This window comes from Bufo gargarizans, chromosome 4 (assembly GCF_014858855.1).
Source record: "Bufo gargarizans isolate SCDJY-AF-19 chromosome 4, ASM1485885v1, whole genome shotgun sequence".
Taxonomy (NCBI): domain Eukaryota; kingdom Metazoa; phylum Chordata; class Amphibia; order Anura; family Bufonidae; genus Bufo; species Bufo gargarizans.
In genome coordinates, this window is record NC_058083.1 from 158297300 (window position 1) to 158441478 (window position 144179).

The 144179-nt window shown below is 44.8% G+C and overlaps 2 protein-coding genes and 1 non-coding gene across 3 annotated transcripts; all 3 read right to left on the reverse strand.

Moving 5' to 3' along the window:
- Window positions 1–8000: 8000 nt before the first annotated feature.
- KPNA4 (karyopherin subunit alpha 4) lies at window positions 8001–47278 on the reverse strand. Its single transcript, XM_044288823.1, has 17 exons — window positions 46932–47278; window positions 30425–30469; window positions 29555–29644; window positions 29062–29091; window positions 28673–28725; window positions 27627–27722; window positions 27463–27548; window positions 26264–26350; window positions 25941–26110; window positions 25464–25508; window positions 25216–25347; window positions 21936–22064; window positions 20204–20308; window positions 20048–20119; window positions 18959–19121; window positions 18182–18276; window positions 8001–9878 (listed from the first exon to the last, which is right to left on the reverse strand). Exons 1-17 carry the CDS (start codon window positions 46998–47000, stop codon window positions 9780–9782), a joined length of 1566 nt encoding a protein of 521 aa, XP_044144758.1. The 5' UTR covers window positions 47001–47278; the 3' UTR covers window positions 8001–9779.
- LOC122937058 lies at window positions 25597–25885 on the reverse strand. The gene has a single exon (XR_006389480.1).
- Window positions 47279–61080: 13802 nt separating the features above from the next.
- Window positions 61081–61677, reverse strand: ARL14 (ADP ribosylation factor like GTPase 14). The gene has a single exon (XM_044292266.1). It carries the CDS (start codon window positions 61675–61677, stop codon window positions 61081–61083), a length of 597 nt encoding a protein of 198 aa, XP_044148201.1.
- Between the last annotated feature and the right edge of the window lie 82502 nt (window positions 61678–144179).

Here is a 144179-nt window from a genome sequence, read left to right on the forward strand (position 1 = left end):
TGACAAAATATGGCTCAATTTCAAACGGATCCGTCCCCTATTGACTTTCAATGTAAAGTCTGGACGGATCCGTCTGACTAACTTTCACAACTTTCACTAACTTTGCAGACGGATCCCATTGTCTGCATTATAGGATCGGATCCGTCTGTGCAGACACCAGACGGATCCGCCTCGAACACAAGTGTGAAAGTAGCTATAGTTGCACACACCAAAACCCACAGGGTTATTTCACAAAAGGGTGAAGTGACCAATATAGGACAACAGCCGATTTGAAAAAAAAAATTCTCCAATTACACTTACTTTCCTATTCAGTTATGTTGTCCTAGATTGTTCCCTTCTCCAAACTCTTCACCCTTTTGTGAATAAGCCTGTGAGTGTCTGTTCATTGGTCTTCTTTAGTGACATGTTTAACATATGGGGGTTATTTACACAGCCCTGGCGTTTGATGAAACTGCTTTAAACGATAAAGAAAAGTTTGAGTGCGTTTCTCTCTCTCTCAGGTCTGAAGCAATACCGTGGACGAAAGGAAAACTCTAGAAATTTGTCTTTTAAGTATTAGGTTAGTACAATAAAAAGGTATCCTTGCATACCACAATACTCTCGTATTTTGTAATCTTATTTATTTATTTTTCAGTAGCATGATTAAGTGGTGAAAATTAGTGCCCCCCCCCCCCCCCCGACACATTTTTGACTGTTGTATGTTATGTGCCCCCCCCATATATATTGTTTCTAGAGTCACCACTGCAGCTATAATCTCAAACCATGAAAAGTCTCTCCTGCAGTAAACTAGACTCCACTTTGTTAAAAGGACAATACCATCCAGTATATTTACCACATTAACAGCCTGTATGTGCATGTTCTATGTACATTTTTATTTATAAAAGATGGGTAAATGCTGTCAGATAATTTTTGATGTCACTTCATGTATTCTACTCCCTGCCCTGGGTCTTAAAGGGTTATACCCATCTCAGACATTGATGGCATATATCACTAGGATATGCAATCAATGAATGTCACAAAGGTGTTCACCACTGGGACCCGCTCTTATGTCCAGAACAAGGCCCCAAAAGCAAAAGAACACACTGCACATGCAGGACATGTCCTCCATTCACTGCTATAGGAGTCGGAGCGGGTCTATGGTGGGACTTGCACCTATCCGACATCGATAGCACATCCTAGAAATAAGTCATCAATGTGAGATTGGAATACCCCTTTAACATTCTCTTCAGTGACCAGAGAGGAAAGAGGGATTAGTGACTTAATTTGAACATTACACTGATAAATGCAATGCTCTTCTGTGGGTATATTTATTAAAGGGAACCCTGTCGCCTAGAAAACACATTAAACCGCCAGCAGTACCTTATTGCAGCCTGTAGTACGATTATAATAGAGATAAGAGAGTTTCATATTTTGAAATTCATTCACAATCGTTTACTGGTATAAGCTGAACTGTATTACGGATTCTGTTACCACGGAACGATAATGCAATTCTATGACGGGATGCCTCTAAAGGTATTCTGTTATGCATTCCGTCAGAGAATTGCATTATGGTCCATGGTAACAGAATCCATAACAATTTACCTTTTAGCAGTAAACTCATTTTATAACCTGAAATTCGCTCATCTCTAATTATAAAGGTCTGTCTTTTCTGTACAATGCACCAAAAGTCCAAAAAGCGACTTATTCAACTGGCCGCGCTATGTAAAAACGATAGTCTTGAAGTCAAGCGCGCCCCACCCCTTTCTCTCCCCTTAGCATTTGATTGATAGAATGTCCAATTCCTTCACCGCCGGGCGCTTTAGACTCATGTGCGCGTGTCTGAACATTGAGCCTCTGAAAACTCACAGCAGAGTTGAACAGTTCACAGGCACCGGCATTGCAGGGACACAGCGCACGCCCAAGACTACGTTTGAGCATCCAGTAGTGAAGGAATTGGAAAGCCTAACAAACATTAAAGAGGAGCATTCACCGATCCTGACATTGTGAACTAAGTATACAGACATGGAGAGCAGCGCCCGGGGATCTCACTGCACTTACTATTATCCCTGGGCACCGCTCCGTTCTCCCGCTATGCCCTGCGGTATCTCCGGTCACTAAGTTATAGTAGGCGGAGATTTCAGTCACAAAGTTATGGTAGGCGGAGTCTGCCCTTGTTCTGCTGTAGCGCTGGCCAATCGCAGCACAGAGCTCACAGCCTGGGAGGTTATTTTCTCCCAGGCTGTGAGCTCTGCAATGCGATTGGCCAGCGCTACAGCAGAACAAGGGCAGACTCCGCCTACCATAACTTTGCAACCGGAGATACCGGAGGGCATAGCAGGAGAACGGCGTGGCGCCCAGGGATAATAGTAAGTGCAGTGAGATCCCCGGGCACCGCTCTACATGTCTGTATACTTCGTTCACAATGTCATAAATCGGTGAAAGGGCCTCTAAGAGGCAGTAAAGGGGGCGGGCACGATTGACTTCAGGAGTATCACTTACATGACACGGCCAATTGAATAAGTCTTTTCAGGCTTTTGGTGCATTGTACCAAAAATACAGTTTTATAATCCTACTACAGACTGCTGACAGTTTGATGTGTTTTCTAGGAGAGTTAAAAAACAAAACAAAAACCACTACCTTTCTGACAGAGTTGTCTCTTTAACACCAAGAAGAGGAAGTTGTGGTTTTCAATGAGAGAATATCCTCACCTTGGTTCACTTACAGTCCATTGCATCAGAACATCGAGTGTTCTTTTATTTGCCCCACCTACCTTAACATTTAATGGACCACTGACATATTTACATATTCACAAAGTTATGGACGATACCTTAACTAGATGTATGGAACAAACTTCAGACGTGCATCTAAACTTCGCATAAAGTGTTTGTGGACTAGAAGCTACAACTGCTCCATGAACAGGAGCGATCACCCCATCACAAGTGTTCCCTCAGTTGTCTTAAAGAAGTTTTCCAGTAACTTATTTTTATCTATGTCCACAGCCTGCTTCCTGAATGAGAAAATTCACACTTACAGTACCTGCTCCCTACTGCATCCACACAGCAAGTTACTATGAATTTTCTATTTCAGGAGCAGCAAGTCAATTTCAGTTACCATTCTGCTGCATATTAAAACAGATTTACTAGAAGCTGCTGTGTCCCTTGGATGCACCATGCATAGCCATGTCTGTATCTTCATGGGGCATATGTCTCATTTGGAAAAGATGAACCTCTTTTTAGCCATTCCAATCAGGTGAAATACCTAACCAAATATTTGTCAATTTACCTACATTAAAGAAGTTATATCGCAAAACAAAACTATCACTATACGACTGCAACCCAACAGCTAGCGTGAAGACCATCACCATGTGTTAAGGTTTGGTCACAATTTGTGGCAGTGCAGGAAGTGTGACCCAAGCTGGACTGTAACGCCTTTGCAAGCTAGATATGCACACATCAGTCAAAAGTCAGTCATTTACAAGCAACCATTTCTATAACAGCAATGGAGAGAACATTAACACTTCTACAAATAAGGCTACTTTCACATTTGCGTTTTTTTGCGGACCCGTCATGGATTTTATTTATTTTATGCACTTCTGTAGCGCTACTATATTCCGCAGCGCTTTACAGACATTAGCTTCCAACTGTCCCCAATGGGGCTCACAATCTAAGCAAAAACACTTCCGTTACAATAATACAACCACATGCATCCATCGTGAACGGATCCGGTTGCATTATGACATATAGCCATGACGGATCCCTCATGAACACCACTGAAAGTCAATGGTGGACGGATCAGTTTTCTATTGCGTTATTCTGTCCGTGATGGGAGTGCAACCAAACGGAATGGAATGCACTCAGTTTTGTCCACCTGGACAATGAATAGGGACAAAACTGAAGTGTTTTCTTCTGCTATTGAGATCCTGTGATGAATCTCAATAGCGGAATTGAAAACGCTAAATGTGAAAAGTAGCCTAACCAGGATTTCAAAGAAAGCAACCGGTTGGACAGAGCCAGCTATAATTACAAGTAGCTGCTCGCCCCCGAGTGAAAAATTGCATTTATGCAAGATTTTGTAATTTCCCCATATAGGAGAGTAACTGGAGGGAACACAAACAACCTATGGTCTTGAAGGTAAGAACAGTGGCACCATTATGTTTTACAGACTATGAGTAAACCCTACTGGAAATCAATGCGATTGTAAGGACTAGTCTGTAAATGCATATGGTGTAGCAGTAGCCACCAGTCTTTTATCCTGGTGTGTAAGGTCATGTCTAGAACTATTCATTAGAGCCTGCAAAATAAAGCCGGGCAGAATTGATATACACATCAACTTGCAGAATCAGCTATGGGCCTAGTTAATAGGGTGACAAATTCATGTTCTTTACTGGTACGTGCACAAAACAATCTTCTTTCAGTGTCCATTCTGTTTTTTTTGCGGACTACATGCAGAACCATTAATTTCAATGGTTCAGCAAAAAATGAAAGCATTAAACATGTCCTATTATTGTCCACCTTATGCGCAAGGATAGTACTGTTCTATTAGGGGCCAGCTGTTCCGTAAAATACAGAATGCACAGACATCCGTATTTTTTTGCAGATCACAAAATACATATGGCCGTGTGCATGAGCCCTAATACTGAGAGATTGTCCAAGCCTCTAATATTGATGATCTTCAGGACATGCACACACAGCACCATCCATTGCATAACGTCTGTGCTTAGTATATGGGACTGAGCTGCACCTAGAGAACATGAACGATAAATATGTCACTGGAACAGGCCACAGACCCATCAAACAGCTGATTGACAGGGGTCCCACGAGGTTGGACCCCCAATCAGATACTGATGATCTATCGTGAGGATGTCAGTTTTAAATACTCAGACAACCTTTTTAATGAAGTTATTCTGTTTAAAGGGGATGTAGCACCTATAAAATTTCTGCCAGTTAAAAATAGATAGTGGCACATATCCTTTTTCATTCTATTTTCTGTGCATGATTATGGAAGCTGCCATCTTTCCAGAGCTGCTGTTTTCAGCCTTTAGAGATATGCTTTACAGGAGCTGCATGGGCCATACACAAAAGACTGGCTTCCATGAGGGAGATTTCTAGACATCTGAAGCGCAGAAGTCATTGTACAAGGGAAGAATAGATAAGCTTTGACAAACATCTATGTCATCCATATATAGGTGATCGGCCTCTTTGTAATAATCCTGCCTTTGATGACATGAATGCTGAAAACTGATGATCTCAGACTAGAAGTACCACCCACGCATGTGCAGTTTACAAAATTATGCCCAGCTGACTGCAGGAGCCCGAGACAGGTTTGTGCAGTCACAAGCGGTGCACCCTGCAGGCACGATCCCAAGGAATGGTAAATGTAAATCCTAGTCAGGAGGGGACGGGTAAGGGGCAGGCATTGCTCGACTTGAAGCAAGGAGGCTGCTGCCCCCTTGACTTCAAGCTCACTGCAAACAGAGCGCTCAGGGAGACTAAAAAAGCGTTTTTCACGAGTATGGATTGACGAATTTATGGCTCACACTTGACCTGCTATACGGTAATGCTGGCAGTTTTATATCACTTTTGGAGGTGACAGGTTTCCTTCGTGGCCAGTGTTAAAACTGCAGGATGTAGGGTAAAATTTTATATGTATAGTAAGATACAAAATGTTTTTTTTTTATTCAACACTTGATTTTAACAATAGGCTGTTTTCTGATGACACTCCCTTTAAAGCATTACCCTCATCGTAACATTTACAGCATAGTAATAAACATGCGTCGCTCTTTTCAGAACACCCATAGAAGTCAATGGAGTGAGTTGTGCATGCATAGCTAAATCTCCATTTATAGCATCCCACTTGAAATAGGCCCCAGAGGTATACTATGGATATGTCAAATGTTGATGGGGATAATCCTGTATTATTTAGACTATGGTCCAGATGTATCATTAGCTCAAGTCATAATAATGGAGTGAAAAAGTCGCAAATTTTTGTGCAATCACTAAAACTACGCAAAAATTAGCGACTTATTGGCTCTGCGCTATGCTCGCCAGTTTCCTGAAAGTGGGCGTGTTTTATTATGTAAATGAATCTAGAAAAAAGTGTGCAATTTCACTCCAGTGAGGACCACGTTTATGCGACTTTAATAGAACATGCACGTCTTTATTAAAAAGTCACGCGACTTTTGTAAAACCGCTTACTGAAGGATAAACGGCTACCGTCAAACCACATTTATCACAGTAATAAAAGGACTTAATAAATCTGACAGCCAAAAGTGACTTTGGACATATGTAGAAGTGGCGTAAGATGCAAGCCTCATGCATACGGCCGTTTTGGCGGCTCGGATGCGGACCAATCCACTTCAATGAGGCCGCAAAAGATGCAGACAGCACTCCGTGTGCTGTCTGCAACAGTCGCTCCATTCCGTGGCCCCACTAGGGAGAAAAAACATAACATGTGCTATTCTTTCCCGCGCTTTGCAAACAAGTATATATATATTATATATTAAAGGCTGTCCGTGCCGTTTCGCAAATTGCAGAACGCACAGACGCCATCCGTGTTTTGCGGATCCTTAATTTGCAGACCGCAAAACACCACGGTCGTGTGCATGAGGCCCAAGTGTAATGATAAATCTAGCCACAAGTGCTCCTTTGGGGACCATTTTTTTATGCTTGCATTTTACTCATTTGGGTCTAAAATCATTTTCAATTGGTCTTTATTAAAAATATTGACCTGTTCTGTGCCAAAGGTTAACAGTTTTTCTAGTTGTGTGCATCCTACTATCACTTTATCACTATTATCAGTAAGATAAGGATTGAGCTTTAATGTGTTTATAGTGTCAGAAGATAAGAAAGTTTTGATCCTGCCCGTAGAGCATCTCCGCTGTGTACAAAAAAAAAATATTTTTTTTTAAAGCCCAAATGAAAAAGTACAATGCACCATTAAAACAAAAATTGCCTCTAAAAAGGTGTACATAGCCTTTAAATGACCCAAAAGCACCAACTTCAGATAAAGATCAGACAATAACTATGGGTGCACATTGACTATATACTTTGGAATCCATGTGCATAAACTAAATGGGCAAATCACTTGCCTGTCAACCTCCCCCCTTCCCCAAAAAAATAGTCCCATTAAACATGAAGGCATATTTACTATTGAATATGTGCCAGTTTTGGGAGCATTTTGCACTGAACAGTATGCATGCTTTGCATCACATTTACCAACTTTAATAAGCTGTTGGTGCATTTTCGGAGCAAACTACAACAACTTATAAGCGGCATTAATTTAGGCCGGGTTCACTTCACTGTTTAGCTTTCCAATCTGACAGAAGTGATGCAAACTAACCATATTTGATACTCAAAATAACTGATCCGTTTTTTCCCCTGCTCTTCTGACATCAGAAGAACAGAAAGCTAAATGGTGATGTGAACCTGGTCTTAGACTAGGCCGTTGTGGCGAACAAACAGTCTAGCGTAAATCTGGCGCAGCATTTAAGATACTCCAAATTTATAAAAGGTCCTTTCGCCAGAGTAGTAAATTTGTCTTAAGATTGTGATTAGTGTTCTTAGACAGTGTAAAGTGCACCACTATTTGTAAATCTGGCCCATGCAGACATGTTATAGAGCAGGAGGAGCTGATGAGAGCATTGATATAGTGGTCGGAAAAGATTCATTTAAGTCTTTGCCACAGCCTCCTTGCAGCTTACCAAGCACACTGGATAGCAGCTATGCTAGATACTGCAGCTCAGAAGGCAGCCCCCCACCGATCAGATACTGATGACCCATCCTGAGGGTAGGCCATCAGTATCACAACAGACAATCCCCTTTAATGAGCAGATATTCCTTGCGCTGTACAATGAGTCCATAAAATCTAAATGTTGAAGGTAAAGTTTTTGTGCATGAGAAGTTACTACACAATATCTAGTACCCATTTTTATTTTGCAGGCCCTTAGACACAACCATCATGAAGTAGGTTCTAAAATTTATCTTCTGCAGAAAAAAATAAAAAGACAAAAAAGCAATCAGAAATTGTGTCTTCAGGATTATTCTTTATTTCCCACGACAGTCTAGCTTGTCTTCTACATGAATATGTTTACAAGCTAGCTAGATTCTGTTTCTAGATTTAAACTGTAACCATGTCTCAGATGATAAGGAATGCTGCAAAAATACTCTAATCCAACAAAGTAAGATTCACAAAATAATCTGTATCCACTCTACAGTGTTTTACCAGTTATCTTTAACACAAAGGTAGATATTGATGCTAATGGTGGCTATAGTTCTAGGTTGTTCATGCAACACTTGTGCTCAGAGGGAAGGCACAGCATTTCCTACAATGAGCCACCTTATTAAGAGTTCTGGTATTTCTAGAAATCCCTGTTGCTTTTAATTTAGTGTGCATTACCTCAGAACGAGGCAGTCTTCCAATTAAAAGTCACTTGCATCTCCTCAATGCAAGTTTTAAAAAATACAAAGTTATCTCCCTAAAGTGGCTCAAAATAGATTGTTCATGGCTGCCTACATCTATAGATAAAAGACTAAAACAACGTAAGGGCTTAGGCAGGTGAAAGGTGTTGAAACCATGAATCAGTTTGTACATCTAAATCACACCTCCTAATAATCTGAACGTAGCAGTACAAATGCACCAAATATCGTTTTAGAAGTGTCCATATCATTTTCATAGAAAACAAATGTTTGAGAACTAATAGGATTGAACACAGCACAGTGTCTACCACAACTGAAACATCAGTACAGGACTCTAAATGTATCTAAGGAAAAAAAGAAAACTATGCTGCTCGTTGCCACATGCAAATATACTCATGAAAATGAAAGGATTGCGTGAAACCATCTTTTTTTCTGTATGGCATCTCATGAACTGGGGAGAAACAGAAAATAAGGGGAAACGTCTACTTCTCATGCGTATCTTTGTATACAAAATCAGCTTTGATGATATGGAACAGTTTGCATAACATCGTACATTTATCTGGTGCAGGTGCACAGGGTTGCCTTCTTCAATTTCCTTATTTTCTAAGCAACTTAAAATATACAAGCCATACAAGTTAAACTAAAATAAAAAAATAAAATAAAAAAAAGTAAAAAGAAAAAAGAAAAAAAAAGCACACAGGCTGCAGAGTAAACCAAAATCTGCTGCTATAGCGGTCTTTGTTTTGATGTCCAGTGTAAGGTAACACTTATGAACTTATTGTTTTCTAGGTTTAGGATCAACCCTCTGAAGGCGATTCAAGCTTGCATGCGTCCACATACAGCACCACACCCATACTCTCGTACACACGCCACTCCTGGACTGGGAGTCTGCTTCATGAGTGAATTGCCTCACATTTGCAAAAATGAGCCTAGCTCCACGACACAGTGTCCGGGACATTCATTCATTGCTGTCCATTCATACGGAGCTTCTTAGCAAGGCCCGGGCTCATTCTCCTTGGACTTGTGTGGGCATCCTACCCATAGGTTTTTCTTTAATGCTTACAAGGCTTGATGATGACAGTACTGCATTTTCCTCATTTGCTCTGTTAGATCAATGATCCCTCTCAGGCACTGAAGATCTTTGACCTGTAGCCCTTTTCCTCTGCACAACCTATATAAGCATTCGGTGTGAAGTTTTCATTATATTTGCCACTCATTCTCACTCGCACCCACTCGCCATCTTGACATCATTTGGTCTTTACGGTCATCCAAATGAAGTCCTCACATTTCTGTCTCCGATTAATGCAGCAGCAGATCCCATGAGCCAAGCTTGATGGATCAAACCAGTTTCAGTGCTGCACTGTACCTAACTTCCAACCATTCTTCCTAAAACTGGAACCCTTCTGCTGGTACATTGGCAGCCGAATTGAAATTGAATGTTCCACCTTGTATTGTCTCAGGAACAAGGCTAGAATCTTCATCAATCTAAGGAGGGGGAAACAAAAGGCATGATTATATAGTGTGAACAGGCACGATTCATTTTCTAGTATTTGTAATAACTTCCAAGAAAGTAGATGCAGTTAAAGGGCAACTTTTGTATACATTTTCATTAACCTGTCCCTAATGCCCTAACACTTTATGTAATATAGTTTTAATGTTTTTGTATTTTTACTACACTTTTCCCTACCTAAAGCACAAGTTTCGCTGTGCACTTAAAATCTACTTAGATACTTAGAATCTACTTCTCTGTACACCGTTGACTTCTCGGCTGTGTACGAAGCACGGGCTGTACACATTTTATTGATGGGACCGCAGAGCACTGAGTACAGGCAGGAGCAGCAATATGCAACCATGTGCTATGCCAGGATTAGCCGAGAGGGCTCCAGACTGTGCCTGCTTGGCTAAGCGCTGACAAGCAGGACTCTTAGCTTAGTGAAGCGGGCACAGACCGTAGCCTGCTCCACTCAGCTAATCCTGGCATAGCACAGGGTTACAGGATCTGTCTTGCTTCGCATCCCAGGACGGAAAGCAAACTGCAGCATGCTGCGGTTTGCTCTCTCATATGAGAACAGAATGCATTTTGGAGCATTCCATTCAGTTACGTTTGTTCTCTCCATTGACAATGGGGACAAAGCTTAAGTGTTTTTTTCTGGTATTGAGACCCTATTAATGCTAGTCTGAAAGTAGCCTAACCGGGGAGGGGGGGCCCTAGTGCCGATTAAAATAATTTCTACAAGTGTCACACAGTGCCAATGCTTAAATTACAAAAACTGCAAATCAGGCAGAGCAGACAAGAACCTAGATGACAAGTTTTGCCCTATATGCAGCACGGGACCCATGTTTGCATTTCCAACACAGACTACATTGTTTGTGGCAACCCTTTTATCCATTGTTTGCCTTTAGTCGATGAACTTACCTCCGGAGTCAGATACAGGCATGTTAATTCCTGTTAAATTCAATGTGTGCACGTGAGCCATTTAGTAGGGAAATTCTATTGTAAGCTTTACTGGGGTGTGATGGCAACAGAAAGCACCTATATGATGCCTCACAGACCAACTAAAAGGTCAGTTAGCTTGAGTGATTACAGACAATCGTTCAAATTTGAGAAGTTACCATAGAATGGAATTGCATTAACCCCTTAGCGCAGAACGCCGTACATGTACGGCGGGGGATGCATTGCCAGAATGCATTCCGCCTTACATGTACGGCAGGATGATCGGGCGGGCACCGGAGCGCACCCGATCACTGCAGGGGTCCGGCAGTCCCTGGTAGCCGGGCCCCTGCTGTATCCGCCGGCATCGCTGTTTACAGCGATGCCGGCGGATTAACCCTTTCTATGCCGCGGACCGCGACATAGAAGTTGTTTGCGGCAGGTGAGTGATCGCATCGAGTCCCCGAGCTGCTGTGGCGGGGACCCGATGCGTGACAAGGCAGCCCGATGCCGTGCAGAGGCTGCCCAATGCCCTGCACGGCATCGGGAACTGCCTTCTACGGGAGCCGAGGAGATCCAGCCTCAGGCTGGGTCTCCTAGGCAACCAGTTAGTGTATGACTCAGTGTCATACACTAACAGGCAATGCATTACAATACAGATGTATTGTAATGCATTGCAGAGGGGATCAGAGTGGGATAGAAATAAAGTTTTAAAAAAAAAGTTAAAAAAAAAAAAGTGTTTGGAATAAAAAAATAAAGTTTCAAGTAAAAAAAAAAGCCCCATTCCCCTGATTTTCTAATAAAAAATTGAAAAGAAAAGAAAAAACACACATATTAGGTATCGCTGCGTCCGTAACGAACGGCTCTATAAATATATTACATGATCCACCCCATCCGATAGGCACCATAAAAAATAAAAACTGTATAAAAAAGCCATTTTTGTCAACTTACATCACTAAAAGTGCAACACCAAGCGATCAAAACGCCGTATGCCCCCCAAAATAGTACCAATCTAACCGTCACCTCATCCCACAAAAAATGAGCCCCTACATAGTACAATCGCCCAAAAACTGAAAAAACTATGGCTCTCAGACTATGAAGACACTAAAACATTATTATTTTTCAAAAATGAAATCATTGTGTAAAACTTAAATAAAAAAAATATTTATATTGGGTATTGACGCGTCCGTATTAACCTTCTCTATAAAAATATCACATGACCTAATCCCTCAGGTGAATACCGTAAAAATAAAAAATAAAAAACGGTGTAAAAAAAGCCATTTTTTGTCATCTTACATCACAAAAAGTGTAGTAGCAAGCGATCAAAAAGTCATACGCACCCCAAAATAGTGCCAATCAAACCGCCATCTCATCCCGCAAAAATCATACCCTACCCAAGATAATCGCCCAAAAACTGAAAAAACTATGGCTCTCAGACTATGGAGACACTAAAACATGATTTTTTTGTTTCAAAAATGAAATCATTGTGTAAAACTGACAAATAAAAAAAAGGTATATATATTAGGTATCACTGCGTCCGTAATAACCTGCTCTATAACAATATCACATGATCTAACCCTTCAGGTGAATACCGTAAAAAATAAAAACTGTAAAAAAAGCCATTTTTTGTCACCTTAGATCACAAAAAGTGTAATAGCAAGCGATCAAAAAGTCATATGCACCCCAAAATAGTGCCAATCAAACCGTAATCTTATCCCGCAAAAAATGAGACCCTACCTAAGATAATCGCCCAAAAACTGAAAAAACAATGGCTCTCAGTCTATGGAGACACTAAAACATGATTTTTTTTGTTTCAAAAATGAAATCATTGTGTAAAACTGACAAATAAAAAAAAAGTATATATATTAGGTATCACTGCGTCCGTAATAACCTGCTCTATAAAAATATCACATGATCTAACCCCTCAGGTGAATACCGTAAAAAAAAATTGTCACCTTAGATCACAAAAAGTGTAATAGCAAGCGATCAAAAAGTCATACACACCCCAAAATAGTGCCAATAAAACAGTCATCTCATCCCGAAAAAAATGAGCCCCTACACAAGACAGTCGCCCAAAAAATAAATAAAACTATGGCTTTCAGAATGTGGAGACACTAAAGAATCATTTTTTTTTTCAAATGCTTTGTTATGTAAAACTGAAACAAACAACCAAAAAAAGTCATATTTGGTATTGTCGCGTCCGTGACAACCTGCTCTATAAAAGTACCACATGATCTAACCTGTCAGATGAATGTTGTAAATAACAAAAAATAAAAATGGTGCCAACACAGCAACTTTTTGTTACTTTGCCTCACAAAAAGTGTAATATAGAGCAACCAAAAATCATATGTACCCTAAAATAGTACCAACAAAACTGCCACCCTATCCCGTAGTTTCTAAAATGGGGTCACTTTTTTGGAGTTTCTACTCTAGGGGTGCATCAGGGGGGCTTCAAATGGGACATAGTGTAAATAAACCAGTCCAGCAAAATCTGCCTTCTAAAAGCCACACGCCGCACCTTTCCCTCTACGCCCTACTGTGCCCGTACAGTAGTTTACGGCCACATATGGGGCGTTTCTGCAAACGACAGAATCTGGGCAATAAATATAGACTTTTGTTTGGCTGTTAACCCTTGCTTTGTTACTGGAAAAAATGGAGTAAATAAAAATTTGGCAAAAAATTTAAATTCTCGAATTTCATCTCCATTTGCCAATAACTCTTGTGGAACACCTAAAGGGTTAACAAAGTTTGTAAAACCAGTTTTGAATGCCTTGAGGGGTGTAGTTTCTTAGATGGGGTCACTTTTATGGAGTTTCTACTCTAGGGGTGCATCAGGGGGGCTTCAAATGGGACATGGTGTAAATAAATTAGTCCAGCAAAATCTGCTTTCCAAAAACCACACGGCACACCTTTCCTTCTACGCCCTACCGTGTGTCCGTACAGTAGTTTACGGCCACATGTGGGGTGTTTCTGCAAACTACAGAATCAGGGCAACCCATATTGAGTTTTGTTTGGCTGTTAACCCTTACTTTATTGCTGTAAAAAATGGGTTAAAATTGAAAATTTTCCAAAAAATAGAAATTTCTAAATTGTTTCTCCATCTGCCATTAACTCTTGTGGAACACCTACAGGGTTAACAAAGTTTGTAAACCCAGTTTTGAATACCTTGAGGGGTGTACTTTCTTAGATGGAGTCACTTTTTTGCAATTTCTATTCTAGGGGTACAAGGGGGGGCTTGAAATGGAACATGGTATAAACAAAACCAGTCCTGCAAAATCTGCCTTGCAAAACCCATATGGTGTTCCCCTCCTTCTATGTCCTCCCGTTCGGCCAAACAGTAGTTTACGACCACATATGGGGTATTTCTGCAAACTACAGAAGCAGGGCAACCCATTTTGAGTTTTGTTTGGCAGTTAACCCTCGTTTTTTTCCAGGAAAAAATTGATTATATTGGAAAATTTTCCCAAAAATCTAAATTCTTAAAATGTATGTCTTTTTGCCATGAAGTCTTGTGGAAGACCTAAAGGGTTAAAAAAGTTTGTAAAAACAGTTTTGAATACCTTGAGGGGTGTAGTTTCTAGAATGGGGTCATTTTTGGGAGGTTTCTATTATCTAAGCCTCACAAAGTGACTTCAAACCTGAACTGGTCCATAAAAAGTGGGATTTTGAAGATTTCTGAAAAATCTCAAAATTTGTTTCTAAACTTCTAACCCTTGTAACATCCCCAAAAAATAAAATATTCCCAAAATGCTATAAACATGAAGTAGACATATGGGGAATGTAAAGTCATCACAATTTTTGGGGGTATTACTATGTATTACAGAAGTAGAGAAACTGAAACTTTGATATTTGCTAATTTTTCCAAATTTTTGGTAAATTAGGTATTTTATTATGCAAAAAAATTAATTTTTTTTACTTTATTTTACCAGTGTCATGAAGTACAATATGTGCCGAAAAAACAATCTCAGAATGGCCTGTATAAGTAAAAGCGTTTTAAAGTTATCAGCACTTAAAGTGACACTGGTCAGATTTGCAAAAAATGGCCTGGTCCTTAAGGTGAAAATGAGCCTGGTCCTTAAAGGGATTCTGTCACCTGCCCTCAGCCAAAAAACGATTTTAAAGCAGCCATGCAGCACAGCTTACCTGGATTAGGCTGTGCTCTTTTATCTTGAAATCCGTCCAGCAGTTACTTCAAAAAACGACTTTGATCAATAAGGAAATGCGTCCTGAAGGTGCCCAGAGGGGCGTTTTTTTCTTCTTAGTGAGCCCAGTACCGCCCCTATTTCAGTGCCCAGCCAGCCTTCCTTGTACTTCCTAACCGCCGCCCCCAGCCTGCCACAGCCTCCCCTCCTTATCCTCCCCCTCCCTCACGCCGAACGAAGTCTCGCACAGGCGCAGTACCCACTGAGGGCTGCGCCTGTGCGATCATCAGGAGACTGAGGGCGGCAGCTTCATCTTCGTCACTGGGCATGCTCCGAGCCCAGTGACGTCCGATGTTAGCTCTTTCCCTCAGTCAGCCTGGTAGGAAGCGCAGAGGATTGCCGATCGCTTTCTCCAGTCTGCCTGCCACAGTGAAGACGGCCAGCGATTTCTTTCCCCACCCTCCCTTCAGGAAAGAAATAAGTATTTGTTGGGGCGAATTAGGTCTTATTATATTAAGTAAAGGCAGGCAGACTGGAGAAAGCGCAGGGTGCATCAGCCGATCGGCAATCCTCTGCGCTTCCTACCAGGCTGACTGAGGGAAAGAGCTAACATCGGACGTCACTGGGCTCGGCGCATGCCCAGTGACGAAGATGAAGCTGCCGCCCTCAGTCTCCTGATGATCGCACAGGCGCAGCCCTCAGTGGGTACTGCGCCTGTGCGAGACTTCGTTCGGCGTGAGGGAGGGGGAGGAGAGGCAGGAGAGGCTGTGGCAGGCTGGGGGCGGCGGTTAGGAAGTACAAGGAAGGCGGGCTGGGCACTGAAATAGGGGCGGTACTGGGCTCTCTAAGAAGAAAAAAACGCCCCTCTGGGCACCTTCAGGACGCATTTCCTTATTGATCAAAGTCGTTTTTTGAAGTAACTGCTGGACGGATTTCAAGATAAAAGAGCACAGCCTAATCCAGGTAAGCTGTGCTGCATGGCTGCTTTAAATCGTTTTTTGGCTGAGGGCAGGTGACAGAATCCCTTTAAGGGGTTAAGCAATCGATCCATGGAAAACTAAAATGTATTTATTGCTGGCGTTTTCGGGAAAGTCTGCCAGACTGAAAGTCTTAGTTTCCACCACATCCCCTTGTCTAAGCAGAAACTTGACAATCACCACTGTAAATGCCTTAAGGGTGAACATGCAATGATTGCAATAACGAGCATACAGCAAAAATTCTAAGGCTTCTTGGAAAGGTCTAAAACAGAATTGGTTTAGAGGATCAGGGTAATTGGGGGGGAGCACTTGTACGAATGCCCATTTCAGATTACTACTCCATGTAAGGCTACTTTCACACTGCCGTTTTGGTTTCAGTTTCTGAGATCCATTTCAGGGCTCTCACAAGCGGTCCAAAACTGATCAGTTTTGCGCCAAATGCATTATGAATGGAAAAGTATCCGCTCAGAATGCCTCAATTTGCCTCCGTTCTGTCTCCATTCTGCTTTGGAGGCAGACACCAAAACATTGCAGCATTTTGGTGTCCATCTGACGAAAACCAAGCCAAACGGATCTATCCTGGCACACAATGTAAGTCAATGACGGACGGATCCGTTTTCTATGACACAATAGAAAACGGATCCGTCCTCCATTGACTTTCAATGGTGTTAAAGACGGATCTGTCTTAGCTATGTTAAAGATAATACAAACTAATCCGTTCTGATCGGATGCAGACGGTTGTATTATCTGAACGGATCCGCACAAAATGAGTGTGAAAGTTGCCTAAAAAAGGTGCTGCAGATACCCAGCAGATTGTTCACCGGGGAGCACTTCGGTCAATTGCTCTGCATAAACAGGGATGTGCTTCCATCAAATAATTAAACTCTGCTACTATGACCATTCATCCCTACAAACAGTTGTCCTCAGCGGAGATGACTGCTTCATGTAAATGCAGCTATCACCTCCGCCCAATGATCAGGTAAGGGTACTTTCACACTTGCGGCAGAGAGATACGGCAAGCAGTTCCGTCGCCGGAACTGCTTGCCGGATCAGGCAAAACGTATGCAAACTGATGGCATTAACAAGACTGATCAGAATCCTGATCAGTCGAAAAAATGCTGGATCAGCCTTTCCAAAACGGATCCGGCATTTGTTCTTTTCACCTTTTTTTCAGTCTGCACATGCGCAGACCGGAAGGATGGATCTAGCATTCCGGTATTCTGAATGCCGGATCCGGCACTAATACATTCTACGGTTTTATCTTTTGCCTGATCCGTCAAAACGACTGAACTGAAGACACCCTGATGCAAACTGAACAGATTACTCTCCGTTCAGAATGCATGGGGATATGCCTGATCAGTTATTTTTCGTCACAGGGGCTCTATACCGGAACTCTATGCCGGAAAAGAAAACTGCAAGTGTGAAAGTACCCTAATTATAGGGAAAATTGAAATGGGCCTTTAGGCTGGGAAGTAACATGCATGCAGTTTTATCCTGTTTTTCAGGCCAAAGCCAGAAGGAAAGGCGGAATGTAAAAGGACCCTTATTCCTCCTGCTGAGGCCATTTCTGGCATCAAACTGAAGGGCATATTTCCAGCCTTACACGCCTAAGGCTTCAGTACCAATTATTTTTCTTATAGACACTGAATATTGGGGTGTAAGATCCCCTAGGGGCAGTGATTAAAGAGTAACTAAACGTTTCTACAGCCTTCCTTTAAAGTGTTCTAAATAGCCTAAAAACATTTAGCAATATACTTTATAAAATTAGAAATACAGCGGCCCCCTGTGAAATCATGTCAACCCTGTACTAGAATAATTTTAAGACAATAGCACCCAGGACTTTGGGTGCCTATTTGAGCACGAAAACTGCATTTTTGATTAATAAAAAGTATGATAAAAAATAATTTTGGGTAATTTAGAACATTTTAAAGGAAGGTTGTAGAAAAGTTCAGTCACAACAGCTGTAATGATTTTTTACTTATTAATGTGCAGTTTTAAATACTGCCATTTCCATCTTCCAGTGAAAGCAGTACAGAAATATGGTAAAAACCAAGACTCCTCTGCTCTATGCTGTACAAAACTGCTACTGGAATCTCATCGGTCAGAACAAGACTTTGATAACAGAATATTTGGAGTTCTTGAAACTTGTCTACCCTGACAGATCACATCACACAATACATACACAGTATGGGAGTGAGTGCCAGTTCAATCACCAGGCAAGGCCCTATGGCCACTTACATCGTCTGATGAGAAAAACTGGTCGATTATTTCAAACGCCAGTTTGTAGATATCTTCATTCTCATGACTCTGCAGCTGTTCGATTTTTTCCAGGCCTGTAAAAATGGACGCACCAGGTTATTGTAAATGCACTATACACTTTGTGCTGCAGTAGTAACTATTAGCAAAGTTATAAGCACCAACAATACAGAGCAATGGATGCCTGCAACATACAGTTTATTTTGTTGGAGTCTGTCCAATCAGTCCTGGCACTGCCAGTCCGTAGGAGCAAACTATTGCCAAGAATAATGTTAACATCCAGTTCTCAAAAGATACCTACATTTCCAGGAGGAATAACAGGGGGAAGAAAAAAAGCAAAAAAAAAAAAGCTACAGAACTGTTATAGCATGGGGAGGGGAATAAAAGAATGTAAGCAGAGGTTCCAGTTCTTTAAAGAGGACCTGTCATCTCTCCAGACATGTCTGTTTTCGGTCCTCTTTAAATCTGTAGAAACCATAAACATGCTTCAACGCGACGCTATACTATCAGTTCCCAAAAACCAGCCACATTCTGAGCATTTAACCCACCACACTACCACAGTCAGCATTACTTGCACAAGAGCAGTGGCCTCTTCACTGCAGTAACCAACACATCTACATCCACACACGTGTAACCATGTCAAGTACTACAGCCCAGTTCATGCAACTATAGCCTGAGCTTCCTTCTGAAAGTGTGGAATCGGGACCTAATGGACACCTATAGCTTGTCTACAGTTAGAGTAAGCAGAGAAGTACTTACCTCCACATTCTTCAATAAGATTGGCTATAGTTTCAGCCTCGTCATCTGCCATTTTTAATATGTTGCTCAATCCATCCAACACTACTTGTATGACTTGGGCATCTTTCACAGTCAACAGGCTGCAGAATGGTGGAATCACATTTTGTTGGATGAGATATGCAACCTAGAAAAAGGCCATTAATTTTGATTACCAAAAAGTCAGGAAGACCTGGATTACATCGAAAAAGCAAGACTAAGTTTTAAAAGCTAACAAGGCAGATTCATTAAAAAAAAAAAAAAAAAAAAAAAAAAAAAAAAAAATCTATATATCTCCATCTCATTTTATTTACATAAAACACACACTTTAGCTGTACATTTTTGCGAGGTAGAGATAGAGATATCCATCTCACAAAATCATTTAGACATTAACAGTTATTTCCTAGGTAGCAAAAATGTACAGCTAAAGTGTGTTTTATGTAAATAAAATGTAATACTTCTCTAAAAAGTTCTGCGACTTCTCCCAACTGAGGGGTAAATGGCAGTCTACAGAATCCTCAGAGACATGCAACAGCACAGATCAGAAAGTTTGCTTAAAAGGGAACCTGTACAAGGACCAAGACATTTCCTTGTTCCTGCTGGGACTGGAAGCAGCCAGAAACTGCAGCGAGGCCAGACAACCCCCTTTAATGCTGATCTCAGTTAGCCAAAAGCATGGGGAGAAGAATGCGTATGTACTAGGTAAGGTTTCTGAGATTTACTATTATACATTACATCAAGTCACCTATAAGAGCAAATGCACACGTTCAGGATTTATGTGCAGAGAATCCGCACTGAAATCTGCAGATGTTTGCAGGAAATCTGAACAGAATCGCATCAACTGGTGTGGATTTTCCACTCCCGATTGAAGTGAATGGCGAAAATCTGGTTTGGAAAAAATAAGTGGACATGCGGATTATAAAATCCACACTGCAGGTCAAAATCTGCATTGTGTACATAAGAATTTCAAATTCTCAGAATTCAATGTGAATGACCTACAGCGTGGATTTTTTGTGTGGAAAAACTGCACGTGTGCATTTAGCCCAAAAAGTCTTATCACACCACAGTACTCACTTGGTCTTTTCTTCCACTAATTGTTAAATTGCTAATAGCCCATGCCGCTTCCTTCTGGGTCCCAAAATCGCCCTATTTGGAAAGAAACAGACTCCATTAAAGGATTATACACAAGCAATGAGATGCCTGCTGCTCTAACTCTGCTCACGGCTTTACCTTATCCAGCAGGTGTATGATCATTGGTACAAGGTTGGCATCAATAACAGCTTGCACTTGTTGCTGGTTGCCTGCTGTGATGTTCGACAAAAACCATACAGCCTCCTGAAAGAATCAAAACCGGTTTAAATGAATAAAAGTGTTGCACAAATCAATTTAAAGGATTAAAATGCACAACCAGCTGAAACTATCAATGATATGGGAAAAAGCCTTCACACTGTTCAAGATGTTAAAGATCTCCCTTCTGTACATGTACAGGGGCACCTGTCAGCTCTCCAGACATGTCTGATTTCATAAATACATGGGAACCTGTGAGGCAACCACCATAAATTGTATTGAAAAGAGGTCTTCAAGAGGGTAGTCTACTCAGACAACTGCCAGTACGCATAACATACAGAGGAACTGATAATCTGGCACATGAAATCAATTCTGGATAATAGGGTGGTCTTCTTGGTGGTCTTTAGGATGGGTTTCACTGTAACTATTCCTCATCATGACCCAATTCTGGAATAGGTTTTCTAATAACTGTTCCTCTGACAGTATCAGACTGTAGGGACTAGGGCTGAAACAATTACTCGATTAAATAGAGTAACTTAAACAAAAAAAAAAAAATATAATAATCCATAATACACATTTTTTGCCCGATGGCTCCTGGAGCGGTGGTAGTGGTTTTTAATTAGTTTTTTTCTTATTAGGATACTTTCACACTTGCAGCGGAGAAATCCGGCTGCCAATTTGTCTCCGGAACTTCCTGCTGGATCCGTCAAAACGTGTGCCAACTGATGGCATTTTAAGACAGATCAGGATCCAGAAAAACAGATCCGGCATTTATTTTCGTCACATGCGCAGACCGGAAGGACTGATCAGGCGCCAAAACATTCCAATGTAAAAAATAAATAAAATGCCAGATCCGGCATGCGTTCCTTTTTTGGGGCCAGAGATCAAACTGTAGCATGCTGAGGTATTATCTCCTTCCTGATCAGTCAAAAAAATAAATAAAAAAATTACTAAACTGAAGACATCCTGAACAGGTAGGTTTCTCTCCATTCAGAATGCATGGGGATAAAACTGATCAGTTCTTTTCCAGTAGAGCCCCCCGGACAAAACTATGGTGGAAGAGAAAAACGCTAGTGTGAAAGTACCCTTTAGAGTATCCTAATCAATTAATTATCGGCTTAAAATTGGTAGAATACTTGATTACAAAAATAGATAGCTGCAGCCCTAGTAGGGACGCATGCCTTTAACAAGAAGACTGGTAACAAACACGCAGAAGGAATAAGAGCAGTGCAGAGCCCAGAATGGTGACTTGAACATGTCAGGAGCAGTTATCCTATTACTACAACTTATCCCCTATCCTGTGTGCCCCATCTGAATGGAGCAGCAGACACTCATAGGTGTCCTCCACTCCATTTGCCTGAACGGGACAGCTGCAGATAGTGAACACTTCTACTCCAAATGAATAGGATTACAAATTTAAAAAAAAAAAAAAAACTGCATAAACAACCCCACTTTAAATAAAATCCTGAAGCAATTTTTAGGATACGGCCACATGTTCAGGTTTCCTGATGCAATTTTGGAAGCCAAAATCAAGAGTGTGGATCATAAAAGATAAAGTATTAAGAACTGATACAGGGTCATCCTCTGACATATTCAGACTGCTGCAGGCGATCTTCGGAGAGAGTACGCGGCACAGTCAGTAGCAGTCCGTGTCCAGTAAGCAGTAATTACATACCTTGTTAATCTTCTCTTTGACATGAGTAAGCAATGCTGGAAAGTGTGAAAGTGCATCACAGTTCAGGACAACCTGTGTCTGCTCATCTGTTCCAGTGACTATATTTCCCACAGCTCTCAAAGCAGCAGTCTAAGAGGGGAAAGACATACAAGTCCACATAATGAGGCCATCAGTCCAGAGTCATTTTAATGTAAAAGCTATACATATACACTACTGAAAAATATTTCTGACAAGCAAGTAGCACGAGAGGAGCGGCAAGCACAGAATGAAGGAAAAGGTTTTTTTAGGCAGTTTAAATTGCTTGAAAACAATACAAATGGCCACAGAATAAGGCCTCATGCACACGACTGTTTTGGTCCGCATCCGAGCCGCAGTTTGAGGTTCAGATGCGGACCCATTCACTTCAATGGGGCCGCAAAAGTGCAGACAGCAGTCCGTGTGCTGTCCGCATCCGTTGCTCCATTCCGTGGTACCACTGTACAGCATGGGGACAAGCAATGGCATACCATGTTGCTGAGGATATCAATGCATGTAATAGCAACGGTCTAAGAAAGCGAGCAGGCGATTGCCAGTAGGGAACGCTTCCCTTCCGACAACAGTCTGCATGATCAGAGTGTCTAATACAGCCTTAATTGAGAGCAAAGTACTGCTCTTAGTGTGTAAAGCAGGCTACGCAGTAACTAAGGAGTCACATGCTTCTCGCATTTAATTTTAGTTTTCTATTAATAGGTTAAAGGAACCCGTCAACGCTGTGCTCTGTCAGAGCTGCAGGCAGCGTGTTCTAGAGCAGGAGGAGCTGAGCAGATTGATGTATAGTTATATGGGAAAAGATTTCAAACTCATTCTGAGCGCTAAATTCAAGGAGGCGGTCCTATCAGTGATTGACAGCCATGCCTCATGGCTTCAAAGCCCAGAATGAGCAGGAATATAAATGTATAAAATTACATGTTATACTGAATCTTTTCCAAAAAAACTATATATGAATATGCTCAGCTTCTCCTGCTATAACATGCTGCCTACAGATTAGTTAGCATTTTTATAGTGACATGTTACCTTTAAATGCAGTTTTTATCCCCTTTTAAGCATAACTTCCATGAAATTTTACATCACCGAGTAGCCCTAACTTTACATGCTGCAACTTAAAGGGTGGATTCACACGTTTGTTTATGACAGGCAAATCCACATCTCTGCAGCGCAAAGTGATGCCATGTGTGAATCCACTCTAAAGGCCACATTCCAGTTTCATTTTCAGCCTTGATTTTAAAAAAGGTATATGCTGGGAAAAGCTCCCAATACAATAAACTGAGGCTATGGCAGATGTCTTTACAGTGGCATCTGTCAGAGGCTAAGATGGCATCCATGTAACAGAGGTCATGAGCTTTTCACGATTTATCCGTTAAAAGGATAAATTACAAAACTTTTTTTTAGGAGGCAACTTATTCAACAGTTATCCATGAACTATAATCACATCATTTTACTGTATAATGAAAAAGCTATTGGAAAAGGTTATGATGTGTATTACACAGATATCTGATAGAGGTCATACAGTGGCATCTGTCACACATAGGCTACCATGTTGAAAAGCTTTTTAATTTTTCTTTTTTACTCTGCAGGATGAAAATGTAGACTACTACTACTACATTATCCTCCATCCTCTCGCTATTTTATACCAGTTAGGCCGAATGCACATGGCCGTTCAAGGCCGTGAGTGGTCCGTGGAACCACGGGCTGGATTCCTGCTGAGCAGCAGTGCACGGCGTCATTGGTTGCTATGATGCCGTGCGCTTCCTGCTGCCGCCACAATACAGTAATACACTGGTATGAGCTATACCAGTGTATTACTGTACTGTGGCGGCAGCAGGGAGCGCACGGCGTCATAGCAACTAATGACACCGTGCGCTCCTGCTCTCAGCAGGAATCCAGCCCGTGGTTCCACGGACCGCTCACGGCCTTAGTCTGATACCAAAATTATACTCTTTGGGCCTCCATCCAGCTAATGGACCCCCTATAGGGCACACCTAACACTTAGGGCTCATGCACATTGTTTCACTTCAATGGGGCTGCAAAAGATGCAGACAACACTGTGTGCTGTCCGCATCTGTTGCTCTGTTCTGTGGGGACGCAAAAAAATTGCAATCCGTTTTGCAGACAAAAATAAGAATTTCTATTATGGGCGGCATGTTCCATAAATTGTAGAACGCACACAGGTGGTGTCAGTTTTGCGGACAGCAAAACACTGCATGGTCGTGTGCTTGAGCCTTTAGGGCAGCGGTTCTCAACCTAGGGGTCGCGACCACTTTGGGGGGGGGGGGGTCGATCGGCCCTTTCCAGGGGGGAGGTCGCCTGAGGCTTCCTATTGTGGGTCGCCCACACAATGTCCTATCACTGCCTGTGCTTGAAGGAGCCTGACGTCTGGACGGGTAAGTCGGGCCCGCCTGTCTGCTGAGGTCAGAGTTTTTTTTGTTAATGACACCGCCGCTGAGCACCACTGCCACCAATGATTTAATTGAGCCTGGCTAATTTTATTTTAATTATTTGGCTGAGCAAGGCTTAATTTATTTGGGGGGTACCCCGAGTACCACTGATTTATTTATTTGGGGAAGACCTGAAGCCCCGCTGATTTATTTATTTGGGGGACCCTGAGCACTTCTGATTTATTGGGGGGGGGGGACTTGAAGCACCACCGATTTATTTGAGTTATTTATTTGGTTTACAAATATTTTGTATTTATGCTAAAGTTCTGTGGTTATGAATGAATACTTGCGTATTTGAATTAACATTTGGTGTATTGGTGTCTGTGCGTGTTTTTGGTGGGTCAAAAAGATATTTACATTACAATTCATAACAGTAGCAAAATTAGTTATGACGTAGCAAGGAAAAAAAATGTAATGATTGGGGGTCACCACAACATGAGGAACTGTATTAAGGGTCACGGCTTTAGAAAGGTTGAGAACCACTGCTTTAGGGCATTGTTCACATGACCAAGTGTTGCAATTTCTGCAGAAAAATTGCATTGTTACCACTTGAAATCTGCAGCAGATTGTGTTTTTGGTAGTGAAAATTACGGCCGATTTGATATTTCAACTCTGCACTAAAAAGAATGAAATCCACAATAAAAACCCTCAGCATAAATTGACATGCTGCAGATTTAAAAATGTCTATTTCCAAGAAAATAGACATCTATTTTTAAGAAAATCAGCGATGGCAAATTCACAGCACTTCTGTCACATGTGGAGATACCCAAGAATGAGTGTGTTCAATGCTTAACACCAAGACTTACCTGCACTTTTACTTCTGGGTTGCTTAAAAGAGGAACCAGGTTTGTCACAATCCCAGAGTCTATTACCATCTGAATTTGCTCATTACCAGCATCTGTTAGATAGGAGAGCGCCCACACTGTGTCCACCAAAATCTAGGGATAGAAACCAACCGTAAGAATTTTTCTACATACTATAAGAACACAATTATACAAAATAAAAAAATAAAAAAAATAAAAAAATAAAAAAATCGGACAAACCAGAAACTTACATTTACATCTGTGTGGTGAATGAGAACACAAAGTGCTGGCAGAATCTGCAAAAACAAAACACCACTATTCAAGGACATGTATAAAAATATATAAAAGCAAAAGTAGGACTCTACAAGAGTTATTCAGTGCTGGCTGGATCAGATCACAGGTCTGACTTATGCAAACCTGTCAGAGAAGGGTACGCAGGTTATTTAGGAGACCTAATGTAGGGCTCTAATCACTGGAATTGTTGCAGTAAGGCCCCTCTTCTTACAACATTCCTCAGATGCACTCCGAAATCAGCAATACTCTAATTTCAGAGGCCCCTTGTAATAACCTAAATACACACACTCACACACAGAATTAACCATTACAGAAATAATGTACATAACTCTATAAACACTCTCACCAATACCCTCAATTCTCTATTTCATCATATCCAGAACCAGCAGTCAATTATATGCCACTCTTGACTGGCCCCTAAATAAAACATTTACCTCCTGAATGGTCTCCATAGGCGGTGGAGGGTCTTTATGCCGACACAAGTTTACCATCACCCAAGTGACATTTCTCAAAAATGTAATGGGTATAGATGGGTTGATGAAAGATAGCAGAGGTTTTACCACACCAAGGCTGATGACATAATCCCTGCATTGTGGCCCATCACCTGATGAGAAATCAGAACAATTCATGTGAGGCTACATTTACATATTGCCATCAGCAAAATAAAGACCATGAGTCCTATAGGAGACAAATTCTGTACAGCAATGTCAATAGGTTGGCGAAAATCGACGCAGAATAAGCTGGCGAGAACACTTACCAATTATGTTGCCCAGTGCCCACACAGCTTGCTCACAAACATTCTGATGAGGAGAATGCAACAATCTTAAGAACAGAGGAACAGCATCTAAAAGAAAGAGCGAAGAGTTAAACTAGGAAACTCAATCACCTATAGACAGTAAATAGCTACCACGCAGCACCATTTGTTCTTGCGGGTGTTCTTTGTATCTGATGCGGATATTTACTCTAGATAAAATACACACAATACTTAGCCACTTGCGGACTACCCATAAACTTTCGGACAAGCTGCACACAACAATGCAAGGACGTTCCTTGCAGAGTTAGCAGCTACATGGCAATTGTGTCGCTGCAGGAGCGGGAGACCCACTGTCAAGGACAGATAGGCTCGCCAAAAAAGGCAAGGACTTTTACCGTCCGTCTTCTCCATCAATGTATACATAGTGCTCAATGAGCGTTAAGCATGCAGATCAGGCAGCAGCAATGTTGCTCCCTGCTCGGGTCAATGTTATCATTGGGGGCAGATATCGGCACAAAATGCTGCGTTTTAGCAGAGGCAGATCAGCTCTGTAATGAGACTGAACAGCCTTTGCTTTTAAAGACTTATCTCCTGTATTTCTTGCCCTATAAGACACCACCCCCCCCAAGAGGAGAAAATGGCAGTGTGTCTTATGGGGTGAATACTTATTAGTACTTCCTTTATGGAAGAGCTCATTCATACAGGAGAATCGGGAAGCGATTAATGCAACGCTTCTCCAACTCTGTACTCGCTGCTCCTGATTCTCATCCGCTTGCTGTGACCTCACGCTCAGCGGTGTCAGGTCCCAGAGCACAGCAGGAAGAAGAGTGCTAGATAAAAGCTAGGCGTGTCTTATGCGCAAGGGCATCTTATAGGATGAAAAAAAAAAAAAAACTAGTTATTGTTATACTTTATTCTACCGCAAAGTTATATCACTTTCGCCTACCAATACTAATGCAAAATACTGAGCTAACTTACTGCCATGTAAAGGTAGCCCAGTTCTGCACTCAATTGCAAGGCTTTCACTACATTATACTGCATACTTTGTAGACTAGATTATGTGGTTATGTGCCAGGCATGCACCCAGAACAGAAACATGGATATAAGCAAGATTCTGAAGAAGGCTTTATATGATATAGCCTGGTGGTAATACAGGCAGGTGGTTAAATAATATTAGAGTTACACCACTCTTCTATACTTACGTGATTGGACCACAGCTTGTGTTTGCTCAGATGTTCCTGAAGCAATGTTGGTGAGAGCCCACGCAGCTTCAAACTGGAGGGATGGACTAAGGAAAAATAAAATAAAATTAGTCAAGTGCAAATTATTGGCTTCATTAAAACACAAAGAACAGAAGAGCACTTACTTGTCATCTCTTTCTAGACAGTGGACCAAAATTGGCAAAATTCCCGATTTTATGAGATCATCAATTGGTGGATTACGATCGCTGGACAAAAGTTTCCTGATAACAAATGGCCAAGTTAGTAAAAAAAAAATCCAGTTCAGCCTTGGAAATTAAAGTTATGTCATCAGTAGGTTTTTTACTGTAAATACAGTTTTAAACATTTGCCCATAATAATTCCCATCCGTATCCAGGCTGCTGTGAATGGAAAGGTGGTTGCTTATGCACAGCTCTCTTCATTCACTTCCGTAGGCGTAATAATGCAGTACCCAAAAAAACAACCCAAACCAGTCAGAGCTTTTCAAGCAAATGACAGTTAAAACCACGTGATCTCACTGTCCTCTCTTCACACATCAATATCAGCATCTTACTGCCAGCAGCTTCAGCAGGAGGGTAAGATCCCATGCGTCAGATATTGTAGGATCTTGCTACTGAAGCTGCTCTGACGGTCCTCATTTGACAGTGTCAAAGCAGAGAACGTTCCCAACCAGTGGACAATGGACAGGTAGCAGCACCCAGCTGACAACAGCATACAGCAGACTAACCTGCATAGAGGGCATCAAGAATAACTGCGGGCTTAGCAGCAGAAACTGGTGAACTAGAAAGAACAAAGGTAATACACAAAAGGTCCCTTTTTTGGGTGATGACAGGTCCTCTAAAGTCTGCAGTGAGTTTTCTAAGGATATACTGGACCAGGAGAGGAAAAGAATTCCAAATATATTTGCTGCACCATTAAACAGTGTAAAGACGAATACCAATAAGTAGGGGGAAAAACCACCACCACCCACGGAAACATTACCAAAACACACTGTCCCATCAGCCATCTGTATCCCAGGGAGGCTACAAAGAGGCCCGCAGCAATAGTACAGGTACATATAGTCACATATGTAGACTGGCAGTTTTCATAAAGTAAAGGCACATGCTTGCCTCACTGCCCACCTTCAGCAATTTGGACAGTCGGGTAAAACTCTTGTAAGGGGTTGGGGACTTAATTATCATAAACATTTTACCTTGCAGCCTGAACAGCACTGAGCTGAATACCTTGATGGTCACTGGATGCATTCTGAAACAAGACAGATAAAAATTAGCACAGATTTCCTAGATGACATGTTCTCATAGTAAATTACTGTATTATCCATAACTTTATTATGAAGTATCTTATAGCTCTACTTTCTGCTGTCCCCTTATTACTCCTAGAAATGTTCAAATTGACAACTGGACGTTACCGGTTTGGGTGTGCGCCTACAGTCAGACGCTGTTTTATCAGCGCAGGAACACACCAAAAAGAACCTGTGCATGTTGCCAGCAGGGGGACATATATGCAGAAAATCTTGTTTTATGGGGAATACAAGTATTTATTTCAACCCGATGCCACTACTAATTCATCATTTCATATTACCTGCACAATTGCTTCCAAAGATGTATTTTGCTATAGGGACAAAAAAAAAAAAAAAAGTTAGATTATATGTAGGCAAAAATGCTCGCTTATAGGACAATTTTCACACTTCTAACAAATAAAACCTGCATTATTAAATGATAAAAGGAAATCTATTATAACTCTATACACATTTTCTATTAGATTTGCCACCTAGCGAAAATGCCACCCTGCTCTACATGCAATTTCACATCAAAAGCAAAGTTTTAATGCATTTTTTAATAAACATAACCCAAGCCGAGCCTGGTCGTTTCCATCAGTGAGAAATTTCTGCTCAACTGAACCTTGGTTCTGAGAATAGCTGTGGATCCGCAGTGAGGCCATTGCCTAACATACCAAAGTATCAGTGTTGGAAGCCTAATATAGACCCCAGCAGCAAAGTCAAGTGTGACTGCTGTCCCACGTGCATTGCTAACCTGCACCAAGTATTAGTACAGATCATTCCCACAGTACTCACCACTTTGAAATCCGCATCCACATCAGAGTCCTCACAAGCATCGTCGTGGGGAACATTTCTTCTTTTTAACAGATGCTCATCTCTTTTATTCTACATGAAAACAGTGAAATCCATGTTATCACCAGGAGGAGATCATGAAGACCATCAAGCAAATCATTTCTAAGTCCGTATTACATGCACCGTTCCGGGTGCATTCCGCATCACAGACGCGGACCCATTCACTTCAATGGGTCCGCAAAATCCCGATATGCGGAATGGTGCGTCCCGTACTTCTGTTCCGCAAAAAGATAGAACGTGTCCTCTTTTTGTGGAAAGTCCGGATCGGGGACCCATTAAAGTGAATGGGTCCACGATCCGCTGTGGCTGCCCCACGGTGGGTGTTTGTGCATTGCGACCCGCAAGAGGCCTAAGAATTTGCTAAACGTGTAAAGTAAAAGTCTCACAGCAGTTTAATAAATATGGCCAAGAATGATGGCAAGGTACTTCAGTCCCAAAATAGTAGCGTGAAAGTTGAAAATGATGGAGCATACAATATTTCCGACATTTAGCGGTCCTTGCCACCTCTTTGAAACTGGCAAGAAAAGGAAGTTGTGGGTGAGAGAGAAGGCTGATTTACTACAACTTACGCCAGAAACTGGGGTAAGTTGGAGCTCAAGTCTGTGGCAGCTCTTGGCTGGTGTAGACCGAGTTTACATCTCACGGCAGGGCGGAGATGTACCCAATTTATTAAGAGGCATCCGACTTACTTCCCATGCAGGGAAATCAAGACTGGCGTATGGGAACGTTTAATGTTTGGCCAGGACATTGTACAACTTCAGAACATATAACATGTTTAGCGATTACACAGATTAGTGGAAATATATGCTATACCTTTCTTAGCTCCACCACAACTTCATTCCTCTGTCTTCTCATGCTCTGAAAAAAGAAAAAAGGAAATGTTTAAAGCCAGAAGAAATGCTGCCTCTTTATATTCAATTCAAAACCTCTGAAATATACATCATTAGGACTTCTAAGGAAGCATCTGGTCCCATATAAATAAATATCTTCAGCTGCTTTTCTATGGGATCTTCCCCTCACATCCTTTAGGCTGGGGCTAAGTGGAAAACATGCAACAATCTCAATTATTCTATACTGGAAGAGGGAACCTCTTCTGTGACATACTTGGGCTTTATAGGGCAAATGGGAAAAAGGTTATTTTACAGACCCCCATTTAAAAAAAATAATACAGAAGTCTCCTTCTGTGCAGAGCGGTCTGACACGTAATGCATCAGCAGGCCAGTTTCTACAGAGGCTCTGCCCTTGTTCATACAGTGAGGGATCACCCCATGACAAACCCCAATGAGACATCTGGATCGGTAAAAGATCTGAAATTATGTGTCAGTTACTTATACGTACTTTACAACACGAGATGACGGATATAGAAGTAAAGATAAACCAGTCTGACCCGACAGGATTACCGTCACTGCTCATTTAAGCAGTGGAATACATAGCACACCCATAAAACAAACACTTGTAATCTCTGTGCCAATACAACAGTGCAGAGCAAGGTGTAAAATGAAAAAATCCTTAGGCTGCATTCATGTCAGTTCTGTCCCACGTCATGTGTACATTAGAAGTTTGCTTCTGAAAGATCTTGTACAGGGGCTGTCAATGTAGGGTACCATTGGAAAAAATATATATAAAAGTTACATGCTGCATGCACGTCCGCCCCCCTCTATTCACAGCTATGGGATTGTGTAGCCAAACCAGAGGTGAACGGAGGGTTGCCTTCCACACAGGGCTGCTCTCCCTTCACCAGGAGTTCCTGTTCTGGAGATAGGAATGGGTCCCAGAGGTGGGACCTGCACCTGACAGTGGCCTATCCTGGAGATGTCAATGTGTTGTAGTACCCCAGAGAGAGGTACTACAATAAGGCTTTGCAATATTGTTCATGTTATGTCACTTTACGTGCAATATACTTTGTACACCAGCAGATAGCGTACAGTTGGCAGTGCATGACAACAGGAATGGGACTTCATTCCTCCCCCTTGGTAGGAGTGGTCGGGTCCAAAACTTCCTGCTGAGCGAGTTAGAGTCAGTTTAGAGAGGGAGCATGCAATCCACCTCGCTCCTCCAGGCCATGTGAACCACAGAGGTGGCTCATCTAAAAGGACATCATTGCCCCAGAGAGACTACATGATCCTAGGTCGAGGAAGATTTGTAAACTACAGCATAATTGTTTCAGAGTAATCAAGCTATCAGGACTCCACTGCAAGGTGGTGGGTAACACATTAATACACCATCACAACTAGGGCTGAAACGATTATTCGAATAACTCGATTAAATCGAGTCAAAAAATTCATCGATGCAGTTTCCCTGCATCGATGAATCGTTCAGATCACGTGATCACGGAGCGGGAGTGAAATTAAGCGTCTCACTCACCGCTTCCGTGTCCTCCGGAGCCAGAGAGGCAGGACTGAGCGGCCGGCACAGCTGAGGGAGGAGGAGGAGGGAGTCTCTCCCTCCCCACTGTGCGCGGCTGCCGCTGAAGACCAAGGAGGAGGGGAGGGACTGTGGCCACTTCACCACCAATGAATGTGCCGGCCATATCCCACAGGGTCCCCCTCCTCCCCCCCATCATTGGTGGCAGTGTCAGTTCCGATCGGAGCCCCAGCAGTGTAATGCTGGGGCTCCGATCGGTTACCATGGGAGCCAGGACGCTGCTTAAGTCCTGGCTGCCATGGTATGTTAGTGAGCAGAGAGCAGCGCATTATACTCACGTGCGCTGTGGCCGCCGGTCGCTCCTTCTCATAGGTCTGTGCGGCGCATTGCTAATGCTGTAAGCATTAGCAATCCGCCGCACAGACAGAAGGAGCGACCGGCGGCCACAGCGCACGTGAGTATAATGCGCTGCTCTCTGCTCACTACTAACATACCATGGCAGCCAGGACTTAAGCAGCGTCCTGGCTCCCATGGTAACCGATCGGAGCCCCAGCATTACACTGCTGGGGCTCCGATCGGAACTGACACTGCCACCAATGATGGGGGGAGGAGGGGGACCCTGTGGCCACTGCCACCAATGATTAATCCTGGGGAGGGGGGGTTGCGTTACCAGAGGGGGCATATCAGAGGCTGGGGGGAGGCAGATCAGAGGCTGGGGGGAGGCAGATCAGAGGCTGGGGGGAGGCAGATCAGAGGCTGGGGGGAGGCAGATCAGAGGCTGGGGGGAGGCAGATCAGAGGCTGGGGGAGGCAGATCAGAGGCTGGGGGGAGGCAGATCAGAGGCTGGGGGGAGGCAGATCAGAGGCTGGGGGGAGGCAGATCAGAGGCTGGGGGGAGGCAGATGGAGAGTGGTTAATGGAGGCTGCAAGCACCACCTTGGCATGTATAAAGTTATTGGTTTAGAGAGGGGTTAATGAAGGCACCGCCAAGGTGCTTTCATTAACCTCTTCAGACCAATAACTTTATACATGCCTAATGCCAAGGTGCTTCCATTAACCCCTCCAAACCCAATGGGCATGTATAAAGTTATTGGTTTGGAGGGGTTAATGGAAGCACCTTGGCATTAGGCATGTATAAAGTTATTAACCCCTTCAAACCAATAACTTTATACATACCTAATTACGTACGTTATTTTAAGTAGCTTTTTCTTATTAGATTACTCGATGAATCGAGAAATATAATCGATAGAATACTCGATTACAAAAATATTAGTTTACTGCAGCCCTAATCACAACAGTTCAGGACAGGCATAGCTATACGCCTGCATCATATAGTGGACACCTACAGCAAAAAGGTACCAGAGTAAAGCCGTAGGAAAGTGAATCCAGAGAAAGACAGCTAGCAAATTTCTGAGGGTTGTCTTCTGCTTTTGCGCTCCAAAAATGATGTTTTGTTCTACTTCTGCCTGGTTCCTTCACATCACCATTTTTACTGCACCGAACCCTAGGCAGTGATGACCTGAGGTGGGACACCGTGACATCTCATCATGGCCACTACCCCTCCCATCCTCTGCAAAGGCTCCTCAGGTGCTCGCTGCAGAATGATTATGGCAACACCCCTTTAACATATGCAGTACTTTAAACGTCATGGGATGGACAAAGCGTAGTACGCTTCCATTCTCTTTCCCTGACATGTTAAACATGCGGTAAAAACATCATGTGAACACTTATACTGATGTGCTGGCCCCAAGTAGAAGTACCCATGCTGTTTAGGATGCCTGTACTTGTACCCGCCATGGACTATGCAGCAAAAACACCTGGTTTAGCCATTTACTGTGGTGTGGCAATGCGGTCATCAGCCCTTGTCACTTAGCAAGGTGAAGTACATTGCAACTATGGCCCAGATTTACTAATCCTGTAGCTAGCATACACTGTTTTCGGTTGTCTGGAGCTGCACCAGATTTATCACCGAGGCTCAGGCTGGATGGTACATGTAGTGCAGTGATAGAAAATTATTTATAACTCCAAGTCTCAGCAGTTGGACCCGTCAAGTAATTATCTTATAGACAGGGAATAAGTCTTTATAATAGGACAAATCCATAATAAAAAAAAAAAAAAAAAAAAGCAAAACTGGCAATTTGCTGTTAAATAGTACAGCTTTGTTTTGTTCATGCACTGCACACCCACTAAGGGCATGTCTATTCATGGAAGAAACGCTGTGGAGCTGCAGTCATCGATTGTCATGCATCAGATCTGCAGCGTGGTACAGTCCCAGCAAAGTTAAAGGGGTAGTCCCACTTCATTAAATAGTGTTACATTAAATCATTGCCCCCCACTGAACATTTCTTATTATACATGTAATAAAAAAAAACATACCATTCAGCATAAAAATGCTCATTTCACTCCCCTGTGTTTATGCTGGTATCCCCTGTATGGGCCGCGCCTGTGCACAATGTCCTACCTTCTCCCCAGCCGGCCGCTCAAGAACGCGCACGCTGGCTGAGACCACGCATGCCCAAAGGGATCACAACAGCCGTGAATTTCTCCCCTATTAGTCCCGGGTCGACTCCTTCTGGGCGCCGGAGCACACGGCGTCCTCGGTTGCTATGCCGCCGTGTGCTCCCTCCTGCCGCCGGAATACAGTGATACACTGCTATTATCTATAAGAGTGTATTACCGTTTTCCGGCAGCAGGAGGGAGCGCACGGCGTCATAGCAACCGAGGACGCCGTGCTCTCTGGTGCCCAGAAGGAGTCCAGGCGGCAATCCACAGATGCCCCCCCCCCCCCCCCCCCCCCCCCCCCCCCCCCACAAGTGCCATCCACAGATGTCTAATATTGTACACTGGGAAAGCTAAGTAATAAGTCAGTGAATATATCTATATCTAGCACAGATCATATGGCTACTAGCTAACATGCATTTGGGCTGTAGTGATTTATTGTTTTCGCTGCACAGAATGGGTTTGTAACACAGGTTTTATGTGTAAAAATTTATTATAATGCAGGACAGCCACAAGTTACTACATTAGTTCACTAGCATTGGTCAGTGGTCACCGAGTGGTTCCCCAGCAGGGGGATGGGCTTTACATACTCTGCAGGCTGCCAGACTGTTGACTCATCCACATGGAGCACTCAAGGACTGAGCTCTCAGAGTGAGTCATGAGGAGGCGTGGCCGGCCTTCACTCAACTGCCTGAGCCAAACCAGGAAGTTAGGCTACTTTCACACTTGCGTTCGGAGCGGATCCGTCTGGTGTCTGCACAGACGGATCCGCTCCTATAATGCAAATGCTTAGAACCGTTTAGAAAGGATCCGTTTGCATTACCATGCATTTTGTTCATGATAGTGCAAACGGATCCGTTTTGACTTTACATTGAAAGTCAACGGGGGACGGATCAGTTTGAAAATTGAGCCATACTGTGTCAACTTCAAACGGATCCGTCCCCATTGACTTCGGGTGTCCGCCTGCTGAGCGGAGGACGGTGCCAGACTGATGCATTCTGAGCGGATCCGTATCCACTCAGAATGCATTAGGGCTGGACGGATCCGTTCGGGGCCGCTTGTGAGAGCCGTCAAACGGAACTCACAAGCGGAGCCCCGAACGCAAGTGTGAAAGTAGCCTTAACAGGACATCTACTGCTGGTAAGATTGAAAAAGCAAGATGGGAATACCCCTTTAATGAGTTTCTAGCAATGCTCATCCACACCCTGCAGAAGAAAAAAAATACACCGCGGAAATTGACAGTGCAGATTTTAAGTTAGCAGCATTTTACTTTATGCTATGGATTCTCATTGTGGTTTGCATTCTTTATAATGCAAAGAGTAAAATCTGAACAAATTTGCATTTCTGCAAAAAAATAAATAATTTGGTGTGTTTTTTGCTTCGGATTTCCTGAAGAAAAGCTGCAGCATTCAGTCATGTGGACATACACCAAATGTACAGCCACAAGGAAAGGTTCCCGTAATTGAAAAACCCCCTTAATTTAGTATTCAGCTTCACTGGACAAGATCCATAGTCCCCAAGTACACCATGTCCTCCAGCAGAAGCCAGGCGCAGGAGGCATGAGTGCGCAGTATAAATTTAGACAGACTGAAATCTGATAACGTACGGCATGATGTTTAAAATAGACAATTGTATTAAACCAGGGATGATACCGGGAGGGAAGGCATGACACTTAAAATACAATGTGTCAGGGCTGGAAGTTATTGCGTCACAAATGGGCACCAGGACCAGTGGTGCCTAGTTTCCACTCTACTATATCATTAAGCCTATATTCACATGTAGCAGTTAGAACCACACTGGGCCTTTTCCCAGTTTGTACGGTGGTTGCTGTGTTTACAGGTTAAAACGTGTTAAGTGTTTTACCTGTTTAAAAATAAATATCTATATATATTAGGGTGGGTTCACATGTGCGTTCTGGATTCCGTTATGGCTTTCCGTTATAACGCCATCCATGAGACAGAAGGACGGATCCATTATTCTGCCTCCTAAAGGCTTCCGTTTTATGGATTCCGTTATAACTTTTTGATCACTGAAATATTTTTTTAGGGAAAAGGGAGACTAAAAATTTGTGAAATCGTGTGGTTTGTCCCCATTAGTGTTTTCCGCCACAGGAAATGAAAAAAATTATTTTTTTTAATATGTAATTTGGAAAAGGGGACATTTAAACTTTAATGTAAACATTTTAAATTTACCCCCTTAGGGGGGGGCAAGAACCTGGAATCTTGTTGCCTTGTATCATTAGAGTCCACATCAACATCTACTGTATATCTGACATGTTTTGTCATGACAGTCCTCACGGGCAATGGAGAGTCGCTTTATATTTGTAGCATAGTGGAAATTAGGCACTACTTGCCTCTATGACGTTGCAGTATTAGCTTGCCTATTACACGGGTCATTTTGTTGAGACGTTACCACAAAACACGGGAAAGCAGACAACCAGCTAATACCTTACAGTCCTGTAACAGGGAAATTTCATCCCCAGGGCTGCACCAATCAGCACCCATTCTTGCACAGGCAACGGACAGCTAAGGGTACTTTCACACTAGGGTTAAAGTTTTCCGGTATCGAGTTCTGTCACAGGAGCTAAATACTGGGAAAAAATGCTTCCATTTTATCCTAATGCATTTTGATTGGAGAGCATTCCGTTCAGTATGCATCAGGATTGTCTTCAGTTCAGCCCCTTTTACGGTATTTGCATGCAGTACTTTTAAGTTCGGCCGCCTCTCGGCATCCGCTGCCACCGAAACTCAGCCCCCATTATAGTCAATGGGGGTGGAGCAGCAGTCCAGGGGCATACGTGAATTAGCAGCAGGACGGATCCGACAGACTGTTCACCCGCCGGAGTCCCCTTCCGCTAGTGTGAAACTCTCCTTATGTTTTATATTCCCTGTGGATTACAATACAAGTTATTCTCAAAAAGGGAAGGAGTTAAATAGAAGCACATTTATTATGTGGTACCCATGCTGCTAAATTGAACGTGGCCTAAATCGGGCTCACTTCTACATGACTAGTGTGTGTTGCTAACTTTCATTGCAGATGTATGAAGGCTCAGGTGAGTCAATTGATACATGTGGCATTTATCATGTAGAGGAAGTTTATACAAGGCACTTACCAATGTATTGTGATGGTCGATATTGCCTCCTTTGCTGGATTCATTTTTCTATCATATTATACACTGCTAGTTTCCAGGGTTACAGACCACCCTGTAATCCATCAGTGGTGGCCGTGCCTGCACACTATAGGAAAAATGTGCCGGCCTCTCTGGTGGCCGAGACGTGGGAGTGCACATAGGCTGGTGCTTTTTCCTATAGTATGTAAGCAGTAGCACAACATCTGATGGATTGCAGGGTGGGAATAACTTCTGGATACGAGCAGTGTATAATTTGATGGAAAAAGGAATCCAGCAAAGGAAGCAATATGGACAATCACAATAACTTTATCTACCTGATAAATGCCATTTGCTGAAGGGACACAACCCCTTTAACTATTAGGATGCTGTACATGCTTTGTTCAGGCTTCTGGAAATAAATGTGAGCACTGCAGAATGAGAACATTTATGCAAACTGCTAACGTGCTTTGCATTTAGCCTCCCAATTTTCAAGATCCTTGTGTGTGGGTAAGGAATAGAAAGCATTATTACACCCAGCAGCTATCCTGCTGGATGTAATAGAGTAGAGGAGTTAGATCTAAAGCATATCTGCTCGTCAGTATTGAGCTTACACCTCCCGTGTACTGCCGTATAGGCCATACATGCATGTGGATTTCTCCCCTAGAAGCACCGAGACTAGGGGAGTTCATATACAGCTGGAGCCCAAAAGGCACCACAATTTTTTCTCTTTTGGAGAGAAAGAAAGCCTTGACAAGTCAGTGGTATTAAAAGCTAGAGTAGAGGCTGTAGGCTCGCTCCAGTTATGTTCAAGGGGTTGTCCCACGGTAGAATTTTATTTTTATTTTTTCCCTCAAAGCAGCAACTGGATTGGGATTAGGGCTGATAATATTCGATAACAGGATTCGTTGCTATGATAGGTCACTAATATATTGTCAAGGGGTCTCTTCACAGGCCATGTGACATCACCAAACATCAGTCACATGGCCTAGCTGATGCGCAGCCCCATTCAAGTCAACGGGGCCGAGCTGCAATACCAAGCACTGCCACTACCATGTACGGCATTGTTTTTGGCGAGTCCCCAGGAGGCCATGTGCTCACCAGAGCTCAAGTGAGTGCTGAAGCTTCCCAAAACAGCTGATCAGAGGGGTGCCAGTACTCTGACCCCCACTGATATGATACTGATGAGTCATTAATATTTCCAGAATAACCGTGTAGGTCAGAATGCTCACAATATCAGTGATAAGTCTAGGCCCAACACTTCAGTACAAACATCTAATGTGGCAGATCGTGAAGAATGTACCACAAGTATAAAGGGCTACTCTGCCACAGCTTGTGGATACCTCATCTATTTACAGTAACCAGAATCAGATGCATGATAACCCTTCATAAGAGGTCCATGCATGTTCTCATTACACCAGGCTCACACCCACTGCAGCAGCGCCAGCCAATGGTACAAAACGCGAGCTTCTAAAATAATTCTTATGGATAAAGGAAATCTAAATTGTGTGATCTTTGTTTCAGGACCATGCCACATTTAAAGGGTTTCTTACTTTTATTATATGTAAATGTGCCTCTAGGAGCAAGGGCGTTGCTCCTGCACCTAGAGGCTCCCGTCTCCCAGCTCAAGTCACGCCTTCCAAGTGCCGATTGACAGGGCCAAGCATCATTCACATCCTTCTGCCTGCCCTGTGGAAATCTTGCAGCGCTCAGTATTCTGCGCAGGCGCGGTGAGGAAGCTGGCAGCCTGCTAGCGTCCTTCCCTCACCGTGCAAGATTTCACCAGGGCAGGCCGAAGGATGTGAACGATGAGGTTCCTCAGACTGCAGCACAGCACATTTCCTGCCATGTCACATCAGTGGCTTTAGGGACGCCAACATGCACAAGCAGGGCAAATCAACAGTAAATTGGGGTTTAACCTCTTAGAGGAGGCATTATAGGGTTTGGATAATTCCTTTAACGCCTAGGCCCAATAGTCAGCGACAGTGACGAGCCTTCCTTAACATCGCGGTTGACGCTAGGAACTCGTCCCAGTCGTGGCCTGCCATTGGCTGACACCCCCCGCCCGATGTTTTGATCTGCACTATGGAGAGATGAAGCGGAGGCCATGCGGGCATCAAAAGCGCCGCGGGTGCCATGGAGTAGGGCAACCTGTGAGAGGGGCCCAGGCATTATACGGTTTTGATTTTTTTATTATTGCAGTTTGAATTTATGTCTGAAGTAAATACAGCACACAACTCAGGCGACTAAAGAGCATTTTAACCCCTTAGTGACAACTAATTTTAGCATTAACATTTCTCCACCCTGTGTTCCAAAAGTCAAAACTAAACTATTTTATTTTTAAGGGACAAACTGCAATTTTAACAATTCTGTGGGGTTTATTTTACTGTATACGTTGTGTGGTATAACTATTCTAGGGGTCATTTCCATTATGATGCAAAATTTTGATTTTTCTTTCCTCCTGCAAGCTGTGAGCTCCCCCACTGCCCCCCTTCTCCACCAGACAGCTTTAACTCTTCATATCTTGGGCTGGGTATAATTTGAGATATGGACCTGGTCTTTGTTAAAAGCTGCCAACCTATGTTTTAAAACAGCATTATTTCCATTACATTGGGAGATACAGCTTACACACAGATACCAGACTTCTAACAGCTGTATCTCCCGACGTAGAGGAGACAATGCTGCGATTCTGTTTTTGGTGAGAAGTTTCCTTAAAGTCCTTTTTTAACCCCTTAAGGACCCTGCCATTTTTCACCTTAAAGTGGCCTGGTCCTTATGTGGTGATAATGTTAAAACCCTTTTACTTATCCAAGCCATTCTGAGACACATTGTACTTCATGACAGTGGTAAATGAGTCAAAATATTTCAATTTATAAAAATAATTTACCCAAAATTTGGAAAAAATTACATTGTCTCTGCTTTTAAAACAGATAGTGATACCTCCTAAAATAGTTATTACTTTATATTTCCCATATGTCTACGTCATGTTTCGATCATTTTGTGAATGCCACTATTTTTGGGGGACGTTAGACTTAGAAGCAAATCTTAAAATTTCAGAAAATTTCCAAAACCCACTTTTTAAGGACCAGTTCAGGTCTGAAGTCACTTTGTGAGGCTTACATAATAAAATAGGGCTATTTATGGGTGGTTTCTAAAACCTACACCCCCTCATCAAGGTATTCAAAACTGGTTTTACAAACTCAACCCTTTAGGTTTTCCACAAGAATGAAAAGAAAATGGAGATGAAATTTCAGAATTTCACTTTTTGGCAGATTTTCGATTTTAATCAATTTTTCCAGTAAAAAGGCAAGGGTTTAACAGCCAAACAAAACTCAATTTATTGCCCTGATTCTGTAGATTACAGAAACACCCCATATGTGGTTGTAAACTGCTGCACGGGCACACGGCAGGGCGCAGAAGGAAAGGATTGCCATATGGTTTTTGGGGGGCAGATATCACTGGGATAATTTTAAGTTGCCTTGTCACATTTGAAGACCCCCTGATGCACCCCTAGAGTAGAACTAAAATTAAAAAAAAAAGACCCCATTTTGGAAACTACGGGATAAGGTGGCACTTTTGTTGGTACTATTTAGGGTACATGTGATTTTTGGTTGCTCTATATTACACGTTTTGGCACTGTTTATTTTGTGTTATTTACAACGTTCATCTGACAGGTTAGATCATGTGCTAATTTTATAGAGCAGGTTGTTACAGACATGACAATACCAAATATGACAACTTTTTTGGTTGTTTTACATAAAGCATTTTTGAAGAAAAAAAATTGGGCGACTTATGTAGGGGCTCATTTTTTCGGTAGGAGACAACGTTTGATTGGTACTATTTTAGGGTGCATATGACTGATCACTTGGTATTACACATTGTGATCTAAGTTGACAAAAAAAAAAAAAGGCTTTTTTGACACTATTTTATCTTTTTTACGGTGTTCACCTGAGGGGTTAAGTCATGTGGAATTTTTACAGAGCAGGTTCCTACGGACGTGGCGATAAAAAAAGTTTACATATTGGGTATTGCCACGTCCGTAGGAACCTGCTGTATAAAAATTCCACATGACCTAACCCCTCAGGTGAATACCGTCAAAAGAAATAGAATAGTACAAATCTAACAGTCATCTCACCTGATCATGCAAAAAATTATCCCCTAAGATAATAGCCCAAAAAAAAAAAAATTATGGCTCTCAGAATATGGAGAAACAAAAAAAACCTCATGTTTATTTTTTGGGCGATTATCTTAGGTAGGGGATCATTTTGATCGCTTGGTGTTGCACTTTTAGCAATGTTTTAATTTTTTGGACGTGTTCACCTGAGGGGTTAGATCAGGTGATATTTTTAGAGCCGGTCGATACAGACATGGTGATAACTAATATGTCTACTTTTTTTATATATTTTTCTTTATTTTGGGAAAAGGACGCTTTTTTTAAAACTTGAAACTTAAAAGGGGGTGTCCGTGTTCAGAGCTGAACCCGGACATATCTCCATTTTGACCCAGGCAGCCCCTCTGATTTTGGCATCAGAGCCTCTCATGCACCCCTTGGCCTGCGCTAGATTGCGCAAGGCAAGGGCTATTTTGTTTACAACACACTGCTAGGCAGAACCTTCCACCCAGCATTGTGTTTGGTGACAGCTCTGATGGGCAGGCTTTAGTGCTGCCCTAGCCCGAATCCCGCCTATCAGTGCCAGCCCCATGGAGAGCCCGGTTTGTCACAGGAACTCTTGAAAATGACGTTGCCCTGCGTGATTTAGCGCAAGGCAAAGGAGAGCATCGGAGCATGAACATCTCCGATACTCAAGTCAGGGGGGGCTATCTGGGTTAAAGTGGAGGTATGTCCGGGTTCAGCTCTGAACCCACACAACCCCTTAAAAAAAATATATATATGGTTGTTACTTTTTTACTTTATTTTTTGTCCCACTCTGGGACTTCAACTTTTGGGAGTCTGATCCCCTTTACAATGCATTACAATACAGTACTTCTGTATTGTAATGCATTGGTTGTAAGGGTATTACACTTACAGCGTCCTGCCTGTGAGATCCAGGGGGCTGGATCTCACAGAAGGCAGCCACGATGCCTAAGGCAGGCATCGGGCTGTCTTCCCCGCCATTGGGTACCCATCACAACAACGCAGGGACCCGATGGCCACCCTGGACCCAGCTGGATCCTGCACATGCCGTGGTCAGCAGTGCAACGGTTAATGCGCTGGCATATGTGTTTTCACGGATGCCTGCGCACAAAGCAGGGGTCCGGCTTCAGTGTCTGCCAGACCCCTGCCACTGATCAGGCGGGCACAGGCCCTGCAGCCGTCCGCTCACCCCGCCAAACATTTACAGCGCGGGTCCTTAAGGGGTTAAAAGCCCGAGCAGAGCTTGGGCAAAAAACTGTTAAATGGTTAAAGATATATAGGTTAAAATCCAGCGATACCCATGCCTCCAGTCTGTAGTGCTCTCTACTTCCTGTTCTGGATTGACAGGCCAGAAATGTCAGCTTAGCCATCCACTGTTAAACAACAGGATTATACACCTAATGTAGGAATACAGGAAAAAAAATAAAAAATGCCTGTGCCATGGAATCACCTGCAAGTAAAGTGAGCATGTTCATTCTGTATGAAAAAGACTGATATGAACAGTGCCAGCCCACAGGTATATCTGCCCCAAAACCAGCCTCAGTAGATAGAGAAAGCCACTGCCATAGGCTTCCGACAACTAGCCCCATACTTATCTCTACAGACAGGCACTGGTGGAGAAGTCAGGGCACCATATATACCAGATGGTTGGCAGCTGGTCCCACCAAAATTTGCTGATTCGTATCTAAGGCCGCTTTCACACTAGCATTTTTTGCAGAATCCGTCATGGATCTGCAAAAACTCTTCCTTTACAATAATACAACTGAATGCATCAGTCATGAACACCATTGAAAGTCAATGGGGGACGGATCCATTTTCAGTTGTGTCAGAGAAAACGGATCCGTCCCCAGTATTGACAGGTCAGAATGTGATCTGTTTTAGACCGCTCGTGAGAGCTCTGAACGGATCTCACAGACGGTAGGCCAAAACACCAGTGTGAAAGTAGCCTAAGCCATCAGACAACGCCAGCTGCTGCTTCTATCTGTGCTCCTACATACCAGCCACATCTACAGTAGTTGGTGCATATGCACGAAGGGTCTACAGGAAGGATGCCGAACAGTCAACCCACAAACATGAGAACTTAGTGGACATTTTATATAATAAAGTCTCCACACCTTGTGGACTGTATTGATGGACCAAATACAGATACTGCCTGCAAAAAAAGCGAATTGGGCGTAGAGGGTTGCAGTATGAGGCCTTAAAACCCTATACTGGTGCCATCTGGGCACTGGACACTACAAATCTTATTTTAAATATTGCACATGTTTACAAATGTGTCACGAGATCTCGGAGCAGAACAGCCTGAGGGCTAGTTCACACTTCAGAGCGAAGCCGGCACAGAAATATAGCAGAATGGAAAGACTCGCACCGCTTCTGGCTGACAATCACTGACCGTGGCAATAAGGCCTCAGGGCTGTACCTCGATATGTATTCAAAGGGGTTCTGGATTTTAGATAAATCATGTTAATAAAAAGTCCAGAAACTTTCTATTACACTTTGTCTAATTTTACTGTTTACAAAAGCTGTGCTTACCATCAGTGAATGGAGACACCTGCCTGCATTAAAGGCTTTTTCCCACCCCAATCTTTCATGGCAGAGACAGGAATAACCCCAGTAAACGACAACCAGGGGCAGTCACGGAAGAGGCAGAGCGCCTGGTGCTCCACCGGTTCTGTAATTCCCCTAGCAGTGAATGGGAGCTGCGCTCTATGCGGTCTCCGTGAGTACAGTAGTAGTGCGGCTCGCAGTCACTGCTATAAGAGTCAGAAGTTAGAACTAGTGGAGCCCCAGCTGCTCGGTGCCTCTGCCCCTCCGGCCACTTCCTGGGAGGCTGCACAACCCCACTGCTTCTCTCAGCTGTAAGGCTGGCTACACTTTCCTCGTATCCTCTGAGCTGACCAAGATGGCTCCAGGGTGACACAATGGCCCATGTCTACCAAGCAGTTTACAATAGTTTGGGGCATAAGCCTTGCCACACAAAGCCATAGATGTACCAAATTTAAAACTTTTCAGGTCGTCTGGGTGTGGACTGCAAAGGGATGCTAACCAAATGTATTTATGAAGAAAGTCTTAAAATGGTGAAAACATACACTCGCTCGTTGCAGGCATATGAAGACAGGTGCACAATTTCATGTATTTGGTGCAAATGATGTCAACTTTCTCCTTTAAAAAGGGTCGTCACAAAACATTCTACATTTTTTAAACCAGCACCTGAATCTTAATTCTGTAACTGCACATAACTAAAAACGTAGGGCTCCTTCACACTTGCGGCAGGACGGATCCGGCAGGCTGGTCTCCCTGTCGGATCCGTCCTTCCGCTGTTTTGCCGAGCCGCCGCTCCTTCCCCATCGACTATAATGGGGACGGGGGCTGAGCTCCGGCGCAGCACGGCAAAAGCCGCCGGACTAAAAAGTCGGACATGCAGGACTTTAGTCCGGCGGCTTTCGCCGTGCTGTGCCGGAGCTCAGCCCCCGTCCCCATTATAGTCAATTGGGACGGAGCAGCGGTCCGGCAAAACAGCGGAAGGACTGATCCGACGGAGACCAGCCTGCCGGATGCGTCCTGCCGCAAGCGTGAAGGAGCCCTTAGTACAGCCAGTAAGCTACTCAATCTACCTGTACAACGCCACCTGCTGGCTCTTTTCCTAATTTTTGTCCGTCTCACTGGGCTGGTCGAACGTGCGCAGTATAAAACTTCCACTGTCACAAGCCATGTGTTATAGGAATAGACCAGCAGCAGAAAGGACATGCCCAGCAGAGTAAATAAATGGGGAAATCTCTGGATCCATGTGTGATACAGGCCTGGCTCTTTTTACATCAATCATGGCATACCCCTTTACACCTCATGCACACCATATCTGATTATCAATCCTGAAAAACTGATCCTTAAAATAGGGATAGCTTCTGTGGATGTCTTTCAGTATTCAAGATGGTTTACCTGTGTTTAAAGGGGTTGTGCGCCTATTGGAGGAGGCATACTTACCTGCTTCCTGGATGTAAATGTCCTGTTTGAGGCCACCGCTGGCTGCAGCAGTGACCTGCTCCCCTTGAGACATGCCAAATGGTCACCACTGCAGCCTGTGAATGGCAGCAAACAGAGTGAGGTCTACTCAGGGGAGGAGCTCCCCCCCCCCCCCCTCCAGTGCAGAATAGGTCATCAGTATGTGCTCAGTGGGGGTCCGACTCCCTAGGAATTGATGAGGCCTGGAAATAAAGGTTACTAAACCCACTACATCATACACTGCTGGGTAAACCCCCCTATAGCTTATTTTTGCACATTTTGGAATAACTTGTTATCTCTTTAACAACTACCGCTCACAAGCACGCCCCCTATTTACCCAGCAGTGGGGCCTGCAGGACGTGTACCCACTGGACCAACATGGCTGACCCACTGGTTGTAATATGCTTAAAGTCCCAAACTGCAGGGCGATGAAGACCGCCGGGCAGAATAAGAGCAGCGTCCTGCGGTTAGCCAGCTGCTGTAAAACTGCAACTCTCAGCAGCTGCCATGGCATGCTGGGAGTTATAGTCTACCACTACAAGGGGGCTAGGTTGGAGACAAACGCTGAGCTTCATTCCTGGCATGTTATCTCACCGGCCAGCGACGCGCGTTCTAGGCTGTGATCGCGGCCTGTGGAAGACCCTGCTTATCAGTGAGCACAGCAAGCCATTATCTGGAGGGAACAAGCACTGGGGGTGCGGTGACACCAAGGACGTCACCAGCCTGCCACATATGGATCTACACACAACACCTACCACTGATAAGATCACACGTATGTATAGGAAGGAGTGAGATCATTAAGTGATGGGGGCAGGGGACCCACTGGGAACACTACTGTAACCGCACACAATGTTCTGACCACAGAAGGACGCCCCCTACAGGCGGATGGGAATAGGGCAGGCCGGGATCCGCGGGCACACCTATACTATGAGCACTGGGCGACTAGGCCCAGAAACAGGCAGGCGTCTCCCGGGCCCGAAGCAGGGCGGCGGGTCACCAGGGGCCACTCCCGCACTGCGCCGAGGGAAGAGCGGGAGCCGCCCTCCTGAAGCTCGGACGGGAGCCGGTTCCCATCACGCCGCCGCGCCCCTTTCTCCCTCCAGGCCTGGCCCCACATTCCTCCGTCTGGCCCCGGCGGCTGCGACGTCACAGCTGGGACCGAAAGCGCTCGGCCTCGGCGCGGAGCCGGCAGCAGGCGGCGCAGGCGCGGGGAACTACCTCTAAGTCGCGGCCTTTGTTCTTGAAATTCTTCAGCCGCTGGTTATCCAGCTTGTCGTTGTCCGCCATGATGGGAGCGCCGGGGCCTCTCTCAGTCGCCCGTCTGTGTCAGAGAACGAGATAGCTCCGGGGGAGGGAGCGCGTGCTAGCCTCGTACGCCTCACGGAGCCCGGACCAGGACCGCTGTAGCAACGTCTCTCCGGTAAGCGCCGCAGCAACCCCGCTGTCCAGCCGCTAGTCTGGGCGGAATGCCGGTAACAAGAAAGCCTCGAACTGGTGAAAATGACTCAGCCCACACACAGGAATCCCCGGCGCTGATTGGTGGCTCGCTGACCCTGGGTGGGGCCAATATTGCGCAAGCCTTCCGGCTGCTGCTTAGTCCGCCGACCAGGTAGAGCGCTATATGAGGTCCGGTCGGTGGGGATAGGGGAGGGACAGGAAAGGCTCGGCGTGTGCGCATCACTTCCGGAGGTGTACTACGCAGGCGCAGCTGGGGGCGGGGCTGATCGACGGGATTGGTAATTTGGCTGCGGGTGTGAGAATGTATGCGAACTGCAGTGTTAGAGCGGTCTGCCCCGTCCAGTTACATATGTACAGGTGCTGTGCATCAGAGGGCCCTGCCCAAAAACGGGTCAGACCTCAAACTGCAGCGCTCAGACCGGTCACTATACAGGGGCCCAAGCCCCAATACATATGTGCCATTCTTAAAGTATCTGCCCTAAAGACACACACAAGCTCGCCCTAGGACTAACCACATATGTTACTTGGTGCATGGACACTAGCATACAGCGCTATATACCTCACACCCAGTGCCTCCCAGGTGATGTCTCCTCCGATGTAGACGGTTTCTTTCCCCATCTTCAGACAACTTCTTTCAACCGCATCTTGTCTCTGCAGAGTTTACCAGTCATCTTAGGTTCCTCACTTTTCTAATATCATCATCCTCCCCACCCTGGTGCCCCAACAGTATTATCCTGGTGCTGCCCAGAATACTGTGCTCCCCAATGCCCCTAAATACTATACCACAGAAATTATACTGCCATACAGATTAGTCCACCTATAGTCATATACAAGTCCTACTTATAGCAGTAATTCCCTTCCAGAGTGCAGTTCTTAGTAATACTGACCCCTACAATGCCCCCAGTAATGATACTACTCCCCAAGAGTGCCCCTTTTAGTGATAGTGCCCTCCACATTGTGCCCAATAATAATAGCCACCCAGCAGTAATAAGTCTCTCTATAATATTAATAAGGCCCCCTTGTAGTACTTATCCACCATTATAGTGTCCCCAGTAGTTATAATGTTGGGGGCACCACAGGAGGGCATCTCTGCGCAATTCTTCGTGAGTGAGAGATTGTACAAGTGTGCGGTAAAACGACAAGAATACAAATAACATGTATCAGTATTAAGATTGGGTAGCATGTACTATAACATTACATTAACACTGAAGCATATGGTACAATGGCTGCCTGTACATCAGATTGCACGTCTATTCATGTCTGCGTCTATAGAGAGAGTAGTTTACTCATTCTGACTGAGACATGGCTGACATGATTAACGTCGGACACGCATGTATACATGGAAGGGTTTCATGTGCTCCGGGCTGACAGAAGCAAAGAGAGGAGGAGGTCTGGCTGTCTTTGTGAATGATAGATGGAGTAACTGGGCATCTAACTATCAAAGAGACGCTTTGCTGTGAAGACATTGAGCTGTTAGCATGAGACCTCACTATCTACCATGTGAGTGTACACAGGTTATTGTGTTAGCAGTCTACATGCCCCCCTCTGCCAATACTTCAGCTGCCTGTGAAATGTTTCACATTGTGACTAGCGGACTCCAGACAAAACACCCCCAGGCTCTCTTTTTGATCTCTGGAGACTTTAAGCACGTGTCCCTGTCTTCAACTCTTCCCACCTTCACCCAGTATGTTAACTGCCACCCCATAGACAATAGAACACTGGACATATTGTATGCTAATATTAAATAGGCATACAGCTCCTCACCTCTCCCTCTCCTGGGGGCTCAGACAACAATCTGGTTTATCTCCAGCCTGTGTACAGACCCTTGTATGCAGAGGACCAGCTGTGAGGCGCACAGTGAGAGGATGGTCTGAGGAGACTGAAGACGCTCTGAGGGACTGTTTCAGCTGCACTGTGGGGGGTGAGCTCTGCGCTCCTCTTGGGGAGGACATCGACAGACTACATCAACTTCTGTGTGGACAACACTGTGCCAGTCATGAAGGTACAGTGTTTTTCTAATAATAAGCCTTGGATTAACCCAGAAATAAAGGCTCTCCTCAAGGAAAAGAAAATAGCCTTTAAATTTGGAAACAAGGAGATGCTTGGATATCCATTAAAAAAATGTGCAGAAGGAGCTGAGAAGGAAGATCAGATCAGGGGAAAACCATCTACAGGAAGAAGATGGAGGACCAGCTGCAGCAGAATAACACACGGGGTCTGGAAAAGCCTGAAAACCATCTCACTTCACAAACCGGGTCAAATCCAGACTGCAGCTGATTTGGGGTGGGTTAATGAGGTTAACAAGTTCTTCAATAAGTTTGACCAGATACCCACCCCTCCCCTGACCCAATCCCCCATGCTGCTCCGAACACCCCCCCCCCATCTTCTTCCCCTATCACTGCCTGTTTACCTCTTAGCAACCTACCACCACTCTCCCCCTTTACACCAGAGGGCTCTATCGTTCACCCCCCTCCCCACATGCCTACCTTGTCCTTCACCACACTCCAGGTGAGGAAGGAAGTTGGAACTACAGAAAATCAAGGTTCATAAAGCTGCAGGACCAGACGGCATCAGCTCCAGGCTCCTGAAGTGCTGCTCAGACCAACTGTGTGGTATCATGGTTCACAAGACCTCCTGTGTGGTACCAGTACCAAAGACCTCACACCCGAAAGACCTCAGCAGCTACAGGCTGGTAGCACTGATCTCACACTTGATGAAGACCCTCGAGAGGCTGGTTTTCAACCATCTTCGCCCCCTGGTGAGGTCTTCATTGGATCCACTGCAGTTTGCCTACCAGCCTGTCATGATGCCATCATCTACCTCCTACACCGAGCTCTAACTCACCTGAAAAAGCCTGGAAGCACTGTGAGGATCATGTTTTTGATTTCTGTAGTGCTTTTAACACCATCCAACCTGGACTTCTGAGGGACAAGCTGGAGATGGCAGGAGTGGACCACCACATGTCACATTGGATTCTTCACTACCTCATAGAACGCCTACAGTTTGTTAAATCTCAGAGTTGTGTCTCTGACAAGCTGATCTGCAGTACGGGGGCACCACAGGGAACGGTGCTGGCACTGTTCCTCTTCACCCTCTACACTGCAGAATTTTCCATCAACTCTCTAGGCTGCCACCTACAGAAGTTCTCTGATGACTCTGCCATAGTTGGCTTTATCACAGGTGAGGACGACTCAAGAGTACAGACAGGGGACACAGGATTTTGTGGACTGGTGTCAGAGGAACCAGCTCCAGATCAACGCGGGCAAAACCAAGGAGCTGGTGGTGGATTTCCACAGACACAGGCTCTCTGTTTTGGTTCCGGTGAACATACAGGGAACGGACATTGAGGTGGTGGACTCTTATAAGTACCTGGGTGTTTACCTGAACAACAAACTGGACTGGAGCCATAACACTAATGCTCTTTTCAAAAAGGGTCAGAGCAGACTCTATCTGTTGAGGAGACTGATGTCCTTTGGAGTGCAGGGGACGCTCCTAAAGACCTTCTTTGACTCAGTGGTGGCATAAGCCATATTCTATGGTGTGGTTTATTGGGGGAGCAGCCTATCTGTGCCTAAGAGACAGAGATTAGATAAGCTCATTGAGAAGGCCAGCTCTGTTCTAGGTTGCCCCCTTGATCCAGTGCAAGAGGGTAGGTGACAGAAGAACTCTAGCAAAATGAACATCACTGTTAGACAATGTCTCCCACCCCATGCACGAAGATGTTGTGGAGCTGGAGAGCTCCTTAAGTGACAGACTGTTGCATCCTAGGTGCATGAAGGAACGTTATCGTAGCTCCTTCCTCCCAGCAGCGGTTAGGATTTATAACCACCACTGTTCCCAGAAACCCAGTAGTGAATTTTTAAAGTCAATTCTGTGTTATGTTTTTCTTGTATTTTACTCTTTAATTTCTAATTACTCTTATTTTTGCTTCTGTTACGAATGTGACTACTGCTGTTATGCCAAAATTTCCCCACTGAGAGACAATAAAGGGATTTTCTTCTTAGAACATATAATGTCCCCTATAAGACCCCCAGTGGTTACTGTCTAATGCCCCCTATAGTGTCTAGTGCCCCCTATAGTGCTCCCATGTAGTGCCCCAGTAGTTTAATGCCATCCTGTGGTGCCACCAATATGTATAATACCCTCCTGTAGTGCCTCTATAGGAATAATGCCCTCCTGCAATGTCCCAGTACTAATAATGCCCTCCTATGGTGCCCCCAATAATATCCCTCTGTAGTGCACCAGTAGTAATAATGCCCTCCTGGGGTGCCCCTAATGGGTATAATATCCTTCTGTAGTGCACCAGTAGTAATAAGGCCCTACTGTGGTGCCCCCAATAGGTATAATACTTTCCTGTAGTGTCCCGGTAGTAATAAGGCCCTCCTGTGGTGCCCCAAATAGGTATAATATTCTCCTGTAGTGCCCCAGTAGTAATAAGTATTTACTGTAGTGCCCCAGAAGGTATAATGCCCTCCTGTAGTCCCCTAGTAGTAATAAGTCCCTCCTGTGGTGCCCCCAATAGGTATAATACCCTCCCCCCCCCCCCAGTGCCCCGGTAGTAATAAGGCTCTCCTGTGGTGCCCCATATAGGTATAATATCCTCCTGTAGTGCCCCAGTAGTAATAAGTCTCTCCCTTTCTTCCCCCTATAGTTATAATACCCTCCTATAGTGCCCAAGAAGGTATGCCCCCTGTAGTTCCAGCAATACTTATAGTGCCCCCCAACAGTTCTAATGGCCCCCACAGAGTGCCCCCATGTAAAATGACCTCTTCAGTGTCCCCAGTACTTGCCAAGGCCCTTGTAGTTATAACCAATCTCCCAGTAGCTCCAGCAAGTATAATGACAACATTTAGTGCCGATAGCATTCAGAAAGTTCCCACTGTGGACAAGGTATAACAAAAATACCTGACTTCCCACCGCCAGAGGTCCAAGTTGCAGGCTTCTGGATTCAGACGGGCATGTTGAAGTCACCACACCGTCTGTGTCTTGGCGTAGGCGTGTGCGATGACATCATCACGCCACCTGAGACCCGGCACAGGCAGTTGCTTGGCGACCGCCCGTGCCGTTCTACAAGCAAACGGCCACAGTAATTCAACTTTATTGCTGTCCTTAGGTTGGCGAGGCAGTTGTATAGCTACCAGCCGTAACATTCGGGGCCCTGGACAAAACATCAGGGGCTCATGCCCCGAATGTTTTAATCTAGCGACGCCCCTGCTGAGAAGGAACATTGTACGAGGGTTGCAGCGCTCACACAAGAGACCCCCCACCCAGGGGGAGGATAGACCATGATTCTAAAAGCTTTATCAGAGATGTAGCTTGAACATATAAGGGGAGCAGTCTGAGCTCAGTCACCTCTGTGAGGTCTGCTGGTTTACAGAGGCACAAGTCTGAATGTACATTAAAGGGGTTGTCCAACGAAAACATTTTCTACAGTTTTCAAACTAGCACCCGAATACTTATGTAATTGTATGTAATTAAAATGTTGTTGAGTTATTAAAAAGTATCTGTATAGCGCCACCTGCTGTGTGTTAATTTCTTATTTCTTTGGCTCACTGAGAAGGCCTCACATGCTCAGTTTCTTCCTTCTACTGCGTCTTACGCTGTGATAGCAGAGAGCTGCAGCAGAATGGACACGCCCCATTAGCTGCAGCAGAAAGGACACTCCCCCTGAGCTGCTAGCTTGATGTAAATTTAGCAGAGCAATGAATGGGGAGATCTGTGGATCCATGTGAGGTACAGGGTTGGTTCTAGCTTTGTTTGAAAGAGATTGCCATGTACTGTATGATGTCCGATTTTACTTTTTTACATCAGTCATGGGATAACCCCTTTACCTTTAAACCTGTCATCATAAAATGCAGTACAATCTGCAGCCAGCCTGTTATAGAGCAGGAGGAGCTGTGCAGACATATACAGTTTTATATGAAAAGATTCAGTAAAACATGTATTTTATCCATTTATATTCCTGCACGGTCCTATCAGTGACTGACAGCCTTCCCTCTATGACTGTGTATACAGAGATAGCTGTCCGTCACTGATAGGTCTGTCTCCCTGACTTCAAAGCTCAGAATGAGCAGATATTTAAAGAGGTTGTCCGGGTTCAGAGCTGAACCCGTACATACCCACAATTTCACTGAGGCAGCCCCCTGATGTTAGCATTGGAGCATTTCATGCTTCAATGCTCTCCCTTGCCCTGCGCCGAATCGCGCAGGCTAAAAGCATTTTATGGATATCCGGCTCTCAATAGGGTAATCTTGGTGGAGGCTTTTGCCTAGCAGTGAGCCAGGCACTAATGGGTGGGCTTTAGCACTGCCCTAGACTGTAAAATGACTAGGGCAGCACTAATGCCCGCCCATCAGAGTCGATTATGTCATCGGGAACACTGCTAGGCGGAAGCCACCACCCAGCAGTGTTTTTTTTTATAAACAAAAAAAACCTGCACGATATAACACAGAGGAGCACAGAGATATCATGGGGGAGCAGAGAGATATAGCACAGAGAGATAATAAAGGGGTGCACAGATAGATAACACGGAGGAGTACAGAGTGATTACACTGAGGAGCACAGAGAGATATCACGGGGGAGCACAGAGAGATATCACGGGGGAGCACAGAGAGATATCACGGGGGAGCACAGAGAGATATCACGGGGGAGCACAGAGAGATATCACGGAGGAGCACAGAGAGATAACACGGAGGAGCACAGAGAGATAACACGGAGGAGCACAGAGAGATAACACAGGAGCAGAGAGAGAAAACACAGATGAGCAGAGAGAGATAACACGGAGGAGCAGAGAGAGATAACACGGAGAAGCAGAGAGAGATAACACGGAGGAGCACAGAGAGATAACACGGAGGAGCACAGAGAGATAACACGGAGGAGCACAGAGAGATAACACGGAGGAGCAGAGAGAGATAACACGGAGGAGCAGAGAGAGATAACACGGAGGAGCAGAGAGAGATAACACGGAGGAGCAGAGAGAGATAACACAGAGGAGCAGAGAGAGATAACACAGAGGAGCAGAGAGAGATAACACAGAGGAGCAGAGAGAGATAACACAGAGGAGCAGAGAGAGATAACACAGAGGAGCACAGAGAGATAACACAGAGGAGCACAGAGAGATAACACAGAGGATCACAGAGAGATAACACAGGAGCAGAGAGAGAAAACACAGATGAGCACAGAGAGATAACACGGAGGAGCAGAGAGAGATAACACGGAGAAGCAGAGAGTGATAACACGGAGGAGCACAGAGAGATAACACAGAGGATCACAGAGAGATAACACAGAGGAGCACAGAGAGATAACACAGAGGAGCACAGAGAGATAACACAGGAGCAGAGAGAGAAAACACAGATGAGCAGAGAGAGATAACACGGAGGAGCAGAGAGAGATAACACGGAGAAGCAGAGAGTGATAACACGGAGGAGCACAGAGAGATAACACGGAGGAGCACAGAGAGATAACACAGAGGAGCACAGAGAGATAACACAGAGGAGCACAGAGAGATAACACAGAGGATCACAGAGAGATAACACGGAGGAGCAGAGAGATAACACGGAGGAGCACAGAGAGCTAACACAGAGGAGCACAGAGAGATAACACAGAGGAGCACAGAGAGATAACACAGGAGCAGAGAGAGAAAACACAGATGAGCACAGAGAGATAACACGGAGGAGCAGAGAGAGATAACACGGAGGAGCAGAGAGAGATAACACGGAGAAGCAGAGAGTGATAACACGGAGGAGCACAGAGAGATAACACAGAGGAGCACAGAGAGATAACACAGAGGATCACAGAGAGATAACACAGAGGAGCAGAGAGATAACACGGAGGAGCACAGAGAGATAACACGGAGGAGCACAGAGAGCTAACACGGAGGAGCACAGAGAGCTAACACAGAGGAGCACAGAGAGATAACACAGAGGAGCACAGAGAGATAACACAGGAGCAGAGAGAGAAAACACAGATGAGCAGAGAGAGATAACACGGAGGAGCAGAGAGAGATAACACGGAGAAGCAGAGAGTGATAACACGGAGGAGCACAGAGAGATAACACGGAGGAGCACAGAGAGATAACACGGAGGAGCACAGAGAGATAACACAGAGGAGCACAGAGAGATAACACAGAGGATCACAGAGAGATAACACAGAGGAGCAGAGAGATAACACGGAGGAGCACAGAGAGCTAACACAGAGGAGCACAGAGAGATAACAGAGGAGCACAGAGAGATAACACAGGAGCAGAGAGAGAAAACACAGATGAGCACAGAGAGATAACACGGAGGAGCAGAGAGAGATAACACGGAGGAGCAGAGAGAGATAACACGGAGAAGCAGAGAGTGATAACACGGAGGAGCACAGAGAGATAACACAGAGGAGCACAGAGAGATAACACAGAGGATCACAGAGAGATAACACAGAGGAGCAGAGAGATAACACGGAGGAGCACAGAGAGATAACACGGAGGAGCACAGAGAGCTAACATGGAGGAGCACAGAGAGCTAACACAGAGGAGCACAGAGAGATAACACAGAGGAGCACAGAGAGATAACACAGGAGCAGAGAGAGAAAACACAGATGAGCACAGAGAGATAACACGGAGGAGCAGAGAGAGATAACACGGAGAAGCAGAGAGTGATAACACAGAGGAGCACAGAGAGATAACACAGAGGAGCACTAAGAAATAACACTGAGGAGCACAGAGAGATAACACGGAGGAGCAGAGAGAGATAACACGGAGGAGCACAGAGAGATAACACGGAGGAGCACAGAGAGATATCACAGGGGAGCAGAGAGAGATAACACGGAGGATCACAGAGAGATAACACAGGAGCAGAGAGAGAAAACACAGATGAGCACAGAGAGATAACACGGAGGAGCACAGAGAGATATCACAGGGGAGCAGAGAGAGATAACACGGAGGAGCACAGAGAGAAAGCACGGATGAGCACAGATAGATAACAGATAGGAGCACAGAGTGATAACACGGAGGAGCACAGAGAGAAAACACAGATGAGCACAGATAGATAACATGGAGGAGCACAGAGTGATAACACAGGTCAGCACAGAGAGATAACACTGAGAAGCAGAGAGAGATGACATGGAGGAGGAAGGCGAGATAACACGGAGGAGCACAGAGAGATAACACAGGAGAGCACAAAGAGAAAACACAGGAGAGGACCAGTGGCGTGGCGTGTGGGTGCCGGGGGTGTAGTTGCACCAGGCGCCAATTTTTTGTCAGGGGTGCCAGTCAGCAGGCATTTCCCCTCTGTTCTGCCTGATAAACTTAAGGCCACTAGGCCTGAAGCCTATGAGGCAGTAGAGAGGTGCAGTATATCGCAATGACATCACTGTGGCTTGATGATGAGGCGCAGGAGGGAACAGTGATGTGTTCATGACCGACTGCGCCAGGATGCTTGAACTTAGGCCACAAACGGCATCGGAGAGTGGAAGAGAGGTGAGTATTTTATTTATTTTTTAATGCAAGTACCTTAAAGAGGACCTTTTCATGTTTTTTTTTTTAGTTTAATTAAATACCTTTCCTTGCGGGGTACCCTCCGCTGATGCTACCACCCTACCTTTTTTTTTTTAAAATATCGCTCCTGCGCCCCGCTGTGCCCCCTGCAGTTTTCCCCCCTGCAGTTTTCCCCCCGCTTAGTATAATATTCCTGAGCAACGGTACAGGAAGGAGGAGATGTCAGTGTTTATCATTGGGCGTCTCCTTCTCCCTGGCTGTGCTGCGGTCTAATCATAGTGGAGAGTGTAACACCACAGAGTTGTGTTACTACATTCCTCTACCCCGCTACTATCTTCTAAGAGCCTGTATATTGTCATCTGATGTAATTTGTATTATGTCTTTACAAATGTGCATCTAAAACCATGTTACATACTATTGTTCCTGTCATTTTCCAGGTTCACCAGCAGGTGGCAGCAACTCCATTGGCAAGGTACTAGTCCCAGTTTATTATATCTGAGCTGAAATTGATTATTCCAGCTTAGCTCCCCCTCTGTGAGAGAAGTGGGCTATTCCCACAACCTGCAGTCTTGGTGGAGAAGTAAGTTAGAGTCAGTGTAGCCTCCCCCCTGCTAATGGAAGGCTGTTTGATAGCATTCAGGAGAATCTCTGCATAGGAAAGACAGCAAGGATCTTGTCTCAGCTGAGACTTGATCATATACCCAGTTTGAGCACCTTCAGTCTCAGCTAGATGAAGAGAAGCAGAAACCACAGACAACCTCCAGAGTTCCAGGAAGAAAGCATCCCCTGAGAAACCATCTGAGAGATAAGTCCAGAGACCTAGGAGAAGCCATTCCTCCTCAGCTAGTGTGTCCCCATAAAGCAGAAGTTATAGAAAAGTGCAGAAGAATAATTCCTGTCACAATTACAGAGCTACCAAGCAGACAACTTATCCTGCAAGCTCCAAGTTTAAAGCAGAAGCATTCATTTCCTGCCAATGATTGCTAAACCCTGCTGGGACTAGAGACCAAAGCTGTATACTGCTCGGATACAACTTATCTTCAGTAAAGAAACGTTTGAACTTCATCTAAAGGTCTGGATATCATTTCTGCTCTATTACTCCTACTATCACTACACTCAAATTTATTGCAAGTGAGCCAGGAAACAGGAGTCCAGCCATACCCAGGTAGGAGACACCGTGACACATGTATCTCCACTATACAGAGACATTATAGGCCATTACACCACTCAGGCATTCCTAATCTGGGACGTGCGTAATAACACCTTTGAAGGGCCCTGGGATAGTTCCCTGCGCACGCTGCAATTGACGTCACAAACAAATACAGAACATTACCAACACGTATCCTGGCCTATTGCTAGAGCATCACAGCCAAGGAGAAAAAAAAGCTCACCTTGTCCCTGGCTGTTACGCTATCTGTTGTGATTAGATCGCGACACAGCCAGGGACAAGGAGACGCCCATTGAGAAATCCTGCCATCTCCTCCTCCCTGTACCGATACTCAGGATTAACATAATGAGCTGAAAAAATGCAGGGGTGCACAGCAGGGCGTATGAGCGATATTTAAAAAAAACAGGCAGGTTGGCAGCATCAGCGGGGGATACCCAGAAAGGAAAGGTATTTATTAAACTTAAAAAAAAAAACATGAAAGGTCCTCTTTAGTATTGATCGAGCACCAAAGTGTTTGGGTGCTCGGGTTGAACACCTTGGGATGCTCGGGTGCTCTACCAAGCACCCGAGCATTAAACCAGGCACCCCCTGCTCTGAAGAGGGGAGGGTGTCTGGTTCATAGGAAAAGGTCAGAAATTGATGGAAACACCACCGAGGATGTCTGGATGCATCTTGTACTCCCAGGTCGCTACTGGGAATGATGTTGTCCGATTAGTACGCCTCTTTTAAAGACTGACAATAATATGCACAAAACCGAAGATAAAATTGATTTTAGAGGAAAACTTGTTAGGAAACATTCTTTCCTGTATATTTAACTTGTGTATAAACTGCAAGTGCTGCCAAAAATTACAATGAAGAGGCATTCCGATACAACCTGTATATCACATAATGGAGGGCCTCATTCACATTGTGGTACAATTGTTCAGGTAGTGGGACTCCTACACTCATAAAACCTATGCACTAAGTGAAAGGGCTTCCAAAAATTTTAAGGAATCGGCACTCCAATACACACCTTATTACACATCATACACCCTTGAAAAATTATGATTGATGGCTTGCTGGTGACCCACAAAAACATTAAGAGCAAGGGCCTGCTGGTGACCCTCTAAAACATTACGGGCGAGGGCCTGCTGCTAAGCTGACCATTTAAAACATTAGGGGTGAGGGTCTGCTGCAGCGCTGATTCTCTAAAACATTAGGGGCGAGGGCCTGCTGGTGAGCTGACCCTGTAAAACATTATGGTTGAGGGCCTGCTGTTGAGCTGACCCTCAAAAACATTTTATGCGATGGCCTGCAGGTGAGCTGACCCTCTAAAATATTGTAGGTAAGGGCCTGCTGGTGAGCTGACCCTCTAAAAGATTGTAGGTTAGGGCCTGCTGGTGAGCTGACCCTGTAAAACATTATGGTTGAGGGCCTGCTGGTGAGCTGACCCTCAAAAACATTATTTGTCTATACTATACAATGGCTACATATTCTGGGAGGTGTAGTTTATACAGATTTTTCTCATGGGTTTTTGTTGCTGCTTTTTCACACAAAATCTGCATCAGAATCCACATGTGTTGCAGCATTGATGGCAGTTCAAGACTCGGGTGACTGCTGAGGCCAGCTAACTCCTGGTCCTGCGTGGACCAGCAGTGGCCAGGAACGAAGAAGCGTCGGGGCTGTGGACAGATGAGCCTTCTTTTTTTGTGCTCAGGGGCTTCAGGGACATAGGTACGAACCAAAGGGTTTGTCGCCTCCAAGGCCAGACAAACCTTTTAAAAGGTTGTCCCATTAAGTAAACTAATCCCCTATCCACAGGGTGGAGAAACTGACTGTGGGACCCCACTGATCATGAGAACAGGGGCCAGTGCTCTCCATTTGAATAGAGTGGCTGACGTACATGAATGTCCTTTGCATCCTGGCAACCCCATAAAGCTGAATGGAGTGAAAGCACATTAACATGACCTAACTCTATTCAAGGGGGGGGGGCATAGGGCCCCGTTGCTATGATCAGTGTGAGCCAACGGATCAAACACAGAGATAGGGGATAAGCGTACTTTCACACTTGCGGCAGAGGATTCCAGCAAACAGTTCCGTCGCCGGAACTGCCTGCTGGGTCCGGCAATCCGGACACAAACGGATGCATTTGTGAGACGGATCCGTATGCGGATCCGTCTGACAATTGCATTGCAACATTGGATCTGTCTCTCCGGTGTCATCCGGAAAAACGGATCTGGTATTAATTTTATTGCATTTTCAAAGGTCTGCCGGATCCGTTTTGCCGCAACACTTAATGCTGAATCCAGCACTAATACACTTCAATGTAAATGAATGCTGGATATTACATTCCGGCAAGTGATCAGTATTTTTTCCCGGAGAGAAAACTGCAGCATGATACAGTATTTTCTCCGTTCAGAAAACGTAAGAGGGACTGAACTGATGCATCCTGATGCATACTGAACGGAATTCTCTCCATTCAGAATGCATTAGGATAAAACTGATCAGTTTGTTTCCGGTATTGAGCTCCTGTGACGGAGCTCAATACTGGAAAACAAAAATGCTAGTGTGAAAGTACCCTAAATAGTCTTAATTGGACAGCCCTTTTAAATGTGCCAAACTATGGTAATATTTTAGTGCAAAATATTGGTCTAAGCTAAGGCAAACATTAGGCACCAAATCTGTCACACAGAGTGTACTGCTGTGATAAATCTGGTGCATCTCTTGTCAGGAAATAAAGTACAGCATATATATACTGTATATATACATATCTATGTACATTAGAAATAATAGAAAGCAACTACTTAAAAAATACTAAATCAAATTAAAAAACGTGGATTTAATAGAAAACAGTGTCATTACATTGGTGATATCATTTAAAAAAAAAATTAATCTAAATATAAATAAAACAGTGCATATCATAAATCAAGACAACTTATTCTAGCACCTAAAATACTGATGGTCTGTGGCAGTGCCTGGTACATCATAATGCCCTACAGAGAGCTTCATTTCCTGTACATCAGAATACATAGCAGTAATTGTAAACAGCTATTTGACAAGGTGCTAATCCCAAAAGTCAGATATTTTCCAAATATTGGCCCCTAATACTGTAAGCCTTATTGCTCCTAGTCTGATATTAATTCAAAGAGCTGTGAAAATACTGACAATAAAACTTTTTTTATGGCTCTTTCTCCATTGCTGTATTGCAGTACAATGAATCTGCCACTGTGCCGGGCTTCACATTTAAGGTGCATTAAGGTAATTGTCCATGAGCTGCAGAAGAACATTCATACTTTCCGAGAAGTTTTAAGTGTTACATTCTGCTTGGTGAAAATTAGAGCTTCTTCTTTAGATCTCTTCACAAATTCAGTCACTTTGTTGAAACCTTCAGTTAGTCCCTGCCCGGTAATGGCACAACATGGTTGGACAAACCAGTCTCGGTCACAGCAGTACTTCTTCATGTTAAATTTTCGCGTAATTTCATCTGCATTAAGAGCTCCAGGCAGGTCTTGCTTGTTTGCCAGTACGACCACTGGAACATTTTTTATTAACTCATTCTGGAGGATGAGCTGGAACTGTTTCTTTGATTCATCCATTGTTTTTTTGTTGGTGCTGTCCACCACATAGACCAAGCCGTCTGTGTTTTCAAAGTAGTAGCACCAGAAGGATCTCAGCTTCTCCTGTCCTCCAACGTCCCATATGGTTAATTGCAGGTGCTTCTCAGTTTGCATCATCTCCACATTAAATCCAACTGTTGGAATGGTTGAAAAGGACCCCTTAAATTTGAATTTATACAGAATAGTAGATTTCCCTGCTGCGTCCAAGCCAAGGAGCAGAATCCTGGCTTGTTTCACCTTGGAGTGAAAAGAACTTGATAAGCCCATGTCTTGTCTTAACTATCGTATAGAAGAAAAAGGGGAGAGTACGTTAAGCATGCTGAATAGTAGCGGTGAAAGCTGTCTACTTATAGGCCGTCTTATCAGTGAGTAGAAAGGTGTATTGTTTATGAAGGTTTAATGTTCACTGCCTGTCACAAAGGTGGAACTGTCACGAGTAATAAAGCATGATCGATAAAGGAATCAAAGTTCAAAGTATGTGAGAATGCAATGATGTATGAAAATTATACTGATATTAGCAGGCAGCTTTATAACTAGGTTAAAATAACATGCTTCTGGTTGCTACAGCTACTACTAAGGCTGATCAATATATGGAAGCTTTGTGAAGGAATTGTCATTTCATTATCTCAATCTTTGGTCTCATGCACATGACAAGGTCTTATGAATGGAGCCTTTATAGAAGCATATATAGTCCTGGCTCATCCATACTATAGAGCCATAAGCCATCTTGTGCCACTGTATCGTATGATACTACTATATGCTATCATCATATTTCGAAGCAATGCTGCCAGGGTAGAATGTCTTCATGATACATCATGATAATCCAACATCCACACATGCCAACACTACTTTCATATGGAATCTTACAGAAAAAAGCCTCTGTGTGCCTCTATATAAAATAGAAGTAGGAGATTGTATAGTATCGTAATACGATTGTGTTTATGAGCCGTAACTCTCTAATTTACCTATTGATAGCAATATTTTTTTCTTTAGACATATTCAAAATTAAAAACCGAGAAAAACTGATTTCATACTTTAAACTGTAAATTCACATACTTTACACCTTATTGTTAAATGAATAAAGTAGGCCTAATCCAAATCTTTCATACCTATATGTGACCAGAAACTGACAAGATAAAAGGCTAATTATTTGTACATTTTGATGTGTAAGCAACTTAAAGGGGTAAGCATATGTCATAAATATCTGATAGGTGTGGGTCCCAAAAGGGACTTTCTTCATTTACTTCTGTTGGACTTCCAAAAATGGTCAATATGTTTGACTATTTTGAAAAGTGAATGGAGAGAGCCCTGCAGAGAGGCCACCTCTCCATTCACTATGGCACAGGACAGGGCCCTATTCTTGAGAGTGGGACCTAGTCCTATAAGACATTTATGTTATGTGTTGTGGATATGCCATACATGTTTAAATGGGGATATCTCTTTAAGGGAACACTCAGAGCAAAACATCATACTGATTCACTGTGTTACACTTAGTACTTTATTAGGGAAAAGTGTTTATTCGTACTAGAAAACAGGGCTAGGGAGAGTCCGTCTTCAGTGTCTACTGAGTGCTGAAGATGACTGTGGAACATACAGAAGCAGGCTTCTCAGCCTTCCTCTTATCTCACTACCCCAGCTCCCTGTATGTGCCTTCTCTGCATATGTCCTTGCCTATGTGACTTGTTGCCAGCACCGACCACTGGTGGCTTTATGCATTTCTCTGTTTCCTGTGCTTCTATGTTAGTTACTGAGTGCTGGAAAAAGACTGGAACTGCCAGTATTTAGTGCTGACAGTGTATTATGTTTCTGAGAGATCCAGTAGGCTGTTCTCTGCCGGAACAGCCTGCCGGATACTAAGCGCTAGTGTGAAACTAGCCTAACAGGAAAGAGAGAGCAGAGCCATACTGCCAGAGCTTAGCGCTGACAGTAAGTATACAGGAACATAGTACACCTACTGTTAGCGCATACTGCCAGAGCTTAGCGCTAACAGTAAGTATACAGGAACATAGTACACCTACTGTTAGCGCTTACTGCCAGAGCTTAGCGCTGACAGTAAGTATACAGGAACATAGTACACCTACTGTTAGCGCTTACTGCCAGAGCTTAGCGCTGACAGTAAGTATACAGGAACATAGTACACCTACTGTTAGCGCTTACTGCCAGAGCTTAGCGCTGACAGTAAGTATACAGGAACATAGTACACCTACTGTTAGCGCTTACTGCCAGAGCTTAGCGCTGACAGTAAGTATACAGGAACATAGTACACCTACTGTTAGCGCTTACTGCCAGAGCTTAGCGCTGACAGTAAGTATACAGGAACATAGTACACCTACTGTTAGCGCTAAGCACTAGCAGTTCCGTTTTCCTCTCACATTCCTCTGCTCATTACCTAAAAGAGAAGCACAAGTAAAAGAGAAATGTACAGAGCTGCCAGCGGTCAGCACTGGCTGGAAGTCAGGGACACATGCAGAGAGGTCACATCTAGGAAGCTAGCACCTGGGATAGTGAGATGAGAGGCAGCCTAAGAAGCCTTTCTCTGTATGTTCTACATCAGGGGTGTCAAACTCAAATTCATGGGGGGCCGCATCAGCAGTTTGGTCACCGTCAAAGGGCCGGTTGTATCGGACTTATGGGGGATCTGTGGGTGACACTTATGGGGGATCTGTGGGTGACACTTATGGGGGATCTGTGGGTGACACTTATGGGGGATCTGTGGGTGACACTTATGGGGGATCTGTGGGTGACACTTATGGGGGATCTGTGGGTGACACTTATGGGGGATCTGTGGGTGACACTTATGGGGGATCTGTGGGTGACACTTATGGGGGATCTGTGGGTGACACTTATGGGGGATCTGTGGTGACACTTATGGGGGATCTGTGGTGACACTTATGAGGGATCTGTGGGTGACACTTATGGGGGATCTGTGGTGACACTTATGGGGGATCTGTGGGTGACACTTATGGGGGATCTGTGGGTGACACTTATGGGGGATCTGTGGGTGACACTTATGGGGGATCTGTGGGTGACACTTATGGGGGATCTGTGGTGACACTTATGGGGGATCTGTGGTGACACTTATGGGGGATCTGTGGTGACACTTATGGGGGATCTGTGGGTACTTACAACTACAAGCGCTCGCCGCTCGGTAGGCAGGAGGGAGGAGGCAGGCCGGGAGGACAGGCGCTGACAGCGTGAGTCATACGTCATGCGCCCACGCCGCCTGCTTCATTCATAAAGTGGGCGGCGCAGGCGCGTGACGTATGACTCACACTGCCAGCGCCCAGCCTGCCTCCTCCCTCCTCTCAGTCTCGGCGAGCGCTTGTAGTTTTATTATCACTTCCTGCAGGGGCCGCCTGCAGGAAGTGATAATAAAAGGTGAAGGCTGGCGGCCGGCGGCGGGCCACATGACAAGGTCTGGCGGGCCGGATTCGGCCCGCGGGCCTTGTGTTTGACACCCGTATTCTACATGGTTGCCATCAGCTTTCAGCAGACCACTGAAGATGCGGACCGCAAAACACGCAAAACACGCCACTGTCTTCTGAATGTAGCCTTAGAGAGTAATAAATATATATTTGTGGACTTCTGTATTTAAGATGAACTGTGTAGACAGTATAAGGTTTATCCACCCAAAAGGGGAAGATAGTTGAATAATTTGTCTCTACCAGTTACAGTTACTCTCCCTTCCTGAATTCTAGATGTAAATACTGTCATTGATGCCAGGAAAACCTGCCAGTTATTGAGCAGAGTTGTCATTACATGTACTTATCTATTCTCTAACAGGAGCTCAAATTTAAGTATATCATGAAAGTGCTCGAAATCATTTAGGCCTCATGCAGAGGTCCATATTATTGGTCCGCATCTGATGAGCATTTTTTGCGGATCAGATGCGGACCCATTGATTTCAATGGGGCTGCAAAAAATGTGGACAGCGCATTTGTGCTGTACACAACCATATGTCCCTTCCGCTAGATAGAGCATATCCTATTCTTGTCCTATTGGTAGGGCCGTTTCTACAGTCGGGTGAGGGGTGCGACCGCACAGTGCGCGTGTCTCCAGCAAGAAGAGGGGGGCGCCGTCGGCATCTATTTACAGGCTGGCAACGTTTCAATTCCCCCCCCCCCGATATAGTGAGAGTCAGAGTCATTGTGGAGACGCTCATCTCCATAGTTATCTGTATCCAGATGGAAGTGCTGTGGCGGGGCAGGGGAGGGAGAAGCGTCTATTTTCCTTGTTCCTCTGATAGGTTGCTGACACAAGGCCCGCAGCCTATAAGAGGCCGGTGCAGGCGGCGCAATGACGTCATCGCGCCGCCTGAGCCATACAGCGTGGGACACAGGCCGGAAGAGGTCTGCATCACATCGCTGCCATGGAGGTAAGTATAAGTGTTATTTATTTTTATACAGAACAATACTTGTGGCACATGATTTGGGGGGGGGGGGGCATTGAGAGGCATTTGTTACTGGCACATGATTGGGGGGGCATGGAGAGGTGCTTGTTACTGGCACATGATTGGGGGGCATGGAGAAGCACTTGTTACTGGCAGATGATGGGGGGCATGGAGAGGCACTTGTTACTGGCACATTATTGGGGGGGCATGGAGAGACACTTGTTACTGGCACATGATGGCGGGCATGGAGAGGCACTTGTTACTAGCACAAGATTGGGGGGGCATGGAGAGACACTTGTTACTGGCACATGATGGCGGGCATGGAGAGGCACTTGTTACTGGCAGATGATGGGGGGCATGGAGAGGCACTTGTTACTGGCACATGATTGGGGGTCATGGAGAGGCACTTGTTACTTGCACATGGTGGGGTGGCATGGAGAGGCACTTGTTACTGGCACATGATGGGGGGCATCTATGGCGGCACTTCTTACTGGCACATTATTGGGGGCACTATGTGGGCACTTCTTACTAGCACATGTCACGAGGGTGTCAAGAGCCACGTCTGACTCCGTTATACCCGGGGTCAGGAAGTCGCAGCGGGTGGCTGCGCGCTCTATGTCTAAAGATCACGGTGTTTCTTAGTGTTTGTTTTCTGTGTTTGCCTTGCTATCCTTTTTGTCTCACTCAGGGATCCGTAGCTTCTCCTCCTCAGCTGTTTCTTGTCTGCCACTCCCAAACTCCTTATATTCTCCTCTCACACTTCTCTTGTTGCCAGTTATAGAGCTTCCTGCCTGGACATCTATGCTGACCCACTGGAGCTGAGAATCTGGTTGTTGTTCCAGAGTGCTACCCTCCGGATCCCTGTTGGGCTTTTGTTGTCTCCTGTTGTTGCCCTCCTGGGATTATATGTTTAGTTTGTATTGTCTGTCCTCCCCTTGGTGTTTTCCTTTAGAGCTAGTGGTGCGGACTAGTGTTCCCACCGCCCTGTTCACTATCTAGGGCTCATCCTAGGGAAAGCCAGGGTTTTAGGCACGTGATCGGCGTACGGGTGAGGAACCCGTCTAGGGACGACAGGGCAGCCAGGCGCCAGTCGCAAGGTGAGTCAGGGGTCACCACCTTCCCTCTCACTAGGGCAGGGCCTCCCTCTTTTCCTCCCTCCGTGTCACGTATGTGACAGTTACGCCGATCGTGATAGCACATTATTGAGGGGCACTATGGGGGCATCTACTGAGGCCACAAAGAAGGGTTATTTTATGTGTGGGAAGGGGGTAGAGGAACACTATGGGAGCTTCTACTGAGGCCGCAAAGAAGGGGTATTTTATATGAGGGGCTCTGTGTGGTACTAGTATTATCAGGGGGTTTAACGGTTTCTACAGTACAATATTGGGGAGCACAGCGACACAGTATTGGGGGTAGTAGGATGATTTGTCCAGAAGATGGGAGGATGATGGAAAAGTAGTAAACTAAGATTTTTTTTGTCAAACTGCAGAGACGAGAAATGACTGAAAAATGGTGGTCTGGTCTGAAGGTCTGAAAGGAGAAGCTGAGGAAAGAGAACATCTACATCAAAGAGATGTCACTGGATGTAAGAGATATGTGGGGCTGTATAGCAAGTACAGAAAAATGTGGCGTGGGAGGAGGGGGGGACTTAGAGAATTGGGCCATATTCCTTGGGGCTTGGGCCCCGGATATTTTTTGACCCTTGCAACGCCCCTGACCTCCACCCATTCCACTAGACCCTGCCCACGTTACTGGCATCTCAACAGCAGCAGCAGAAAGTGATGTCATGTTCTAGGAGGTTGATAGACCGTCAGGCTTAGCGGCTACTTCCTGCCAAGCTAAACCTGTCTGCAAAGATCAGCCATGATGAGGAGGTCAAAATAGCATATCTGTGTGATGTCATCATGTGCTGGGAAGGCTGTTACTGCAAATGCAGTGGTAGATTAAAAGCAAAATATTACTGATAGCAGCCAAAGGCTGTGTATGATACTGCCAGCTGAACCACTGTATCTTAGCTTATCATGTGTAATACTGATACTGATAAATGCAACGTACTGAAGTGAGACAACCTCTTTAAGGGAGGGGGGCCCTTTAGTAATGTTGGTAGAATTCCCTAGAAACAGCCCTGCCTATTGGCATACAAGAATAGGCATTTTTAACATAGGACGGGACGTGCTGAACATATAATTTGCAAGTAATTGTGTTTTGTGGATCCGCAATTTGCGTCATGTGCATGAGGCCATAGGCTTTTGATTTCCTAAAAATAAAAACAGTAATGCAGGTGCACTTTATAGAGGTTGTTTAAACTGGACAACTTGTTTTCCTAATTGAGGACCTACTGGCAAAGGGCCAGCTTCTGTAAACCCCAGTGATCACCTGTCCTGCCTACTTCTGTTTTCCTTGCCTACTTGTGCTGCCTGACCTTTTTGCAGTTTGGACCCACCTACAGCATGTGGCCACTTTTAGTTTTTTTTCCAGGGCCACTTTAACCATTTCACAACCGCCCATTGACTATAAACATCCTTGGGCTGATCGTTTATCTCTGAATGGACGTTCTGGATCGTCCATTCAGAGATGGCAGCTGCACGCTAATCGTGCAGCTGCCGAGTGGGGGGCTTGCTGTCAATGACAGCAGGGCACCCCAGACAGAAAGCAGGGACCGTTCCTCGGTGTCCCTGCCTTCTAGATTGCTGTATACACAGTGCTCAACGAGAGCTGTGTATATAGATCAGGAAGCGCTATGCGCTATGTGGTCATGTGACTGCCGGGGCCGGGAGAGTGCAGGAGCTGTCGGGTCTTTCACAGACCTCGATCAGCCCTGCACTGAGGCTGTACAGTGCTGTATTCTGCTGTACAGCCTCTCCGGGGGGAGTATTTCCCCTGCAACAGGGGCTACTATGTCAGCCCCAGTTACAGGAGAAATCAATAGTAAAAAAAAAAATGAAGTTAAATGTCCCCCAGAGGTATGATCTTATGGGGGGCACAAAGTGTAAAATAAAAAATTATAAAAAAAATAGAAGAAAAAAAAAAAATCGACATATTTGGTATCACCGCAACGACCGTCTCTACAATAATATAATCTACCCCATCAGGTGAACGCCGTAAAAAATAAATAAATAAACATTGCCCCCCCAAAAATTATGCTAATCAATCAAAAAGTCATATGTACCTAGAAATGGTAGCAATAAAAACGTCACCTCATCCCGCAAAAAATTAGCGCCCACACAAGACCATAGCTAGAAAAAAAAAAAATATATATGCCTCTATAAAAATTCAAAATTCAAAATAAAAACAGGCACTCACCATCTGGTATAGTCTAAATTGATATTTTACTCGATATAATGGAATGTTACATACAAATATACATAAAATTCTGCATTAAAATATACTTCAATATACTTCAAAACAATATAATATCTATTGAGTCCTGTCTATATGCTGTAATGAATAATTCCTACTTGTTATTAGTTACAATTTGGGGATAAATCTTGTGCTACCCTTAACATAGTGCCAGGATAATATCTTGCTTATTCACATACAATATTGCAAATCAATTTGTGTTGTTATAATGTTTATAAATACTTCACACTTATCAATCTGTCAAAAAATATATAAAGATTGTGCAAGTTCTTGTGATAAAATAAAAGTCTCCTGGTGTGTTCAATAACAAAGATAAAAAGGGAGAAAAGTCATGTGTCGCAATTCTTTTCAATATCCCCAATCAGTGGGTTAGTTTTATGTTGCCTCTATGGGGTTAGGTATTAGTGTGGATCGGGTTTGCGTCTGGGGCGTCCCCCTGATGCGTTCCCTCTTACCTTCCCTTTTGAGGCGGACTTCTTGCTGTAATATTTTCCTTTTTCAGGATCGGTATCAGCCTGATCTTGAGAGCAAAAACTACCCACCAAAATCCGTATGAAGATCGACCAAGCCTATTATTCGATATTATAAAGACGGACTGCTGTACCTGCACATATCGAAGTGCAAGCCAGATCACCTGTTGTGTCTTATTGCGAGATAGCGCGAGCACAGCCGAGCTCTGCCAGGAACGGTGACACGCAGAGAGGAGAGAGCGTGGAACGCCGAGAGACCGGAGCAAGGAGTAATACTACCCAATACCGAACCTCGGGGGATACTCCACAATAAGAGGCACTACAGGAAAATCGATCCTGAAAAATGAAAATATTACAGCAAGAAGTCCGCCTCAAAAGGGAAGGTAAGAGGGAACGCATCAGGGGGACGCCCCAGACGCAAACCCAATCCACACTAATACCTAACCCTATAGAGGCAACATAAAACTAACCCACTGATTGGGGATATTGAAAGGAATTGCGACACATGACTTTTCTCCCTTTTTATCTTTGCTATTGAACACACCAGGAGACTTTTATTTTATCACAAGAACTTGCACAATCTGTATATATTTTTTGACATATATATATTTTTTGACAGATTGATAATTGTGGACATTATAACAACACAAATTGATTTGCAATATTGTATGTGAATAAGCAAGATATTATCTGGGCACTATGTTAAGGGTATCCAGGCACTAGATTAAGGGTAGCACAAGATTTATCCCCAAATTGTAACTAATAACAAGTAGAAATTATTAATTGCAGCATATAGACAGGACTCAATGGATATTATATTGTTATGAAGTATATTGAAGTGTATTTTAATGCAGAATGTTATGTATATTTTTATGTAACATTCCATTATATCGAGTAAAATATCAATTTAGACTATACCAGATGGTGAGTGCCTGTTTTTATTGAGAATTTTGAATATACATTTGTTACACAGGATGAATAGGTGAATAATCCAAAAAACAGAGCACCTTAACCGTAAAACAGATACGGGTGAGCCACGATATACATTTTAACCTCTATGAAAATTGCAACACAAAAACATGATTTATTTTTCTAAAAATGCTAAAAAAATAAATAAAAAATAGACATTTCGTATCGCTGGGTCCGTAACAACTAGCTCTACAAAAATATTACATGATCTACCCCATCAAGTGAACAAAAAAAACAAAAAAAAAGTTATGCTAAAATCTCACCTCCAAAAAACATAATATCAATCAATCAAAAAGTCATATGTACCCGAAAATGGTAGTAATAAAAACGTCACCTTGTCCCTCAAAAAAAGCCCTAAAACAAGGCTATAGCCAGAAAAATGAAAAAAATATGGCTCTAAGAAAATGGCAACACAAAAACATGATTTTTTTTTCTTCCGAATGTTTTTATTGTGTAAAACGTAAAAATTAAAAAGAACTAGACATATTTGGTATAGTTGTGTCCGTAATGACCAGATCTATAAAAATATCACATGATCTACCCCATCAGGTGAACGGTGTAAAAAAAAATTTGAAAAATGACACCAAACAGCTTTTTTGTGACTTGACCTCCCAAAAATGAGATAAAAAGCAACCAGAAAGCCAAATGTACGCCATGGTGCCAATAAAAACTACAGCTTGTCTTGCACAAAATAAGCCCTTACGCAGCTCATTCAACAAAAAATATAAAAAGTTATTGCTCTTAAAAACCATGACAGAAATTTCCATGTTAGAAAATCCAGATGCCACTCCCTCCCTTCTGAGTCCTGGCGTATCCCCAAATAACAGTTTACGGCCACAATTGGGGTGTTACTGTATTCAGGAGAAAGTGGGTAGCAAATTTGGGGGGGGGGGAGATATTCTCCTGTTATCTTTTGTGAAAAAAGAAAGTTTGGGCGTAAAGCACCATTTTCTAGTAAAAAAAATAAAATAAAATCATTTTCACAGCCAAGTATAAAAAATTCTATGAAACAGCTGTTGAGTGAAGTGCTCTCTACACCCCTTCCTTAAAAATTCCTTGGGTGGTGTAGTTTATAAAATGTGGTCACTTTTTGGGGGTTTTCACTGTGGGGTTACCTCAAGGCCTCTGGAAATGCAACATGGTGCCCAAAGACCATTCCAGCAAAATCTGCCTTCCAAAAACCATATGGCGCTCCATATGGCGCTCCTATATGACCACATTTGGGGTGTTTCTGCAAACTGCAGAATCAAGGTAATAAATATTGAGGTTTCTTTTGTTGTTAATCCTTGATGTGTTCCAGGAAAAAAATTAATTAAAATGGAAAATCTGCAAAAAAGTGACATTTTGAAATGTTACCTCTATTTTGCTTTAATTCCTGTGGAATACCTAAAAGGTTAACAACGTTTCTAAAACCAGTTTTGAATAGTTTGAGGGGTGTCATTTCTAAAATGGGGTCATTTATGGGTTGGTTCTATTATGTAAGCCCTGCAAAGTGACTTCAGAACTTAACTGGTCCTTAAAAAAGTTGACTTTTCTTAAAAAATTAAAAAAATTGCTTCTAAAATTCTAAACCTTCTAGCGTCCTAAAAAAATAAAATTACATTACTAAAATGATGCCAACATAAAGTAGACATATGGGGAATGTTAATTAATAAATATTTTATGAGGCATCACTATCTGTCTTAGGCCTCTTGCACACAAACGTTGTGCATCCGCTCCATGCATTGGGGGCCGCAATTTGCAGTCCCCAATGCATGGGCAATGTCCATGCGGTGGCCGGGATGGATCGAGACCCATTTAACTTTAATGAGTCCGTGATCAGTCCGCACTACAAAAAAATAGAACAAATTTAATTTTTTTGCGGTGCGGAGGCACGGACAAAAATACCATGGAAGCACTCCATAGTGCTTCCGAGGGGTTCCGATTCGTGCTTCCATTCCGCATCTCCGTAAAAGCGTTCCAAAGTTATTACCACATAAAATGACACATGTCAGATTTGCAAAATTAGGCCTGGTCAGGAAGGGGGTAAATGGCCTGGTCTGGAAGTGGTTAAGTTCCCAGTTGTCCTTGACAGTTTCTCCTTGAGAATTGTGGCATTTCAAGTTTACCATACCCAAATGAATGGGCAATCGTCATACATGGCTATGCTGAGACCTCCAAATTGAGAGATGCTGATTTTAGCAGATTTCTATTTGTATTAAAAATAATAAAATATTGTAGTTTGAACATGTTACCAAAACTGATGCCTAACTATGCTTTACTTATGCAAGTGAGGGATGTTATGTGTCAGTCCAGTCTATGTTTCTGGAACACGGTCAAGGAGGAAGTTAAGAATAATTCAACGCCGATATTATCCTTGTGCCCAGATACTGATTTACCATCATTGTCAGAGTTGGAGTCACATCCTGCCCTGACACATTGTACTATGTTCCAAATAGCACACTGTTATCAAGTGTTCAAAAAATTGACTAGAGCTCCAATATGGGGCACGCAACATACGAAATTTGAAAAAATGGCCTTGCAAAAACTGGAACCTAAAAAGAAGATCTCACAGTTATACACTTCAATTAATTCCTTCACTATTACGGCTAGATGTAGATTCATTGATAAATGGGAGGAGGAACTAGCTATAAAGTTTGATAAAGGGGAATTGCAGAGGGTTTTATTAGCTCCAGGAAAAGTATCTCGGTGTGTAAAGCTGCAGGAAAACAGCTACAAAGTTCTTACGCATTGGTATTATACACCACAACGTTTACATGCTATGTTCCCAGAGGTTAGCCCCATTTGCTGGAGATGTGATCATGATGTCGGGACTCAGAGTCATATTTGGTGGTCATGTACTAAAATACAAACTTATTGGCAAATGATCTGTGGGGATTTATCCCGTATAAGTAGAGTACCAGTCCGGGCGTCGCCCAAGTTATGTCTTTTTAGTTTACTAGGAGAAGTAGCTGGTAAAAGATTGAAGGAGAATAACATCTTGTGTAAAATATTACTAGCTGCTGCACGTATTCTTGTGGCGGTATATTGGAAGAAACCCGAACCCCCATCTATGCAACATTGGTATCTGAAGTGTGACCAAATTTATAGAATGGAACAGTTAGCTCACTGGGATTCCAGGACACCCCAACGTTTTGCAGATATATGGAGGCCGTGGAAGGAGTTTAGGGGATTTACTGACTAAGATGGTACCCCCTGATGGTTATGACAAGGTCTATAGAAATAGTTCAGTTAGTGACATAATTGTGATAAGGAGATATACCATGCCTAGAAATATAACTGGGACACGAAGTTCTATCGTGCCTCTACTGTACCTTTACCCTCTTCCCCTTGGACTTTCCTCACCCCCATCTTTCCCCCTCCCCATCCCATCCCCTCTGGAGGATGTTCATCCCCCACAGTTGTGTTATGTTATGCCTGATGAAGCGATCTACTGATGTTATTAATATCATTGTATCAGATGTAATGATTGTCACTTAAGCATGCTGATGTATCTAAGACATTGTCAATGCGACTCTTTTATTGAATTTCAGTATATATTCAATATCGCTAAGAAACAATAAAAAAACAATTTGAAGTAAAAAAAAAAATAAATAAAAAAAATAAAAAAATAAATAAATAAAATATTTTCTTAACATTTTTACACAAAACTGCATCATTATTATTTATGAACTGTGAAGCAGTAAGATCACCTTGTTATAAATAAGGAATGTCTGATGTGTGAGTTAGTAAATTATGGTCATTTTTACATTATTGCTATTATTATTATTGCTTATATAACTCATTTTCTTAAAACCATACTCCCAGATGCTGATAGGTAAATGATTGAGAGTAACTATGTATTTTACTTCTTATAGATAAGCTTTATGGTTCTTTTATGAGTAGTAAAAAGAGTAGTACGTGTTTGAAAAATACTTCCATATGACATATAAATCTGAAAAAATTAATATTAAGATAGAGGGGTCCTTTATTATAGTTTTCTAAGGGCGAAAAGTCACAATTTTGTCAGAAGTGCCAGTTTGCAGCAAAATATGTGAATTTTTAGCTTTTTGGGAGGTCCTTGCCACTTTTCCCAATAAGTGGGCCGGGTGTGGCCAGGGGTAGTGTGGCGTGGATGGGAGGAGATGAGAGCTCTGTGGCCAGACTCACTTAACAATATGTATGCCAGAAAACTGGCACAACACCAGAAGTCTACTTTAGTTTCTGGATGGAGTCGATTTCAGTTCTGGTGCACCGACAGCAGAAGATGCAACAAATTTATTAAGAGGTATGCGCCTAATTAAATTAGTTATATCTTCCTCTAGAGATGTTTTCACAAAAACTAGCATGTGAAATGCTCGTCTTAGTAAATGACCTCATAGAAATAATAGAAATGTGTACAATATTTGGACATCTTCCTCTAATTCTATTGTCAGCATTCATTGTTTCTATCTTTCTATACTTCCTTGTATCAGTTAAAATGTGTCATAGCCCAAAGCAACAGGTTAGCAATATGGTCATACACATACACCATATGGACACACCTTTTCATCATTGAATTCAGGTGTTTCAGTCAGTCCTATTGCCACAGAAGTATAAAATCCAGCACCTAGTCATGCTGTCTACCTTTACAAACATTTGCGAAAGAATGGGTCATTTGAATTCAACTGTGGCCCTGGAAAAACATCAACTCAGTTGGTGGTTGGGAGTGATTGCAGAGTTCTGAGGCACATAGGGGGACATTAGGCACATCCCCTGGCAGTGCAGGGGATATCAACACAGGTGCAGAAACCCCCCATAAAAGTGTCTAACGCTCTGCTGACTTGATAAGTGCTGAGTTCCAAACCTCCTTTGGCATTAACATCAGCACAGAGACTGTGCACCAAGAGCTTCATGACATGGGTTTCCATGGCTGAGCAGCTGCATGCAAACCTTACATCACCAGGCACAATACCAAGCGTCGGATGAAGTGATATAAAGCACACTGCCACAGGACTCTAGAGCAGTGGAAACGTGGTCTCTGGAGAGATGAATCGTTAATGTACTGCTTCCGGATTACTCATTCACGATGTAATTGATGTGTCAACCCTGCCGATTGTAGTTGCAATCAACTGTTACCGTTTGTTTCTGAAAAACTTCAATACACAAATATTTTAAAAGAATCATGCTTCCCTATCTGGCAGTCTGATGGACAAATCTTGGTTTCCATCTTTGTGGGAACAGTTTGGGGGTGGCCCTTTTCTGTTCCAGCATGACGGTGCACAAAACAAGATCCATCCAGGCATGGTTGGGTGAGTTTGGTGTGGAAGAAATGACTGGTCCACTCAGAGCCCTGACCTCAGCACCATCAAAATCCTTTGGGATGAATTAGAATGGAGAATATGAGCCAGGCCCTCTCATCCAACGTGAGTGTCTGACTTCACAAATGTTCCAGATGAATGGGCAAAAATTTCCAGACTTATTCCGAAATCGTCTAGAAAACCTTTTAGAAGACTGGAATCTTTTTTATCTGCAAAGGGGGGACCAACTCCATATTATTCTATGTGGATTTAGAATAGGGTGTCATAAAATGTCCTGCAGGTTTAATGTGTAGGTGTCACAATGCTTTTAAATTTTTGCAACTCATCAGTGTTTGATCAGTGGGGAACCAACCTGTGTAAGCACCGCCTCCCCTTTATTGCTTACATAGGCATGGTACTATTGACAGCCGTGTTGGCACAGGCTGACTGGGAAAGCATGACAGCCCAAAAGTGAATGTTATAATAACAGGGATAATAAACACAGTGACGTCACAGTCCAGGAATAATGCACACAGTGATGTCAAAATAGTAGGATAATGTACAGAGTGATGTCACAGTATAGGGATTAGTGTTCAGCAAAGCATGCTTCGAATCATAGATCCAAAGTCGCTTAGTTTGAATGCTGTAAGGAGACCCATCTCCCAGGGGCATACATAGAAATCACTGGGCCCCATAGCAAGCATCTGAATTGGGCCCCCTAAACCCGCCCACTACCCACCCTTGGCCCGTCCCGCCTCCTGTCCTTGCTCCTCCCATGCCACACACCCATTAAAGAATCCCTAATGCCCCCCAAAATGCCTGGGGGGGGAAGGAGTAGGAGAGCACACCGTCCACTATGAGCCCCCCAAACACTTAATGCCCCCCAAAATGCTCAGGACAGTGTGCTTTCCTTCTACTCCTCTCCCCCCTGGCCCTGGGTATTTTGGGGGGCATTAGGGTTGGGGGGCTCATACAGGACAGAGTAGGAGGAAAGCAGACTGTCCTCTATGAGCCCCCCTCCCCAGAGTAGGAGGAAAGCAGACTGTCCTCTATGAGCCCCCCCTCCCTATGAGTTCTCTTGCTGCCTGGCAGTGGCATGCAATGCTGCATTAATCTATCCCTTCCCGTTCCCATACACAACAACAAACCAACCATGGCACACCAACCAATCAATAGAAGGTGACCACCGCCCGGGACTCTGTGTCCGGTTAGGAGCGGTCGGGCAGGCAGGCAGACCTTCAGTCTGGGGCTGGGCCTGGGCTCAGTGCAGGGTGCACAGCCTACTTCACTCGCTCAGGTCAGAGAATGAATGGGTTTAAGCGGTGCCCGCTCCTGCTGCCTGCAAACACTGGCCAATCAGCAGCTGCCTCTTTGTGCTGCTGACTTGTGCTGATTGGCCAGTGTGAAAAGAGAACACGCCAGCACCCTGGCCGGGAGAATCAAGTTCATGCAGTGAGGCAGGTTAATACAAGACGCGCGGTGGGCGGGGCCCGCAGATCAAAGGCAAAGGCAAGTGCCGCGGGCCCGCTGCGCCTGCACCACATTGTGTGTAGTGTACTACTAGTACTGGCTAAAATAAACGGAGGGGACGGGGCCTTCCCTGCGCTCCGGGCCCCCCTGTGCTGCGGGCCCCATAGCAATAGCATGGTCTGCCTATATTGGCGGTACGCCACTGCTGTCTCCATACAGCATTTAAATGTATGAGCTTCGCGGAGGTGAAATTTGTTATGTCCAAAGTCTCACAAGACTTCATTGAATAACTTGGACCATCGATTATTCAACTTGAAAACCATTTTAAAACTATGATGCGAAGTCTGCTTTGCTATCAACTGGTACCGAAGCTGACTTCGGATTGCAGTCTTAGGCCTCTTTCACACGACCGTATGGCTTAGGCCGAATGCACACGGCCATGGAACACGGACGTGAGCGGTCCGTGGTATCCCAGCCTGGCATCCTGCTGACATTGGTTGCTATGACGCCGTGCGCTTCATGCCGCCGCTGCACTACAGTAATACACTCAGCAGGATGCCAGGCCGGGATACCACAGGCCGCAGCCGTGTGCATGCGGCCTTATTCAGTATTTTGCGGTCCAAATTTAATGGATCCATTGTTAGGTTTTTTGTTTCCATTTCAATTCCGTTTTTCTGTTCCGTTTTTCCGTATGCCATATACAGTATACAGTAATTACATAGAAAAAATTGGGCTGGGCATAACATTTTCAATGGATGGATTTTCAATGGATGGTTCTGCAAAAACGGAATGGATACGGAACACATACGGAGTACATTCCATATGTGTTCCGTTTATTTTTTGGCGACCTATTGACTTGAATGGAGCCACGGAACATGATTTGCGGGCAATAATATGACATGTTCTATCTTTCAACGGAACGGAAAAGCAGAAATATGGAAACGAAATGCATACAGAGTGCATTCAGGTTTTTTTGCGGAACCATTGAAATGAATGGTTCCGTATACGGACCGTATACAGAACACCAAAAACGGCCCGCAAACGAAAAAAAAAAAAACGGTTGTGTGAAAGAGACCTTAAAATGTTTTTAAAGTTGTAGAATCGAACGCTGAAGTTCTTTCGACTTTATGAATTTCACCTCCGCGAAGCCCATACATTTGAACACTGTATGAAGACGGGTCTCCGTTCAGCATTCAAACAAAGTTTTGAACAAAGCGACTTCGGATCTATGAACACTAAACATGATATAGCACTGAGATGACCTCACAACGAAAAAAAAACTATAATGATGGTATAATGTACGCATGATATATTACAGGAATAATACAAAAAGTAAAAATGGGCCCCTTAGTTGTTGGGCCCCATGGCAGCTGCCACCCTGATAGTTACATCCATGACATAATGCTAGAAAGGCAAGACAAAAAAAAAAATATCTTGCTTCTTCAGGCAATTATTAATTATTGGCTAATGGAAAGGTTATGTACTGAGGTAATACTTCAGGGATATTGTGTGATATCAGTATATATGGTTAAGTATGCAGATATTCCAAGTGCGTATGTGATTTTATAGGTTATACCGTTCTCCTATGTGCATGCAAGTCACGCATCACAATTATCAATTTACTAAGTTAAAAGATATGGGGCTTGTATTATCTTGGTACAGGATGGTACATTGTAAGGCAATAAAATCGGCATAATTATCTTCAATTGATATAAGAAGCAATGAGACAGCAACAACTATTAATTGCAGAGTTTCCTATCAGTAACTAAGAAAAACAACAACTGAGATGTATACAAGCGAAAAAGTAAATTTTTATTCTGGACTTCTATTTATTATTTTTTTATTTTTATTAAATGACCTGCCGTAAGTTGTATTTTGTTAAGGCACTCTTTAGACACCCACCCAGCAGTCAATGGCAGATCCAGTAACTTACAGGTGACGTCTCCACGAATTTGAGTTGTTCGCTTTCGTTTTCTTCTCAGTTTGGTCCATACCATAACGGGCAGACGTCTTTGGTCAGGGGTGTGCAGCGCCCTCTGCCACATAATAGGACATAAGTATTACTATATGGCGCATGGTAGATGGTAGATGGGGGATGGTTAGAGATTTTCTCAAATCAGCCCCAAATTTATAAAGGCCCTGTCATCCTTCTGCTCCCAATACTGTGCCCGCTCTGCTCCCCCAAGCCCACAAACACTATACTGTCAGAAATAATAGTGCCATACAGATAGTCTCCCCTTAGTAATAGTGCTCTCAGACTGCCCTCATTAGTAATAGCTAGTATGAATTAGCTGGGGCCAATGGCCTCACCCTCACAACACATCACCCTCTCCACACACCCTTTTTGTATGCTTTGCGAGGGTGACGTAAAATGCAGATTGCAACTAGAAAATACGCAAAGCTTCAAATCCAGTGCGTTTGCAACTTTTATTTTCACCAAACAGAGATGTAGAGGAAATCTTCAATCAGCAGGTTTTAGAGCAGGAGGAGCTGCGCAGATCGATATATAGGTTTACAAAGGACATCTATCAGCAGATATGTACCTATGAAACTGGCTGACATGTTGCATGTGCAATTGGCAGCTGAAGACATCTGTGTTGGTCCCATGTTCATAGGTTCCCGCAATACTAAGAAAATTTTTATTTTAATGTATGCAAATGAACTTCTAGGAGAAATGAGGGCATTGTCGTTACACCAGGGGCATAGCTAGAAGTGACTGGGCCCCACAGCAAATTTTTGTATGGGCCCCACATATTGAGCTGTTGATATCATCATATTAGTCTCCATAATCTAATTAAAAATATACTATATTCACCTCACCTGTCCTTTCATTTTTGATAAATGTTACTCACGTCCGGGCCCGCATGGTGTCCTGGCAGCAGCCTCAAGTAATGTAATCGTGCATGCACCAGAAAGCAGAGAAAGCTGACCCCTCAGTGACCACAGCTGCAGCTGACTGAAGCTGATTGTTGTTCAAGACCCAGATCCTGTCCAGGGAAAGGGGAGGCTGATAAGAGCTGAGGAACAAAGCTGCATACCCTGACCTCATGTCTGCTGGAGAGACTGGTTGTTTGGTTCAGAGTCATCAGCGGATTAAGAGCAGACCCGGGTCGGTAAGATCGTGCACGCACCTCATTGCAGAGTTGCCGCCTAGAGACTGAGACCAGGCCTATAGTTAGCTAGTTAGGGTCTCTGCTTTGTGTCAGGCCTAAAGTGCTACTGGTACTACAAGGACTACAAGGACATTGCACATTTGAGAGGCAATAAACACCCCCATGAACTCCATCCAGTTCAGCGTTTTGCTCAGGAATAATAATCAGGCACATGCTACCAGACTAGTTTTGGGAGGGGGAATACAATATAGCACGGTAAGATTGTAAACTGTTGTGTTGTACAGCAGGCAGGCTAGCCCATACTAAGCACCTAAACAATTGTTTGCGTTTGCTTCTGGGCAATAATAGGTACGGCGACGCAGTTTTAGTTGTGCCCGCCAATAGGTAAATTACCGCAAAACTACCTCCAGCATCCATCAGAGGGCGCCGTGCTGTGCAACACAGGGGTCTCAGCCTTTAGACTGGGTGTATGTAAATGTATTTTATGTTCTCAGCATTTGTGGTTGTGTTTATTACCACGTGTTAGTAAAAAAAAATTTTTTTTAAAGCTGGCGTTGGAGTTACTTTGCTCGTTCGTGACTTCGCTGTATCCTGGGGAGCCCACCCCGCTACACGGCTTACAACTTGGCATAGTCGGCAGGATACAGCGACCGTTATGGATGAATAATCAGCAGGAGACCTTCTCCCGGCGCCGATGGCACCAGTCCAGGACCAGCTCAGCGTGTGCCAGTGCAAGGCCAACTTGCCCCAACATCACTGATACAGCTTGTCCCTGCCATGCCCGCCCCAGTAGGGTACATCCCCGTTGGGACGCTATTGCGTCATCTGCCAAAATTTTACGGTAAAAACATGACGTTGCAGGACTGGACTGAAAGGGTGCGAAGTGCGGTTAGAATGTGTAACCTGACCCCCGAGCTGCGGGCAGAGGTTGCACTGGGGGATCTAGAGGGTAACGTCAGACAAACAGTGATGGTAAGGCCCGAATCCGAGAGAGACACCCTAGAGAAAATATTCTCCCTGCTGGAGAGAGTCGGGGGGTAGGGGGCATGCTAAAGTAGTGCAGTTGCGGAGCCACTTCTTAAACCGACAACAGCGAGAGGACGGGACCCTGATGCAGTACTCCAATGCCCTACAGGAGACGCTAAATGAAATACAGCGGCGAGACCCAGAGGCCATGGGAGCCTTTTGGGAGGTGGACCGGCTACTAAGAGACCAGTTCATAGTGGGGCTCTCCAGCAAGTTCTAACAGGAAAAAATGGCAAGAGATGACCTGGACGACGGCCAACATAACATTCTTCAGCATCTACCTAGCCGCCGTGGATAGAAAGGAAGAGCACATGCCTGTGGCGACGAGAGTAGTGATTAGCACCCATGCTACAGGGGACTGGTCGGGGTCTGAAGACTCAGAGTCCTTAACCACTTCAGCCCCGCTAGGTGAAACCCCCTTCATGACCAGAGCACTTTTTACACTTCGGCACTACACTCCTTTCACCGTTTATCGCTCGGTCATGCAACTTACCACCCAAATGAATTTTACCTCCTTTTCTTCTCACTAATTGAGCTTTCATTTGGTGGTATTTTATTGCTGCTGACATTTTTTCTTTTTTTGTTATTAATCAAAATGTAACGATTTTTTTGCAAAAAAATGACATTTTTCACTTTCAGCTGTAAAATTTTGCAAAAAAAACGACATCCATATATAAATTTTTCGCCAAATTTATTGTTCTACATGTCTTTGATTAAAAAAAAATGTTTGGGCAAAAAAAAAAAAATGGTTTGGGTAAAAGTTATAGCATTTACAAACTATGGTACAAAAATGTGAATTTCCGCTTTTTGAAACAGCTCTGACTTTCTGAGCACCTGTCATGTTTCCTGAGGTTCTACAATGCCCAAACAGTAGAAAACCCCCACAAATGACCCCATTTCGGAAAGTAGACACCCTAAGGTATTCGCTGATGGGCATAGTGAGTTCATAGAACTTTTTATTTTTTGTCACAAGTTAGCGGAAAATGATGATGATTTTATTTTTTTTATTTTTTTCTTACAAAGTCTCATATTCCACCAACTTGCGACAAAAAATAAAAAATTCTAGGAACTCGCCATGCCCCTCACGGAATACCTTGGGGTGTCTTCTTTCCAAAATGGGGTCACTTGTGGGGTAGTTATACTGCCCTGGCAATTTAGGGGCCCAAATGTGTGAGAAGAACTTTGCAATCAAAATGTGTAAAAAATGACCGGTGAAATCCAAAAGGTGCACTTTGGAATATGTGCCCCTTTGCCCACCTTGGCAGCAAAAAAGTGTCACACATCTGGTATCGCTGTACTCAGGAGAAGTTGGGGAATGTGTTTTGGGGTGTCATTTTACATATACCCATGCTGGGTGAGAAAAATATCTTGGTCAAATGCCAACTTTGTATAAAAAAAATGGGAAAAGTTGTCTTTTGCCAAGATATTTCTCTCATCCAGCATGGGTATATGTAAAATGACACCCCAAAACACATTCCCCAACTTCTCCTGAGTACAGCGATACCAGATGTGTCACACTTTTTTGCTGCCAAGGTGGGCAAAGGGGCACATATTCCAAAGTGCACCTTTTGGATTTCACCAGTCATTTTTTACACATTTTGATTGCAAAGTTCTTCTCACACATTTGGGCCCCTAAATTGCCAGGGCAGTATAACTACGCCACAAGTGACCCCATTTTGGAAAGAAGACACCCCAAGGTATTCCGTGAGGGGCATGGCGAGTTCCTAGAATCTTTTATTTTTTGTTGCAAGTTAGTGGAATATGAGACTTTGTAAGGAAAAAAGAAAAAAAAAGAAAAATCATCATTTTCCGCTAACTTGTGACAAAAAATAAAAAATTCTAGGAACTCGCCATGCCCCTCACGGAATACCTTGGGGTGTCTTCTTTCCAAAATGGGGTCACTTGTGGCGTAGTTATACTGCCCTGGCAATTTAGGGGCCCAAATGTGTAAGAAGTACCTTGCAATCAAAATCTGTAAAAAATGGCCTGTGAAATCCGAAAGGTGCACTTTGGAATATGTGCCCCTTTGCCCACCTTGGCTGCAAAAAAGTGTCACACATCTGGTATTGCCGTACTCAGGAGAAGTTGGGGAATGTGTTTTGGGGTGCCATTTTACATATAACCATGCTGGGTGAGAGAAATATCTTGGCAAAAGACAACTTTTCCTATTTTTTTATACAAAGTTGGCATTTGACCAAGATATTTTTCTCACCCAGCATGGGTATATGTAAAATGACACCCCAAAACACATTCCCTAACTTCTCCTGAGTACGGCGATACCAGATGTGTGACACTTTTTTGCAGCCTAGATGCGCAAAGGGGCCCAAATTCCTTTTAGGAGGGCATTTTTAGACATTTGGATCCCAGACTTCTTCTCACACTTTCGGGCCCCTAAAATGCCAGGGCAGTATAAATACCCCACATGTGACCCTACTTTGGAAAGAAGACACCCCAAGGTATCCAATGAGGGGCCTGGCGAGTTCATAGAAATTTTTTATTTTTTGCATAAGTTAGCGGAAATTGATTTTTTTGGTTTTTTTCTCACAAAGTCTCACTTTCCGCTAACTTAGGACAAAAATTTCAATCTTTCATGGACTCAATATGCCCCTCAGCAAATACCTTGGGGTGTCTTCTTTCCGAAATGGGGTCACATGTGGGGTATTTATACTGCCCTGGCTTTTTAGGGGCCCTAAAGCGTGAGAAGAAGTCTGGAATATAAATGTCTAAAAATGTTTACGCATTTGGATTCCGTGAGGGGTATGGTGCGTCCATGTGAGATTTTATTTTTTGACACAAGTTAGTAGAATATGAGACTTAGTAAGAAAAAACAAAAACAAAAACAAACAAAAAATTTCCGCTAACTTGTGCCAAAAAAAATGTCTGAATGGAGCCTTACAGGGGGGGGGGGGGGTGATCAATGACAGGGGGGTAATCACCCATATAGACTCCCGGATCACCCCCCTGTCATTGATCACCCCCCTGGTAAGGCTCCATTCAGACATCCGTATAATTTTTACGGATCCATGGATCGGATCCGCAAAACACATGCGGACGTCTGAATGAAGCCTTACAGGGGGGTTATCAATGACAGGGGGTGATCAGGGTGATCAGGGTGATCACCCCCCTGTCACTGATCACCCCCCCTGTAAGGCTCCATTCAGACATCCGCATGATTTTTTACGGATCCATGGATACATGGATCGGATCCACAAAACACATGCGGACGTCTGAATGGAGCCTTACAGGGGGGTTATCAATGACAGGGGGTGATCAGGGTGATCACCCCCCTGTCACTGATCACCCCCCCCTGTAAGGCTCCATTCAGACATCCGCATGATTTTTTACGGATCCATGGATACATGGATCGGATCCACAAAACACATGCGGACGTCTGAATGGAGCCTTACAGGGGGGTTATCAATGACAGGGGGTGATCACCCCCCTGTCACTGATCACCCCCCCTGTAAGGCTCCATTCAGACATCCGCATGATTTTTTACGGATCCATGGATACATGGATCGGATCCACAAAACACATGCGGACGTCTGAATGGAGCCTTACAGGGGGGTGATCAATGACAGGGGGGTGATCAGGGAGTGTATATGGGTGATCACCCGCCTGTCATTGATCACCCCCTGTAAGGCTCCATTCAGACGTCCGCATGTGTTTTGCGGATCCGATCCATGTATCCATGGATCCGTAAAAATCATGCGGACGTCTGAATGGAGCCTTACAGGGGGGTGATCAATGACAGGGGGGTGATCAATGACAGGGGGTGATCAGGGAGTGTATATGGGTGATCACCCGCCTGTCATTGATCACCCCCCTGTAAGGCTCCATTTAGACGTCCGTATGCGTTTTGCGGATCCGATCCATGTATCCGTGGATCCGTAAAAATCATACGGACGTCTGAACGGAGCCTGACAGGGGGGTGATCAATGACAGGGCGGTGATCAATGACAGGGGGTGATCAGGGAGTTTATATGGGATGATCATGGGTGATCAGGGGTTTATAAGGGGTTAATAAGTGACTGGGGGGGGTGTAGTGTAGTGTGGTGTTTGGTGCGACTGTACTGACCTACCTGAGTCCTCTGGTGGTCGATCCTAACAAAAGGGACCACCAGAGGACCAGGTAGGAGGTATATTAGACGGATCTCCAGCCTGCCAGCGAGCGATCGCCGCTGGCAGGCTGGAGATCCACTCGCTTACCTTCCGTTCCTGTGAGCGCGCGCGCCTGTGTGCGCGCGTTCACAGGAAATCCCGGCCCTCGCGAGATGACGCATATATGCGTGACTCTGCGCAGGGCCGCCACCTCCGGACCGCACATCTGCGTTAGGCGGTCCGGAGGTGGTTAAAGGATGTGGTCCAGACCCTGCGGACAGAATTGAGAGAACTTCAGCTGGAAGTGTCCCAGATAAAGGCAGAATCTCCCCAGCCTCCGGAAATGACCCCAGCACCCTGCACCACTCCACCCAGGGTAACTCAGGTATGGGGGCACGTCAAAAACGGGACCCTCTGCTGGGCTTTTCGACAGTATGACCATATGGCCAGAGAGTGGCCAGAACAGGTAAAGTCCGTGCCTTAAACTTCCGACTACCGCAGTAGCTGGGCGTCCTGCGGCGGTACACCACAAGCTAAGCCCTATGCATGAGAAACACAACCTTTATGCCAGCAGCTCTATTATGGAAGCCAAGTTGGAAAGCTAGAAGGCACGCTGCCTAGTGCACCCTTATGCCTCGGAGTGCATCCTTATGCCTCTTGAGTTCTTCGAAAGACACTTTGGACAAATGATGGAGCCGGAAGATGGGAGCGTCATCAGGCTGACAGCTGCCAATAACAGAGAGATGGACGTCCGAGGGATAGTCTGGATGCAGGTCCGACTGTTTGGGCAAGACATTGACAAGAAGGGGGTCGCTGGTGGACAATTCGTCCCAGAGAGGAGTGGATGTGACACTAGGTATGAATGTGCTGATAAACCTAGACCATCAACTCTATGCCAAAGAAGGGCCAAAGTATTGTCAAGGGGCCACCATGCACCGGCCAACCCAGAAGGTTTTACAGCAGATGGTGAGGAGCTGTAGTCTGCGAAAGAGCATCATGTTCGGTAAGCCCATTGAACATGTGAATGTGCAGCGGAGGACCCCGGTGAAGAGCCCACCTCGACAAGAACAAATATTGACGCTGCCGGTGGGGGCTGGACGACAGCTGAATGGACTGGAGGTTCTGATCGAGCCCACTTACCTAGAGGAAATGCAGACTCGCCCACTGGTAGCCTGGGCCATAGCTATTTTGAAGGATGGATGTGTGCCTGTACGCTGCCTCAACGTTGAAGACTGCGAGTTAACCGTTCCTGGGGACATCCTTCGACGAAGGGGCTTCACGCTAAAGCCAAATAGGTGATCAGCCTGGACCTTTGCTGTAGAGGTCCATCAAAGGGAGACCGCAACAATGGAGTGAAACGGTCGAGTGATCATGGCCCGGATGGGGGTGGACTGCAAGACCCTTACTCCAGGACAACAGAAGTTGCTGGAAGACACCCTTTGGGAATTTCAGGAGGCGTTCTCAAGACATGATGAAACTTTGGGTGTGCTTCCGCCATCGAGCACGAAATCCCTACCGGCGATGCTGCACCAATCAGGGAACGTTACTGGCAAATCCCACCTAAAATGTACCAGGAGGTGAAGGACATGGTGGCCAGCATGTTGGAAAACCAGGTGATCCAGGAGAGTCAAAGTCTTGGGCTTTTCCAGTAGTCTTGGTGCGGAAGAAAGACGGGAGTCTCTGGTTTTGCATGGATTATCGGAAGCTGAATGCCCAGACCCTCCGGGATGCCTACCCCTTACCGCGAATTGAGAAGTCATTGTCCGCTCTGAGTCATGTGAAGTTCTTCTCGATTCTTGACCTGGCCAGTGTGTATCTAGAGGTACGGGTGGCCAAGAAGGACAAAGCCTTCATCCTACCTATGGGACTCTACGAGTTCAACCGGATGCCATTTGGCCTTTCCAATGCCCTGGGAACATTGCAACGGTTGATACAGCACTGGAGATCCCAACTTCGAGTCGGTATTAATATACCTGTACGACATAGTAGTGTTTGGGGCTTCCTTTGAGGATCACCTCCAAAATCTGCGACAGGTCCTAAGACGGCTGCGAGACCATGGGCTCAAGATCAAGCCCAAAGCCGGACCCCAGCAAGGAGGAGGCCGTCCGGAAGTGGCCCCAGCCGAGTACACTACGAGAGGTGCGGGCATTCGTGGGACTGGCCGGCTACTACAGAAGATTTATACCCAAATTCGCTCATTTGTGGGGAGCGTTAAGGGGCACTGGGTGGGCCCGAAGAATCGGCCCATCGAGTGGGGATCCTGGGAACAAGAGGCTTTTGAAGCAGTGTAGGAGGCACTGACCAGTGCCCCGATTCTGGCTTATGCACGGTTCGAAACCCCATTCCTGCTGTACATGGTTAGGGGGCTATGTTATCCCAAGTCCAGGATGGATGTGAAAAAGTCATTGCTTTTGGCAGCCAGTCTCTGAGGGATTACAGAGGTAAGAAGATAAAATATCCCAGGGTGCAAGAATCCAGTCCAGATAATAGTAAAGCTGATACTTTATTGCAGAAGTACAACGCGTTTCGGGGAATAGTTCCCCTTCATCAGGTACATAACACTGCAGCACTATAGCTCCTTTAAACTAGAACTACTGACACTGGTGTGGGCCATGACCAAAAGGTTTGCGGAGTACCTGACAGGTGCAGAGGTGACTGTGATGACGGACAACAACCCGTTAGCACATCTGGAGAATGCCAAGCTCGGGGCGCAACTATTTTTCCCGGTGTGCCATCCCCGCCTTACACCAGCATGTGTCCCGTAACATCACTCGTGCCCTGACCAATGCAGTTATTGGGAAGGTCCACTTAACGACTGACACATGGACAAGTGCTTTTGGCAAGGGACGCTGCATTTCCCTGACGGCACACTGGGTGAACGTTGTGGAGGCCGCGAGCAAGCCGTACCCTGGGATGGCACAGGTGCTAACGACACCAAGGATTGCGGGCCCTACTTCCATCAGGATTTCTGCCACCACCTACATTAGTGGCTGCATGCCCCCCTTCTCCTCCTCCACCTCTGAATTCTCATCTTGCAGCACCAGTCAGCCATCAGTTAGTAGCTAGAAGCAGTGTAGCACTGCAGTGGGGAAGCAGCAACAGGCCATGCTGAAACTTATTTGCTTAGGTGACAAACAGCACACCGCCGCAGAGCTGTGGCAGGGTATAAGGGACCAGACTGAGCTGTGGCTCTCACCACTCAACCTACAACTAGGCATGGTTGTGTCTGATAATGGCTGTAACTTGGTGGCGGCTTTGGAGCTCGGCAAGCTCACACACATACCATGCCTAGCTCACGTGCATAACTTAGTGGTTCAGTGGTTTCTTCAAACCTACCCAAATTTGCCTGAGCTACTGCTGAAGGTGCACCGCGTGTGTGCCCATTTCCGAAAGTCTACAGCTGCCACAGGTCTGGCAACGCTGCAGCAGCGCTTACAATTGCTTCTACATGTTGGCCAGGCTTTGTGAGCAGCAGAGGGCTGCAATATGGTCATCGCCTTTCCAGTCAGCTAACGCCAGGGGCGGACTGAGAACCCTCAGGGCCCCCGGGCAAAATAAATCAAGGGCCCCCTTACAGGCCCCATCCATGTTCTGCTGCAAGCCCCACCCTTGTCCCGCCTCCATGCCCCACCTCCAGCCACACACTACACAATCTTTAATAAGATTTTAAAGTTAAAGTGGTCTGGGTACAGTGTCCCTTTTGCAAATCGAGCAGCAATGTTATAGAGAAACTGCATTGTTTACGTTCCAGCAATAAGTCAGCCTCTAGTGGCTGGCAGCCACCTGAGGGCTTCCTGGATTAAAACAGACCTTTGGTCCGGTATCTGACGCTGGACGTCCTCACACCCTGAATGATGACCTCCAGGGTCAAATTTTTCCCCAGAGGAAAGCATTGATTCAATGCTCTCGTATGGGATGATCTAATCTCAGCGTCCATTAGTGAGCCTCTGTTAGAAGCAGTGTGGGCATAACTACTGTGAAGGGGGCACATATCTGGGCATAACTACTGTGAAGGGGGCACATATCTGGGCATAACTACTGTGAAGGGGGCACATATCTGGGCATAACTACTGTGAAAGGGGGGGAGGCCCTTCACAGTAGTTATTAACCCCTTTCAGCAGTCCCCCCTTCAGTGAATGGGAGACTGCTGAAAGGGGTTAATAACTACTGTGAAGGGCCTAGCCGTCTGGGCAACCCCACAGATCATCCCCCCACCCACCTTGTACTTGTTCCACTGATCCGCTACTTGCGGGCTACATGGGCATGAGTTCAGTCACTTCGGTGCGCAATCCCATCCTGTGGCGCGTGATCCCGTGAGACCCGTGACCTACAGCAGCAGGTCTTGCGGGATCACGCGCTGCAGGACGGGATTGCCCACCGAAGTGACTCAACTCATTCCCGCGCGCCCACAAGTAGCGGAACAATTACAAGAGGGGTGGGGAATAGCCAAATAAAAAAATATTTTGAACCAAAAGGTGTTATGCGGTCTGTGGATGGCACTGTTATGGGGGGATCTGTGGATGGCACTGTTATGGGGGCTCTGTGGATGGCACTGTTGTGGGGATCTGTGGATGACACTGTTGTGTGGGGGTGGATCTGTGGGCGACACATACAGTTGCAAGAAAAAGTATGTGAACCCTTTGGAATGATATGGATTTCTGCACAAATTGGTCATAAAATGTGATCTGATCTTCATCTAAGTCACAACAATAGACAATCACAGTCTGCTTAAACTAATAACACACAAATAATTAAATGTTACCATGTTTTTATTGAACATACCATGTAAACATTCACAGTGCAGGTGGAAAAAGTATGTGAACCCCTAGACTAATGACATCTCCAAGAGCTAATTGGAGTGAGGTGTCAGCCAACTAGAGTCCAATCAATGAGATGAGATTGGAGGTGTTGGTTACAGCTGCACTGCCCTATAAAACACACACCAGTTCTGGGTTTGCTTTTCACAAGAAGCATTGCCTGATGTGAATGATGCTTTGCACAAAAGAGCTCTCAGAAGACCTACGATTAAGAATTGTTGACTTGCATAAAGCTGGAAAGGGTTATAAAAGTATCTCCAAAAGCCTTGCTGTTCATCAGTCCAGGGTAAGGCAAATTGTCTATAAATGGAGAAAGTTCAGCACTGCTGCTACTCTCCCTAGGAGTGGCTGTCCTGTAAAGATGACTGCAAGAGCATAGCACAGACTGCTCAATGAGGTGAAGAAGAATCCTAGAGTGTCAGCTAAGGACTTACAAAAGTCTCTGGCATATGCTGATATCCCTGTTAGCAAATCTACGATACGTAAAACACTAAACAAGAATGGATTTCATGGGAGGATACCACAAAGGAAGCCACTGCGTCCCAAAAAAACATTGCTGCACGTTTACAGTTTGCACAAGAGCACCTGGATGTTCCATAGCAGTACTGGCAAAATATTCTGTGGACAGATGAAACCAAAGTTGAGTTTTTGGGAAGAAACACACAACACTATGTGTGGAGAAAAAGAGGCACAGCACACCAAGATCAAAATTTCATCCCAACTGTGAAGTATGGTGGTGGGGGCATCATGGTTTGGGGCTGCTTTGCTGCTTCAGGGCCTGGATGGATTGCTATCATCGAAGGAAAAATGAATTCCCAAGTTTATCAAGACATTTTGCAGGAGAACTTAAGGCCATCTGTCCACTAGCTGAAGCTCAACAGAAGATGGGTGTTGTAACAGGACAACGACCCAAAGCATAGAAGTAAATCAACAATAGAATGGCTTAAACAGAGGAAAATACGGCTTTTGGAGTAGCCCAGTCAGAGTCCTGACCTCAACCCGATTGAGATGCTGTGGCATTACCTCAAGAAAGCGATTCACACCAGACATCCCAAGAATATTGCTAAACTGAAACAGTTCTGTAAAGAGGAATGGTCAAGAATTACTCCTGACCGTTGTGCACGTCTGATCTGCAACTACAGGAAACATTTGGTTGAAGTTATTGCTGCCAAAGGAGGTTCAACCAGTTATTAAATCCAAGGGTTCACATATTTTTTCCACCTGCACTGTGAATGTGTACATGGTGTGTTCAATAAAAACATGGTAACATTCAATTCTTTGTGTGTTATTAGTTTAAGCAGACTGTGATTGTCTATTGTTGCGACTTAGATGAAGATCAGATCACATTTTATGACTAATTTGTGCAGAAATCCATAGCATTCCAAAGGGCATACTTTTTCTTGCAACTGTATATAGCACCTTATGCTATATATGTGTCATCCACAGATCCCCCCCATAACAGTGTCCCTGTGAGTGAATGATCCCCAATACAAGAACTGGGGGCCGGTGTTCCGGAATTTTCTGCTACTTACGGTAGTGACGTGGGAGGTGTGTCTCTCAGCTCGGCTCCTCATTGGCTCTGCCGGGGGTTTGGCGGCACAGGCGCGGAGGATTCACACGTAGCGTGAACGCGCTGAAGGTAGCAGAAAATTCCGGGCCACTGCGCATGCGCGAAAAAAGACGGCCGAAGGTAGCAGAAAATTCCGGCCCACTGCGCATGCGCGAACAAGACAACTGAAGGTAGCAGAAATCTCCGGCTTCGCGCATGCGCAGTGGCCCGGAATTTTCTGCTACCTTTGGCTCCTACTGCGCCTGCGCCGAGCCGTCTTGTTTAGCGAGCAGAAGGTAGCAGAAGACTCTGGCCCACTGCGCATGCGCGAAAAAGACGACTTGGCGCAGGCGCAGTAGCGCCTGTCACGGACGGTGTACAGGAAACAAGACAAAGCAACATGCATATATATGACTCACTGGATCCAAAGCTAAGGAACCAAAAGGGGGACCCCTGCACAAGACCTGAGACTTTCCCTGGCTGCTCAGCCTATGCAAAGATCCCAGAGGTGGATGGTTGCATATCCACGTACCTCGACTATATAACCCCTGAACACCCTACAATAGTGAGGGGACACGACCACCGGCTCCCTACACCAGACACGGAGGGAATCAGGGTCACCTGGGATCCAGCAAACAGAAAATAACAGATAAATGTTGAGCACTTAACTTTGTAGCAGACTGGAAAACAGGATAAGCATGCACACACACTCCAGGAAGTAGTATAAGCCGCCCACTAATGCATTATGGGGGGGAATTTAAAGGGATGCAATCAGTCCAACTACATGACAGCTGAGAGAGGCTAACGAGATGAGGAACTGAACATCACAACAAAGAAAACTCAAGGAGGAGGTTCTGAAAAGGCTTCTGTCAGAGCTTCTCAGATGTCTGGTGGTGACAACCGGGCCCCGCTCACTGTAATACTAATATTCATATGTGAACAACTTGAAATCCTCTGCGATCCTCTCCCGACCCTCTGTACTCACAAACTCAGTAGCAGGCCGGGCGGCAGCGCAACTCACTGATGTCACGCGCCTGCTCCTCCTACTTCATTCATAAAGTGGGAGGAGCAGGCGCGTGACGTCAGTGAGTTGCGCTGCCGCCCGGCCTGCTACTGAGTTTGAGAGTACAGAGAGGGAGAGGATCGCAGAGGAATTTAAGTTGTTCACATATGAATATTATTATTACAGTGAGCGGGGCCCGGTGTTATGTTATTCTGGGGCGGGCCCCCATCCCGGCTGGGCCCTCGGACCATGTCCGAAGTGCCTGACCGGTCAGTCCGCCCCTGGCTAACGCTCTTCACAAGTGACGAACGCGCATGGATATCTGACCTCTGTGAGGTTTTACACAACTTTGAGGAATCAACACAGCTGGTGAGCGGCGATGCCACTATTATCATCGTAATCATCCCACTTCTGTGTCTACTCAAACACTCGCTGCTCACAATGAAGGCAGACGCTTTGCATGTGAAAGAGGTGGAAATGGGGGAAGACAGTAAACAGGGTAATAGCAAGACCACCCTTAGTTCGTCTCCTCAGCACGAATTGGATGATGATGAGGAGGAGGAGCAGGAGACGGTTGCCTCCGCTACAGAGGGTAGTACACATATTTTACTCCATTTGTTCAGTGTGGATGGGCCAAAGAGGAGGAAGAGGATGAGGAGATTGAGAGTCATCCTCCTGATGAGGAAGTCTTGTCTGTTGGGACTCTGGCACACATGGCTGACTTTATGTTATGCTGTCTTTCCCGTGACCCTTGTGTTATACGCATTTTGCCAAATACTGGTTGTTCACCCTTCTCGACCCCCGCTACAAAGAGAACTTCTCATCTCTCCTTCCTGTGGTGGAGAGGACTAGCAAAATGGTACAATATGAGAAGGTACTTGTGGAAAAATTGCTCCAAAAATTTCCAGCTGACAACGCTGGCGGCAGAGTACGTATTTCCTTGGGCAACAGAGGAGGGGAGACGAGGGGAACACACAGCAGTTCCAACACAGGCAGGACAACACTCTCCAAGGCCTGGGACAGTTTCATGACACCCCGCCAGCACCCTCACCCTGATGTGCGGCCTAGTGTCACAAGGAGGGAAAAGTTTTGGAAGATGGTGAAGGAGTACGTAGCAGACCGTGTCAGCATCCTCAGTGATCCCTCTGTGCCTTACAACTATTGGATGTCCAACCTGGACACGTGGCACGAACTGGCGCTCTACGCCTTGGAGGTGCTGGCCTTCCCTGCCACCAGTGTTTTGTCAGAGCGGGTATTTAGTGCTGCTGGGGGCATAATAACTGATAAGAGCATCCGCCTGTCAACTGAAAATGAAATGCTGACAGGTTGACTCTTATCAAAATTAACAAGGCCTGGATTGCCCCTGACTTCTCTACTCCACTAGAGGAAAGCGACTGAACATAAAGGCACTTTAAATTTTATTTTATATTCTCAGCATTTGTGGTTGTGTTTATTACCACGTGTTAGTAAAATTCTGTTTTTGGCAAAAGCTGGTGTTGATGTTGCTTTTCTCGTTCGTGACTTCGCTGTATCCTGGGGACCCCACCCCGGTACACGGCACCCCAAAATCATACTAATCAAACCGTCATCTCATCCTGCATAAAATGAGACCCTACCTAAGACAATCGCCCCAAAAAAACCAAAAAATATGGCTCTCAGAATATGGAGACACTAAAACATGCTGTTATTGTATAAAACTTAAATAAATAAATAAAAAGTATACATATTAGGTATCACCGCATCTGTGAGAACCTGCTGTATAAAAATAGCACATGATGCTATTACACAACACTAATCTGTCAGATGAACTCTGCAAAAACAAAAAAAAAAGTGCCAAAACAGCTATTTTTTGTTACCTTGCCCACAAAAAGTGTAATATAGAGCAATCAAAAATCATATGTACCCTAAAATAGTACCAACAAAACTGCCACCTTATCCTGTAGTTTCCAAAATGGGGTAACTTTTTGGGAGTTTCTACTCTAGGGGTTCATCAGGGGGTCTTCAAATGTGTCATGGCAGCTTAAAATTATCCCAGTAAAATCTGCTTTCCAAAAACCATATGGCGTTCCTTTCCTTCTGCGCCATGCCGTGTGCCCATACAGCAGTTTACGACCACATATGGGGTGTTTCTGTAAACTACAGAATCAGGGTGATAAATATTTAGTTTTGTTTGGCTGTTAACCCTTGCTTTGTTAGCGAAAACAAAAGTGGATTAAAATTGAAAATCTGCCAAAAATATGAAATTCTGAAATTTAATCTCCATTTTCCTTCTTGTGGAACACCTGAAGGGTTAACAAAGTTTGTAAAATCAGTTTTGAATACCTTGAGGGTGTAGTTTCTAAAATTGGGCGATTTATGGGTGGTTTCTATTATGTAAGCCCCACAAAGTGATGACTAAAATTAGTGACAAAAATGTTTAAGATTTGCCTCTACACTTCTAAGCCTTTTAACGTCCCAAAAACATAAAATGTAATTTACAAAATGATCCAAACATGAAGTAGACATATAGGAAATGTAAAGTAGTAACTATTTTAAGAGGTATCAGTACCTTTCTTAAACGCAGAGAAATAGAAATTTTGAAAATTGCAAATTTTTCCAAATGTATGCTAAATTTGGTATTTTTTTATAAATAAAAATGAAATATTTTGACAATATGTGACGAGAAAACAATCTCAGAATGGCTTGGATAAGTAAAAGCGTTTTAAAGTTATTACCACATAAAGTGACACATGTCAGATTTGCAAAACATGACCTGGTCCTCAAAGGTGTTGTCCCATCTCAGACAATGGGGGCATATTACTAGGATAGGTGTGGGTCCCACCTGATAGGTGTGGGTCCCACCGCTGAGACCCACACCTATATCGAGAAACTGGCCCTGCAAGTGAAGGTGGGCGCCCTCCATTCATTTCTATGGGGCGGCCAAAAATATCAGAGCGCTGGATCAGCTATTTCCATCGGCCCCATAGAAATGAATAGGAGCTGGGCGCGGTACGCTCTCATTCACTTCTTTGGGAGCAGCGCTTGGTGGTGGACGGACCGTGGGAAATCTGGGGTCCTCCAGCCACAACTCTCCCTGCTGCGTTCTGATTATAGGTGCGGGTCCCAGCAGTGGGACCCGCACCTATCAGACGATGGGGGCATATCCATATCCTGTCTCAAATGGGAATACCCCTTGAAGGTGAAAAATGGCAGGGTCCTGAAGGGGTTAAAAACCCTCCCCGAGCGGATTCTACCAGAAGTTAGTTGGTGTTAAAATGACTAATTCCAGAGCTCATAAAGGATAGTCCACAGTTCAGATCCCTCTCTAGCAGCCAGAACGGTGAGGCGTGTAATACTACTTATTTCCTCCTGTGGCAATGTATGGCAGATTCCCCGCTGATCCCTTGGGGCTAGGCTTGTTTCACATCTGCGTTAGGGCTCTTGCACACTAGTGTGTGTGCCCTGTGCCCATGCATGCAGTTTGCGGATGCGGACCCATTCACTTGAATGGGTCTGCAGTCCGCAAGATATGTTCCATACTGCTAAAAAATAAAACATGTTTTATTTTTTTGCGGTGTGAAGGCACAGAAGTGCTCCATAGTGCTTCCATGAGCTTGTGATCCGTGCCTCCGCACCGCTCCGTATTTTGCAGAACCTGATACAGAGTGCACAAGACTGGTGCCCGTATATTTCAGACCCACTGTTTACGATCCGCAATACGGGTACCATAGTCATACGTCAGTGTGCTTGAGCCCTAAAGCAGATCCGGCAGGCTCTTCCGCCTGGGAACAGCCTGCCAGATCCCATACTACCTGGCGCTGCAGTGCACTGACGGAATTCTATACGGTCCCATTCACTATAATGGGGACAGGTAGAGATCCAGCCACAAACTGGCAAATATGCCCAGATGCAGCCGGACAAATACCGCTGCACTGGACTCATCCCAATCAGCTGATCACTGGCCTGGTCTCAATTTAAAATAGTATTAAGAATTATTCACACAGTCATTGTTTTAGGGTACTTTCACACTAGCGTTTTTCGTTCCGGCATAGAGTTCCGTCACAGGGGCTCCATATCCCCATGCATTCTGAATTGAGAGCAATCCGTTCAGGATGCATCAGGATGTCTTCAGTTCAGTCATTTTTACTGCTACGGTTTTATCTCCGGTGAAAAAAACTGAAGACTTGCTTGAATGCCAAATCCGGAATTTTTCCCCATAGGAATGTATTAGTGCCGGATATGGCATTCAAAATACCGGAATGCCGGATCCGTCCTAAAAATGTGAAAAAATATACAAGACGGATCCGTCTGTCCGCATGACAAGCAGAGAAACGGATCCGTTCTTGCAATGCATTTGTGAGACGGATCCGCATCCGGATGCGTCTCACAAATGCTTTCAGTCACATCCAGATACTGACGGAACTGCTTGCCGGATCACACTGCTGCAAGTGTAAAAATAGCCTTAGGGCCGCTTCACACGAGCGGATGCCGTGCGTGGCATCCGCTCCGTGAAAGAGTGCCAAGACCCGCTGCAGACTGCAGAGGCACGGAGCGGTAACATGACTGTTAATGCTCCGTGCCTCTCTGTGATCTCTTTACTACGAAATCACAGTTGTCACTGTGATTTCGTAGTAAAGAGATCACAGAGAGGCACGGAGCATTAACAGTCATGTTACCGCTCCGTGCCTCTGCAGTCTGCAGCGGGTCTTGGCACTCTTTCACGGAGCGGATGCCACGCACGGCATCCGCTCGTGTGAAGCGGCCCTTAGTCAGTGATTTCCATCGCTGATTTTGAGCCAAAACCAGGATTGGAGCCTCCACAGATATAAGGTATAAGGGAAAGATCTGCTCCTGTTCTGTGTTTAGAGCTGCACCTGGTTTTGGCTCAAAATCACTGATAGAAATCACTGACCAAACACTGATGTGTGAATAAAGCTACATGGACATGACCATATGTGTTTTGCGGCCTGCAAATTGCGGATCCGCAAAAAAAAATGGCGGATCCATTGTAACAATGCCTATCCTTGTTCGCAAAACAGACAAGAATAGGACATGTTCTATATTTTTTTTGTGTGGCTACGGAACGGACATACTGATGTGGACAGCACACGGTGTGCTGTCTGCATTTTTTGCGCACCCATTGAAATGAATGGGTCCACATCCTATCCGCAAATAAAACGGAACGGACATGAAAACAAAATACGTTCGTGTGCATGAGGCCTAAGGGCTCATGCACACGAACATATTTTCTTTCCGTGTCCGTTCAGTTTTTTTATTTACGGACCGTATACGGAACTATTCATTTCAATGGATACGCAAAGAAAACAGAAGGTGCTCCGTGTGCATTACGTTTCCGTATGTCCGTATTTCCGTTCTGCAAAAAAATAGAACATGTCCTATTATTGTCCGCATTACGTACAAGGATAGTACTGTTCTATTAGGTACCAGCTGTTCCGTTCTGCAAAATACGGAATGCACGCGGACGCCATCCGTATTTTTTGCAGATCCGTTTTTTTGCGGACCGCAAAATACATACGGTCGTGTGCATGAGGCCCCAGGCATTACTTTGTGAGATAAGCCCTTTAAATCACCTGTAATACAGTGTTGTTAATGGTTGTTGCAGAATTGTATGTTTTTTTATTTAGCCCCCACCAGACAATCCTCTAGTCACTTTAATAACATATAAATTCCTAAAATTGATATATCATTTATAAAATGTTCATGTGCCGTGATCATGTTATATTCCTATTGTTGAGTATGTGATTTTGTATCTTGTACAGTTGCCGCAAGTGATCATTCACCACTGATATCTGGCAGGGTCATAGTCCAGGTGAGTTGTTTCTTGACCTCATTGGGGATCCTCCCGAGTAAGGAAATCACGAGATATACAAGGAGATATACAAGCACTCGGATATTTACATTGGGAGTTGTTCACAGGGTTTCCTATATGTGCAATGATAGATCACAGTATCCTTGTTGCCATTTCAGTAGATCTTTGAACAATGACATTTATGGGGATGATAGACACGAGTGACAAGTCAGTTGATTCAAGTTGTGATGACATAATAATGATGCAAATGCCGTGGTACTCACATGAAATCCTCACTGTCATGAGCCTCCACAAAAGCCCTACACTTCCCACATCCAGTCTTCCTGCCACATACACATATGCAGCATACATAAGCAGGGCTGGATTAAGTTTGTGGAGGACAAGGGGCGAACAATTTGGTGTTGGCCCCATAACATTAATATTTTTAGCATTTTAGCAATTTTCTATTTTAATGGTTTGGTAAAATGTGTGGCCCAGACCTGCCCAACTCAGGGTGGGGAAGATGCTTACCTGATTCCCGAAGCTGGATTTGGTCTGTTGTGCTCCCTGATCGGCAGTTCCGGTCTCACGTGTGCCAAGGACATCGGCAGAAGTGACCTGTTCCCCTGGCATTATGGAGCAGGCAAATTGCACCCCTCCCCCAGAATCAATTTAAAGTGACCTTACTTCCTTATAAAGATATTAAAACAGGGGTGTGCAGCCCCCTCTGCCACATGATAAGACATAAGTATTACTATATGGCACATGCTAGATGGATGATGGTTGCAGATTTTCTCAAACCAGCCACAAATTTATACAGGCCCTGTCATCCTGCTGCGACTCCCAATACTGTGCCCGCTGTGCTCCCCCATGCCCACAAACACTATACTATCAGAAATAACAGTGCCATACAGATTTTTTTTCTTTATATATATATATATATATATATATATATTCATTGTATTTTTATTGAAATACAACAAAACAATTCTGTTTTAACTGTATGCACAATTGTACAAGGTAAAGTGAGCAAGGCAATATACATGACATAAGCAACAGATGAACATATACTTTGCATTTTATGTGCAATGTACATTAGACAAGAACCCATAAAGGTTACGTGAGAAACCTGCGCCTTGTCGTATTCATTTCTTAGATAAGTATAGATATTTAAGAAACAACATGGACAAATGAAAAGTAAATGAAAGAAATAGGAAATAAATTATCAGTGGTATCCTAGCATATGAGGGACTCTCATGAGGGAGTAGATACAGTAATCTGATCTTGGGTTGTTTATGGTCTAAGCTGGAACCTATTTGAATAACCTAATGATAACAGAACAAAGAGGTAGACAATACAAACAATGACACATCAGAGAGAGGGGGGAGTATTCCATTCCTTCACACTCTTCTCAGGGTTACCTATTAGCCCAGCCCCCTGTAATTCTACCCCCTCTTCAAGTTATAACTCCCCTGTAGTGCTCCCTGTATTATAATGCCCCTTGTAGTTCTAATGTATATTTATATAGTTCCAGGATAAAATGCTCGTCCATCTCCCCTCCGCATAATGCCAGTATATACAGTATGTATCCAGTATATATATAATACTCCCCCTGTAAGCCAGTAGGTAATGATCCCACTGGAATGCCAGTAGATAATTCTACCCAGTAAGTAATTCTACCCAGGCAGTATGTAATGCCCCTCCGGGCCCCCTGTAGTGGCAGTATATATAATGCCCTGCATAGGGCCAGTATATAATGTCACCCCTGTAGTGCCAGTATATTTATGATGCTCCCCTATAGGACCAGTATATAATGCCCCTCTCTGTAGTGCCAGGTACATATAATGCCCCCCCCCCCCCCCGGTGCCCCCAGTAGATGATGCCCTGCACTGTAGTGCCAGGTATATATATAATGCTCTCACCCTTGGTGCCCCAGTAGATAACGCCCTCCTCTGTAATACCAGGTACAGTACAGACCAAAAGTTTGGACACACCTTCTCATTCAAAGAGTTTTCTTTATTTTCATGACTATGAAGGCATCAAAACTATGAATTAACACATGTGGAATTATATACATAACAAAAAAGTGTGATACAACTGAAAATATGTCATATTCTAGGTTCTTCAAAGTATCCACCTTTTGCTTTGATTACTGCTTTGCACACTCTTGGCATTCTCTTGATGAGCTTCAAGAGGTAGTCAGTCACCTGAAATGGTCTTCCAACAGTCTTGAAGGAGTTCCCAGAGATGCTTAGCACTTGTTGGCCCTTTTGCCTTCACTCTGTGGTCCAGCTCACCCCAAACCATCTTGATTCAGTTCAGGTCCGGTGACTGTGGAGGCCAGGTCATCTGGCGTAGCACCCCATCACTCTGCTTCATGGTCAAATAGCCCTTACTTTCAACGTTTTCCCAATTTTTCGGACTGGCTGACCTTCATTTCTTAAAGTAATGATGGCCACTCTTTTTTTCTTTACTTAGCTGCTTTTTTCTTGCCATAATACGAAAGTCTATTCTAACAGTCTATTGCCATTCTAACAGTCTATTCAGTAGGACTATCAGCTGTGTATCCACCTGACTTCTCCTCAACGCAACTGATGGTCCCAACCCCATTTATAAGGCAAGAAATCCCACTTATTAAACCTGACAGGGCACACCTGTGAAGTGAAAACCATTTCAGGTGACTACATCTTGAAGCTCATCAAGAGAATGCCAAGAGTGTGCAAAGCAGTAATCAAAGCAAAAGGTGGCTACTTTGAAGAACCTAGAATATGACATATTTTCAGTTGTTTCACACTTTTTTGTTATGTATATAATTCCACATGTGATAATTCATAGTTTTGATGCCTTCAGTGTGAATCTACAATTTTCATAGTCATGAAAATAAAGAAAACTCTTTGAATGAGAAGGTGTGTCCAAACTTTTGGTCTGTACTGTATATACCAGGGATCAGCAACCTTCGGTACTCCAGCTGTGTTGAAACTACAACTCCCAGCATGCACACCTCCATGACTGTTCTCAGAACTCCCAGAGAAGTGAATGGAGCATGCTGGGAGTCGTAGTTTCACCACAGCTGGAGTGCCGGAGGTTGCTGATCCCTGGTATATACAGTGCTGCCCATAATTATTCATACCCCTGGCAAATTTTGACTTAAAGTTACTTTTATTCAACCAGCAAGTAATTTTTTGACGGGAAATTACATAGGTGTCTCCCAAAATATAATAAGACGATGTACAAGAGGCATTATTGTGGGAAAAAAAACATTTCTCAGCTTTTATTTACATTTGAGCAAAAAGTGTCCAGTCCAAGTGTCCAGTCCAAAATTATTCATACCCTTCTCAATAATCAATAGAAAAGCCTTTATTTGGCTATTACAGCAATCAAACGCTTCCTATATTTGCAGTCCAGCTTTTTGCATGTCTTCACAGGTATTTTTGCCCATTCATCTTTAGCAATGAGCTCAAAATCTTTCAGGTTGGACCTGATCTTTTAGCTCCCTCCACAGATTCTCAATTGGATTCAAGTCTGGACTCCAAAAGGTTAATGTTGTTGTCTGCTAACCATTTCTTCACCACTTTTGCTGTGTGTTTTGGGTCATTGTCATGCTGAAATGTCCACTGGTGCCCAAGGCCAAGTTTCTCTGCAGAATGCCTGATGTTGTCGATGAGAATCCTCATGTATTGCTCCTTTTTCATGGTGCCGTTTACTGTGATTAGATTCCTTGGTCCATTGGCTTAAAAACACCCCCAAAGCATTAGGTTCCCACCACCATGTTTGACAGTGGGAATGGTGTTCTTTGGGTTGAAGGCTTCTCCTTTTTTACGCCAAATGAAGGAAACATCATTGTGACCAAACAATTAAATTTTTGTTTCATCTGGCCATAACACAGAAGACCATAAGTCTTCTTCTTTGTCCAGATGAGCTTTTGCAAAGACCAAGCAAGCTTTTGTGTGCCTTATCTGGAGAAGTGGAACCCAGCAGTGTGCAGTGTCTGTTGGATTGTCTGCCTTGACACATTGCCACCAGCATCCCAGATTCACCAGGATGGCCTTGTTTGTGATCATTGGATTCTTTTTCACCTCTCTAACTATCCTCCTGGCCAGCCCAGGTGTCACTTTTGGCTTCCGACCATGTCCTCTGAGATTTTCCACAGTGCGGAACATCTTGTATTTTTTGCTCAAATGTAAATAAAAGCTGGGAATTCCCCCCCCACAATAATGCCTCTTGTACATCGTCTTATTATCTTTTGGGAGACACCTATGTCATTTCCCGTCAAAAAATTACTTGCTGGTTGAATAAAAGTAACTTTAAGTCAAAATTTGCCAGGGGTATGAATAATTATGGGCAGCACTGTATAATGACCCCCCCCCCTCCTTGGTTACCCAGTAGATAATGTCCTACTCTGTAGTGCCAGTGATGTCACACTTATCGGTCACATGGCCTAAGTGCAGCTATTCAAGTGAATGGGCCTGGACTGCCATACCACTGTACACTGTGGAAGACAGTGCTTGGTAAGCGTTGAGGAAGCCGCAGTGTCCACCAGAGTGCCTTGGACCCTTTAAACAGCTGATTGGAGGGGGTGCTGGGAGTAAGACCTGCACTGATCAGACGTTGGGGACTTATCCGGAGGATAGGTTATCAATATTGTATTCCCGGAAACCCCCTTTAAAGTTGTCATATGCAGCCGTGTGCACTATATAGAAATTATTTGTTAGATTTTTTTAAAACATGGCTGCAAAAATATATTTACAGCACCCATGACACTAGAGCTTGGTTTTAAAGCATGAACTTAAAACCTATCTTTCCTATCATGAAAACAAGGACCCTCCTCACATCCACTAAAAAACATTCATGTATTGCTTCGATGACATGTCTAGCCATAGCTGGTCAAACTTCAGGTTGTACTGCAATGAAGTTTTGGATTTTAGCTTCCCAGTCAGGTCTCCTGTGTTTTACCCTTGAGCCCTTCAAGTCCACTGTTTCCAATGATTTGCCAGTGTCTTTATAATTTATTAACTCTCTTTTGATAATTGTACATTTTCACAGCAATAGACCTTGTTTTATAAACCCTGAAAGGTACAATGGTCATGCTAAAGGATCTGCTATCTCTTACAAACCTTCACCTTTGTAAAAATGATTGTACTTACTTGGTTATCTGCTTTTGCTGCGCATTTATTATGCAATGTATTGGCAACAAAGAAGTATCAAGCAAAGCTTTAGCATTTTTGACATTTATTTATCTGTGTGCCTTTATTGTGTAAAAAAAACGATTTTATACATATGCAAATTAACCTGAGATGTGTTCTATCCCTGACTCATCTCACGTACAGGACTCATCTCACGTACAGGACTCATCTCAGGTTAATTTGCATATGTATAAAATCGTTTTTTTTTACACAATAAAAGCACACAGAGCTATGGGGACTGGATATTGCGGATGTGCTAGCGGCCATCTAGCTACCCATGTCCTCAGCTATATACACAAAATCCCGGTGGCAGGTTCCCTTTAGGGATATTTAGCAGTACACCACATTTTGCAGTGTTTATTACATTTTTATGACAACTACAAAGTTACTATATTTACTTTTGGTACCTTCACAGTCAAAGGGCTTTTGTCAGAAGACTTATACCTATGAAACTGGCTGATCTGTTACATGTGCGCTTGGCAGCTGAAGGCATCTGTGTTGGCCTCATGTTCATATGTGTCTTAATTGCTGAGAGAAATGATGTTTTACTATACACCAATAAGCTTTTAGGAGGCTTTGCCGTTACTCTTAGAGGCTCTCCATTAATCCAAATCGTACTTTGTAGATTATTACACAACAGGTGGAAATGCAGCGGGCGCCTTCCCCCAGGGCCCTTTAAAAGGGAAAATTACTTGTTTTTCGTGAGGCCAGTTGCAGTGAAGCAACAAGGGCACAGGGCCCCTTTTTAATGATATGGTAGAAGGTACCCAGGTGTAGGAATGCCAGAGTGGCCTAAATGTCCCTTAATGTTGGTGCACGTGTCACCGTGCTTCTACCTGGATATGCTGGAACCCAGGTGTTGTCGTCCGAAGCAGAGCAAATAGGAGGAATAATAGAGGAATTTGAAGAAAAGAGAATATGTAACAAATAAATCTATGGATAACCTAACAAGGTTGTTTCTTTGCCTTGCCTCCAGGTCCTGGTGTCTGTTACAGTCCCGGCTACGTTAGTAAATCATGGACATGTGCTGTACGCTGTCTCCACAGACAGCACATGTATCCATTCCCTTTAACTTGAATATTCAAACATTACTGGTTTTACACAGACCAAATAACCCCAACGGTGGCATGCCAGGGGAGTGCTGACTATTTGAAAGTGAAAGTATTGTAAAGGTTAAACCGGTACATGGGGGCAACTAGGATAGAGTTTTACAAAAGTGGAAGGCTTTCTGGATTATGACAACCTTAAAAAACAGATCTTACTTATTTTTACTAAATATGTATAGGCTCCAAGTACAGTAATGTGGTATACTATACATAATATATGGCTATTGCCAGTACTAATACAGTAACATAGTATATAAGGCCGAAAAAATACATCTGTCCATCCAGTTCAGCCTGTTATCCTGCAAGTTGATCCAGAGGAAGGCTACATGCACATGAACGTTGTTTGTTTCCATGTCCATTCAGTTTTTTTTTGTGTATAGGATGCGGACCCTTTCATTTCAATGGGTCCGCAAAAAATGCAGACAGCACACCGTGTGCTGTCCACATCAGTATGTCCGTTCCAGAGCCCCGCAAAAAAAAAAATAGAACATTCTTGTCCGTTTTAGGCCTTGTTACAATGGATCTGCCCAAAAAAAAATAGGATGGCATACGGATGTTATCCGTTTTGTTTTTTTGCAGATCCGCAATTTGTGGACCGCAAAACACATACGGTCGTGTGCATGTAGTCGAAGGCAAAAAAACTCTGTGAGGTAGAAGCCAATTTTCCCCACTTAAGGGGGAAAAAATTCCTTCCCGACTCCAATCAGGCAATCAGAATAACTCCCTGGATCAACGACCCCTCTCTAGTAGCTATAGCTTATAATATTATTACACTCCAGAAATACATCCAGGCCACGCTTGAACTCTTACTCACCATCACCACCTCCTCAGGCAGAGAGTTCCATAGTCTCACTGCTCTTACCGTAAAGAATCATCTTCTATGTTTGTGTACAAACCTTCTTTCCTCCAGACGCAGAGGATGTCCCCTGGTCACAGTCACAATCCTGGGGATAAATAGATGATGGGAGATCTCTGTACTGACCCCTGATATATTTATACATAGTAATTAGATCTCCCCTCAGTCGTGTTTTTTCTAAACTCAATAACGCTAATGTTGATAATCTTTCAGGGTACTGTAGTTGCCCCATTCCAGTTATTACTTTAATTGCCCTCCTCTGAGTCCTCTCCAGCTCTGCTATGTCTGCTTTGTTCACAGGAGCCCAGAACTGTACATAGTACTCCATGTGTGGTCTGACTAGTGATGTATAAAGTGGTAGGACTATGTTCTCATCACGGGCATCTATGCCTCTTTTGATCCAACCCATTATCTTATTGGCCTTGGCAGCAGCTGGCTGACACTGGTTTCTACAGCTTAGGCCTCCTGCACACGACTGTATGGCTTTTTCAGTGTTTTGCGGTCTGTTTTTCATGAATTCGTTGTTCCGTTTTTTTTTGTTTCCGTTCCTTTTTTCCGTATGGCATATACAGTATACAGTAATTACATAGAAAAAATTGGGCTGGGCATAAAATGGTTCCGCAAAAACAGAATGGATACAGAAGACATATAGAGTACATTCCGTATGTGTTTTTTTTTTTTTTTGCGGACCCATTGACTTGAATAGAGCAACGGAACGTGATTTCCGGGCAATAATAGGACATGTTCTATCGTTCAATAGAACAGAAATACGGAAACGGAATGCATACGGAGTACATTCCGTTTTTTTGCGGAACCATTGAAATTAATGGTTCCATATACGGAACGCAAAAAACGGTCCGTAAATGGAAAAAAAACGGGCTTGTGCAGGAGGCCTTAGGGCTCGTTCACACGAACACGTGCTGCCCATTGCCGTATTGTGGGCACCGTTCCATGTGCATTCCGCATCACGAATTCGGGCAAATTCACTTCAATGGGTCTGGAAATCTGGAGATGCGGAACGGTGCGGAACGGAAGCACACAACGGAACACTACGGAGTTATTTCTGGGGTTTTGTTCCGAGCTCTATCTTTTTGCGGAACGGAGGGATCGTGAACCCATTCAAGTGAATGGGTCCACAATCCCCATGCGGCTAGGCCACGGTTGGTGCCCATGCATTGTGGACCGCAATTTTCGGTCCACAGCATGGGCACAGGCTTCACACGGTCGTGTGAACGAGCCCTTAGTTTGCTGTTCACTAAGATTCCTAGGTCCTTTTCCATGTCAGTGTTACTGATTCTCTTATGTGCATTATGCTTTTGTATTGCCTTGCCTTTGCTGTGTATTCTTTTTGAACATTAAATCTCTCCTCACCTAATTTCTTAACTAACACCAGGTATAAGGAGGATTTTGTTTTCCTTTTTATGCTATGATTAAGAGTGCAGTATGTGCTTGAAACAATTAAACTGTTATGCATGTTTACCCAGCGTGTACCAGCAGGACCTCAAAATGAATGGAACGGTAGGTCGAGCAAGTGCACTGCTGTACCATTCATCTCAGCCATTTCTTGCTGTCCCATGGAGATGAATGGAGTGGCAATGTGCATGCTTGATCTTTTGCTCCATTCATTTTGGGGTTACACATGTAGTGTAGGAACCACCGTTCTCATGATCAGTAGGGGTCCCACTGGTTAAGCTCCCTCTCGTTGGCAACGAAACTGAACAACTTGGGTCTCAGCTCACACCTGTGCAACTGGATACTGGATTTTCTTACAAAAAGACCACAAATCGTACGCATGGGCAAGCACTTTTCTTCATCCTTAACACTAAACACTGGGGTACCGCAAGGCTGTGTGCTGAGCCCTCTGCTTTACTCCCTCTTCACAAATGACTGTAAACCTATTCACAATACCAATACCATTATAAAATTTGCAGATGACACGACTGTGATAGGCCTAATCTCCAACAATTATGAAACAGCCTATAGGAAAGAGGTTGAGAACCTAGAGAGATGGAGTAAGAACAACAACCTCATACTCAATACCAAGAAAACAAAGGAGCTAATTCTGGATTTTAGGAAGAAGAAACTAAATGGACACCATCCCATTAACATTAATGGTGGAAACGTGGAGATAGTTCAAAGTTTCAGATTCTTGGGAGTTCATATTAGTCAGGACCTGACATGGATAAAAAACACAACAGATATTACCAAAAAAGGCCTTCAGAGGCTTTATTTTCTGAGGAGTCTGAAGAAAGCACAACTCCTAAAACAGCTGCTAGTCAATTTTTACAGGTGCACCATAGAATCTGACATCTTCACTGCTCGCTGCAGCAACAGGGCAAAAATTATCTGCGGGGATCCAACTCACCCCGGTCACAGCCTTTTCATTCCCCTACCCTCTGGTAGGCATCTTAGAGCCCTACATGCCCGCACCACTAGGCTGAAGAACAGCTTTTACCCCAAAACAATCAGTCTCCTAAATGCTTGGAGATTATTGCCCCTTCCTAGGATAGAAACTACCATAGACTGAAAGTGACTGCTGCATTCGTGAACCCATGATGATCTCTGCAGTGGTGTCTGAATCAGTGTGTATATATACTCATAAGCACTTCCTACTTTGCTCTTGCTATATATATGCTGTGAACTGTGAATAGTAATGCTTTCTAGTGCACTGTTTTGTTTTTTACTAGTGTAATGCTTTAGTTTAAATGTCAGTTCTTGTTCCTCTGTCCATGGCATCTAGGATTGCTCCAAAAAACATTTCATTGTATTGTACATTGTATTACATTGTATTGTACAGTGACAATAAAGGCATCTTATCTTAATACATAGCCCCTATCCTTTAGATAGGGAATATATTGATATAACTGGAATAACCCTATAACTTTAGCCACTGAGCTTGAAAAACAAATAACACTTTTTCATTCTGTAATGCAGGATTGGTTTTGTCCATCAGAGTACCAGGAGTCCTCCATGAGGCCTGATACCATAGTGGGCCCTAAAGGTTGGAAAGGGCAGTAGTAATAGTACCCTTTAAATGTCATGTATACCATGCTGGCTTCAGTGATGAAGGACTATGTTACAGCAAAATACTTGGACATCCAATCCGATTAAGGTAAGTGATTATATATTTAAATGGTCAAACTTCTTCGGAAAGGTCACTTTAGGTGATCCAAAACAAATCTATTAATCACTTTGATTAAAAAGTTTCACGTTATCCACCCTAAAACACTTCTGAAATCTCTGCCAATCAAGGGGTCTCCCTTCTAGGAATTTTGCTGTCCATTCACCATTACTAGGTGAATCCCGTCTTTGGCAGCATAGATGGACTGAAGGACGTGAGTGTGTTTTGTTTACTGGCTGGCTCCGGAGCTCAGTGGGCTTCTGAGCTGTCATGGAACCATGAACCAGACGTACAACAGAGATAAGTGGGAATAAGAAGGCTTTATTGAAAATCAAGCTGTAAGCAAAAGTCCAAACGGATGGCTAAACCAAAGCAGGGTCTTGCGTAGCCAGAGGTCAGGAACCAGAAGGGTAGTCAGACGAAGCCAGGATCAGGAACCAGCGGGGTAGTCAGACGAAGCCAGGATCAGGAACCAGCGGGGTAGTCAGACGAGGCCAGGATCAGGAACCAGAAGCAGCAGCAGTCTTAGAAGCATGTGAACACAGGAGGACCAAGCAAGGAACTGAAGCCACAGACCTCCTATATATATGAGCTAGGCATCCAGCTCCTCCCAGTGGGAAGGAGAAGCCGCAGGGTGGGAGGCTACAAGAAACCCAGAAACCAAGATGGCCGCCAGCACATGTCAAACGAAGGAGAACAGCAAGAAGGTAAGACCATGACAGTACCTCCCCCTCAAGGGCCCCTCCTCCGAGGAGTAAGGAACGGTTTCTGAGAGAAGCGTGCGTGGAAGGCTCGGAGCAAAGCAGGAGCATAGAGATCTGCGGAGGGAACCCAGGAACGCTCCTCTGGACCATAACCACGCCAATGGACCAAAAACTGCAACCGACCGCGGACCAGGCGTGAGTCCAGGATATTGCTCACCTCATATTCCTCACGATTGCCCACTTGGACCGGACAGGGCCGAGGAACCGAGGAAGTGAAACGATTACACACCAATGGCTTCAACAGGGAGACATGAAACACGTTGGAGATCCGCATGCCAGGAGGAAGCGCAAGGGCATAGGCTACCGGGTTTACCCTGCGAAGCACTCGGAAGGGACCAACAAAGCGAGGCGCCAGCTTGGGAGTGGGCACTCGAAGGTTGAGGTTGCGGGTGGACAACCATACACGGTCTCCGACCTGGTAGGAAGGAGCGGGCGCTCGTCTGCGATCAGCCTGGAGTCTCTGGCGCTGCGCAGAGACCTCAAGGGACCTCTGGATCTGTACCCAAGAAGCACGTAGGACGGAAAGGTGATCCTCCACAGCCGGAATATCCGGTGGAGTGAATTCCCCCCGGTAACACGGCAGGTTGGAACCCATAATTGGCCATGAAGGGAGACGTCCCAGAGGAAGAGTTCACCGCCGTGTTCCTGGCAAACTCAGCCCAAGGCAGGAGGTCAACCCAATTGTCTTGGTGATCGGAGACATAGCAACGAAGGAATTGCTCCAAGGCCTGATTGGATCGTTCTGCGGCCCCATTGGACTGAGGGTGGTAGGCCGAGGAGAAGGAGAGATGAATCCCCAACTGGGAGCAAAAGGCGCGCCAGAACCTGGACACAAACTGACTCCCCCGATCCGACACAATCTCCTTGGGCAAACCGTGCAACCGGAAGACCTCCCTGGCGAAAATCGTGGCCAACTCTTGTGCAGAGGGTAACTTCTTGAGAGGAACACAGTGGCACATTTTGGAAAACCGATCCACAATCATGAGAATGACCGTATGGCCTCGGGATGCAGGGAGGTCCACAATGAAATCCATCCCCAGGTGTGACCATGGGCGCTCCCCGGTGGCTATGGGTTGCAAAAGGCCCAACGGAAGGTGCCGAGGGGACTTACTCTGGGCACAAACGGAGCATGCCGCTACATATGCGGCGATGTCGGAACGTAGAGAAGGCCACCAGAACAGACGTGAAACAGCCCAGGACAGCTGATTCTTTCCAGGATGCCCCGCGGCCTTGGAGTTATGGTAGGTTCGCAACAGCCGAGTGCGCAACTCCTCAGGCACAAAACATCTGCCGTTGGGTCTCCCAGAGGGAGCACCAGATTGAGCCGCCAAAATCTGCTCACCCAGGGGAGAGGTCAGACTGGTGCGAATGGCGGCCAGGATCTGATTCGGAGGTATGACCGAAGTCGGAATCGACTCCTCCCTGGACAGCTCGGAGTACTGCCGTGATAAGGCATCCGCTCTGATGTTCTTGGAACCGGGTAGGTAGGAGACCACGTAATTAAAACGTGACAAGAACAGAGCCCATCTGGCCTGACGTGGTGTCAATCTCTTGGCCTCAGAAAGGTAGGTCAGATTCTTGTGGTCCGTCAGGATGAGAACCGGAACCACCGAACCCTCGAGCAAGTGCCTCCATTCTTTAAGGGCCTGCACGATGGCCAATAACTCCCTGTCACCAATCTGATAGTTGCACTCCGCGGAAGACAGTTTCCGGGAGTAAAACCCACAAGGAAGCAGAGGACCCTCTGGTGTTCTACGCTGAGACAGAAGGGCGCCTACTCCCGTCTCAGACGCGTCCACCTCGAGGACAAAGGGCAACCCAGGGTTGGGATGCGACAGAATCGGAGCCGACACAAAGGCGGACTTTAGAGCCTCAAAAGCTCGGATGGCCTCGAGCGGCCAGACCTGGAAATTACTGCCCTTCCTGGTCAGATCCGTGAGAGGCTTGGCTAGCATAGAAAAGTCCCTGATGAACTTCCGATAATAATTGGCGAAGCCCAAAAAGCGCTGCAGGGCACGGAGACCACTGGGCTGGGGCCACTGTAAGACAGCCGAAACCTTCTCAGGATCCATGGAGAACCCCTCAGCGGAAATGATGTAACCTAAGAAGGTTACCTGGGATCGGTGAAATTCGCATTTCTCAAGCTTACCGAACAGCCTGTTCTCTCGTAACCGTTGCAACACTCGTCTGACATCCATAATGTGGGCCTCCATGGATTCAGAATATACCAAGATGTCATCCAAATAGACCACCACACACTGCTGCAACAGGTCACGGAAAACATCGTTGATGAATTCCTGGAAGACTGCGGGCGCATTGCACAACCCAAAGGGCATAACCAAGGATTCATAATGACCGGTCCTGGTGTTAAACGCGGTCTTCCACTCATCGCCCGCCTTGATCCTTACCAGGTTATATGCCGCCCTCAGGTCGAGTTTGGTAAAGACCGTGGCCCCTTTGAGGCGATCGAACAGCTCGGAAATCAAGGGTATCGGGTAAGCGTTCTTGATCGTGATGCGATTGAGACCCCTGTAATCGATGCAAGGCCTCAACTCACCGCCCTTCTTTTTCACAAAGAAAAATCCAGCCCCTGCCGGGGACGAGGATTTGCGAATGTGTCCGCGTGAAAGCGCCTCCCTCACGTACTCCTCCATGGCCTCATTCTCCGCTACCGACAGTGGATAGACTTTGCCACGAGGAGGAACGGCACCAGATTGTAACTCTATGGCACAATCGTATGGGCGGTGCGGAGGTAGGGCAACCGCGCGCACCTTATCGAATACATCCCGGTACTCTTCGTATTCAGGAGGCAACAGAGAGTCCGAGGAAGTACACAGCAACTTGACAGGCCCATGGATGCAACTAGCCCCACACTGCGGTGACCACGAGAGGATCTCGGCCGATCTCCAATCGAAAGTCGGATTATGCTTCTGGAGCCAGGGGTACCCCAAGACCACCGAGTAGTGTGGAGACGAAATCACCTGGAGACAGACCGACTCTCTGTGAACGGCACCAATGGCTATCCCCACTGGAAGGGTCTCATGAGTCACGTGTGGCGGCAGAAGGGGTCTGCCGTCTATCGCCTCAAGAGCCAGTGGGGAACCTCGAGGCTGCAGAGGAATGGAATTGGCGGCAGCGAACACACTATCAATGAACAAACCACCAGCACCAGAGTCCACCAACGCCTGGGTCGTCACCGAGCCCCTGACCCAGGAGAGGACAACAGTGATCAGTGGTTTGTCAACACGGGAAACCGGGGACGAGGAGACTCCACCCAAGATCTGCCCCCGACAGGATCTCAGGTGCGGGTGTTTCCCGGACGGTTCGGACATGCCAACCGAAAATGCCCACCGAGACCACAGTACATGCATCGGCCCTCGCGTCTCCGGAGTACCCTCTCCCCCTCGGACAGGCGAGCAAACCCCAGCTGCATGGGTTCACCCCCAGACAAGTCATCCCCAGGAGGCGTGGGAGGAGAGGGAGGCACGGGTGGGACAGCATACGTAGGCGCCAATCTGTTAGAAGGCCTCCGCAGGCTCTCCTTAAAGGAAGGTCTCTCCCTGAGTCTGGTGTCAATCAAAATCAGGAAAGAAATAAGAGACTCGAGCTCCACTGGTAGGTCCTTAGCTGCAACCTCATCCTTCAAGGCATCCGAGAGACCATGAGAGAAAGCAGCGACCAGAGCCTCATTATTCCAGCCCACCTCTGCTGCCAGGGTACGAAACTCAATGGCGTATTCAGCTACGGATCGTGAACCCTGTCTGATGGACATAAGGAGCTTCGCAGCAGAGGCAGCACGAGCCGGCACATCGAATACCTTCCGAAGAGAAGCAACAAAACCGGAAAACTCGGCAACCACCGGATTGTTGTTCTCCCATAAAGGGCTGGCCCAGGCCAAGGCCTTGTCCGAGAGCAGCGAGATCAAGAAGCCCACCTTTGATCTCTCAGTAGGAAAGGTATGTGGCAGCAACTCGAAATAAATGCCCACCTGGTTAAGGAAACCTCGGCACTGAGTTGGCTCTCCCCCAAAGCGCTGTGGAAGGGGGGCAGAACCGGTCATACCCCGAGACACCGCAGGCGCAGCAACAGGTGTCGGGGTAGACTCTGGCGCAACAACCGGAGCGGCAGTAGGAGCGGGCCCAGGAGCGACAACCGACCCATCGGCAACGGAAGCGAAATGAGCCATGCGTTCAAGCAGGGTTTGCAACGCCACAGCGAACCGACCCAACAGGTGATCCTGCTGATCAAGTCTGGCAATCAGCGTAGGTAGCGAGGATGGCCCTGTACCGTCAGAATTCATGGCTTGGTCCTAATGTCATGGAACCATGAACTAGACGTACAACAGAGATAAGTGGGAATAAGAAGGCTTTATTGAAAATCAAGCTGTAAGCAAAAGTCCAAACGGATGGCTAAACCGAAGCAGGGTCTTGCGTAGCCAGAGGTCAGGAACCAGAAGGGTAGTCAGACGAAGCCAGGATCAGGAACCAGCGGGGTAGTCAGACGAAGCCAGGATCAGGAACCAGCGGGGTAGTCAGACGAGGCCAGGATCAGGAACCAGAAGCAGCAGCAGTCTTAGAAGCATGTGAACACAGGAGGACCAAGCAAGGAACTGAAGCCACAGACCTCCTATATATATGAGCTAGGCATCCAGCTCCTCCCAGTGGGAAGGAGAAGCCGCAGGGTGGGAGGCTACAAGAAACCCAGAAACCAAGATGGCCGCCAGCACATGTCAAACGAAGGAGAACAGCAAGAAGGTAAGACCATGACATGAGCTCAGTGCAGAGGCCCTTTCCCCATCCAGGGCTCTCAGATTGTTGTTTTTCTATTTATGACAGCCACATCTTCCCTCCTGTACATAGTAAGTGCATTTTATACCCCAGTCATAGTAGAATTAATTTATGAAGTGCTTGGGTGTCTCTACATGTACTGGTTTTAGTTTGTTTATTAGTTAGCAGACAGCATCCATCACTGGACTGACTCTGCAGTAAATGTGTCTTGTGTTCTGGATCTTTCCTCTCTGTATGCTGTGAGGACTGTCTTCCGTGACCTGCAATTATTTTCTCTCTATGCTGTCATGATAATGTGTATTGTGGGTCCCAGATCTGTGTATTATGAGTTTAAACTGTGTCTTACACACCATGTGTGCTGACAATAGGGGCAAGGGTTAGGATAGGGCTAGCAGGTGATTGGCCTAGAAGTATAGGAAAGGAAGTCCAGCATAGTACTGGAAGACTGACTGTATTTGGACATGGCCTCAGGCATATAGCAGTCCAAAACATGAAAACTTGGTGACAGTCTCCCTTTAAAAATGGAATCTAAATGAGGATTATCTGTTTATTGACAGCCTTGGAAGATATGAAGCGACCAGATATTATATGATTATTTAAGATTGATACATGGTTGGATATTATACTGAGAGCAATACCGCTATTACCCAGCAGTCATCTCTATACAAATATTCCTGGCATTCGATTATCATTAGCATAATATCTATTTTTTTCATTTTCATTTATGACCTGTATGAACTTGGTATTTTTAGGATTTTTCTATCTGTTAATGTATATATTTACCTTTACTAATAGGACATATTCTATAACTGTTAGACCTATAGAGCAGTTTTATTTTGGCATATTTGTTATTCCCTGGTATAAGGTACCAGGGTGATCTACGCACATGGTACGGTTAATATAGGCGAACTAGCTTTTGTATTCAGTTCAATATTTCCAGCATTGACACTTCTTTTTCAAGACTTCTGCAGTTCGCCCTGGCATGCTGGTTATCGGCTTCTAGGCCAAATCCTGACGGCAACACATTCTTGCCTAATCAGTGCTTGGAGTTTATTACAATTTCTGTGGTTTTGTTTTACTATCCGGGTTGAGGATTGACCACAGGTTCTCAATAGGATTGAGGTCTGGGGAGTTTCCTGGCCAAGGACCCAAAATGCCAATGTTTTGTTCACAAAGCCACTTAGGTATCACTTTTGCCTTATGACATGATTCTCCATCATGCTGAAAAAAGCATTGTTCATCAACAATTTGCTCCTGGATTTTTGCTCTTGGTGGATGCTTTGATTCTATTATTTATTCATGGCAGTGTTCTTAAGCAAAATTGTTAGTGAGCCCACTCCCTTGGATGAGACATAACCCCACACATGAATGGTCTCAGGATGTTTTACTGTTGGCTGGCGCACACATTGAGGCGAAGGTTATTGGAGAATGACCTGGTGTCATGAAGAGCAGCAAAGAAGCCAATTCTCACACAAAAAAATATCAAGGACAGACTGACATTCTGCAAGAAGTACAGGGATTGGACTGCAGAGGAATGGGGTAAACTTATTTTCTCAGATGAAGACCCCTTCAGACTGTTTGGGTCATATGAAGAAATGAGTGTCTGGAGAAGAAAATTTGAGCTCTACCATGAGTCGTGTCATGCCAATATTAAAGCATCCTGAGACCATTGATGGCTTCCTGCTTCACCATCGTATTCAACTGTATCTGCATCCAAGGGACACAGATACAGTCGAAAGGGGAACATGCAGGAGTCCAAACAGCCAGCAACTGTGCGGTCCGCAAGTTGACTAACCCTGGCCTATAGCATGAATACCTTTATTTCATGGTGTAGCCAGTCTTCTGTATAAAGAAATTCTCAATTCCATACAATACAAACCATGAAGCTACTCCATGCACGGAAGCCATGAACAGCCATCGTAGGATATACATGTACAGAAATGTATGCCACTGTTCCATTCATCTGAATAAGATATACAGGAATTTATACACAAGCTGTAGAAACAACCCCTTTCAGATGTAAGGAGCAGAGTTTCAGTTACAGAAATATCTGCAACAAATCTGCTGCATATGAACATACCTGAAGGTGTCTACTCTTCTTTGGCTTTTCTAGATTTTTCAGAACCATGATTACATATTACAGATATATGAAACTGTACGACAAATACTGCTGCATACATTTGCCTTTGGCAGTTTTATTTTTGTACTGGATACTGACAAGCACAGGATAGTTTTTCAATTAGTTATTAATGTTAGAATAGTTTTTCAGTTAGCCATTAATGTTGTTTAATGAAATATCAAGTGCATGTTTCTGAAGAGTAGTTGAGTTTTGTTTGAATTGTAACTTTTTCACAGCCGTTACAGTTTACACCATTGCCACTAGATGGCAGCATTTCTACAATTTCTGCCAGTGCAGAAACTTAGTACCTGATGTAGATAGTTTCACCAGTCATACAGGATATAAGGACAGTCATGACAAGTGATTTTACATCTCTAGGAATACACATGTAAAGAGAGAAGGAAAAGTACCACATGCTGGGTGCGTTGTATGAATGGCGCTGACCATAGACATTGGAATAGTTCACATAACCTGACCATATATAAGTGACAACATTTTTTTTAAAAGGGCCCTGGACACCTTTAAATAATTTTGTATACAACTGAATGTATTTTGAGCTAAAAAGATGTAAATTGGACCAATTGTCTTCTGCAGCCTTCTGAACATTGGGTCATAAATTAGCTCAGGGTTGGACTGGCCCACCAGAGTACCAGAGAATCTTTCGATGGGCCGTAGTGAAGCCTCTGAAGCCATAGTGGGCCCCAAAAGAGGAGAAAATAACCATTTGGATCTGCCTTTGGAGCCAATAACTTGCCACTAGGGCCTATATGTCTTTGGTTCAGAACCTATAAGACTTTATTTTCGGGGCCCAACCCTTATATCAAGAATAATTTCCTCTGGTTAGCCCAAGGAACCCTAGTCCTCAGCTCAGAAGACCATTCAGGAGAGGACACAGAGGGTATGGAGACTAACGCATCAGCCAGCTGTTCTATTGCTATTAGGCTGCATTCTACTGTGTACTGACATACATGCCAGCCACAAAAGGTGAACATTTCAAAATTTATAATAAATACTTGAATCAATGAATTAATAAAATATTTTGTCCCAAAATACAGTACACGCAAATAAATAAAATATGATCCAAATGTACCTATAGCCTTTAAAGGGGCTTTATAGGAGTTCATTATTGATGGCCTCTCTTCAGGACAGGTCATCAATATGTGATGGGTGGGGGTATGACTTCCAGAACCCCCACCGAACAGCTTACCAAGCTCAGCGCCGTACATTGTATAGCAGCTTTGCTTGGTATTGCAACCCAGGCCCATTCACTTGAAAGGGACGGAACTGCAAATAGGCCACGTGACTGATGAACATGACGTCAATGGTCTATGAAGAGGCCGCAGTGCTGTTCAAACAGATGATTGATGGGGGTGCCAGGAGACAGACCCTCACAGATCAGATATTGATGACCTACCCTGAGGATAGAAATCACAGAACTGACAGGGTAGGAGTCAGTATTCCAATGTACTGGTGCTCAGTAGACAAAACAAAAATTCACACCACCTGAAAACGTAACCTTTATTATTATCTAAAATAAAATCAAAATGACTAATGTTCTTAAAAAACACTAGCGAGCAGGACCGAGTATGAGTTAAAGGGGTATTTCTGTTGTTTAAAGTTAATTCCTATCCACAAGAGAGGGGATAACTATTAGATCAGTGGGAGTCCTATCGCCTGGACCCCCACTAATCACTAGAAAGGGGGCCATGTACACCTTGCAGCTCCCTTGAAATGAATGGAGCGACCAGTCACACATACGCGTGGCCGCTCCATTCATTTCTTTGGTAGTTCCGGAGATAGCGAAGTACAGCGCTCCACAGCACATGCACCACAGTCAAGACAAAGCTAAATCTGTTTCTTATATCAAAGGCTGAACACGTTAGAGAGTTGTCTAGCCACCATGCCACGTGTACCAACGTGTTTCCACTTGGTGTAACCCAATGTTAGTCACGGGACATATAATAATCAACCTCTCACTGTGATAAACAAATTCTGTCCTCCACCCAAATATGGCATTTAGTGATACAGCAGTATTTCAGTATATGACCGATACAGTCAGTCCCTGATGAGTCTTCCCCACTGGATTTGGGAAAATCCCGATACTTGCGTGACCCAGAAGGCAGTCGTTCCCTATATTGGATTATGGATGAAGGGTCGTAGAGAGATGCAGCCTGGGCTGGGAGCGGCGCCATCTTCTTAATGCTGGTGGAAAGATTATTCCCCCAAGTAGATTTAGAAGGTGAACCCTCATCTGGTTTATTCACCACATGTACATGCAACACTAACACTTCCAATCTTAGCTCCTGAAATAAAACAACTTTTGCCAATTAGCTCTGGGAGAAGTCATAGATTGGGTCACATACTTTCAAAAGGCATGAATAGTACAACTTTTTGTGTGCTATTACTTTAGTTAGATTGCACTTTGATTGACGGGGCCAGGCAATGTAACATGATCATGTCTGCCTGACCCTGTCAATCAAAGTGCAGGGGGTGCGGCAGCTTTCGAGAAGCTCCTAGAAGCTCATTTACATATGTTAAAACATCCTTTTTCTTAGCAATGCGGGCACATATGAACATGGGACCAACACAGATGCCTTCAGCTGCCAAGTGTACAGGCAAAAGATCAGCCAGTTTCATAGGTAGAAATCTGCTGACAGATGCCCTTTAAATCCCCCCCCCCCCCCCCCCCCCCAATCTCTGGGATTAGACACAGATTCAGAAGCCTGACTGGCTAGGCTTCCAGTCACTGATAAGTTGACCAGCTAGGACTTGGCTGGTCGGCAACTCAACTTTCCAAACACCATAATGTAAAGTGGTTTGGTGAATTCCTGACATAGTTAATGCAGAAATCCAGGTAATTCCAAAAGGTTCACTTATTTACTTCTTGAAACTGTACTTGCAAGTTTGCAAACCCTTATTGTGCTCACATTCTCTGCAAATGACAATTAATGTAGGAGTAATGTGGGCTGAAAGTCTGCGCTATGCCGTTGTTGAGGGAGTCAAGAACATACTGTAGGAAGCAGAAGGGAGATGAACCCACTGCCCATTCTCTACAATAAATACAGGTACACTAATGTATCATTGTCACCTGGGGACAGCGCACCATGTCTCTAGGGACACAATCTCTTCTATCATTTTCCATGAAGCATGTGGCAGATTTAAAGTTAATGATCCGTGGCTGTCATTTCTTAGCTGGATAGTCCAGTTAATATGTGCTATCTATGATGAGAATGTCTTTGCAGGTGTTCGTTGTGGAAGATGAGGAGAACAATTTACTGTCTTTTGTTGATCCATTTGACTGTAGAAAGCTAAGAGGATGGCCTAGATTTGCAGCAATGATAACATTCCTGTGGTTCCTGAAATATGAATGTTTTAATTTTTGTACACAGAAAGCAGCCAAAGGCAGAATGTGTAATGTCTCCCATTAACGGTAATGGTGATGGTGCATGCTGGTATGTAGAAAGCAAATCTTTCTGCCTGCAGCCATTTCTTTTCAATTTGGGGAGGGTAGTCCTGAAAATGAGAACATCGCCATGTGAGGTCTCCTGGAATACTGAATGCTAACAGCTATACATCAGAAAGGAGGACAGAAGACAAATGGAGCCACTGTTGAGATGACATTATTTAATATGAAAATATGATGTGGTTTGAATGATTAATTTTTTGGACATCAAAACGTTTCTGTGGTTTTCCAAGTCTGATCCAGCCTTTTAAAGGGATATTCCGGTTGTGAAGAAGCTCTGTATCCATGTGAGGTACAGCGCTGGTTCTAGCTTTGTTAGAAAGAGATTGTCATGCACTATATTATATATGATGTCTGATTTTCATTTTTTACATTAATCATGGTATAACCCCGTTAAGTATATGGGTTGGCAGGCATCTCCATGGCATCTTCATGATTTGCATGGAGTCTATAGGTCTATAGTGTTTTCTTTATGCCTCTATTAACATTTAGAAGCTGGGAATTGAAGAGAAGTGTGATGAACCGAACCTCGCAGCCCCGCCTGACGTCACACTACGTCAGGATTACGCAGTATGGTCTCCACACTTTCACCATCACGTGACGGGCCGTACTCCATGGGAATACATAAGGTCAGCTTGGGACAGTTTTACACAGAGACCCCTGTCCTCATGGGCACAGGGATACACGGGGAGTGAGAGAGGCTGGCCCACGCAACCTCTGGTGTGGCACAACACTCGCTCACAACCCTGACAGGCTGTGAGAGCCCTTTCATTGCCCCAGTGAAACAGAGCCCTGCCAGCTTGGTAGACTGCCACCAGTTCCTCGTTAGATATAAACTTGGTCCGTTAACAGGATTATATCAGGCCAGAAACCAGCCTAGGAAGCATGTAATGTTAATCCGAGACACGGACATATGGGTACAAGAATCGAGCTAACAGAACAATCCAATATTAAATTGTATATTTAATCGCCTTAAGGGCACACTAGACCTCACATTATGTACACAAGGGATATATACAATGGTCAGAGTTGCTAATAAAGGTGATAGTACAGTTATAATTAGCAGATAATGTTAAAGTCAGTTACCAGATAGGTGTAGAGTCCTTCATGCGGTAGTCACATGGGAGGTAGTGATGCCAGAAGGGTTTCCAGGTCTCCTCCAACACGATACATGGAGTAACCTCTCTTCAGAAGAAAGACAATGGCTATTACCTCGCATGGGCAATTAACCCTTTGTCAGTCGCGCCCTTCCTACCCCCTGGGAGGGTCCTACTCCCTCTCCCCTTGGTTATGGGAGCTAAAGATCCAAAGACCCAATATGGATCATAACTCCTCACCGGAAGATCATAGGGGGGCGGTTCTGGTGCCAATGGATCCGGCCAGGTTCCTGGCATAATTGGAGACCAAACACGGTGTTGCTGGTGAGCTTTTACCATAAGTTTTCCATATCTTCCCTTCCCTGGGTCCTATAAGCGGGCGAAACGTCCAGAGGAATGTTCGGCTCGGACTGAGGGTCTTGAAGGTGTAAATGGCTAAGATGTGAGGTAATTTCATAATTCCTTATGAACTCCTGTGTCATGCCCTGCCCTGTGAGAGGCCTGAGAAGATCTGACAGACTTGCTACACGTGAGTCTATCTGACAGATTGTTCTGTTTCTCTTTGTTGTGGTTTTGGGCAGGATCCCACCTCCCCACAGGTTCTGCTCATTAGCTATTTAGTGGTGCTATTTATACCCGCTTCTCACTATAGCCCTTGGGGTTTATATTTGCTTCCTTCCCTTTTGTTGTGTGTTCTGGCTAGGCCTCAGGAAGATGCTGATTCCTGCACCTTGCGCTAGGAACTGGTTGTCTCATCTCCAGCTCCCTAGCTGACGGTTTGCCTCAGTGTCAGCTAGGCTTAGGCTCCAGTGCATGAGCACTTCCACCCTAAGGATTTGCTCATGTTGTTAGCAGTCAGAGAAAGGCTCAGGGATTGTCAGGTGGTGATCTTTCCCTGTTCCCTAGCTTTGGGGCCCAGCCTGGTGTTTTGTTGCTTTTATTGTATTTGGTTTGCTTCCCTTCCCTCACCTACCGTGACATTAAAAAAACACCCATACCATCATTTTTTTCCCCTTGCTCTGTGCAAAATGGAAGCTGTTGATGCACTGGTGACCTCCGTAATTCTGTTGTACTGTGTCAGAGATTCCTGGCGTCTGGCTCCGCTGGTGGGAACCAGGCCAGCCTTGAACCTAAGGTCGCTCTCCCAGTTAGGTTTTCTGGGGGAAGTGATAACTTTGTTTGGTTCAGGGAATCTTGTAGATTGTATTTACCTCTATGTCTGATCTCATCTGGAGACAAAAAGAGTGGGGATTATCATCTCTCTGCTAAAAGGTGATGCTCAGTCTTGGGCCTTTTCTCTGCCGATCGGTCCTCAGTCCCTCCCTTTTTATGAGCCCTGGGCCTGATTTATGATGATCCAGACCGGGTCTCTCTGGCTGAATCTAAGCAGCGTAATTTAAGTCAGGGAGAACGTTCTGCTGAGTCATATTGTGCTGAATTTATAAGATGGGAGACTGACTCAGATGGGAGACTGACTCCGTAGTCAGTTCTGTCAGGGGCTGTCTTAGATACTAAAAGACGCCCTTGCATTTCATGAAAACCCAGATTCTTTGAAGGCGGCCATGTTCCTAGCCGTATAGATTGATAGATCCCTGAGGGAGAGGTGCAAGGTTCCCCTCAACCAGGATGCACTATCATGTGGGGAAATTGTTCCTCCTGTCCCTCGGGGCACAGTGACACTTAAACCAGTGCCTGGGGATGAACCTATGCAGTTAGGTCAGGTCTCTTCTTGCCCTGGTAATGGGAACTTTAGAGGTCAGAGAAGATTCTGTTTCTTCTGTGGTAAAGAAGGACATTATATCAATGTGTGTTCTTTTAGGAAGCTTCAAAGTGGAAAATATAAATAAAAGGGGTTCTTTCCAATAAAATGAGTTCTATTACCCATGGTAGCGTGAATAGGAAGTCAGAAAAGGTATATTTGTATTCTACCTGTAGTACCCGGTTTCTCCTGCCTGCCATGGTGGCACTAGACTCTGAAAATATTGAGTTAGAAGTATTTGTGGACAGTGGTGCAGGGGTTAACCTTGTTTATCAATTTGTTCAGAGTCATGGTTTTATAGCAAGCACATTAAGCAAAGGGATATCAGTATTTGCTACTGATTCCGCTCCTCTCTCGCAAAACTATCTAACTCATATTGTGCAGGATATTCATTTGAGGGTGGGTGATTCTCATGTTGAGTCTATTTCTTGTTTTGTTCTGAAAGGTTTGCCTGCTCCTCTGGTACTGGGTCTACCATGGTTGATCAAACATAACCCTACCATTGATTGGCAAACTAGACAAATCAGTAATTGGAGTGATTTTTGTATGGACAATCTCGGCGCATCTATTTCTGTGGTTTCCACTAAGGTGTTAACTTTGTTTCTTTCTGATATTGCTGATGTTTTCTCTGAGGGTGGAGATCAGGAGTTACCCCCTCACCGAGAGTATGATTGTCCGATCAATCTTATTGTCATCTATGGCAGCTGGCTTCTTTTTTTGTTAAAAAAAAAAGACTGGATCCTTAGACATGTCTAGATTTCCAGGAACTGAATCTCATTATTGTCCGTGAGCCTAATCCTCTTCCCTTAATCCCAGGTTTATTTGATCAGATTGTCGGAGCCAAGGTGTTTTCTAAGTTGGATTTAGGAGGGGCTTATAATCTGATAAGAATCAGGGAAGGGGATGAATAGAAGACGGCCTTCAATACCCCTGAGGGCCACTTCGAGAACCTGGTCATGCCCTTTGGTTTGACTAATGCCCCGGCAGTCTTCCAGCACTTTATCAATGACCTTTTTCATCATTTGATGGAGAGGTTTGTTGTTATTTACCTCAAAGACATACTAATTTACTCACTGGATATGGAGACTCATCAGGATCATTTAAGACAAGTATTATCGATCCTTCGGGAGAATAAATTGTATGCCGAGTTGGAGAAATGTGTGTTTGCTGTCCAGGAGCTGTAGTTTCTTGGTTACTTACTTTCTGCCTCAGGTTTTCACATGGATCCTGAAAAGGTCCGTACGGTACTGGAATGGGATCGGCCGGAGAATCAGAAAGCTCTGATGCGGTTTTTGGGTTTTACTAATTACTACAGAAAATGTATCCTAAATGATTCCACTATTGTCAAACCTTTTACTGATATGTCTAGGAAGGGTGCAGACTTCTTAGTCTGGTCAGAAGAAGCATTACAGGCTTTTGCTTCTGCTCCAATTCTGATGCAACCCGAGGTGTCTCAACCCTTCTTTGTGGAGGTTGACGCGTCAGAAGTGGGAGTCGGAGCAGTTTTGTTGCAGGGTCCCGCTCCTAGAAAATGGCGCCTGTGTGCTGCCGAAAGAAATTATGATGTTGGGAATAGAGAGTTGCTGGCCATTAAATTGACCTTTGAGGAGTGGCGTCATTGGCTAGAAGGAGCGATTCATCCGATTACAGTAATTAAGGACCATAAGAATCTGGCTTACCTGCAATCAGCAAAGCGTCTGAACCCTAGGCAGGTCAGATGGTCATTGTTTTTTTTACCAGATTTAATTTTGTGGTCACCTATCGCCCTGGGGTCAAAAACGTCAAAGCAGATGCTTTGTCACGTAGCTTTCCTGGGGGGGAATTCGGAGGATCCCGCTCCGATTTTGACTGATGGGGTGGTTGTATCAGCTCTTTATCCTGGACTGGAGGCGGAAATGTTGGGGGCTCAAGGTGAGGCACCTAATTCCTGTTCTTCAGGGAAGTTGTTTGTTCCTTCTGAACTTCGACACTAGGTGTTTAAGGAACATCATGATACTGTCCTTGCGGGACACCCTGGGAGTAGATCCACTGTGGATCTTATTTCCCAGAGATTCTGGTGGCCAGGTTTGCGTAAATGTATTGAGGGCTATGTAGCAGCTTGTGAGACCTGTACACGTGCTAAGGTGGCTCACACTCGGCCTTCAGGATCTCTTCTTCCTTTGTCCATCCCATCTCGTCCTTGGACGCATTTGTCCATGGACTTGATCACTGATTTACCGAGTGCCTCTTGGAAAACTGTGATTTTGGTGGTGGTGGACCGCTTAAGTAAGATGGCTCAATTTGTACCATTGTCGGGTCTGCCCAATGTTAAAACTCTCCCTCAGGTGTTTGTCTTCTCTTCCGCGGGTGTAGGGCTGACTTCATCGGCGCAGGCGCACTGAGGAAGGAGCGGCCAAGCGAGCATCCTTCTCTCAGAGCGCCTGTGCCGAATGAGGACCGGTACGGCGCAGGCGCAGGATTTGAGCTGCAGGCAGGGCCAGTGAGAGGAGGAGAGCGCTCGCTGGCCCTGTCAATCAAGTGGAGGAGGTGGCGTTTTTTTCAGACAGAGGATGCGGCGGCTGCCAGCAAGTCCGCCCAACTTGCTGGTAGTGAAGAAATTTACATATCACAAAAGTACGTTTTTTACTGAAATTACTGCACAGACCGATGTAAGAGGGGTATATATGGAGTCTGCTTACATTAGCAAATATATTAAGTCAAAAACTGAAAATTGGTGTTTGGGGGGTGACAGAAGCGCTTTAACCACCTCAGCCCCCCTAGCTTAAACACCCTTAATGACCAGACCACTTTTTACAATTCTGCACTACACTACTTTCACCGTTTATTGCTCAGTCATGCAACTTACCACCCAAATGAATTTTACCTCCTTTTCTTCTCACTAATAGAGCTTTCATTTGGTGGTATTTCATTGCTGCTGACATTTTTACTTTTTTGTTATTAATCTAAATTTAACGACATTTTTGCATAAAAATGACATTTTTCACTTTTAGTTGTAATTTTTTTTTTTTAAAACGACATCTATATATACATTTTTCTCTACATTTATTGTTCTACATGTCTTTGATAAAAATAAATGTTTGGGTAAAAAAGAAAAATGGTTTGGGTAAAAGTTATAGCGTTTACAAACTATGGTACAAAAATGTGAATTTCGGCAGCTCTGACTTTCTGAGCACCTGTCATGTTTCCTGAGGTTCTACAATGCCCAGACAGTAGAAAAACCCCACAAATGACCCCATTTCGGAAAGTAGACACCCTAAGGTATTCGCTGATGGGCATGGTGAGTTCATAAATTTTTTTATTTTTTGTCACAAGTTAGCGGAAAATGATGATTTATTTCTTTTCCTTACAAAGTCTCATATTCCACTAACTTGTGACAAAAAATAAAAACTTCCATGAACTCACTATGCCCATCACGAAATACCTTGGGGTGTCTTCTTTCCAAAATGGGGTGTTACTTGTGGGGTAGTTATACTGCCCTGACTTTTTAGGGGCCCTAATGCGTGAGAAGTAGTTTGAAATCAAAATGTGTAAAAAATGCCCTGTGAAATACTAAAGGTGCTCTATGGAATGTGGGCCCCTTTGCCCACCTTGGCTGCAAAAAAGTGTCACACATGTGGTATCGCCGTACTCAGGAGAAGTTGGGCAATGTGTTTTGGGGTGTCTTTTTACATATACCCATGCTGGGTGAGATAAATATCTTGGTCAAATGCCAACTTTGTATAAAAAAAAATAGGAAAAGTTGTCTTTTGCTGAGATATTTATCTCACCCAGCATGGGTATATGTAAAATGACACCCAAAACACATTACCTAACTTCTCCTGAGTACAGCGATACCACATGTGTGGCACTTTTTTGCAGCCTAGGTGGGCAAAGAGGCCCATATTCCAAAGAGCACCTTTCGGATTTCACAGGGCTTTTTTTTACACATTTTGATTTCAAACTACTTCTCACGCGTTTGGGCCCCTAAAAAGCCAGGGCAGTAAAACTACCCCACAAGTGACCCCATTTTGGAAAGAAGACACCCCAAGGTATTCCGTGAGGGGCATGGCAAGTTCCTAGAATTTTTTTTATTTTTTTGATAAAAGTTAGTGAAATATGAGACTTTGTAAGAAAAAAAGAAATCATTTTCCACTAACTTGTGACAAAAAATAAAAAATTCTAGGAACTCGCCATGCCCCTCACGGAATACCTTGGGGTGTCTTCTTTCCAAAATGGGGTCACTTGTGGGGTAGTTATACTGCCCTGGCATTTTAGGGGCCCTAATGCGTGAGAAGTTGTTTGAAAAAAAAATGTGTAAAAAAAAAAAGCCCTGTGAAACCCTAAAGGTGCTCTTTGGAATGTGGGCCCATTTGCCCACCTTGGCTGCAAAAAAGTGTCACACATGTGGTATCTCCGTACTCAGGAGAAGTTGGGCAATGTGTTTTGGGGTGTCATTTTACATATACCCATGCTGGGTGAGATAAATATCTCGGCAAAAGACAACTTTTCCCATTTTTTTTTTATACAAAGTTGGCATTTGACCAAGATATTTATCTCACCCAGCATGGGTATATGTAAAAAGACACCGCAAAACACATTCCCCAACTTCTCCTGAGTACGGTGATACCACATGTGTGACACTTTTTTGCAGCCTACATGCGCAAAGGGGCCCAAATTCCTTTTAGGAGGGCATTTTTAGACATTTGGATTCCAGACTTCTCACGCTTTAGGGCCCCTCTAAAATGCCAGGGCAGTATAAATACCCCACATGTGACCCCATTTTGGAAAGAAGACACCCCAAGGTATTCAATGACAGGCATGGCGAGTTCATAGAAGATTTTTTTTTTGGGCACAAGTTAGCGGAAATTGATATATTTTTTTTTCGCACAAAGTCTCCCTTTCCGCTATCTTGGGACAAAAAGTTAAATCTTTCATGGACTCAATATGCCCCTCAGCGAATACCTTGGGGTGTCTTCTTTTCGAAATGGGGTCACATGTGGGGTATTTATACTGCCCTGGCATTTTAGGGGCCCTAAAACGTGAGAAGAAGTCTGGAATATAAATGTCTAAAAAATTTTACGCATTTGGATTCCGTGAGGGGTATGGTGAGTTCATGTGAGATTTTATTTTTTGACACAAGTTAGTAGAATATGAGACTTTGTAAGAAAAAACGAAAAAAATCAATTTCCGCTAACTTGTGCCAAAAAAATGTCTACATGGAGCCTTACAAGGGGGTGATCAATGACAGCGGGGTGATCAATGACAGGGGGGTAATCAGGGAGTGTATATGGGGTGATCACCCCCCTGTCATTGATCACCCCCCTGTAAGGCTCCATTCAGATGTCCGTATGTGTTTTGCGGATCCGATCCATGGATGCGTGGATCTGTAAAACACATACGGACGTCTGAATGGAGCCTTACAGGGGGGTGATCAATGACAGGGGGTGATGAGGGAGTCTATATGGGGTGATCACCCCTGTCATTAATCACCCCCTGTGAGGCTCCATTCAGACATCCGTATGTGTTTTGCGGATCCATGGATGCGTGGATCCGTAAAACACATCTGGACATCTGAATGGAGCCTAACAGAGGGGTGATCAATGACAGGGGGGTGATCAGGGAGTCTATATTGGGTGATCAGGGGTTAATAAGGGGTTAATAAGTGACGGGGGGGTGTAGTGTAGTGCTTGGTGCTACTTTACTGAGCTGCCTGTGTCCTCTGGTGGTCGATCCAAGCAAAAGTGACCACCAGAGGACCAGGTAGCAGGTATTAGATGCTGTTATCAAAATAGCGTTTAATATACCTGTTAGGGGTTAAAAAAATCGAATCTACAGCCTGCCAGCGAACGATTGCCGCTGGCAGGCTGTAGATCAGCTCGCTTACCTTCCGTTCCTGTGAACGCGCGCGCCTATGTGTGCGCGTTCACAGGAAATCTTGCGTCTCGCGAGATGACGCGTATATGCGTCACTGTTATATGGGGGAGAAAAAAGAACTGGGTCGCACATCCACAGTGCTTGGCTTTGACCTAAAAAGTGTACAGCCCCCCGTATTGCATGCTGTACAAGAGGCATTAGTGTACATTTTGATCAAAAGGCATAAGCCCACTCACCACGTCAAGGAAGCCTCTATTGAGTGGGACCTACTCTGACAAAAGGGCACAGCACGGTGCGATGACAAAGCGGCGATATCCTGGTAGGCGGCGGGACCCAGGAGTCAAAGCAGCAACCATGCTGTCTGACGATGCCACCCATGGCACTGGGTCCCACCAACCCACCAGAACAGCACCACAAAAACAAAGGCCACCGCACAGTACTGCACCATATGAACAGCTGTCTAACACAGCATGTCCATTACTATCAGGAGCTACAGGTCAATGACCACTATATGCAATCCTGTGTGATTAAAACCACCTGTGCCGAATGGGAGGAGTGCTGACACCAGTAATAAAGAAGAAAGATTCAAATAACAATTATATGGGGGAGAAAAAAGAACTGGGTCGCACATCCACAGTGCTTGGCTTTGACCTAAAAAGTGTACAGCCCCCCGTATTGCATGCTGTACAAGAGGCATTAGTGTACATTTTGATCAAAAGGCATAAGCCCACTCACCACGTCAAGGAAGCCTCTATTGAGTGGGACCTACTCTGACAAAAGGGCACAGCACGGTGCGATGACAAAGCGGCGATATCCTGGTAGGCGGCGGGACCCAGGAGTCAAAGCAGCAACCATGCTGTCTGACGATGCCACCCATGGCACTGGGTCCCACCAACCCACCAGAACAGCACCACAAAAACAAAGGCCACCGCACAGTACTGCACCATATGAACAGCTGTCTAACACAGCATGTCCATTACTATCAGGAGCTACAGGTCAATGACCACTATATGCAATCCTGTGTGATTAAAACCACCTGTGCCGAATGGGAGGAGTGCTGACACCAGTAATAAAGAAGAAAGATTCAAATAACAATTATATGGGGGAGAAAAAAGAACTGGGTCGCACATCCACAGTGCTTGGCTTTGACCTAAAAGGTGTACAGCCCCCCGTATTGCATGCTGTACAAGAGGCATTAGTGTACATTTTGATCAAAAGGCATAAGCCCACTCACCACGTCAAGGAAGCCTCTATTGAGTGGGACCTACTCTGACAAAAGGGCAGCAGCACGGTGCGATGACAAAGCGGTGATATCCTGGTAGGCGGCGGGGCCCAGGAGTCAAAGCAGCAACCATGCTGTCTGACAATGCCACCCATGGCACTGGGTCCCACCAACCCACCAGAACAGCACCACAAAAACAAAGGCCACCGCACAGTACTGCACCATGTGAACAGCTGTCTAACACAGCATGTCCATTACTATCAGGAGCTACAGGTCAATGACCACTATATGCAATCCTGTGTGATTAAAACCACCTGTGCCGAATGGGAGGAGTGCTGACGCCAGTAATAAAGAAGAAAGATTCAAATAACAATTATATGGGGGAGAAAAAAGAACTGGGTCGCACATCCACAGTGCTTGGCTTTGACCTAAAAGGTGTACAGCCCCCCGTATTGCATGCTGTACAAGAGGCATTAGTGTACATTTTGATCAAAAGGCATAAGCCCACTCACCACGTCAAGGAAGCCTCTATTGAGTGGGACCTACTCTGACAAAAGGGCGCAGCACGGTGCGATGACAAAGCGGTGATATCCTGGTAGGCGGCGGGGACCCAGGAGTCAAAGCAGCAACCATGCTGTCTGACGATGCCACCCATGGCACTGGGTCCCACCAACCCACCAGAACAGCACCACAAAAACAAAGGCCACCGCACAGTACTGCACCATATGAACAGCTGTCTAACACAGCATGTCCATTACTATCAGGAGCTACAGGTCAATGACCACTATATGCAATCCTGTGTGATTAAAACCACCTGTGCCGAATGGGAGGAGTGCTGACACCAGTAATAAAGAAGAAAGATTCAAATAACAATTATATGGGGGAGAAAAAAGAACTGGGTCGCACATCCACAGTGCTTGGCTTTGACCTAAAAGGTGTACAGCCCCCCGTATTGCATGCTGTACAAGAGGCATTAGTGTACATTTTGATCAAAAGGCATAAGCCCACTCACCACGTCAAGGAAGCCTCTATTGAGTGGGACCTACTCTGACAAAAGGGCACAGCACGGTGCGATGACAAAGCGGCTGATATCCTGGTAGGCGGCGGGACCCAGGAGTCAAAGCAGCAACCATGCTGTCTGACAATGCCACCCATGGCACTGGGTCCCACCAACCCACCAGAACAGCACCACAAAAACAAAGGCCACCGCACAGTACTGCACCATGTGAACAGCTGTCTAACACAGCATGTCCATTACTATCAGGAGCTACAGGTCAATGACCACTATATGCAATCCTGTGTGATTAAAACCACCTGTGCCGAATGGGAGGAGTGCTGACGCCAGTAATAAAGAAGAAAGATTCAAATAACAATTATATGGGGGAGAAAAAAGAACTGGGTCGCACATCCACAGTGCTTGGCTTTGACCTAAAAGGTGTACAGCCCCCCGTATTGCATGCTGTACAAGAGGCATTAGTGTACATTTTGATCAAAAGGCATAAGCCCACTCACCACGTCAAGGAAGCCTCTATTGAGTGGGACCTACTCTGACAAAAGGGCGCAGCACGGTGCGATGACAAAGCGGTGATGTCCTGGTAGGCGGCGGGGCCCAGGAGTCAAAACAGCAACCATGCTGTCTGACAATGCCACCCATGGCACTGGGTCCCACCAACCCACCAGAACAGCACCACAAAAACAAAGGCCACCGCACAGTACTGCACCATATGAACAGCTGTCTAACACAGCATGTCCATTACTATCAGGAGCTACAGGTCAATGACCACTATATGCAATCCTGTGTGATTAAAACCACCTGTGCCGAATGGGAGGAGTGCTGACGCCAGTAATAAAGAAGAAAGATTCAAATAACAATTATATGGGGGAGAAAAAAGAACTGGGTCGCACATCCACAGTGCTTGGCTTTGACCTAAAAGGTGTACAGCCCCCCGTATTGCATGCTGTACAAGAGGCATTAGTGTACATTTTGATCAAAAGGCATAAGCCCACTCACCACGTCAAGGAAGCCTCTATTGAGTGGGACCTACTCTGACAAAAGGGCACAGCACGGTGCGATGACAAAGCGGTGATAGTCCTGGTAGGCGGCGGGGACCCAGGAGTCAAAGCAGCAACCATGCTGTCTGACGATGCCACCCATGGCACTGGGTCCCACCAACCCACCAGAACAGCACCACAAAAACAAAGGCCACCGCACAGTACTGCACCATATGAACAGCTGTCTAACACAGCATGTCCATTACTATCAGGAGCTACAGGTCAATGACCACTATATGCAATCCTGTGTGATTAAAACCACCTGTGCCGAATGGGAGGAGTGCTGACACCAGTAATAAAGAAGAAAGATTCAAATAACAATTATATGGGGGAGAAAAAAGAACTGGGTCGCACATCCACAGTGCTTGGCTTTGACCTAAAAGGTGTACAGCCCCCCGTATTGCATGCTGTACAAGAGGCATTAGTGTACATTTTGATCAAAAGGCATAAGCCCACTCACCACGTCAAGGAAGCCTCTATTGAGTGGGACCTACTCTGACAAAAGGGCACAGCACGGTGCGATGACAAAGCGGCGATATCCTGGTAGGCGGCGGGACCCAGGAGTCAAAGCAGCAACCATGCTGTCTGACGATGCCACCCATGGCACTGGGTCCCACCAACCCACCAGAACAGCACCACAAAAACAAAGGCCACCGCACAGTACTGCACCATATGAACAGCTGTCTAACACAGCATGTCCATTACTATCAGGAGCTACAGGTCAATGACCACTATATGCAATCCTGTGTGATTAAAACCACCTGTGCCGAATGGGAGGAGTGCTGACACCAGTAATAAAGAAGAAAGATTCAAATAACAATTATATGGGGGAGAAAAAAGAACTGGGTCGCACATCCACAGTGCTTGGCTTTGACCTAAAAGTGTACAGCCCCCCGTATTGCATGCTGTACAAGAGGCATTAGTGTACATTTTGATCAAAAGGCATAAGCCCACTCACCACGTCAAGGAAGCCTCTATTGAGTGGGACCTACTCTGACAAAAGGGCACAGCACGGTGCGATGACAAAGCGGCGATATCCTGGTAGGCGGCGGGACCCAGGAGTCAAAGCAGCAACCATGCTGTCTGACGATGCCACCCATGGCACTGGGTCCCACCAACCCACCAGAACAGCACCACAAAAACAAAGGCCACCGCACAGTACTGCACCATATGAACAGCTGTCTAACACAGCATGTCCATTACTATCAGGAGCTACAGGTCAATGACCACTATATGCAATCCTGTGTGATTAAAACCACCTGTGCCGAATGGGAGGAGTGCTGACACCAGTAATAAAGAAGAAAGATTCAAATAACAATTATATGGGGGAGAAAAAAGAACTGGGTCGCACATCCACAGTGCTTGGCTTTGACCTAAAAGTGTACAGCCCCCCGTATTGCATGCTGTACAAGAGGCATTAGTGTACATTTTGATCAAAAGGCATAAGCCCACTCACCACGTCAAGGAAGCCTCTATTGAGTGGGACCTACTCTGACAAAAGGGCACAGCACGGTGCGATGACAAAGCGGCGATATCCTGGTAGGCGGCGGGACCCAGGAGTCAAAGCAGCAACCATGCTGTCTGACGATGCCACCCATGGCACTGGGTCCCACCAACCCACCAGAACAGCACCACAAAAACAAAGGCCACCGCACAGTACTGCACCATATGAACAGCTGTCTAACACAGCATGTCCATTACTATCAGGAGCTACAGGTCAATGACCACTATATGCAATCCTGTGTGATTAAAACCACCTGTGCCGAATGGGAGGAGTGCTGACACCAGTAATAAAGAAGAAAGATTCAAATAACAATTATATGGGGGAGAAAAAAGAACTGGGTCGCACATCCACAGTGCTTGGCTTTGACCTAAAAGTGTACAGCCCCCCGTATTGCATGCTGTACAAGAGGCATTAGTGTACATTTTGATCAAAAGGCATAAGCCCACTCACCACGTCAAGGAAGCCTCTATTGAGTGGGACCTACTCTGACAAAAGGGCACAGCACGGTGCGATGACAAAGCGGCGATATCCTGGTAGGCGGCGGGACCCAGGAGTCAAAGCAGCAACCATGCTGTCTGACGATGCCACCCATGGCACTGGGTCCCACCAACCCACCAGAACAGCACCACAAAAACAAAGGCCACCGCACAGTACTGCACCATATGAACAGCTGTCTAACACAGCATGTCCATTACTATCAGGAGCTACAGGTCAATGACCACTATATGCAATCCTGTGTGATTAAAACCACCTGTGCCGAATGGGAGGAGTGCTGACACCAGTAATAAAGAAGAAAGATTCAAATAACAATTATATGGGGGAGAAAAAAGAACTGGGTCGCACATCCACAGTGCTTGGCTTTGACCTAAAAAGTGTACAGCCCCCCGTATTGCATGCTGTACAAGAGGCATTAGTGTACATTTTGATCAAAAGGCATAAGCCCACTCACCACGTCAAGGAAGCCTCTATTGAGTGGGACCTACTCTGACAAAAGGGCACAGCACGGTGCGATGACAAAGCGGCGATATCCTGGTAGGCGGCGGGACCCAGGAGTCAAAGCAGCAACCATGCTGTCTGACGATGCCACCCATGGCACTGGGTCCCACCAACCCACCAGAACAGCACCACAAAAACAAAGGCCACCGCACAGTACTGCACCATATGAACAGCTGTCTAACACAGCATGTCCATTACTATCAGGAGCTACAGGTCAATGACCACTATATGCAATCCTGTGTGATTAAAACCACCTGTGCCGAATGGGAGGAGTGCTGACACCAGTAATAAAGAAGAAAGATTCAAATAACAATTATATGGGGGAGAAAAAAGAACTGGGTCGCACATCCACAGTGCTTGGCTTTGACCTAAAAAGTGTACAGCCCCCCGTATTGCATGCTGTACAAGAGGCATTAGTGTACATTTTGATCAAAAGGCATAAGCCCACTCACCACGTCAAGGAAGCCTCTATTGAGTGGGACCTACTCTGACAAAAGGGCACAGCACGGTGCGATGACAAAGCGGCGATATCCTGGTAGGCGGCGGGACCCAGGAGTCAAAGCAGCAACCATGCTGTCTGACGATGCCACCCATGGCACTGGGTCCCACCAACCCACCAGAACAGCACCACAAAAACAAAGGCCACCGCACAGTACTGCACCATATGAACAGCTGTCTAACACAGCATGTCCATTACTATCAGGAGCTACAGGTCAATGACCACTATATGCAATCCTGTGTGATTAAAACCACCTGTGCCGAATGGGAGGAGTGCTGACACCAGTAATAAAGAAGAAAGATTCAAATAACAATTATATGGGGGAGAAAAAAGAACTGGGTCGCACATCCACAGAAAAAAGAACTGGGTCGCGCGTCACTGTGCCTGGGAGAGCCGCCTCCGGACCACGATCCTGCGTTAGGCGGTACGGAGGCGGTTAATGTAATACAGCCCTTAGCCAGTTCCAAACTCTCTAGAAGAACGATGTTTTCTGCTCTGCTCCTAAAACATACCTAACCTTTCAACAATTTTTGCATTAATCAATAGTACAGTGTGTATACATGAAGTATAACACTATTTCTGGGCACTATATGACTTGTATCTGGCATTTTTTAGTTTTCGTCTGTGACTGGAGATTAGCTCCCATCCACTGCACACAGAAAGTGGAGGAGACTCTACTTACTAACTTTTTTTTACTCACTCTGAAACAGTGGCAGGATCATAGAGTACTGACCTCTACAGGGAGTGCAGAATTATTAGGCAAATGAGTATTTTGACCACATCATCCTCTTTATGCATGTTGTCTTACTCCAAGCTGTATAGGCTCGAAAGCCTACTACCAATTAAGCATATTAGGTGATGTGCATCTCTGTAATGAGAAGGGGTGTGGTCTAATGACATCAACACCCTATATCAGGTATGCATAATTATTAGGCAACTTCCTTTCCTTTGGCAAAATGGGTCAAAAGAAGGACTTGACAGGCTCAGAAAAGTCAAAAATAGTGAGATATCTTGCAGAGGGATGCAGCACTCTTAAAATTGCAAAGCTTCTGAAGCGTGATCATCGAACAATCAAGCGTTTCATTCAAAATAGTCAGCAGGGTCGCAAGAAGCGTGTGGAAAACCAAGGCGCAAAATAACTGCCCATGAACTGAGAAAAGTCAAGCGTGCAGCTGCCAAGATGCCACTTGCCACCAGTTTGGCCATATTTCAGAGCTGCAACATCACTGGAGTGCCCAAAAGCACAAGGTGTGCAATACTCAGAGACATGGCCAAGGTAAGAAAGGCTGAAAGACGACCACCACTGAACAAGACACACAAGCTGAAACGTCAAGACTGGGCCAAGAAATATCTCAAGACTGATTTTTCTAAGGTTTTATGGACTGATGAAATGAGAGTGAGTCTTGATGGGCCAGATGGATGGGCCCGTGGCTGGATTGGTAAAGGGCAGAGAGCTCCAGTCCGACTCAGACGCCAGCAAGGTGGAGGTGGAGTACTGGTTTGGGCTGGTATCATCAAAGATGAGCTTGTGGGGCCTTTTCGGGTTGAGGATGGAGTCAAGCTCAACTCCCAGTCCTACTGCCAGTTTCTGGAAGACACCTTCTTCAAGCAGTGGTACAGGAAGAAGTCTGCATCCTTCAAGAAAAACATGATTTTCATGCAGGACAATGCTCCATCACACGTGTCCAAGTACTCCACAGCGTGGCTGGCAAGAAAGGGTATAAAAGAAGAAAATCTAATGACATGGCCTCCTTGTTCACCTGATCTGAACCCCATTGAGAACCTGTGGTCCATCATCAAATGTGAGATTTACAAGGAGGGAAAACAGTACACCTCTCTGAACAGTGTATGGGAGGCTGTGGTTGCTGCTGCACGCAATGTTGATGGTGAACAGATCAAAACACTGACAGAATCAATGGATGGCAGGCTTTTGAGTGTCCTTGCAAAGAAAGGTGGCTATATTGGTCACTGATTTGTTTTTGTTTTGTTTTTGAATGTCAGAAATGTATATTTGTGAATGTTGAGATGTTATATTGGTTTCACTGGTAAAAATAAATAATTGAAATGGGTATATATTTGTTTTTTGTTAAGTTGCCTCTAATTATGCACAGTAATAGTCACCTGCACACACAGATATCCCCCTAAAATAGCTAAAACTAAAAACAAACTAAAAACTACTTCCAAAAATATTCAGCTTTGATATTAATGAGTTTTTTGGGTTCATTGAGAACATGGTTGTTGTTAAATAATAAAATTAATCTTCAAAAATACAACTTGCCTAATAATTCTGCACTCCATGTATGGTTGTGAATAAGGCACCTGGCCTGAGATATAAAATTCACGGCTCCCTGCTTCACCATTGTATTCAACTGTCTCTTCTCAGTTGAATACAATGCGCTGAAAATCTTTCTAGCACATGCGTTGTAGTAAAGACGTGCAAGGGGCAGGCAATGAATATTTCATCAGAGATGAGTGACACTTTCATTGTAGATTGGGATGAAGAGGGTGGGAGGAAGCAGCTCCAATGTGACCGGGAAGTACATCGCTGGCTCAATCAGAGATGTTTAGTGAATATCATTTACAAAGTTGTTGCACACAGCAAGTGACAATGAGATTTTCTTTATAGGGAATTTGTCAGCAAAAGCACAGGCATGTCCATCAGGATTAAGCAGACTTGAAGGGCTTCTATCAGCAGATTTGTAGCTGACCTGTTGCATGTGTGCTTGGCAGATGAAGACATCTGTGTTGTTCCTGTGTTCATATGTGCCCAAATGGCTGTGAAAAATTTGGTTTTAATATATGCAAATGAGCCACTAGGGGTAACATGGGTTTGCTGTTACACCTAGAGGCTCTGCTCTCTCTGCAATTGCTGCGCTCTCTGCACTTTGATTGACAGGGCCAAGCAGGCATGATGATGTTCACACTGCCTGACCCTGTCAATTAAAGTGCAAAGTGCAACATAGATGTCTTAAGCTGTCAAGCGCACATGCAACAGGTCAGCCAGTTTTTAAAGGTACAAATCTGCTGCTGACAGATGTCCTTTAATTTCGGAATACCCCTTTAATGGGTAAAACCATGTAATGGCTCTCCCTACAAGTTTTCAGTAGTACAAGGCTAGCAGTGTACTACTGCTCAGCAGCTGCCAGTAATGTTTTCACTTGGAGTGTATGTCTGTGGTACCAGAAACCACAATGGAACAACCTTTTTCATAAAAAAATTTGAAGAAATATGGCCCTAATCATGGAAAAAATAATTAGTAGTCTCATTGAATGTTTGGGGCTACAGAGAGAGTTACATTTGGTGAGAAGTTTAATTTAGAGCAAGTAGAGAAATCTCCCAAAAAGTTATTAGCTTGTCATGGACATTAAATTGTACACCTGAAGGACATCTATTTCACTTAGCCGGCCTTTTTGTCAGTAGAATTGGAGCAATTTCAGCAGAATCCCCGGATGTTCTCAAGATATCACCTCCATTAATGGCTTCATTTCACAGTGGTAGCACTTTTTCAATCTCAGGAAAAAGCTTACTAAAGAGGGCCTGCTACAATGAAATGCAGTGCAATCTGCAGGCAGCATGTTATACAGCAGGAGAAGCTGAGCAGATTGAGAAAAAGTTTTATGTGAAATTATTCAATTAAACTAGTAATTTTACAGATTTAAGTCTCTGCTCTTTGCACCCAAGTTGGCCTACTCGGCTATTATCAGTCATTCATAGCATTCTCTGTATAAATGTATATACAGAGATAACTGTCAGTCACTGATAGCTGTACACAGGGGAGGTGTTATCAGTGATTGATAGCATTCTCTGTGTAAGTGTGTATACATAGATAGCTGTCAGTCACTGATAGCTGTACACAGGGGAGGTGTTATCAGTGATTGATAGCATTCTCTGTGTAAGTGTGTATACATAGATAACTGTCAGTCACTGATAGCTGTACACAGGGGAGGTGTTATCAGTGATTGATAGCATTCTCTGTGTAAGTGTGTATACATAGATAGCTGTCAGTCACTGACAGTTGTACACAGGGAGGTGTTATCAGTGAGTTATAGCATTCTCTGTGTAAGGCCTCATGCACTCGACCGTTGTTTTGGTCCGCATCCGAGCCGCAGTTTTTGCGGTTTGGATGCGGACCCATTCACTTCAATGGGGCTGCAAAAGATGCGGATAGCAGTCCATGTGCTGTCCGCATCCATTGCTCCGTTCCGTGGTCCGCAATAAAAATATAACCTGTCCTTTTCTTGTCCGTTTTGCGGACAAGAATAGGCAGTTATATTAATGGCTGTCTGTGATGTTCCGCAAATTGCCGAACGCACACGGACGCCATCTGTGTTTTGCGGATCCGCAATTTGCAGACCGCAAAATACACAACGGTCGTGTGCATGTAGCCTAAGTGTGTATACATAGATGGCTATCAGTCCCTGATAGTTGTACACAGGGGAGGTGTAATCAGTGATTGATAGCATTCTCTGTGTAAGTGTGTATACATATATAGCTGTCAGTGCCTGATAACTGTATATGGGGAGAAGTTATCAGTGATTGATAGCATTCTCTGTGTAAGTGTGTATACATATATAGCTGTCAGTGCCTGATAACTGTATATGGGGAGGAGTTATCAGTGATTGATAGCATTCTCTGTGTAAGTGTGTATACATATATAGCTGTCAGTGCCTGATAACTGTATATGGGGAGGAGTTATCAGTGATTGATAGCATTCTCTGTGTAAGTGTGTATACATAGATAGCTGTCAGTCACTGATAGTTGTACACGGGGGAGAAGTTATCAGTGATTGATAGTATTCTTTGTGTAAGTGTGTATACATAGATAGCTGACAGTCACTGATAGTTGTACACGGGGGAGAAGTTATCAGTGATTGATAGTATTCTTTGTGTAAGTGTGTATACATAGATAGCTGACAGTCACTGATAATTGTACAGGTGGGAGGTGTTATCGTTGACTGATAGCTGTGTAAGTGTGTATACAGAGATAACTGTTAGTCACTGATAATAAAGCCCCCATGCACAGTGGAACTCAGAAAATGCAGAAACTTATGTATAAATTACAAGTTTTGCTGAATATTTTCCTACAAAACTATATATCAATCTGCCCAGCTCCTCCTGCTCTAAAACACACTGCCTGCAGAGTGCACTGCACTTCATGGTGGCAGGTTCTTTTAGTTTCTTCACATGCAGCAGATTTTGTTGCAAACATTTCTGTGACTATAAATAAGTTCCATTAATCTGAGTGGGGTTATTTTGGCAGCAAGCACATGGATTTCTGCAAGCCCCTTTTGAATGAACGGAACTGGTTTTTATAAGAGTTTTTGATGCATTTTGTTTTTTTATTTTGCATGTAGTTTTGGTTATTTCACCGTAGACTTTAAAGGGAACCTGACACCTAGAAAATGCATATTAAACCGCCAGCAGTACCTCATTGTAGCCTGTAGCATGACTATAAAAGTGTCTGTGTCTTTTCTGTACAATGTGCCAAAAGTCTGAAAAAACCTTTATTCAACTGTCCACTCTATGTAAATGATAGTCTTGAAGTCAAGGGGCAGCGGGCTTCTCGTCTGAAGTCAAGCGCGCCCCGCCCCCTTTTCCTCCCCATAGCGTTTGATTGATAGGATTTCCTTTATTACTGGGCGCATGAATGTAGTCTTGCGCGTGCGCCATGTCCCTGCAATACCGGCGCCTGCGCTGTGCCTGTTCCACTCCGCTATGAGCTCAATCAGGGCCGGTGCTACCATAAGGCAGACCAAGCGGCCGCCTTAGGGCGCACCTTGGGGGAGGGCGGAAAAATGTGACATGGAGGGGGAGAAATGTGACATGGGGGTCTGATGGCTGACATTGGGGGCTGATGGCTGGGGGATGATGTCTGACATGGGGTTCTGATCTGAGGTCTGATTAACATTGGGGGTCTGATTGGGGCTGTGAGCTGAGGTCTGATTAACATTGGGGGTCCGATTGCTGGTCTGACCTGAGGTGTAATGGAAACCTTGGTGTGTCTTAGAGGGCGAAAAATATGGTCCTTAAACCAGCCATTGTCTGAAGCAGAGAGAAGATACCAGGACCACAGAGAGGAGAAGCGTGGGGGGAGGGGGGCGCCAAAATGTAGCTTCGCTTGTGTTGGCAAAAATCCTTGCACCGGCCCTGAGCTCAATGCTCAGGCACACGAGAGCCTGGGCATGCGCAAGACTATATTCAAGCAACCGGCAGTGAAGGAATCGGGCATCCTATAAATCAAACGCTTTGGGGAGGTAAAGGGGGCGGGGTGCGCTTGACTTCAGGCGAGAAATCCGCTGCCCCTTTAACTTCAAGACTATCGTTTACATAGTGTGGCCAGTTGAATAAGTATTTTATAAGACCTTTGCCGCATTGCACAGAAAAGACACAGACACCTTTAGAACCATAAGGTACTGCTGGTGGTTTAATATGCATTTTCTAGGTGACAGGTTCCCTTTAAAATAACAATGGCTGCAAAATAAGAAAAAACACAAAACTCTGTTAAACATGCCAACACAGTGAAAAATGCTATAAAACACTGTGCTTGAATCCAGCCTTAAAGGAACCTGTCATCAACGTATACTACCCTCTCTGAGAACACTATAAAGTGATGACAGACATTAATGAGCTAAAATGAAGTGGTTGTCGAGAACTTGCATTATCAGAGCAGCCTAGGCTTGCAAAGGAGTCACGGCTGCCTGAGAAGTGTCACGATTATTCATGAGCCCCTATCCGCCCACCTACTGATCATTGGCGGGGAGGAGCTCATAAATAACTGTGACTCTTCGGAGACATGCGTGGGTCTTTACCAGCCCCAGACTGCGATGCAGGTTCGTGACAATAACTTACTTTTAGCTTATGAGTGGCAAACTACTGAAATCAGCATATCTGTCACTACTTTATACTGCCCTCAGTGAGTTGACGGCCTTTTCCCTTTAAGAATAAGATGTGCTGCAGTGTAAGGACTGTTCATAGGATTATGTACAGAATCTAGATCATAAGATTAGTCATTTCAGATGCAGCTGAATATGAAGGTTTAGCTGACTGATAGCCTTCCATTTCATTTCATTTTCACATTATGTGCCATTAAAATAGGTGCACTGGGATCTTGAAATATCTGGCAGTTTTATGTCAGTAGTTTTGCTTGTTCCCTTCACAGCGGTGCTCCCAGCCACTGACTGTGCAAGGAGCAGTGACACGCTTCCATTTAAGTGAATTAAAATGTGTGGCATTTCCCTGCACAGCAAGTGGCTGGATGCTTCACAGTGCAGGGAAAATGTGTACAGGAGCAGCAGCACGTAACCTTCATTCTGAGGGTCTCTGGGGGTGATGGCGGTTAGACCAGCATGGATCACTAAGTAATAGCATATCCAATTCACTGATTGTGGCAGGAATACCCTGTTAATGTGTGTTTTTGGGTTTTGTTTTTTTGCCAGTTTGATGAATATTTTACTGTTCACCTGGTGCCTGAACAGTTTTAGGCTGGTTTCACACGGGCGTTGCGGGAAATGGTGCGGGTGCGTTGCAGGAACATGCGCGATTTTTCCACGCGAGTGCAAAACATTGTAATGCGTTTTGCTCGCGCGTGAGAAAAATCGGCATGTTTGGTACCCAAACCCGAACTTCACAGAAGTTTGGGATCGGTGTTCTGTATATTGTATTTTCCCTTATAACATGGTTGCTGAATACAGAATGCATAGTACAATAGCGCAACCAAGTGCGGATGCGGTGCGATTTTCACGCACGGTTGCTAGGAGACGATCGGGATGGAGACCTGATCATTTTATAATTTTCCCTTATAACATGGTTATAAGGGAAAATAATAGCATTCTGTATACAGAATGCATAGTAAAATAGCGCTGGAGGGGTTAAAAAAAAATAATAATAATTTAACTCACCTTAGTCCATTTGCTCGCGTAGCCGACATCTCTTCTGTCTCTTTCTTTGCTGATTGCAGTCAAAGGACCTGTGGTGACGTCACTCCGGTCATCACATGGTCCGTCACATGATGGGTCAGGATTCAGTGCGGGTGCAATGCGTTCAACTCACGCATTGCACCCGCGCGGAATACTCACCTGTGTGAAAGGGGCCTTAGTGTCTGGATGTTGACTACTGAACTCAAGGCACTCAATGCGCAAACTAATAACATGATACCTGGAAGTGAACTCTACTGCTGACCACCTTGTTTCTGTGTGAAGGGTGAAATCCGTGGTGAAACAAGTTTGGACACAACTGAGCATGTTAAATTAGAAAATCAGCCGACTGCTCTGACTTTTAGTTGTGGGTAGGGTTTTGAAACGGAATTACTATGTATTTTACTATATATTGCTGTGGGTATACAGGGAGTGCAGAATTATTAGGCAAGTTGTATTTTTGAGGATTAATTTTATTATTGAACAACAACCATGTTCTCAATGAACCCAAAAAACTCATTAATATCAAAGCTGAATATTTTTGGAAGTAGTTTTTAGTTTGTTTTTAGTTTTAGCTATTTTAGGGGGATATCTGTGTGTGCAAGTGACTATTACTGTACATAATTATTAGGCAACTTAACAAAAAACAAATATATACCCATTTCAATTATTTATTTTTACCAGTGAAACCAATATAACATCTCAACATTCACAAATATACATTTCTGATATTCAAAAACAAAACAAAAACAAATCAGTGACCAATATAGCCACCTTTGTTTGCAAGGACACTCAAAAGCCTGCCATCCATAGATTCTGTCAGTGTTTTGATCTGTTCACCATCAACATTGCGTGCAGCAGCAACCACAGCCTCCCAGACACTGTTCAGAGAGGTGTACTGTTTTCCCTCCTTGTAAATCTCACATTTGATGATGGACCACAGGTTCTCAATGAGGTTCAGATCAGGTGAACAAGGAGGCCATGTCATTAGATTTTCTTCTTTTATACCCTTTCTTGCCAGCCACGTTGTGGAGTACTTGGACGCGTGTGATGGAGCATTGTCCTGCATGAAAATCATGTTTTTCTTACCTTGCAGACTTCTTCCTGTACCACTGCTTGAAGAAGGTGTCTTCCAGAAACTGGCAGTAGGACTGGGAGTTGA

Coding starts and splice junctions, on each gene's coding strand:
- KPNA4 (XM_044288823.1), bottom strand. CDS start 47,000: ATGGCGGACAACGACAAGCTGGATAACCAGCGGCTGAAGAATTTCAAG. Junction 26,351..27,462: donor ACAAGCTGTGGTCCAATCAC/GTAAGTATAGAA, acceptor TCTTTCTTTTAG/ATGCTGTTCCTCTGTTCTTA. Junction 18,277..18,958: donor TCTTATTGAAGAATGTGGAG/GTAAGTACTTCT, acceptor CCATTTTTACAG/GCCTGGAAAAAATCGAACAG.
- ARL14 (XM_044292266.1), bottom strand. CDS start 61,677: ATGGGCTTATCAAGTTCTTTTCACTCCAAGGTGAAACAAGCCAGGATT.